The 144,179-nt window shown below is 37.4% G+C and overlaps 2 protein-coding genes, 2 long non-coding RNA genes and 1 pseudogene across 7 annotated transcripts; 4 read left to right on the forward strand and 1 right to left on the reverse strand.

Annotated features, from left to right (window-relative positions):
• The first annotated feature begins 1,510 nt into the window (after positions 1-1,510).
• LOC132631675 (uncharacterized protein At3g06530-like) lies at positions 1,511-46,218 on the forward strand. 2 transcript variants are annotated; one of them, XM_060347342.1, is made up of 5 exons: positions 1,511-1,830; positions 7,244-7,315; positions 43,693-43,863; positions 45,566-45,621; positions 45,730-46,218. In XM_060347342.1, exons 3-5 carry the CDS (start codon positions 43,702-43,704, stop codon positions 45,842-45,844), a joined length of 333 nt encoding a protein of 110 aa, XP_060203325.1. In that variant the 5' UTR covers positions 1,511-1,830; positions 7,244-7,315; positions 43,693-43,701; the 3' UTR covers positions 45,845-46,218. The 2 variants fall into 2 exon arrangements, 1 of the variants encoding a protein (XP_060203325.1); XR_009578991.1 differs by lacking the exons at positions 43,693-43,863; positions 45,566-45,621; positions 45,730-46,218 and adding an exon at positions 38,209-38,680.
• Positions 46,219-54,301: 8,083 nt separating this feature from the next.
• Positions 54,302-99,299, forward strand: LOC132631676 (uncharacterized protein At3g06530). 3 transcript variants are annotated; one of them, XM_060347343.1, is made up of 39 exons: positions 54,302-54,587; positions 55,098-55,311; positions 55,441-55,536; positions 55,619-55,736; positions 55,821-55,994; positions 56,458-56,628; positions 58,254-58,309; positions 58,419-58,508; positions 58,587-58,732; positions 59,286-59,368; positions 59,483-59,602; positions 60,440-60,514; positions 62,064-62,232; positions 62,319-62,458; positions 62,553-62,645; positions 63,234-63,414; positions 70,666-70,760; positions 70,856-71,008; positions 71,090-71,243; positions 72,626-72,759; positions 72,938-73,019; positions 73,184-73,346; positions 81,582-81,657; positions 81,739-81,912; positions 82,005-82,076; positions 82,200-82,304; positions 83,533-83,622; positions 86,580-86,791; positions 86,916-87,117; positions 87,205-87,387; positions 87,661-87,756; positions 87,877-87,944; positions 88,018-88,369; positions 93,971-94,186; positions 94,551-95,231; positions 95,327-95,736; positions 96,536-96,794; positions 97,433-97,603; positions 98,637-99,299. In XM_060347343.1, the coding sequence occupies exons 1-39, from the start codon at positions 54,437-54,439 to the stop codon at positions 98,865-98,867; spliced, it is 6,456 nt and encodes a 2,151-aa protein (XP_060203326.1). In that variant the 5' UTR covers positions 54,302-54,436; the 3' UTR covers positions 98,868-99,299. The 3 variants fall into 3 exon arrangements, with proteins under 3 accessions (XP_060203326.1, XP_060203329.1, XP_060203327.1); XM_060347346.1 differs by having other exon boundaries at positions 70,669-70,760; XM_060347344.1 differs by having other exon boundaries at positions 62,067-62,232.
• A 2,103-nt stretch (positions 99,300-101,402) lies between these two features.
• On the reverse strand, positions 101,403-104,045 carry LOC132633969 (uncharacterized). The gene is made up of 3 exons (XR_009579980.1): positions 103,518-104,045; positions 102,781-102,998; positions 101,403-101,789 (listed from the first exon to the last, which is right to left on the reverse strand). It is a non-coding gene; the product is annotated as an uncharacterized LOC132633969 (long non-coding RNA).
• Positions 104,046-121,133: 17,088 nt separating this feature from the next.
• On the forward strand, positions 121,134-130,194 carry LOC132631677 (acid phosphatase 1-like; annotated as a pseudogene).
• LOC132631678 (uncharacterized) lies at positions 122,796-125,883 on the forward strand. Its single transcript, XR_009578992.1, has 3 exons — positions 122,796-123,708; positions 124,333-124,380; positions 125,329-125,883. It is a non-coding gene; the product is annotated as an uncharacterized LOC132631678 (long non-coding RNA).
• Positions 130,195-144,179: the final 13,985 nt, after the last annotated feature.

Below are 144,179 nucleotides of genomic sequence, written 5' to 3' on the forward strand. Positions count from 1 at the left end.
TCACTCATGATTAAACCCAAAAGAAACTCCTAAAAGCTTATACTTCTAGACGCATAGTGGAAAAATGACGCCCTCACCCTTCCATAGTCAAATTTGCAACAACATGATCAAGCAAGATCGAGCATGAAATTTGAGACACTAGATTCCAAACATATGATACATGGAGGAAATGATAAACCAAACATTCTGAACTAATAGTACAAAACTAATAATGCAGCATAACGACCTACTATAAAAAATCGTAATATACATACAATTAACATTGTTAACTATAAGGATATCTTTTTTAAATCCTAAAGGACGTGTTTTACTATACAAACTCTTTACGAGCTTTAAAAATAGAAGCTGTACCAAGGATGACTTAATTTCACAACATTTGAACTTAAACAGGCTCAACTCTCTCAATCACTCATAGCAACACAACTAAAAATAACTTGAGAGATACTAGCTAGTACGTCTCAATAACAAAATGAACATGGCACCAAAAATAATTGCAGAGACTTAAACCCATGTTATAGAAATCTCATTGATTCATAAGACAAAGTGCCAGCAATATACTTTCCAACAGTAACATGCATGTTGAGTTATAGTGTTTTTCCTTTTCAAATCAATAAATGACCGAATCATCCAAAGACATCTCTAAGCTACAACATCACAAGCACCACCTCCAGAAAATCAAGGATGAAAATTTATCTGAATTGTTTTTCCAAAATATGATCAAGCATTTAAACATGTGAAATCAAATGGGACTAAAGCGTAGTTGTTGTTTTTGCGTTTAAAAATGTGGAATCAAATAAAAACTTAGAGTATGCTACCTAATGTGCAATACTAAAGGATTTATAGCAAACAGTTCAAATATCGACCAAATTATCAAGGCATGATAACATCGGGTTACCGACAGACTCATAAACAGGACATACCAAATGTCAAGGCCCTAAATTAGGCTCTCTAATGCGTGTAATAAAATATATAGAATACTATTGCAAGAGTCATATACTACTCCTTCCGTCCATTTTTACTGGTCCTCTATACTAAAAATAAATGTTCGCTTTTACTTGTCTAATTTAGAAAATCAAGACAGAATTTAATACTTAGTTCCTAATTTACTATGATATGATCACATATCAATGCATTTCCCAAAATATTGCATTTATTATATTTAAAGGGTTTGTCATTATATTTTTGACTTCTTAATAAACGTGTCAAGTCAATACATGACAAGTAAAAATTGACGGTAGCAGAGACAAATTTTACCATGGTTGAGGCACAACCAACAAAAGGTGTGTGAGGGTCCATTATATTTTTGCCACATGGATATGTGGGCCCATTTATATATTTAAAGCTATAAAATAAAGCTGAAGAGAAAGTGAAGTTCTGAACTGAATTAAAGTGGATTGTTGGGTCCACAAAAAATTGAGTTAATAAATTATAGAAAGTTCATTGAAAGTAAGTGGATTGTGGGGTCCACTTTTTTAGGTCTTCTTCAATGCTCAATTGTACCAAAGTCAACATATGGACGTTTCTCTTGTTCAACAAAACTTGTTTTTCCCCTTGAAGTTCTAAACCAAAGTTCTATTCGTTCTATTCTAAATAGATCTATAAAAAATCACATGTTCAACTATTAAATTAAATATACAATTTCTTTGAATTGGTGTTCAAATCTTTGTTGACAACTTGGGGTCGTGCTAGTGCTAAGGAAAAAATATCGACATCCTTGTTGATGCTGAAAAAGAATCAAAAAATTGGTGTTCAAATTTGATTCTTCCTCTCTAAATCTGGCTCAAGTACTTGGATTTTCTACTACAATTTTAATTTACCCATGCTTTTAAGGTATGCATTTTTCTTCTACTGCTATTTTCATTTCCCCTCAAAATCGCTAATTTCTTTCTATATTATCACATAATTAAGAAAAAAAAAAAAGAATATTAATGCTTGACGGAATTTAGATTTCTATGAAACTACTTTGCATGTTATTATCGAATACAAAAGTTTACTAGTCAAACTAATTTTTACTGCTATGTTATAGATATATTGTTTAAAAAATAAATTCTGCAGTAGAATATTCTTCAGAGTGAATTCCTTTCCCACTGATACCAACATTTCTTTGTGCATTGTTTGAGCCTTGATTGTAAATTCAAGCTTCAGATTGCAAACTCAAGTTTTGAGTTAAAAGTTGGGTGAAATTATTTGTGAATCTCCTTGTAACTGCAGGTTTAAATTTTAAAAGAAAAAACAAATCAAGATTAATAATAAATGAATAGAATAACAAAACAATGACAAAAAATGTTTAATGTGATGAAGAAGGATTAAACCTCAAAATTTAGTCCCATGGATTCAGGTTGCATTGTTGCATTGAATTTGATTGTGTGCCAAAAGTCACTGCCATAGTATTCAAAGATTGATGCTCAAGTGGTAGTGCTGCTCTATTTTTCAATGCCTTCTGTGAATTTCTTTTCTTCTTTTGCTCAATTTTTGGCTTCATTCCCCTATGCCCATTTCACTTGCCTTTTTTTTTAATCGGATCCAAAAGTCGATCCTACACCCTATAAAAGGATCAGTAGATGAACTGAACTTATCTATCTTTCTCACGATCTTCAACATATACTTCACTTTGATGTTTAATAATCTAAATGTTTGCTTGATAAAAATGCTTTGTAACAATTTCCTCGGAATCCACGTCATGTGCAGCCAAAGTCATAACAGTAAATGACTCCTTCATTAAATCATTTAAGCGAATTGCCCTATAGGGATTTAATGTTTCCTTCTTTTAATGTACTCCTCAAACCCAACCCCATGCTTAGCATTCTTAGTCCATCTCTTCAAAATGTATTTCTCAGGAACACAAGAAAAAATTAAATCAAAGAATAAAACATGTACTGCATGACGACACAGACAACCCATGAATTCAAACATTTGACAATAACAAAAAATAGAATTGTTAAGAGAATTAAACTGGATAGTTTCTATTTTTCCACTTTAAACCTTTAAATTTGTATACTTAGTACAAGTCCCATTAGTTCCAAATTGGTCACCTTTTTGGTTGTTCCTTGCAAAAATTCATAGTGCAACCTAGATATACTATTTCACCAAAAGAAGTTGCACAATCTGTCATCTTTATCAACTTTACAAGAATAAAAGCAATTTGAGTGTTCCAATTGCAAATGCATAAAATAATTTATCAAAGTTTGAGCATCTCCACTACTAATCATGTTTCAATTACGTGCTTGTACGAAGTTATAAGCATCTTATTCAATAAACCATATATTATCAATTCCACCTGCTTCATTTTGAAAGTATCGAACAATCTTTTTTGTGTGAATACCCGCATCAACCTTAGAACCAAGAATGTTTTTAGTAGCTCTTATAAGCTTTAGACCATATTGTATGAAATGTCTCAAATTAGCTTCTATCATGGTATGACCATGAACATCACTAAATTCACATACTTCTCATATCCCATTTTAAATTTTAAATTTTAAATTTTATACGAGTCAAACAACCACATTTATATTCGAATCTTTATCGCTTCCTTTCTTGAAAAGGGGAAAGCTTATTAGACTTTCCTTCACAAGAACAAAGAAATAAGCGCCTTGCCATTTCTTTATTTATGTTATAAGTTGTTGCACCTTTTCGAATACCAAAACCTTTTGCCATAACATATGTATTGTATGCATTATATGATTCCTTTTCTGAACCAAATTTCATACCGATCTCAAAGACAAAGTTCTCATAATGTTGTGATCTACAATAATAGTTTTAAGATTATAAGTATCAAACACAAGGCCTAGGTAACCTAGAAATAAAATTTATTTAATAAAGGAATATGAGTTTCCAACTGAATGTATTGTTATTATTACATAGTGTTGAACATTGATGTAGAAGAAGAAGAAGAAAGAGAAATAAATAAATTTAGATAAGGCAAGAAGAAAGTACAAAAAATGAATTTATTGTTCTACACTTTAATATTTATTTTTGGTTTCTTTTTCGTTAACTTTCAGGTATCACTGCTATTTTAGGAGTTAATTTTCTAATAGAATTTAATGTTATGACAAAATTCAGTTGTGGTTTTCAACTAGATTGTTATTTATTTGATTATTTTATTTTTATGTTACTGTTTATTTAGTGATATGAGTTTAAATTAGTATACCTAAACTAAAATCTTAGGCCTATGGCAGTGAGGACCTATTTATTTTATCATCAAATTTATTTAAAAGGGGAGTCTGGAGTAAAACAGCCTCATAATTTTAAGATTAATCTATAGGTAGGTTCAAGGAAGTCAGACATCACAAGAGGGTCTGCCAACCAAAAGAGTTTAAACAAATAACTTCTTCTTCTGGAGAGATCTTTAAAGATAATTAGGGAAAGTGGTTATTAGGCAACTCAATAGAATGAAACCTACTTCAAGGCTTATTATAGAATTGTAGAGATCAAGCAAGCATAAAATATCACAAACTAAATGAATTGAAGCGGTAGAAGTGGAAACAAGTTGCTTGATGACTATCAAGCTTAGTAATGAAGAGGACATACAACATTATCCGCTCAGACCTATTATTTAATATTATTGATATATGTTGCAGGCCAACATAGCTACAATTAGACATGTTTGGATGGAGGCAAAATAGTGTGCCCATCTTCTAGCAAATGAAGAACAACCATGAAGAGACTTTGATACAAAAGAGGAATCTAGAATTTCTTTCGTACCCATGTACAAACTAAAAAAAAAAGTCAAGTGGGAATTGATCTCTGTTACTCAAAGGTAAATAACTTAGCATCAACAAGTGCATTATTCAACTTTTTTGGAGCATGGTGACCAACAGATAAAATTAGATCAATTTTAGAAAATATGTACATAAATACATAATTTTGCGGAAGACAATGTGTTCACGTGCACCATATGTTTGGCAGTAAACATGCTCCTGATTGAGACTATGGAGTAATGCTTTTAGGGATATGTAATTTTTTTTGCTAGCGAACTTAAGCCATGTTGCTTATGAACTATTTTCAGATCTTTCTTTAATTGTTTTATTGTACCAAATAAATTAAATTAGTTTACTATTATTAGTAAAGGATGCAAATATTGGAAAAAGAAGAAAAATAAATAAAGAAAAACATAAGAAACATTAATTTTATAAAATGAATATAAAACGCTACTCTATATGTGTAACGACCCAACGGGGTCGTTATAAGTATTTGTTCCTTTTCTCCGAATTACCCCTCGTTTAGATTTGCAGCGGTTGCATTTTACGTGCAGGATGAGCGGGTAAGAGAGATCTATAGCCGAGTTGGAAAGAAATAAATCAATTAAGGATTTTCTAACTAGATGCCTCGCACCTGCGTTTGGTAGGATGCGTCTACGAGAACTCGTTCGTGTAGGCAAGTAACTTGACGGATTAATGAATCCGTATCTGCAGAATACTTTCCACAGAGACGACATGGCGTAGGCGGACTGTGGCCCGTAGAAGAGGAGATCGCTGAACAGATCAGATATATATTTCCCCATTTCAGAATTAGACCTCATTTTCACCCCAAAATGTTCCTGGAGCTGGTTTTAGTGTGATTCCAGAGACTACCATGGTTTTGGCTTGGGTTAGAATCTACCCCTTACATCATTTCTCCTTCTTAATCTTTACCACTTCCATTTGTTAAATCTAAGTTAGGTTTTGGGTTTGGGGAAAAAATCCTTTTGGCTTGGAAAATCCTAGGTGGACAGGATGTTGTTCTTATTTTTAAATCATGATTTTTTTGAAAGGATTTCATAGCTTTTACGCTTAGTCTTGATGTTTTCAAACTCAAATCCCACTTCTCGAATGGATTTTCAAATGGGTGAACTTTTGGGTTTTGCTTGAACTTTAGGGATTTTAGTAGGTTAGAGGATTTGAAAGCTCATTTGGGGTTAGATACGTATGAAACTTAGGTTGTGATCATTGGAGCTTCTAGTAGACTAATATTGCATAAAGGTTTCAATTTTGCCCTTGTGGGCCTGGGGACGTCTTCTTAAATCATTTGAGTCCTTCTAGGGGTATGGTTGCTTGGGTATTCATAGTACCGGTTGCTAATGATGAATGTTTATTTGACTAGACTTTGTTCATTCAGATGCGTTCCTAGGAGGGAAGGAGCTCAAGGATGGATGGTTCGTGGCCCCTGTTCGGTCTACTTTAGCATAGACTCCGATTAGTAAAGCATATAGATAGATAGTTGTTGACGGAAAATCATGATAGGCCTTCGGGCATCGCGTGGAGGTTGATTCCAATTAGGTTGGTTCCGTCAACTATTATGTGGGCTTGTCGCCATACTTATATTTGATTGTGTTTAGAACTGATGTATATATATGCTGGGATAAGCTCTTATGAATCCTGAATAGGGTAGTAATATGTGTTGGTTCCATTTAACATATTGGGTTGTGGTTGTAAATATTCACCTGACGTATGCATAGGAAGGATGTGGTACAAGGATGTGTGATCAAGTTCTGTATTCTTGTCATGTGTTATGGATTTCATGTTGGGAATTGTGATGAGTGTCTACATGTTAATTTACTATCCGGCCCTGGATTATCTCCCATTTTCCCTGCTATTGTGCTGTGATTGAATTGATTTCATTCACGCCATTGCATCTCATCTCATTATTTCATAATATAACTGTGGTTCTGTTTTGATTATAAAACTGGTAATGATGAATAGTGAGAGAGTGTAGCCACTGAAGTCTTTGTCGGAGAGTGTAAAAGTGAGATGAGAGAGTCTGAGATCCTATCTTTACCGGAGTGGAATGTGTGACCGTGATCCGAGGAATATACTGGAGCGGTGAGAGTGCTCGTATCCGAGGTCATTTGCCAGAACGAGATGTAAACGGACTTTGAGGGTTCCCCATGGTCATGGCTATGAGACTTGGTTCTTAGCATGTGTGTATGGTACGGAGAGGAGGCCTGGATGGCATTGTATGGCATATCATTACATTTCATTTCACATCATTGCATCTCATTTATTATTGATTCTTGTGTGTAATATTGATTTGTGGCTTGTAGTAAGGACTCTGTATTATTTGGCAGACCTGTGGGTTAGATGGCTCCACTTAGACCTATAACTTGGGGTTGGCGGGGTTTATAATCATTATTGATGTTGAGTGTCTGTATGAACTGCTTATATTCTCTATCTGTCAATTACTGTTTGTTATATATGTGAACGAATAGTTGTCGGCCTATGATACCTACAAGTGTATGTGTTGGCATTCTTGCTACACCTTTTTTCAGGGAATAGAGTTGTTCCAGGTTGATGTTCGAGATATCGGGGCAGATTGTGAGGATTTCACAGAGACGTTCGGGGTGAGCCATTAGCTGGTTTTTCTTTCTAAAGTCTCCTCATATGAACTCTGTCTATTCTACCCTTACGAACAGTATTTACCTACTTTTGCAGTCTATATGTTATTTCAATTCTTGTAATTCATTATAGAAGCTCTTGTACCGTGGTAGACCAGATTTAGGGAAAATTATTTATGAAAGTCTTGTTTCTTCACTTGTATATGTCATTATGATTCTAGTTATGCTTCTACATACTTAAATTCCGCACTTGTTTTCTAAATGAGGTTATAGATTTTGGGAATGGTACGCCTACCAGGGGGTTGGTGTAGGTGCCATCATGGCCGTGACTTGGGTCATCATAAGCTGGTGTCAGAGCCCTAGATTATCGGTCTCACGAGTACAAGGGCAATGTCTAGTTGAGTCTCGTGGAATGGTATGTAGATGTTTGTACCCATCCGCGAGAGGCTATAAGACATTTAGGGAACTTCTATTCTTTCACTCTTATTATGCCACTTCATTTAAATTGGTATCTGGTCGATTCAAATTGGTATCTGGTTGATTCAAATTGGTATCTAGTAGATTCCAATTGGTATTTTGTTGTAGTGTGTTTTAAGAGCGATGTCGGATTTGTGTTGGGAAGAGTTTTTTATGAGTTTCAGGTGTCTCGTGGAGGTTTAGACTTAGCAGATTTTTCCTATTCATTCAGGCCTCCCGCATCCGCAAGAGGAAATTGTCGCATCTGCGTAGCTGCATCTGCACAAGATGGCTATAGATGCGAAGCGATATCGTGGGATAAGGACCGTGTCTACGTGGCATTGCCTGCGGGTGCGAGGCCGTATTTGCGGAGTCATGTCCGCATAAACGAACCCGAACCAATTGGTCAAAGTTTGCATGTACGAACGGAATCACGCTGAATCGGATTCGCACCTGCGAAGATGGGTTTCGTATCCGCGAAACTATTGGCAGAAACCAGTGAGGTTTTTTCCCAAACTCGAAACCTGTTTTGACATTATTCCAAATACCAAATTCATTCAAACCAAACTTCAGCACAATTACCAAGACCAATGAGGGCACAAGTCTACACATGTTACGACCTAGCTCATCAAGTATCTCATCAAATATCATCAATATCTCAACAATGTATCATGAAAATGAGAGTGCATGTGTCACGACCCAACCGGAGGGCCATGATGGGTACCCAGAGCTAACCTACCGCGCACCCCTCATCATACTTTTATGATCATATCTAGGTGAGCCTCATAGCTGACTCATAATTACCATGTCTCCATAACACAAGTTCCATTGGACTAAGAACTTTCATATAAACATCGTTAACTATGCCCGTACATACACAAGCCGACAAGGCTATCAAAATGATATACAAAATATGAGCCCACAAAGCTGAGAGATATCTAGCTATACACATCTATCTACTAGCCTCTACGAAGAGTATGCACTATCATAAAGACGGGACAGGACCCCGCCATGCCCATGTATGTGCAGAAAAGAACAAATACTAACTATTGCAACTCCGGATCAAATGGAGCTTTTCCGTATAATCTCTGAGGAGGCAGCCTAAGGGTCAAGTCTGTCTCCCTGTCTACCTGCGGGCATGAACGCAACGTCCACAAACAAAAGGACGTTAGTACGAACATTGTACTGAGTATGTAAGGAATGAATAGTAACATAATAAAAACATGAGGAACAACATAACATAAATGAATCATGTGTACCTCATAAGACATTCATCATGCTTACTCAACCTTTCACTAAAGAAAACATTCCATACATGTACATATAATGATACCATACCCGACCATATAGGTTTGGTGTAATCCATACCCGGCTATGACAAGGCTCGCTGTCATCCACACACGGCCATGACAAGGCTCGGTGGCATCCGTACCCAACTGCAGTGGTGTGCGCACAATAGATATCATACTCGGCCTTATAGGCTCGGTGTCACAAGATAGCTTCATACATTTATGACATACATAAGTATCTGAGAGAAACATTACAACACTATCGGGGTGACATAAAGTCGGTAACCCCCGATTTCTATTATTAAATCACCATCTTCATTATCATCATCACTATTATCATCATCACTATGAGGAGCTTTTGCCAAAGTATTTCAAGAATATTGTAAGTTATGAACTTCTAGCATCTTTAGGATTAGGACATTGTGAATATCTTAGATGGCATCTCTAGAATTGAACTCATCATCATAATCGTTACCATTATCAACACAAGGAACATTGTCACAATATCATGAGAATTTCGAGAATCATGGGCTTATAGCATTTATGAGAATAGGAATATTGTGGATATCAAGCATCGGTTCATAATAAGGAAATCACGCCTTTAGAAAGAAGGTTCAACCTTACATGCCTTTACGTCTTCTTAACTACTTAATGTTCTTCTCGCAAACCCCGAAAACTCTACACTCAAGAGAATTTATACTAAGGTCAAGTCATTGAAAACATGCTTAAGTTCAAATTAGAGCAACTAAAAGGCTAACGACATTTGGGCAGCACTTCCCCTATTTCATCAACTTCCACCATATGGCAAAACAACTCCCAAACAACATTAACAACATCCATCATATCATAATCAAGGAATTTTATTCAATTTAATCTCAAATTTAACCAAAATCCCCTTTGCGAGTTCACCTCATAGTCATCTTCTTCATTACAACACTCATGGCTTCTCCAATTTAATTTTTTTCCTTTCTTAGGGGTACTAAACATTTACATAAACTCAACCATAAGAATAGTATGGAGAAAATACCTTGTAGTAGTAGAATTTCACCTTACTCGACTCTCTTTTGAAGATAAATTTCACAACAACTTGGAAAGGAAGCAAGAACCATCACTCTCCATGGATTTACCTTGAAGTTTTGATGTTGATTCTCTCTTTGGATGATATGGAAAGGTGTGGAGTGTTAGGGAACATTCAATAGCTCTCAAGAAGTCTCTAGAAATGTAGGAAAATAAGTGTGGAAGGATGGAATGAAAATGAGGTCCTTGGGGATTTAAAAAATGGCAAAACTCGCTCCCCGGCTCAATTGACGGTGAGTATGCGGCCTAGCACACTAAGTGTGCGGCCGCACACTCATTCCACCACTTGGGGTGGTGTTGTCCAGTGATTACACCCAAAATGGGGAGTTGGCGGTCAATATGCGGCTCAACACACTCAATGTGAGACCGCACACTGCCCCATTTTCCCCGTTTTCGCCAAATCGCGTTCTTTTCGATTCGTTTGACCTCCAATCCTTATGGAACCTCCTTGGAACTTTCGATTCCCCATTTTCCCCAAAATCGCGTTCTTTTCGATCTGTCTCAATAGCATTCTCTGATGGATCTGTCTCATAAGAAGGACTTACTCTGGAAGCCCCTGAATCATCTGTTTTCTTTCCTATAGAAGCCATCTCACAGCTACAAAAACGATCAGGGTAGGACTAGAAATCTCATACCCTGCAGCTTGACGCTATCGCACGATCTAGAATAGAAAGAAAGGTCGGTCCATCCTACTTTTTTCTTCCTCTGTCTTTAACAGATTCCTCTTATTCTGATTATACACATCATACATATTGGACTTTTGTCACTTACCGTTCTTTTTGTTTTGTTGATCAATCTTAGCTCCTTGTTATTACCTTAGTCTTGTTTTCCTCCTTTTTATACGTCGCACTTCCTTCGTGTCAATTCTTTCGAGGGTTAATTCTTTTATTTCGTCTGATTTCTACAACTATTAAATCATAGGGTAGATGCCCTTATCATAATGTTCCTTACCGTAATTTCACTGAGACACATAAATAGTCTTACGCATTAGTCACTCTCACCAATATAGCTTATGACTAATCCATGTTTCCCTTACCGCATTGTCCATAACTTGCCACTTCGTAATCTACTGTTTCTTAATGATCTTTTTCTTGGGACATTGCCGCATGGCTCGCCTGGGATGTAATTCCATTTGTTACCATCTTAATATGTACATAAGATTAGTCCACTGGTCATTCAATATCATACCTTATTCTCTTCCTTGTCTCACTTCTCATTCTTTTGCTAAAGTGATTTCGTTAGTAGTGAAATAACCATAGGTGCAATCAAAATGCCCTTGACTTTCCTTTGATAAAATTGTGACCTAAAACTCAACGCTAATCATTCCATAATCCTCTCCGACCAACTCACACTATCATAGGTGTATTCTCTCCTGCTACTCCATTGTATTAGTGACGAGGTAATATGTAGCCTTTTTGGAATCCCTTGGGGAGATGTTGCATAGTATAGACGTAGTCACTTTCTTCTTGGTGCACAAGGTAGTTTACTCATCACATATCCCATATCTCTTTATCAAAATCAAATTAATCACGTGTACGATCCCCCTTAATCATCCCATAACATCCAGTAACATTCATGCTTAGTACCGGGCTATCCACAAAGTGTGATTCTCTCTCGTACTCTGCTCATCAGGTTACTATTACTAGTGGACGTTCTTTTTAATTTCTCCACTCCTACCTTTTTCTTCCTTTGTCTTTGAAAGATTCCTCTTATTCTGATTATACACACCACACATATTGGACTTTTCCCACTTACCGTTCTTTTTGTTTTGTTGATCAATCTTATCTCCTTCTTATTACCTTAGTCTTGCTTTCCTCCTTTCTCTACGTCACATTTCCTTCATGTCAATAATAACAAACTCTTATCGTGTAACCATTCTTGGTAATTAACCTGACTTATAACACAAAACGTAGTTGTAGTCATAAGTTCAAAAAACTACCAAGCAAGGAGCTTCAGTATACATATTATTTTTCGTCTATTATTTCGAGGCATCGATAAAGGCGGTGGGGCTGGCCCATGATAACTTAAAAGCTTCCCCCCTTAATCGTCGGGTGAAATCTAACTTGTCAATCTATATCAGTATTACATGCGTATGCATATACATATATATATCAGGTCTATTCCATCGTTGAGCCTTTCGTAGACATACAAATGTTAGTCTACCTTTTTCCGATTTACAAACTTCTTCTAGGTTGCTCGTCCCTTTAATTCTCTTAATTGCATAAAATTTCCTTCAACTCCAAACACATCATTTTCGCTTCACATTCTTATATCCCATCCTCTCTCATCTGCCATAGTATTTTATCATTTCCCTTTCTTTCTTTTTTTCTAATGCTTATCTATTAAACTTATTCCATAACTATCTGTCAATTCCAGCTCTAATTACTTCACACTATACTCTCACCACCCCCCTCCCCTCTTTTTCATAATAATTCCACTTAAAGGTTTTCCACAATTCCTCTTAAGTCCTCAGGAAATTTTGACAGGGTTTCTTCTATAATTGTAACAATCCCAGATCTACACAACCCAAAAAATACCTCCCATGCCTTACAAGGCCATATATATATATAAACACATATGATATGCAACTCAACCACACAGGGCTGATTACTACAAAAGAATGCAAAATAATAAAGCTCGCCTCATGAATCGTATCTGAACACCCTTTCTTAAAATTCCATCCTTCCCTTCTAAATCTCTTCATCAATCGACCCCTTTCAAAGAGGTTTACGTACTCATAATTCATGCATTTCCCTTGTTTTCTTTTCTTTGACACTTTATAAATAAATATATATTTACTATTACAATTAATACTCACATTACATTATTTAGCGATAAACTTTACTTCCTTATATAGTCACTCACATTCTGAGGTTCCACAACAGAAACGCTTACCTTGGACCTACTTGGGAACTCTGATTCAATACAAATCGGTCCAACGGTAGTTGGGGAAGTTCTTCTTTTGGATGCCCCTCCCCAGGATGCTCCGTGGCGCCCACACCTTCCACAAATGTACCAATTATACTGACTCTCCCTGATTTACCACTATTCTCATTTGACCCTCGTTCTGAGGTTACTACCGATATGGGTTTACGCAAATGGTCATCTCCCAATACTTGCCTATCCTTCACCTGTTCGGTTAGTTCCTCCTGAATCTTAGACGGGTATGTCTCTATAGAGGACATAACTTCCGATGGATCTGTCTCAATAGGATTCTTCGATGGATCTGTCTCATAAGAAGGACTTACTCTGGAAGCCCCTCAATCATCTGTCTTATTTCCCATAGAAGCCATCTCACAGCTACAAAAAAACGATCAGGGTTAGGACTAGAAATCTCATACTCTGCAACTTGACTCTATCGCACGATCTAGAATAAAAAGAAAGGTCGATCATTCCTAAATGCCACGCAGCCTCCTGTTTATAAGTGTGGCGCGCAACACACTCATAAACAAGATTCTACTGGGCACGGCCCGTAGACACACCCTAGGACGAACTGCTCTGATACAACTTTTGTCACGACCCAACCGGAGGGCCATGATGGGTACCCGGAGCTAACCTACCGCAAACCCCTCATCATACTTTTATGATCATATCTAGGTGAGCCACATGGCTAACTCATAATTACCATGCATCCATAACACAAGTTCCATTGGACTAAGCTTTTTCATATAAATATCGTTAATTATGCCCATATATACACAAGCCGACAAGGCTATCAAAATGATATACAAAATATGAACCCACAAAGCTGAGAGATATCTAGCTATACACATCTATCTACGAGCCTCTACGAAAACTATGGACTATCACGACCCAACCGGAGGGCCATAATGGGTACACGGAGCTAACCTACCGGGCACCCCTCATCATACTTTTATGATCATATCTAGGTGAGCCACATGGCTAACTCATAATTACCATGCATCCATAACACAAGTTCCATTGGACTAAGCTCTTTCATATAAATATCGTTAACTATGCCTATATATACACAAGCCGACAAGGCTATCAAAATGATATACAAAATATGAACCCACAAAGCTGAGAGATATCTAGCTATACACATCTGTCTACGAGCCTCTACGAAAACTATGGACTGTCATAAAGACGGGACAGGACCCCGCCATGCCCGTGTATGTACACAAAAGAACAAATACCAACTATTACAACTCCAGATCAAATGGAGCTCTTCTGGGTAATCTCTGAGGAGGCAGCCTAAGGGTCAAGTCTGTCTCCCTGTCTACCTGCGGGAATGAACGCAGCGTCCACAAACAAAAGGACGCCAGTACGAACAATGTACTGAGTATGTAAGGCATGAATAATAACATAATAAAAACATGAGGAACAACATAATATAAATGAATCATTTGTAGCTCATAATACGTTCATCATGCTTACTCAACCTTTCACTAAAGAAAACATTCCATACATGTACATATAATGATACCATACCCGACCATATAGGTTCGGTGTCATCCATATCCAGCCATGACAAGGCTCGGTGGCATCCATATCCGGCCATGACAAGGCTCGGTGTCATCCATACCCATTTGCAGTGGTGTATGCGCAATAGATATCATACCCAGCCATATAGGCTCGGTGTCATAACATAGCTTCATACATTTATGACATACATAAGTATCTGAGAGAAACATTACAACACTATCGGGGCGACATAAAGTCGGTAACCCCTGATTTCTATTATTGAATCACCATCATCATTATCATCATCACTATTATCATCATCATCATTATCATTATCACTATTATCATCATCACTATGAGGAGCTTTTGCCAAAGTATTTCAAGAATATTGTAAGTTATGAACTTCTAGCATCTCTAGGATTAGGACATTGTGAATATCTTAGATGGCATCTCTAGAATTGAACTCATCATCATAATCGTTACCATTATCAACACAAGGAACATTGTCACAATATCATGAGAATTTCGAGAATCATGGGCTTATAGCATTTATGAGAATAGGAATATTGTGGATATCAAGCATAGGTTCATAATAAGGAAATCACGCCTTTAGAAAGAAGGGTCAACCTTACATACCTTTACGTCTTCTTAACTACTTAATGTTCTTCTCACAAACCCCGAAAACTCTACACTCAAGAGAATTTATACTAAGGTCAAGTCATTGAAAACATGCTTAAGTTCAAATTAGAGCAACTAAAAGGCTAACGGCATTTGGGCAGCACTTTCCCTATTTCATCAACTTCCACCATATGGCAAAACAACTCCCAAACAACATTAACAACATCCATCATATCATAATCAAGGAATTTTATTCAATTTATTCTCAAATTTAACCAAAATCCCCTTTGCGAGTTCACCTCATAGTCATCTTCTTCATTACAACACTCATGGCTTCTCCAATTTAATTTTTTTCCTTTCTTAGGGGTACTAAACATTTACATAAACTCAACCATAAGAATAGTATGGAGAAAATACCTTGTAGTAGTAGAATTTCACCTTACTCGACTCTCTTTTGAAGATCAATTTCACAACAACTTGGAAAGGAAGCAAGAACCATCACTCTCCATGGATTTACCTTGAGGTTTTGATGTTGATTCTCTCTTTGGATGATATGGAAAGGTGTGGAGTGTTAGGGAACCTTCAATAGCTCTCAAGAAGTCTCTAGAAATGTAGGAAAATAAGTGTGGAAGGATGGAATGAAAATGAGGTCCTTGGGGATTTAAAAAATGGCAAAAATCGCTCCCCGGCTCAATTGGCGGTGAGTATGCGGCCTAGCACACTAAGTGTGCGGCCGCACACTCATTCCACCACTTGGGGTGGTGTTGTCCAGTGATTACACCCAAAATGAGGAGTTGGCGGTCAATATGCGGCTCAACACACTCAATGTGAGACCGCACACTGCCCCATTTTCCCCGTTTTCGCCAAATCGCGTTCTTTTCGATTCGTTTGACCTCCAATCCTTATGGATCCTTCTTGGAACTTTCGATTCCCCATTTTCCCCAAAATCGCGTTCTTTTCGATCTGTCTCAATAGCATTCTCCGATGGATCTGTCTCATAAGAAGGACTTACTCTGGAAGCCCCTGAATCATCTGTTTTCTTTCCTATAGAAGCCATCTCACAGCTACAAAAACGATCAGGGTAGGACTAGAAATCTCATACCCTGTAGCTTGACTCTATCGCACGATCTAGAATAGAAAGAAAGGTCGGTCCATCCTACTTTTTTCTTCCTCTGTCTTTAACAGATTCCTCTTATTCTGATTATACACATCATACATATTGGACTTTTGTCACTTACCGTTCTTTTTGTTTTGTTGATCAATCTTAGCTCCTTCTTATTACCTTAGTCTTGTTTTCCTCCTTTCTATACGTCGCACTTCCTTCGTGTCAATAATAACAAACTCTTACCGTGCAACCATTCCAGATACCAATTTGAATAAAGTAGCACGACGGAAAGAAAGTAAGTGAGATTTCCTAGATGTCCTATAACCTCTCGTAAATAAGGACGGAGCTCATCGTACCGATCCGCGAGACTCTACTAGACACGCTCTTGCATTAAAGACCGGGTAACTTAGGGCTCTAATACCAACTTGTCACGACCCATTTTGCCTAGGCCGTACGGGCACTTACCTTCCCACCTCAGTAAGCGAACCCTCAACCAAACAATGAATAAATACATAAAGGATGAAAATTAAGCAACGGAATAGAACCAATACGTAAGTCTCACTGTATATATATATATATATATATATATATATATATATATATATATATATATATATACATATACACACACATATATATATTTAAGTAATAGAATGTGCGGAATGACAATAAACACCCCCAGGGTCTAGTATGAATAATACAAGAGCATCTAAGGGAAATAATACAATCTGGAATACTAATACATAAAATGTCTATGTCTTTGAAATAAATAGGACATATGATAGGAAAGTCTTCAAGGCCAGCTGACGGCCATGCTCACCCTAGAAACTCGAGAGGAAGCTGAAACGTCGATCAACCACGGGTCATAGAAGTGGATCCGACATGATACTTTACATTCATAAAAGAATGCAGCAAGTGCAGGTCAGTACAAACAACAGTACTGGTAGGCATCATCGACCGACTAAGCATAGCTAATCATCGGCCGACTAAGCATAGCTAACACAATTCAGATAATAAAGCAGATAAGAAAATAAACCAACAAGTATAAGACAATGCAATCAGCTCCAATTATCTGTCATCACCTACGTAGAGCATCTAATCCCAAATGTGCCAAGTTTGAAGGTATCCAATCCAATCCAACATCACAATACAACACCAAAAATCACAATCAAGTCATAATGCAATGCAATGCAGTAATGGTATGAATGCAATGCAAATGCGGTGTACATATGTACTCCGGACGGAAATATCGACATCTCGGTAGCACAACCCAGCGTGACTCGCGAAGTCTAAGTGCCACCCGTCCCGGATCTTTGCCCAACAGACAGACGAGACCCCAAATCTTTGCCCACAAGGGGTTCTCACCGGCACCACCTTGGGGGACCCGCGGATTCTGTGCATTAACAACGATTTCGGAACTAACATCAGATATCGGCCATACAACAATGATTCCGAAATTGATCATCGGACATCGACCATCTCATGTCACTCAAGTAAAGGAGTTTCATCAATATCACTTTCACTCAATCAACGATTCCAGGATGAACATCGGCCGTCTCACATCACTCAAGTAAAACTGAGCCTAGCTCATCAAGTATCTCATCAAATATACTCAATATCTCAACAATGTATCATGAAAATGAGAGTGTGTGCAATGCATGAATCACATCAATAATCATGTTGAATATTGCAAGTACCAACAGTGGGTACGCCAGTAATATATCCGAATCACAAATACCAACAGTAGGTATGCCAATAATGTACCTAATCACAAGTACCAACAGTAGGTATTCCAATAATATAATCGAATCACAAGTACCAACAGTGGGCACGCCAACAACATATCCAAGTACAAATACCAACAACAGGTATGTCAATTATATGCCAATCAAGATGATAAAATAGATTCCAATATCTACCAACTACTCATGACATGAAACCAGCACAATACACACATAACGGGGTAGCTAGTCCCAACACACATCAGGGCCCAACCTAAGGCAATATCCAACTCGACTTCATACTCGAAGGTTCACATGCTGTCTCTGACAATATTGTCTAAATATGTGCTTCGTTATACGAAGTCTCACCAAAAGTAAGTTATAACCTACCTGGATGGCCGAACCGCAACACCTAACACTCACACTTTTGCCTTGCCCTTCCGCTGAACCTCATAACTAGTCTAAGCATAATCGAATTCTATATTAGAAATCATGAAGAATGATACTAATATTTCTACTATTCAAATTAGGTCAATTCTAGCCCTAGAAATTGGAAAAACGGGCCCACAAGGGCAAAACGGAGAATTCGGAAGCAAAATACCAAATTAAGTACTGGGTGATCATAACCCAACCACTAATTGTTGATTTAACTCAAAGATTAGCTTAGTTTGTGATTTCAAGCAAAACCCCAAATTGGGTATAAACCCTAAGTCTTTGATTCCGAAATTCAACGCTAAAAGTGAAAGATATAGGATTAATAAGCTTAGATTAGTCAAAATCTAATATAAACATCATCAATTTCCTCATACATGAGCCTAAGGGAAAGTTCATCAAAACCCTCCTTCAATTTCCATCTCTAAGAGATTGTTAAAGGGAAGAGGGAAATCTAAGATAATTGTGATTATGGAAGAATAAAGGATTAGGCAAGGTTTACCTCCAAGAATTTCTCCAAAGTATCTCCAAGAACTTTTCACCAAAGCTCTAATTTCGAAATGAGAAATAATGAGGGTCTGAGGATTATTTAAATCGCACTTAATGAAAATCACTGCCCGTTATCGCCACGACGGTAGCAGTGCCGGTACGGCGGCTGGGAGACCGCCACAGGGGTATGGCCAACAATACACATAGTCGCCTCAGCGGCCAACACACCGCAAACAGTGGTGCCGCCATTGCGGGCACCAGATACCAGAATCCCCCATTTTTTTCCAAGTCTTCAATCGAAATTCCGGGTCATTCCTGATGCCATCTGCTCATAAACCCACACAAAATTACGCAACGAACGCGCTCGTGGCCTTGAAATTTCCAACGGAGGTCTCGTTGACCGATTCAACCCCCGACGCCTTTGTTCTAATTTCCAATCAGAGTCCCAAAACGCATCAAAGTGCATTGGGAACCGAACTAAATACACACATAAGTTCTAAACGACCATCTGGACCTCTCGGAATCGACGAAATTCCGAAAAAGGTTCGTTTACCCAAATGTCAACTTTGGGTCAACTATTTTTCACTTTAAACCTATATTTCATAAAAGTTGCCCGAATCTGATCTAGACACCTCAGGGAGTGTTCCAACGGTCCCCTCGGGTCAAAAGTGAGCTAATCAATACTCGGGAACAGTAAAAATTGCCAAAAAGACTTTAACAACCAAACGGGTCATTATATCAGATACTAATGGAACCATCGCTCGTCCTCGAGCGAAGAAAAGAAGGAAAGCAAGGAAGTACCTGAATCGATGAATAACTGGGGATATCGGCTACGCATGTCGGACTCGATCTCCCAATTAGCCTCCTCAACAGGACGGTGCTTCCATTGCACCTTCACAGAAGAAATTTCCTTTGACCTCAACTTTCGAACCTGCTTATCTAAGATCGCGATAAGCTCCTCCGCATAATTTAAATTCTCATCAAGAAATATAGAATCCCAACAGACAATGTAGGTACCATCGGCATGGTACTTCTTCAGCATCGAAACATGAAAGACTGGATGAACTCCCGCCAAGCCTGGCAATAATGCCAACTCATAAGCTACATCACCGACACAGTCCACAATCTCAAACAGGCCAATATACCTGGGCTCAACTTGGCCCTTTTACCAAACCTCATAACACTCTTTATGGGTGAAACCTTCAATAATACTTGGTCACAAATAGCAAACTTCAAATCCCCGGACCTTCCAGTCCGCATACATCTTTTGCAAGGCCTGAATAACTCTCACCCTATCAAGGGACTCTCTCAATAGGTCCGTGCTCCAAGATCAAGCTCGAACCCATCAAACCAACCATTCAAAGATCTACATCTCCTACCATATAAGGCCTCAAAACGTGTCATGGCAATACTTGAATGATAACTGTTATTATACGCAAACTCTACCAAGAGCAAGTGCTTATCCCAATGACCACCGAGATCAATAACACACGCTCTCAACATGTCCTCGAGCACCTAAATGGTCTGCTCGGATTGGCCATCGGTCTGGGATGGAAGGTTGTACTAAGATCCAATCGAGTACCCAATTCCTCATGAAATGCCCTTCAAAATTAAGAGGTGAAGATAGTACCCCGATCAGATACAACAGAAATAGGAACCTCATGTAATCTCACAATATCCCGAATATACATCTTAGCTAACTTCTCCGCGGTATAAGAAACCTGAACCGGAACAAAGTGAGCGGACTTAGTCAACCGATCCACTATCACCCAAGGGTCTTCGGAAGGCTCGTGACAAAATCCATGGTAATCCTCTCCCACTTCCACTCGGGAATGGGCATCCTCTGAAGAACCCCACCGGGCCGCTGGTGCTCATACTTTACCTGCTGACAATTTCCACACTTAGCCACAAAGTCAACTATATCTCTCTTCATGCGACGCCACAAATAGTGCTGTCTCAAGTCACGGTACATCTTATAAATGGAATAGCGTGAGCTACGGGCCTCAGATAAGATCAACTATATCAAATCACCAATACGAGGAACCCACACGCGTCCTCTAATCCTCAAAATGCCCTCAGAATCAATCATGACATCCTTGGCCGCACCTCTCGAAACCCTATCTCGAATCTTGCTCAACTGAGCATCCTCAAACTGATGAGCCCTGATCCGATCCAATAAAGACGACCTCGCCTCTATGCAAGCCAAAATCCTGCCCGGGGCTGAAATATCAAGACGGACGAAACTGTTGTCCAGAGTCTGAACCTCCATGGCCAACGGACGCTCGGAAACAATCAATCGGGCTAAACTATCCATACGCACTGCCTTGCGAGTCAAGGCATCAGCCACCACATTGGCTGTCATGGGATAGTATAGGATAGAGATGTCATAGTCCTTTAGGAGCTCCATCCATCGACGCTGCCTAGAATTAAGATCTCTCTAGGTAAACACATGCTGAAGGCTACGGTGATCGGTGAAAACCTCACAATGGACACGGTACAAATAATGCCACCAAACCTTCAAAGCAAAGACTACGGCCAATAACTCCAAATCATAGGTAGGGTAATTCTTCTCATAAACTTTTAACTGACGGGAAGCCTAAGCTATCACTCTACCCTCCTGTATCAACACTGCACCCAAACCCATGCGGGAGGCATCACAATAGACCGCAGAATCCTTACCTTCCACACGTAAGGCTAGGATCGGGGCTGTAATCAAAAGAAGCTTGAGCTTTTGAAAGCTTTCCTCACAATCATCCGTCCACTGGAAGGGAACATCCTTCTGAGTCAATCTGGTCAAGGATGAAGCAATGGAAGCAACGGAAGCAACGCCCTTCACAAAGCGATGGTAATAACGGGCCAAACCCACAAAGCTACGAATCTCAGTAACAGTAGTGGGCCTCGCCTAACCCCTCACAGCCTCAATCTTCTATGGATCAACCATAATCCCATCCTTAGACACCATATAGCCCAAGAATGCTAGAGATTCCAACCAGAACTCACACTTAGAAAATTTAGCAAACAGGTTATGTTTCTTCAACAACCCAAGAACAGTACAGAGATGGCTCTCATACCCCCCTGTACTCTTGGAATACACCAAGATGTCATCAATAAATACAATCACAAAGGAATCAAGGAACGGTCAAAAGATGTCATTCATCAAAGTCATAAATGCAGCTAGAGCATTGGTAAGCCCAAAAGACATTACTAAAAACTCATAGTGGCCATATCTCGTCCGAAATGTTGTCTTCGGAATATCCTCTGCCCTGATCTTCAACTGATGATAGCCGAAACGCAAATCAATCTTCGAAAACACTGAAGCACCCGGGAGCTGGTCAAACAGATCATCAATACGAGGCATAGGGCAATTGTTCCGAATAATGACCTTGTTCAACTGGCGGTAATCAATACACATCCTCATGGTTCCATCTTTCTTCTTCACGAATAACACAGGACCACGCCAAGGGGAGACGCTAGGTCTAATGAACCCCTTGCTCAATAAATCCTGTAATTGTTCCTTAAGCTCCCTCAACTCGGCAGGTGCCATCCGATATAGTGGAATGGAAATGGGACGAGTGCCCGGGTCCACGTCGATATAGAAATCAGTATCACGATCGGGTGGCATACCAGGTAGATCCGACGGGAATACCTCCGCGAACTCGCTTACAATGGGGATAGACTCAAGAGGTGGAGATGCAACAGTCGTATCACGAACATGCGCCAAATACGCTAAACACCCCTTACTTACTAACTTCTTCGCCCGAAGGTAGGAAATGATATTATTCGGAGCGGGACTAGGAGTACCTCTCCACTCAACCCTAAGAATGCCCGGCATAGCTAAGGTGACTGTCTTGGCGTGACAGTCCAATATCGCATAATAGGGAGAAAGTCAGGACATACCCAATATAATATCAAAGTCCACCATATCGAGAATCATCAAATCTACCCAAGTGTCATACCCCACAAAAGTAACCAAACAAGACCAGTAGACTCGATCAATAACCACAGAATCTCCGACTGGTGTAGACACATGAACAGGTATATCTATGCTATCACAAGGCAAATCTCAACCAACGACATGAAATGCAGATACATACGAATAAGTGGATCCAGGATCAAATAATACAGTAGTAGACTGACCCCGAACAAAAATAATACCTGTTGTCGCTACATCAAGGATCTCCAACCGGAGGCCTAGCTGCTCTAGCCCTCGCGGCCTCAAATTTCACTGCACAGTCAACAATGGCTTGGAACGAAGCACCCTCGACCTCAAGCTGGACATAAGGCAGCTGGAGAGGACCATCCAGCCCACTAATGAACCATCGAATCCTGTCGGCCTCCATAGGAATCAAGGGGTAGGAGTAACGGGCCAGATAAGAGAAGGATAACGCATACGTAGTAATCGGCATGCCCTCCTAACGGAGGTCGAGGAACTGACCTCGACGCTCGTCCCTCCGTGAATGTGGCACGTACCTCACCAGAAATACCCCATAGAACTGCTCCCAAGTAAGTGGACGTGCATACGCTAGTCTGCTAGCAAGGTAGTCTCTTCACCACACCCTCGCGCCACCGCGGAACCAATAGGTAACATAGATGACCCCGAGAGAATCTGTAATCCCTGCTGTGTGAAGCAGCTCGTGCGTGATCACGATAAACCCGAAGGCATCCTCGTCTGGTGCGCCAGTAAAAATCGGTGGGGTCAACCTCAGGTACATCCTTCAAGCGGGCGTGTCGCGAATCCTCACCATCTGTGAGGGCAGAGATAAGAGTCATATGCCAATTTAATCTTTCCAAATACCAATTTGAATAAAGGAGCACGACGAAAAGAAAGAAAGTGAGATTTTCTAGATGTCCTATAGCCTCCCGCAGATAAGTACGAAACTCATCGTACCGATCCGCGAGACTCTACTAGACACACTTTTGTATTAAAGACCAGGTAACGTGGGGCTCTGATACCAACTTGTCACGACCCATTTTGCCTAGGCCGTGCAGGCACGTACCTTCCCACCTCCGTAAGCGAACCCTCAACCCAACAATGAATAAATACATAAAGGATGAATTTTTTTTTTTTAATCTAATCCACCATAAAGGTGGAAATTTATTGATAAAGAAAATATGTACATATCAATCCAAAAGTGATTGATCAAATAAATAAAGTCTTACAGGTGGCATGTTTCAAATCGTTTGAATCATTCTTCAGGCATCTTAAAACCGTTGTGATCTTCTGTCTAAACCATCATCTATATGGAAGCCAAAACCACTTTTAAATTTGCATCAGTGTCAGAGGAGCATACATCCTAGACTAGATATGTGTATTGTCCATACTAGTGCATACAGCATTTGAATCTGCATCTGTTGCTTATCAGTCTGTTGGTCATTGAAATCTGTCAATGTTTAGCTTAATCTTTATCATGAGACCAGGTTTGTATAGTATTTCATCCATAATTATCACGGCCTGCTACTTTGATCATGTGTATCACAACATTTGAATTAAGGAATGAGCATGCCAAGCACACTAATACCACCCTAATACAGATGCTGCAAATACTCATAATCAGGTGACAAACTGTGCTAAGTGATGATATCAATCTGGTGCTTTATCTTGAATGGTTCTTATTCTCAAGTTTGGAATTCCTCTCTCCTCCAAATTCAAAATCCTCTTAGCTTGACTTGTTAATTCCTAAAAGTTATGAAACTGAACTGATCCTGCAAAACCAAAAACAAAGTTAGTTAAAAAATCTACAAGCCCATTTCCTTCTCTATGTATATGCTCCACAGAAACTGTGTGATCAGCCATCATCCTCTTTATTTCGTCCACCAACATTGAGATACTTCATGGAACCTTCCATTCATCATTTAGAATCATCTTCATGGTCATGGAATCTGTCTCTATGATCACTGGAAAAAGCTGTTTTACCACACAGTGCCTCAGTCCCATTCTAATAGCCTCAGCCTCAGCCACAATATTTGTTCCATCTGCCAAACTTTTTGCAGCTGCATACACCAGATCTCCCTTTTCATTTCTTATACAAAAGGCAGCAGAACTTGGACCTGCATTTCCTTTAGCAGCTCCATCTGTATTGCACTTGTAAATTCCGGGTGCAGGTCTCCTCCATTCAATAATTCTACAAAAGACAGTAGGCTTATATCCTTCAAAGAATTTAACCATCTGGTGCCATATAGTTGGAATGTTCATCCTAGGGAACTGAAGTTTACATAACATATGAATGTTCATATTTATGTCATACAGCACTCTATTCAGATTCATATTTCCACCATGAAGCCTATTGTTTCTCCACTTCCATATTTCCCACACTATAAAAGCAGGCACTACTTTGTATATGGTCTTCATTTGAAATGGCATTTTGCTTCCCACCAACTTCTTATAGCCCGCTTGACCTGAACAGAGTTCATGCTCAGTCCTGCCCCCATATTGAAGTATCTCCAGACCTTTGTAGCCAATTCCCCACATAGAAACATATGATTTATAGTCTCTGTTTGAGCATTTTGACAGCAGCAACACTTTGAGACTAATGGAATACCAATACTTGCCACCACTTCATCAATTGGGACTTTAAACTTCCACAATCTCCACATGAAGAATGAAATTTTAAAAGGCACCCCTTTAATCCACATATTCTGAAATGGCACTATCACATTAGCTTTTTGTCTCAGTAATTGCCATGCACTGCTTACTGTAAACTTGCATGTGCTTGTCATCATCCACCAAGGTCTATCCCATTCATTTGATGCATATTTAATGTCAATTTCCTGAATTATATGTTGCACAATATCCTCAGGAAACAGCTGCATTAGTTTGCTGATATTCCATTTTCCATCTGTCATAAGTTCTGAAACATCTTCAACCTGCTCATTGATTTGCCAGGACTGGGGAACCACATAATTAAGAGCACCTAGCTTAGTCCAATTGTCAAACCAAATGTTTGAACTTCCAATCTTTGGCTCCCACCAGATTTCCTATTCTATACTTTCCCTTGCCTCCAACATCATCTTCCAGACTTGTGACCCTCCGTTCCATTGAACCACCTGAGGAATTTGTTTTTTACAGTATTTATTCCACATGAAATTAGCCCAAAGAGAGCTAGTGGTTCTAAACTTCCACCAGAGTTTAGCACATAGAGCTTTGGATGTGTCATAGATAGACCTGAAACCCAAACAACCTTCATGTTTAGGAATGCACATGTTTAACCAAGTTGCCCAGTGTCTGCATCTTCCATCCTCCTTATTATTCCAAAAGAACCTGGCAAAGATCCTATGTAGTTCCGTTATAACACATTTAGGAGGTCTTATAACAGATAAAACATGAATTGGAATACTTTGAAGCACACTAGTGATCAGCACTGTTTTTCCTCCATAGGATAGTAACTTGCCCTTCCAAGTTTGTAACCTGTCTTTGATTTTCTTCAATAATTCAGTATAATCCACCTTCCTTTTTCTGGCATGAGTAATGGGAACTCCAAGATATGTAAAAGGAAAGTGTCCTCTCACAAATCCTGTTAGTGTTTCTACCTGCTCACTTAACTCCTGTGATACCTTGCTGAACAAATGGAAAGAACTTTTTCTCTTGTTTATCGTCTGTCCAGATACTTTCTCATATTCCTGAAGAATGTCCATGATCATCTGTAAAGATTGGCTATCAGCTGATGAGAAAATGATTGTATCATCTGCATATGCCAGATGATTCAGATCAGCACTCCACTTTGGCATCCCATATCCTACAAAACTAGACTGATCAAACAAAGAATTTAAGGCCCTTGAAAGAACTTCTGCAATAATGATGAAGAGAGCAGGAGAAAGTGGATCTCCTTGCTTGACACCCCTTGTAGAATGAAAGAAACCATGTGCCTGGCCATTTAAAAGAACTGAATACCAATTATTTGCCAACAGCCTTCATATCAGATCAATGAAGAATGGAGAAAATCCCATTTTTCCCATGACTTTACAGAGATATAAGCATGAGACCCTATCATATGCTTTTGCCATATCCAGCTTAATTACAACATTTGCTGGTTTTCCCCTCTTCCTTATATCAGTAACAATTTCCTGTGTCAACAACACATTCTCAATTATATTTTTGCCCTTTACAAAACCAGACTGATTTGAAGATATCACCCTTGAAAGTAGCTTATCTAGTCTGTCATGCACTACTTTGGATATGACCTTATTGATAAAATTACTAAGACTTATAGGCCTCATATCAGAGAATGTGTCAACAACATTCTTCTTTGGCAGTAAAACCAGATGTGTGTGAGTTATTGATTTTGGAAGAGTTTGTCCTTCGAAGAAAGCTTTAACCACACTATATACATCTGCCTTTATCACCTCCCAACACTTTTGATAAAATATACCAGAAAAACCATCAGGACCACAGGCACTATCTCCATTTAATTCAAATACAGCCTTCTGTACTTCCTCCATGGTAGGTTGCTCAGCAAGTAAAATATTATCCTCCTCTCTGATCAGCTCTTAAATGTGATTAAGTATTGGTGAGTCTTCACTAACCTCCTCATGAGTAAATTGCTTGTGGAAAAAATTGACAGCTTGTGCAGCAACACTATCAACATCCTCAAGCCAATTACCATCATCATCTTTTATCCTCCTGATCTGAATTCTCTTTCTTCTTCCTTTCACCAGGATATGGAAATATCTTGTATTCTTGTCACCTTCAGAAAAACAGTCCATCCTGGCTTTTTGCCTCGAGAATTCCTCCTCATAATGAAGATATAGTTTAAGTTCTGCCTGTGCCCTTTGCATGACCATTCTATTTTCTTCTGATGGATTTTCTTCAAACAGCTGCTCTTTAATCTTAACTATTTCCTCTCTTATAACAAGTTGTTTAAAAATGTCCCCAAAAGTAGTCTTACTCCAAGTACTTAAGGCAGTTTTCAGTTTCTTCATCTTGAGCTTAAATGACAGAAATGCATCATCAGTTAAGACTGTATCCCATTGCTGCTTAACAAAATCAAGAAAATTATCATGTTCCACCCAGAATTTGAGAAATCTGAAAGGATGAAAATTAAGCAACGGAATAGAACAAATATGTAAGTCTCACTATATATATATAATAGAATGTGCAGAATGACAATAAACACCCCCAGAGTCTAGTCTGAATAATACAATAACATCTAAGGGAAATAATACAATCTGGAATAATAATACATAAAATGGCTATGTCTCTGAAATAAATAGGACATCTGATAGGAAAGTCTTCAAGGTCAGCGGACGGCTATGCTCACCCTGGAAACTCGAGAGGAAGCTGAAACGTCGATCAGCCACGGGTCACGGAAGTGGATCCGACCTGATACTCTACATTCATAGAAGAATGCAGCAAGTGCAGGTCAGTACAAACAACAGTACTGGTAGGCATCATCGGCCGACTAAGCATAGCTAACACAATTCAACTAATAAAGCAAATAAGCAAATAAACCAACAAGTATAAGACAATGCAATCAATTCCAATTATCCGTCATCACCGACGTAGAGCATCTAATCCCAAATGTGCCAAGTCTGAAGGTATCCAATCCAATCCAACATCACAATACAACACCAAACATCACAATCAAGTCATAATGCAATGCAATGCAGTAATGGTATGAATGCAATGAAAATGCGGTGTATACATGTACTCCAAGCAGAAATATCGACATCTCGGTAGCACAACCCAACGTGACTCGCGAAGTCTAAGTACCACCCGCCCCGAATCTTTTCCCAACAGACAGACAAGACCCCGAATCTTTTCCCACGGGGCGTTCTCACCGGCACCACCCTGGGGGACCCGCAGAGCCCGTGCACTAACAACGATTTTGGAACTAACATCGGATATCGGCCATGCAACAACGATTTCGGAATTGATCATTAGACATCGTCCATCTCACGCCACTCAAGTAAAAGAGTTCCATCAATATCACTTTCACTCAATCAATGATTCCGGGATGAACATCGGCTATCTCACGTCACTCCAGTAAAACAGAGTTTAGCTCATCAAGTATCTCATCAAATATACTCAATATCTCAACAGAGTGCGTGTAATGCATGAATCACATCAATAATCATGTTGAATATCGCAAGTACCAACAGTAGGTACGCCAATAATATATTCGAATCACAAATACCAACAGTAGGTATGCCAATAATATGCCGAATCACAAGTACTAACAGTACGGATGCCAATAATATAACTGAATCACAAGTACCAATAGTGGGTAGGCCAACAACATATCCAAGTACAAATAACAACAATGGGTATGTCAATTATATCCCAATCAAGACGATAAAACAGATTCCAATATCTACCAACTACTCATGGCATCAAACCAGCACAATAGAACAATTAAAGCACACATAACGGGGTGGCTAGTCCCAACAAACATCAAGACCCAATCTAAGGCAATATCCAACTCGACTTCTTACCCGAAGGTTCACATGCTGTCTCCGACAGTATAGTCTAAATATGTGCTTCGCTATACGAAGTCTCCCTAGAAATTGGAGAAACAGGCCCACAAGGGAAAAACGGAAAATTCGGAAGCAAAATACCAAATTATGTACTAGGCGATCATAACCCAACCACTAATTGTTGATTTAACTCAAAGATTAGCCTAGTTTCTGATTTCAAGCAAAACTCCCAAATTGGGTATAAACCCAAAGTCTTTGATTTCGAAATTCAACGCTAAAAGTAGAAGATATATGATTAATAAGCTTAGATTAGTCAAAATCTAACATAAACATCATCAATTTCCTCATACAAGAGCCTAAGGGAATGTTCATAAAAACCCTCCTTCAATTTTCATCTCCAAGAGATTGTTAAAGAGAAGAGGGAAATCTAAGATGATTGTGATTAAGGAAGAGTAAAGGATTAGGCAAGGTTTACCTCCGACAATTTCTCCAAAGTATCTCCAAGAACTGTTCACCAAAGCTCCAATTTCGAAATGGGAAATAATGAGGGTCTAAGGCTTATCTAAATCACACTTAATGAAAATAACTACTTGTCACCGCCACGACGGGCGCCGCTACGGCAGCTCGGAGACCCCCACAGCGATATGGCCAACAATACACATGGCCGCCCCAGTAGTGCCGCCATTGCGGGCACCAGATACCAGAATTCCCCATTTTTTTCTAAGTCCTCAATTGAAATTTCGGGTCATTCCCGAGGCCATCTGCTCACAAACTATACACAAAGACCCACACAAAATTACGCTATGAACGCGCTCGTGGCCTCGAAATTTCCAATCGAGGCCTCGTTGACCGAGTCAACCCCTGACGCCTTAGTTCTAATTTCCAACCGAAGTTCCAAAACGCATCCAAGTGCATTGAGAACCGAACCAAATAAACACATAAGTTCTAAACGACCATCCAGACCTCTCGGAATCGACGAAATTCTAAAAAAGGTTCGTTTACCCAAAAGTCAACTTTGGGTCAACTATTTTTCACTTTAAACCTATACTTCACAAAAGTTGCCCGAATCTGATCTAGACACCTTGAGGAGCGTGCCAACTATCCTCTCAAGTCAAAAGTTAGCTAATCAATGCTCAGGAACGGCAAAAAATGCCAAAAAGACTATAACGAACAAGCGGGTCGTTACAAAACATAAATATCAAAGCCCGACAAGGGCACAAAAACCAACATCTAAGGTCAACAAAAAAAAATTCAAATTGTTCGAACATCTCACAAAGCAAAATAAAGAAATTGTCCAGAAGAAAAACCCCAAGACAAGCTGAACTAGTATGATGAAGAGCTCAACCCTACAGGGATGCACTCTCAGCCTCGTCCTCTCCATCTGTGTTGCTATCCTCACCACCGGACCTACCCTCAGCCTCTTTCGGGAAGGAGTACTTCTTCTTATCATCCTCGTCCTCGATAAGGAACTTTCCCTTCGGATTCACCGACTTGAATATTGCCTTGATGCTCCTCCACATCTTCACCAGAAGCTTGCTCCTCGACTTATTCTTCCTCCTATTGGTGTCAAAGTCCTAGCGAATCTTACCGTGGACCTGAGCCATATTGCCAACTGTCTCGAGCAAACCTATGGACACTTTCTGCTCCTTCTATACTTCCAGGTACTTGTTCATCTCCTCGGGAGTGGACTGGCTGGGACCAGATTCTAAGGGACCGGCCTTCGAGGGACCATTGGGAAGCAGAGTCACTAGCTCTCGAATAGCCCTCAATTAGGAATCAATTGAACCAAAAGGTCCCTCCGGCTGTGAGGAGGACTCACCATCATCAATATCCTCAACAATCACCTTGATCTTCCTTTTCTTACTCTGCACCGCGCTACCCTCTCAGGTGACTTTCAAAGAGTGAAACTATTACACTCCAAAACCCACACTAGGCGTAACAGGCATCCAATGCTATGAACAACATCGGAAGCACCTTATAAAATCAAGAAATGTCTAACCTCTTCCAACAATTATATCAATACGTTATATTTGGTGCCCCACGAACAAGCACAAGGGCTCACCAAATAGTCCATAAAGTAGCAAGCTCTCTTAATTCACGCATGTGAGGGCACGTGCGATGGCCCCACATCGTGGCCCAACCTCAAAAAAACACCCTTTTTGAATATATAGTCTGTAAGGGGTCCCGCGATGGCCACGCATCGCGAGCCCATCACGGAAATGACGGTTGGCAGGTCAAAAGTCAAGTTTTTGTGTTTCTTTTTTATATTTAAGCTTGGGGTTAGTTCCTAAACATCTCTAATAAAAAATCAACTGTAAGGCCTCACCAAACCTCTAAGGTGAGTTCCTACTCCACTACATCGGTTCTACACTAAATTCACCTCTTCTTGACACTAGTTCATCTCTTCAAACCCTAGGTTCTTAAAAACTAAAGGAAAGAAGAAGAGAAAGGGCGAGTGGGATTCCATCAAAAGGTAAGACTTCTAATTTTTATGAGATTATTAATGAGGTTTGGAATAGTGAAAAGCATACTACAAGATTTGCAGTCACTCGTGATTCATATAAGGATTCAAGAACACATTTTAAGGCTAGAAAAGCCCTAGTTTTTCAAATAAGGGTAGAAATCCCTAGAATTGGTTAAAGTTCTAAACTTTGTTATTAATAACCATTGTAGAATGTTTTTTGAACTTGGAAGAATCTGGTTGCTAGATTATAACGGGATTAGTGGTATGTCTCTTTTTGAACATACTCTTTCAAACGGTTTTTTATGAACTCTTTGGTTGTGGCTTTTGTGAGTGAGGGAAAAGCCCACATTAAACCTAGTTTATACTATATTATATATACGTATTCATGATTGTTTTCCTCTCTAAAGGATGATTGAAAAATTGAGATATAAAGCTTTGGTTTTCGAACTTGAATTACCTCATAAGGGATATTTAAACTTGATAATTGAAAAGCTTTACTATCTCATGTGAATTCTCTATAATGGATTGTGTTGGACTTGAAACCTTTTTCTTTCCATCGATTTTTATGAACTCTTTAATTGTGGTTTGTGTGCGTGAGGGACAAGCCCACATTAAACCTTGTTTGTACTATATTATATATACGTACTCATGATTGTTTTCCTATCTAAAGGATGATTGAAGATTGAGATATAAAGCTTTGGTATTCGAACTTGAATTACCCCATATGGGATGTTTAAACTTGATAATTGAAAAGCTCTACTATCTCATATGAGTGCTCTATAATGGATTGTGTTGAACTTGAAACTTGTTTAAAGAAGTGAACCCGGTTTCCAAAACTGAAATGACTTGATGTACCCCCATAATGCGATGATGAACATAATCCTTAATGAATAATGTGACTATCATGATATGACTTGTGATTTGGATTCTATGCTAGGATGGTGATTCGACTCTTTTGCCATGATTTATATTGTTTGTGTTTGGCCTAGCTACTCGGGAGGAAGGGTAGTCACTATGAATCCTAGTGCGGTTAGCCTAGCCATTTGTGAGGAAGAGTGACCATTGAGGATTTGCAATCCCGGTGTAGTCTCTGCCTAGCGATTTGGGAGGAAAGGTAGCCATTAGGGTTAATAACCCTGATGTGGTGCTTCTATGCGGTTTAGGGAACCTTAAATGGTCGTCCATTCGTTATGTTGATTTGGGCCTGTATCGACATGTGTTATAATTTAGTTGTCTGTGAGTGGCTTCTTGATGATCTTGAATTCATGATTGAAAGACTTAAATGTGATAAACAACATAATGAGTTGAAATTGATTTATTTCTTATTTAACGGTCTTTATTAATCGTGTTACTAAGTTGGTGATTTATTCTATCTCTGAATTTAAATTGCTTTTGTTGACACCACTTTACTGATCCTTATTATTATTTTTGTTATATTAACTATTGTCCTGGAGACACTCACCGAGTACCTAGTACTCAGGCATACCATTGTTATTTTTTATGGTGTGTTAGGTAACGTTGAGGAGTAAGTTTGTGATACGCACGCGGATTAAGAGATCTTGCTACTTTCTAGACTATTTGGCGAGCCCACATGCTTATTCGTGGGGCACCATCCTATCTTAGTTATTGTTTTAGTTTTCGGGTTGTGTCCCGAAGTTAGATTATGTTTTATTTATCATCTTAGAGGCTCCATAAATAGACGTTATTTCTGTGGGTAGTTGTTTAAGGCATTGCTTGACTCTTTGGGTGTTGCTACGTTTTATAACGATACATTTCTGACAGACTTCTGCTTATTTTTTTTATTATTATGTGATGGTGGTCATGAGTTAGTTAGCTATTTATAACGTATTGATATAATTTTCGGAAGAGGTTAGATGTTTATTAATTTTATAAGGTGCTTCCGGTGCTGTTCATAGCATCGGAAGCCTATTACGCCTAGGGTGAGTTTTGGGGCATGACAGAAACGCCCTCTCTAGATCAACCTAATGATTTGTAGGACGCTCAGGAACCCATGCCTTCTCACACAAACCAGTAATCAAGGAAGGGAACATCATACTCGGGCCACCCTGGTATAGGTACTCCTCCAACTCCCGGATCAGGTAATAACTAACGTTCACCGGAACGTCATCCAGAATGCAGGCAATCATCAGGGCACAAATGTACATACAGTCAGTAGTGTTTCCCGAAGGACATACCCTACAGTTGATGATGTACTGCCACCTATTCACCTCCGCGATAAATTCTGTGTTTTTTATCCCCTTCTTCTCGTGAGCCTAGGTAATCTTATCCCTCTTTCTTTTTACAATCAGTTTGGAAACCAACCAATTCCCATTCCTACAAACATCTTTCGCCTGCATAGCTTCCACGGGATGGTCGGGCAAGCCATAATAAGCATTGATCACCACAGCACCAAATTTCACCACTATAACCCGAATAATAATCCCCGGATCATGCTCAGTAAACCTCATACGCTTTAGATTTCCGTAGAACTCCCTCACTCATTCCTCGTTTGCCTTACATGGGGCGGGAGCAAATCAAGTCCAGCCGGTGTTCAAAAGACGCTCATAGAATTCGGGTAGACGTTCGGGCACCTTGCGCATGTTAATTCCCTCTCGAGCAGAAGTTTCTTGTCTAGCAAATTATCAAAGCAATAGCGTTGGCAACAACGGCGGTGGAAATCATGAGACATTAACCGGATGGTGTCGTATTGATCCTCAACATACCCTTCTATATTTTCTTGGTCTTGGGTGATGTTTTCATTTTCATTTAGGTCCATCTTTCACCGTTTAACACCTGCAATGGTCAAAATCAAGTTAGTCCAAAATTTGATTCATGTTCAGTATTTTAAAAGTTGTCAAACGAGCCAAAGAAACCAGCAAAACTGACCCACGAATGGACTGTTGCGAAGCTATTATTTTCACCAATTCTGTGCAGGTCCCTGCGATAGAGGTATCGCAGAGGCGAGGCCGCTTCTGTGAGGATACTCTCGCAACAGCGAGATCACTCCTACATAAAATCCTCCGCATCCGCGGAAATTCCCTTCCCCTGTAACCGTCGCACCTGCACAAGAAGACGCGCAGATGCGGGGCCGCATCTACGAAACTTGTTCGGCGCACGCGAAAATCGTCTTCTACCCCAAGCCCAGAAATTTTTTGATTTTCCCCCATAAGTTGGACCCAAATTCTCAGTTTTTACCCTTAAATGTTCAATCATTCAAGCATGCATGGTGATTAAACACAATGGACAACGATTTCAAACCACAAATACCCCAAAAATTCTAAAGAGCCCACCGAAAACTACCATGAACTCCACCCCGTTGTTCTTTAATATTTCAACCCATTTAAGAAAAATTATGTACTTTACACAGAGATAAACATGATCTTATGGTAAACAACATCCTAATCTAAGAAAATTCCAATCACCCACAAGCAAACCCACATCACAAATTTCCATAATTCTACCAAAACTCTCGACCCATAAATATGAAGGAATGTAGATTTACAAGCCTAAATTCATCCAAGAGTAAAATGAAAGCATAAGACATACCTTGTAGTGAACATTCGGAAGAGGTGAGTGAGTTCGAAAATTCTTCCATTCTTGAAAATTTGGCCCCAAATTTATTTTTTTTTGGTCTCCAGAGTGTGTGTTTGGAACAAGCTAGAAGTATGATAAGGGAAGATTTTTATGGGCAGTGAGGGGGTGTAACGTTTGGTAGTGGGAAGGGCATTTCGGCTGAAGAGAGAAGTGGGAGTATGAAGAGTTGGGGAAAAACTCCTCTTTTACCCCATTTGAAACTACCTAACTTCTACCACTGCAGATTGGGATCCGTATCCACGAATCCACCTGTGCGGAAGGTCCACCGCTTCTGCGAAACTCGCTTTTCTAGCTGAGCCGCTTTGCTGAAGTTTTGGTCGCGTCTGCAGACGCACTTCTGCAATATAGTGACCGCTGCTGCAGATTTTTCTCTACTTAGCAGCAGCGGACAACCCATCATACCCGCAAGTGCGCACCTGCGAAGACCCTCTCGCAAAGGCAAAATCTGCATGGATTTATTCTTTGAGGAGCAGTATTCCGTCACACGTTAATTCAAGACCCAACTCTCTGACTTTTATGTAACTCTTGCCAAGAATGGTAGACCATCGAAATCCTTATCATGTGTTCGACCCACCAAGTGTATATTCTCAAAGACCGCATGGATGGATGAAGTTGAAGATTCAAAAGTACCGACCATATTCACCGTCAAGGCAAGCGACTTTCGAACGACAAGAGTCTGGCAGACAAGAATACGCGACGAATCTTAAACAGGGAGAATTCACCACCTATGCATTCCACCATTTTCAGCATTGAGAGATGTATCATGATTTGCGGTGGCATTATCAATGGAGAGGAGACATTCGTGAATAGTATGACAAAGTCACCAGAGACGTGGGGCAACCCGGGACCATTGGAACGTGCTTAGAAAAGCAAGACCGTGTCATACCCCTCTTCAACCACTCTTCGTTCGAGGATGAACAGTTGCTTAATTGGTATCAGATGTAATAAACCTGTTTGGTCGTTATGAGCATTCCTTTTCCTTCTTCGAAGTTCCCCTCATTTAGATTTGTAACGGTAGCATTTTATGCGGGGGATTAGTGGGTAAGGGAGACCTATAGCCGATTTGGAAAGAAATATATCAATTTAGAATTTTTGGAACAGGTGCCTCGCACCTACAATTGGAGAGCCCCGTCGGCGATAATGTGTCTGCGAGAACTCATCTGCGTAGGTGAGAAACCTGAAGAATTAATGAATCCACATCTGCTGAATACTTTTCGCAAAGGTGGTATCGCATAGGCGGACTGTGGCTCGCGGAAGCAGAGATCGCTGAACAGATCATATATTTATTTCCCCATTTCAGGATTGAACCTCATTTTCACCCTAAAATGTTCCTAGAGCTGGTTTTAGTGTGATTTCGGAGACTTCCATGGTTTTGGCTTGGGTGAGAATCTAAACCTTACTTCATTTCTCCTTCTTAATCTTTACCACTTCTATTTGTTAAATCAAAGTTAGGTTTTGGGTTTGGGGAAAAAACCCTTTTGGCTTGTAAAACCCTAGGTGGATAGAATGTTATTCTTATTTTTAAATCATGATTTGTTAAAAGGATTTCATAGCTTTTAAGCTTAGGCTTGTTGTTTTCAAACTCAAATCCCCATTCTAAAATGGATTTTCAAACGGGTCAACTTTTGAGTTTTGCTTGAACTTTAGGGATTTTAGTAGGTTAGAGGATTTTGAAAGCTCATTTGAGGTTAGATAAGTATGAAACTTAGGTTGTGATCGTTAGAGCTCATAGAGGACTAATTTTGCATAAAAGTTTCGATTTTGCCCTTCTGGGCCCGGGGGCGTCTGCTTAACTCTTTGAATCTTTCTAGGGGTATGATTGCTTGGGTATTCATAGTACCACTTGCTAATGATGAATGTTTATTTGACTAGACTTAGCTCATTCGAATGCGTTCTACGGAGGGAATGAGCTCAAGGATGGATGGTTTGTGGCCCTTGTTCGGCTTCGAGGTAAGTTACGGTCTACTTTAGCGTAGACTCCGATTGGTAAAGCATATATAGATAGATAATCGTTGAATGGGAAAGCATGATAGGCCTTCAGGCATGGGGTGGAGGTTGATTCTGTCAGTTGTTATGTGGGATTGTCGCCACACTTGTATTTGATTGTGTTTAGAACTGATGTTTATATATGGTGGGATAAGGTCTTATCTATCTTGAATAGGGTAGTAATATGTGTTGGTTCCATTTAACATGTTGGTTTGTGGTTGTAAATTTTCACCTAACGTGTGTATAGGAGGATATAGTACAAGGATGTGTGGTCAAGTTCTGTATTCCTATCAAGTGTTATGGATTTCATGTTGGGAATTATGATGAGTGTCTACGTGCTAATTTACTATCCGGCCCTGGATTGTCTCTCATTTTTCCCTGCTATTGTGTTGTGATTGAATTGATTTCATTCATGCCATTGCATCTCATCTCATTATTTCATTGTATAACTGTGGTTCTATTATGATTATAAAATTGGTAATGATGAAGAGTGAGAGAGTGTGGCCTCCGAAGTCTTTGTCGGAGGGCATAAAAGTGAGATGAAAGAGTCTGTGATCCTATCTTTGTCGGAGTGGAATGTGTGACCGTGATCCGAGGTCTTTATCGGAGCGATGAGAGTGCTCGTGTCCGAGGTCATTTGCCGGAATGAGAGGTACATGGACTTCGTCATCCCATGGATCATGGCTATGAGACTTGGTCCTTAGCATGTGTGTACGGTACAGAGAGAGGCCTGGGGGCATTGCATTGCATGGCATACCATTACATTCCATTTCATATCATTGCATCTCATTTATTATTGATTATTGTATGTGATATTGATTTGTGGCTTGTAGTAGGTACTCCGTATTATTTGGCAGACTTGTGGATTGGATGGCTCTACTTAGGCTTACAACTTGGGGTTGGCGGGTTCTATAATCATTATTGATATTGAGTGTCTGTATGAACTTCTTATATGCTCTATCTATCAATTACAGTTTGTTATATATATGAACTAATCATTGTAGGCCTATGATACCTACAAGTGCGTGTGTTTGTATTCTGCCACATTTTTTTCGGGGTATGGAGTTGTTCTAGGTTGATGTTCGAGATATCAGGGTAGATTCTGAGGATTTCACAGAGACGTTCTGGGTGAGCCACTAGCCGGCTCTGCTTTTCGAACTCTCCTCATATGAACTATGTCTATTCGACCCTTTCGGACAATGTTTACCTACTTTGGAGTCTGTATGCTATTTCAATTCTTGTAATTCATTATAGAAGCTCTTGTACCGTGTAAGACCAGATTTTGGGAAAATTATTTATGAAAGTCTTGTTTCTTCATTTGTAATGTCATGATGATTCTAGTTATGCTTCTACATACTTAAATTTCGCACTTGTTTTCTAAATGAGGTTAACGATTTTGGGAATCGTACATCTTCCTGGGGAGATAGTGTAGGTACCATCATGGTCGTGATTTGAATCGTGACAATATGATACTCACTTATACATCTTTTGAAAATTATTACGCCTGTATACGATATTATACGTGGGAGAAAAGCATTATACAAACTCTATCAACCTTGTATAAAGTGCATAATTGTGTATAAAAGGTGTTTATACACAAATATGAGCTAAATCGGGTAAAAAAAAACTCAAAGTATGGGCTACGTGGCGTAAATATTTTGAAAAATAGATATAATACGTAATTTTCGCTACTTTTTGGCTGACTTTCTTGCTTACACACCCTATCAAAAGACTTAGATAGAGAATGCTATAGTTTGGGGGAGTAATAATAATATACCATAATTTAAATATTAAACTTGCAATGTATGAATAGCTCAAGGGAAACTTTAGGTATTAATGCTTAAAATTTCTATGTAAATTAAATTGTATAAATTTCATAAGACCGAAAGAAAATAATTTGGAAAAGGGAAGACAAAACTCATCAAATTAAACTGGGTGTATTGACATGAAAGACAAAATGTTTAAGAAAATTCATGACTGTCATATTTGCACGGAGGTTTGCCTTCCGTGCCTTGTTCGAAATAATATAGAAATTCATTGCAAGGTAAGTTCAATATTACAAATCACAAGTAAAATTAGTATTACGAAATAAAGGGAGGTATTCGGAGTTTACCTAATAATTACAAATAAAATTCTAACTTTTTATTACTACAAATAAACTAATAAGAGAAGAAGGAAAAAAGAACATATTTATATAGTGGATTCTAAAACCCTAAACCCCACCGTCATCTCCCCTTATGTCTCAAAAGCTTAAATATAAAACTAAAGAAGAGAGACTCTTAAGAAAACCATTGCTCACAATTAGGTTTAGTGATGGTAACATCACTTGTTGCTCAACTGCAGCGTTTAGCAGTCCCTGATACTGAGCACCGTAAACGACCATTCATTCTCACCTCAATCTTGTTTGACCCTAAAGAAGCCGCTAATATTGAGCTCAACACCCTTCTCAACATTGCTCTTTCAGGTCTCTCTTTTAAACATACCTGCTCCCTTACTTTGCCCTATATTTGTTTTGTTGTCTACTTTCTTTTGCTGCTCATAATGCCTAGTCTTCCTTAATTGCTCCCAAATTCCAGATTTCAAGTGAAAACCAATGGCTACTTGTTAAGCTGCTGCACTTCAGTTTTTTTTTTGGGTTGGAATGAAAAAGGGAAGATTATTGGCAGTTCCGTATTGTGCTTTCCTGTATTATTTTTTAGAATCTATGTACACAATCCCTTTGGAAGCAGAAGATTTGTAAAGTTTTAATTGTTGCAAGATTGGGCAAATGTATCGTATCGTATCTTATATGTATATAGGGAAAAACAAAAGAGTTTTATCTTCCTTTTTTCTTCAATTTCTGGACTTTCATCATCATCATTTGTCACCATCATCAATCCTCATCATCGTTTGTCATCATCATCATCATTGTTTGTCTTGGATATCATCTAAATGAAGCTTAGAATGTAACGAACCGTTCGGTCATTATTGTGTTTTTAACCATTTTGTCCTGTTGACCCGTCCCTGAGTGTTAATAGTACTATTTTGACCATAGGGGACAGGTGACACGGTTCCCTAGGCTTTGGTTTGGGCATTGATATAGTTTTTGGAAAAGTTAGCTTTTAAGTGAAAACTGTTTGACTCACAATTGACTTTTGGGTAAATGGACCATTTTTAGAAATTCGTTGATTCCGAGAGGTCCGGGTGATCATTTGTGACTGATTGGTGGGCACGGTTCAGTTACCAATGCACTCGTGTGTGTTTTAGGACTTGTGTTGGAAAGTTGGTTTTAGGCTATTGGGGAGTTGACTTGGACAACGAGACCTCCGTTGGGAATTCCTAGGCCACGAGTGCGTCTGTAGCACTTTTTTATGTATATCTGCATATTTGGTTTGTGTCCGGATGTTTCCGGGATGGTTTCGGGTGTCGATTTCAAGTTTGGAAGACACTGGTGAGCGCTATAGCGATGGGGTGACCGCTATAGCGACGGCACTATAGCGGTTGGGTGACAGTTGACTGCAAAAGCGACTGACGGGCAGTTGTCTAATTTAAATGCCTTGGGAACCCTTATTTCCTCCCATTCCTTATATTATATTTTCTTAGCATCTTGGAGGCGATTTAAGGAGGGTTTAGTCAGATTTCTCTTGATGGTAAGTTCTCTAATCTCAATCTCTTCCATTACCTTTCTTAAGTAAGAATCCATGCTAGTAACCCCATAAAATTGGGAGAATAAGAGAGGGTTTTGGGAATCTTTCTAGAATAAGTTGTTAATCATAAAACCTTGATTTGTTGGTGGATTAAAGTTAGGGTTTATACCAAATTTAGGGGTTTCACCTAGAATTCGAATTTGAGTATTTCATGAGTTAATATAGCTTCTAATTGATGGGAATTGATCACCTAGAGTATGAATTTCATGTTTAAGCTTAGAATCCCTAATTTCTCCTTTCTAGTTCATAAACCCCATTCCATAGGTTAGGATTTGGGACTTGAAGAGAAGCAAGGTTTGAATAATGATTTTTCTTGATTCTAATTCCATATTCAGATATAACTAGACTTTCATTACCTTGAGGCGCAACGAAAGGGCAAGGCACACGATTGACACTTTGAGTTTGTTGTTCGGCCTTCTAGGTAGGTTACGGCTTACCTTCTGGTTAGACTTCAGTTAGCGAAGCATAAGTATAGTTAGTTTGTATTAGAGAAAACATGTAAACCTTCGGATATAAAGTTGGGTTGGATATTGACTTAGGTTGGGCCTTGTTGTATGATTTGGGGGCTAGCCACCTCGTTGTGTTGTTGACTTACCTTGATCTATTTACTTACTGACTCGTTGCCATATTAAGACAATGGGTATTTGTGACTAGTGATATTGCGGTGCTATACTTGATTGAGGCTAGGGATGAGAATTGTGATTCCATTGTGTAGCCTTATTATTGATAGTACTTGTGTACCCTGTGTGGTACTATTTGGGATTGAATTGGTTGTTGATATTACATTGCATCGTATTCATACTCATTTCTATGATACATTGATATTACATGGTTATGGTACTGATGATGATAAGTGAGATAGTGTAGCCTCCGAGGTATTTGCCGGCGAACGTGACAGAGAGATGAGAGTTTGTGATCTAAGGTCATTTACCGGAGCGGAATGAGTGTTGATAAGATATCTTGTTGTGGTCATCTGTATAATTAAACCATACATTGAACACTCATCTTGCATATATACATATATATATAAGGCACATTTGACCGGGGGTGACGATGTGGCCTATGTTGCTTTTTAAAGTACTTGGGAAGTTTTACACTAATTGCGCGACCATTCTATGTTGTGTGATATGGGATGGTCGGTAGGCGTGAAAAGTGGAAAGGTCGTCTCTAGGCTGTGTGTTACAGAGTGACATAGTACATGGACTTCGGGGGGCCCCCATGGATCATGACAGTCAAGACGTGATGTTCCGCTCGAGGCATGTGTGTACACGGTATAGAAATATGGCCATTGCATTCACGTTATCCATATCATTGCATTACACCTGTTATCATCTTTGTGATTGGATTGTTATTGTGTTGTGGATAATTGATTGTATACTTGATTGAATATTTTACCATTTATGATGAGTATTTGGAACACTTGAGACTAGATGCTTATCAGTAGGCTTGATCGGATATGATGAGACTGGGAATTCTCGGGTTTAGATACTTCACTATAAGACTTGATCGGTTATGGAACCTTGTTGGTAACTGATGGTTTGAATACTGATATGAATTGTTGATACTTGAGGACTTGATATGTATTGATGAGACCGTATTATAGTTGTACTTGATTGTGACCATGCCTATCTTTCATTTACTTTCTGTATATATGTTAGCTAACTGAGGATGGCCTATGGTGATTGATACCTACCATTACTTGTTGTTTGTACTGACCTACACTTGTTGCATTCTTCTTGTGGTTGATTTCGAGGATGGCTGATTCGAGTCTTTCAGGGTGAGCATGAGAACGTTCACTGCCCGAAGACTCTTCCTTCTATTATGTCTTTATTTCCATCATGAGACATGATTTTGAGACTATTTATGTATTGCTATTATTCAGACTTATAGTATTTAGTTAGATGCTCTTATATGACCAAACTAGATACTGGGGTGTATTTCATTTACTTCTGCATTTTCTTATATTATTATCATAACACTTACGTAATTCTATCTTCTTCCGCTTTATTTATATTTTATGATTGTTGGGATAAGAATTCTCTTATCGAGGGGGAAAAGTAGGTGCCCGCTTGACATAGTGAAAATGGGTCATGACATTGGATCACTCACTACTATAGACAGTGAAGAGAGTCCTGCCTTTTGTGGAATTTAGACTTCAACTAGGCTCCAGAAGAGGAGTCGATCTAAAGGTTAGCTTAGTTGCCTTGCATGCGATAACTACATTATGTATAATCGTTGCTTGACATTCTGCCTCTTGTCACCGAGGCCTCCTTTGTCTAAAGATGTCAGTCACTATTTGATACTCTAGATTTGAGGTTGGCTTGACCTGTAATGTACAGACATGGAGGCTGTGATGTACCTCTGTCGTGCTTGATAGTTAGTGCTAACCAAACAGATATTTATGCATGTTCTGGACTGAGACATGGAAGTACAGTCACATTTGATGTATTTTGCACATTCCCATCACATTAACTTAAATTGCTAAGTCTTTCTTGTAGTATCCTTGTTTATCTATTTGATTAAATACGTGGCACATTTTGTATCGCTAGAGTTACTTACATTCAAACATTCTAGAGGCTACAGTCCATAAAACATTCATTGATCTCATGACTGGGATTTGGCTTTTTGTAGGCTGGTGCTATGATGATCGTAAGCTTACTAGCTGATAAAGTAGCTCTGTCCCCTAAGGTTGTCAAAAGCTTGATCCTTTCCATAGCCGAAGCAGCTCGAGCAGATGCTAGAGATTCTACGGACATGCAGTGGTGCCGTATGTCTTTGATGACCCTAATCACTGTTGTCCAGGTATTGTTGTGTTTCATTCAATCTGGTAGAATTTTATTATTACACATGTCCAGGATCAATAACAAATATAGTTTTTGCTAATGAATGCGTGCAAGCTGTAATGCATGGATGTATTTACAGCATGCATTCCCTCTAGGGTTCTAATTTTGATTAGAAAGATGGTAGCATGAGGTTCTTTCTGATATATTGTATCTTGGGTCTATAATAAATATGCGAGTTATGTTGTGTTATAGTTGAAAGCTTTGTGGATGCAGAAGACTGATCTCTTACACGATCACTCTGATTATTTTGCATTTTTTGCTCTTTATCACTTAGTTACCTTAAAAGTGTAATTGTTAATATGGTCACTGATGCTAAAGAATCAACGAGGAGTTAACTGCTTGTATATATTTTACAACAGCTAGATATCTCAATGGATAGTGACAATATTAAGTGAGCTTTTAGAGTCTCAGTGAATTATGCTTCTCTTTTTACTGTCAACAGTTTCGAAAACCTTCGCCCCAAAAGTCAAGTAGTGAAGTGGTGGTCACTAGAGAACTTCTTATTGTATGGTTTCAAAGTGGAAACTTATCTTTTTTATTGTTTGGTTCTAGGGGTGAATAGTGGTTTTTTATTAGTCTATTGTTGTATTCTCTTTGACACCATTTTGTTATAGATAGAAGATTACATTGAATAAAAAAGGGAACTTTCGTGTGTCGGCCTTTTGATTTCCCTTTTCTACATCAAAAGATTAGACATCATGAATTCTGAAACAACATCGTTTAACAGGATACTTTTCAGAATAACTTGTTGGGCAGTATCCTATCTTTTAATATAAAGATATTTGGAATTTTATGTACTATGCATGGTTCCTTATAAGAGCTTTGGATAGAACCATTTGAGATTTTAAGATAAAGGTAAAAAAGGACCTTAGTTGTATCTCGTGGGATTATACTGGTATGTTGTAGGACCTTAGCTGTATCCACTTTGCTTTATGGATTGTCTTTTTATTTTTATAAGTTAATGATAGTTTTGTTGCTTGGACATTTATCTTGGACCTTCATTACGATAAAACTAAGGACACACTATATGCAAGAGAGTTAATCCTTTAGAAGTAGAGTCTTGGGCATCAGTGAAGGATAAGATTCCCAAGTTGATGGTCTTTTCCTTCTCAAATTTCATTTATTGCACTTGGATAAGACCAATGAATTGTTTTGAGCTTTTCTGGCGGCTGTAGTTAAACAACAACAACGACAACAACAATATACCCAGTATATTCCAAAAAATGAGGTCTGGGAGAGTAGAGGGTATGCAGACCTTACCCCTACCATGAAGATAGATAGGTTATTTCCGATAGACCCTTGGCTCAAAGAAAAACAAATCACGGCAGTGGCAGCTGTAGTTAGAGAAATGGATAATTATCTAGATCGTCGAATGCTTACAATTTTTTAAATGTCAAGATGATGTTAAGCATACTATTTCTCCTCATCTGAATGTGCTGTTATTTTTGTCTGTCTGCCCATTCTCCAGATAGAGTGTTGATCCCTGTCACCTTTCTTAAAAAACAGGTTGTTTATCTTTTTGCATGAGCAATAGCTCAGGAACATATCCTTCTCTTTTACCATGTTGACAATTGGCACGCTAGTTGAATTTTGTAAAGTGTTCTAGCAAATGTTATTTATGTCCCTAACTTGGTACTTCGGTTTAAAATCACTTTATGCAGTTGCAATCTGTTGAATTTATCCCCAAGAAGATTGTTGATATCCTTAAGGACATCAGGTAATATGTTGTACCCTGCTCATGTACCAACAAAGAGTAGATTCTACATTGCCTTGGTTGAAATTTTTAACACCCCTCTGAATCCTGTTTCTGGCTGTTTTTCTAAAGGGATATTTCAGGACTTTTAAGAGAATTGGTAGAGGAGTTCAACACCGAGAAATTTCTAGCCTTGTTTTGGACTCTCTTGTTGAGTACAGGTGGGAATGGCTGCTTTACCTGTTGAGGAGTTTCACTATTTGCTAGACCCATTGACTTTAATGTTTTATGTTTTGTAGTTGTTATGATGATCTCTACAATGGGACTCTATTGTCCATAGTAGAGATGGTTCCCTTAAAAGACTTTGTAGCTCGTGTAGTCTCAATAATGTAAAGTACTATCAGATGGATAACTTGCCGTAAGATTTCAATCCTCATCAAAGCTGAATCTAATTTGACCCACTTAGTTTATGATTCAAATTGAATTAAGATACGTGAAAGGAAAAATCAGGATGAATAAGACATGTTTTTGCAGATTTGTAAGTATCACTTATCACAATTAGTTGACATCTCAGTAATTTACTAACATTTTATTTTCGAGTTAATTTTTTTTCTATGGGAAAATGAGGGTTGTTTACAACAAAGATCACCACAAAAGGAATTGATTCAAGAAGGAAAGAAAAACAAGTAAGTAAAAGATCTAAAAACGGAGAAAAGAAAACATTTAAGGGGTGGCATCAAATGCAACAACAAAATTTTGGTTGCAAGAATGCATATCGACAAATACAGCCAAAAAACTATGTAATTAGCATCATATTTTAAAAAAGATGGTTGGAGAAGAAAGAATAGGGAAATAAAGAAAGATAAAAAGGTACTACTAGAAAAATAGGCGTGTGTATTACACTATGCAACAAATATTTTGGGGATGATATATTAATGGTGCCAATATTTCAATTTAAAATAGTTCGGGGGGTCATATGACCCCCGCAAAGTATAAGTATGTTACTGGCAATTCGAGACAAGTTTGAGGGTGTTTTTATGCATTTTTCCTAAAATAATTTATCAAAGTTTGAGCATTTCCACTACTAATCATGTTTCTCTTATGTGCTTGTACGAAGTTATGAGTGTCTTGTTCAATAAACCGTGTATTTTCAATTCCACCTGCGCCAACCTTAGAACCAAGAATGTTTTTAGTATCACTTATAAGCTTTCGACCAGATTGTATGAAATGTCTCAAATTAGATTCTATCGTGGGATGACTATGCACATCACTAAATTCCAATACTTCTCATATCCCATTTGAAATTTTAAATTTTATACAAGTCAAATAACTACATTTATATTCTAATCTTTGTTGCTTTCTTTTTTTCAAAAAGGGAAAGCTTATTAGATTTTCCTTCACAAGAACAAAGAAATAAGCGCCTTGTTGTTTCTTTATTTATGTTATTAAGTTGTTACACCTTTTCGAAAACCAAAACCTTTTGCCACAACATATTTATCGTGTGCATTATATGATTCCTCTTCTAAACCAAATTTCATACTGATCTCAAAGACAAGGTTCTCATTGATTAGTAATATTGTGATCTACAATAATAATTTTTAGATTATAAGTATCAAACACAATGAATAGGTAAAATAGAAATAAATTTATTTAATAAAGGAATATGAGTTTCCAACTCAATGTATTGTTATTATTACATAGTGTTGAACATTGATGTAGAAAAAGAAGAAGAAGAAGAAGAAGAAAGAGAAATCAATAAATTTAGATAAGGCAAGAAGAAAGTACAAAAAATGAATTCATTGTTCTACACAAAAAATGAATTCATTGTTCTACACTTTAATATTTATTTTTGCTTTCTTTTTCGTTAACTTTCAGGTATCAATGCTATTTTAGAGTTAATTTTCTAGTAGAATTTAATGTTATGATAAAATTCAGTTGCGGTTTTCAACTAAATTGTTATTTATTTTTATGTTACTGTTGTTTTGTGATATGTGTTTAAATTAGCTTACCTAAACTAAAAGCTTGGTCCCCCCCCCCCCTCCCTCCCCTTGTGTAGGGAAAATAAAGCTGAGCACGGATAGCAGTGTCAAGAAGCAATCTGGATGTGCTGCTTCTGGAGAGATCTTTCGAGATAATTAGGGAAAGTGGCTGTTAGGCTACTCAGTAGAATGAAACCTACTTCAAGGCTTACTATTGAATTGTAGAGATCAAGAAAGCATAAAAAATCGCAAACCAAATGAATTATGAAGCGGTACAAGTGGAAACAAGTTGCTTGATAACTGTCAAGCTTATTGATGAAGCTTATTGATGAAGAGGACATACAACATTATCCACTTAGACCTATTATTGAATATTGTTGATACATGTTGGAGGCCAACAGAGCAATGATTAGACATGTTAGGATGGAGGCAAAATAGTGTGCCCATCTTCTAACAAATGAAGGACAACCATGAAGAGGCTTTGATACAAGAGAGGAATCTAGAATTTATTTCGTACCCATGTACAAACTAAAAAAAATGTTAAGTGGGAATTGATCCCTGTTACTCAAAGGAAAATGTCTTAGCATTCAGCAAGTGCATTATTCAGCCTTTTTGGAGCATGGTGACCAATATATAAAATTAGACCAATTTTAAGAAATATGTGCATAAATACCTAATTTTGCGGAAGACAATGTGTTCACGTGCACCATAAGCTAGGCAATAAACACGCTCCTGATTGATACTATGGAGTAATGTTTTGGGGGACATGTAGTTTCTTTTGCTAGCGAACTTAAGCCATGCTGCTTATGAACTATTTTAAGATCTTTATTTAATTTTTTTATTGGACCAAATAAATTAGATTAGTTTACGATTATTAGTAAAGGATGCAGATATTTGAAGAAGAAGAAAAATAAGAGAGAGAGAGAGAGAGAGAGAGAGAGAGAGAGAGAGAGAGAGAGAGAGAGAGAGAGAGAAAATAAGAAACATTAATTTTATAAAATGAATATAAAATGCTACTCCATATGATACTCTCTTATACAACTTTTAACAATTATTATGCTTGTATACAATATTATACCTGGGAGAAAAGCATTATACATACTGTATCAACCTTGTATAAAGTGCATAAGTTGTGTACAAAAGGTGTTTATACACAAATATGAGCCAAATCGGGTGAAAAAAACTCAAAGTATGGGCTACGTGGCGTAAATATTTTCAAAAATAGACATAAGACATAATTTTCCCTACTCTTTTTGGCCGACTTTCTTGCTTACACACACTATCAAGAGACTTAGATAGAAAATGTTATAGTTTAGGGGAGTCATAATAATACACTATAATTTAAATATTAAACTTGCAATGTATGAATAGCTCAAGGGAAACTTTAGGTATTAAGGCTTAAAATTTCTATATAAATTAAATGGGATAAGGCATCATTATCCCCCTCACCTAGTAGCGTTTTTGCTACGACACACCTTACCTAATTTTTCGTCCTATCACCCCCCTAAATTATTTAAAACCGTAATATTTTACCCCCTAAACGCTGATGCCCACTCTCATATGGGAGAGTGACATGCACTCTCCTTGCCACATGTGCATTTATTTATTTTCTTTTTTTTAAAAAAAATCAGCTTACGTGTCAATTTTTAAGAATAAAAAAATAAAAAACATATTTTTCTTTTAAAAAATTTATTTTTAAAACCCGTTTTAAAAAACAAATCTGAAAACACGAATTAAAAAACTGATTTTTCTTTTAAAAAATTTATTTTTAAAACCCGTTATTTAAAAAAAAAAAAAAACTAAAAACGCGAATTAAAAAACTGAACTTTCTTTAAAAAAAAAAAATTTTAAAACCCTTTTTTGAAAAAAAAAATTGAAAATTTGATTTTTTTTTAAAACCCATATGTTTTTTTAAAAAAAAAATACAAAACTGAAAACATGAATTTTTTTTTAAATATGGAAAAATGGATTTGTTAAAAATATGGAAAGCTTGATTATTTTTTTTAAAATGTCTTAAAAGATCTTGATTTTCATGATTTTATTTTCTTATGACACTTTTATTTTTCAAATAAAATCCGGAAAAAGTGTTTTTCTTGTAAAAATTGAAAAAAAAACTGATTTTTTATAAAATTTTGAAAAAATTAATTATTTTTTTAAAATGTGGAAAACTAGATTTATATTCATATTTTAAGAAAATACAATTTTAAGAAAAAAATTAAGTTTTCCCGTTTTTTATGTTTCTCACTCTCTCAAAGAGAGTGAAACACACTCTCCTTGCCACGTCAGCGTTTAGGGGGTAAAATATTACGGTTTTAAATAGTTTAGGGAGGTGATAGGACCAAAAATTAGGTAAGGTGTGTCGTAGCAAAAATGCTACTAGGTGAGGGGGGTAATGATGCCTTATCCCTAAATTAAATTGTATAAATTTCATGAGACCAAAAGAGAATAATTTGGAAAAGGGAAGACAAAACTCATCAAATTTAGCTAGGTGTATTGACATGAAAGACAAGGTGTTGATGGGTAAGAAAAGTCATGGCTGTCATATTTGCATGGAGATTTGCCTTCCGTGCCTTGTTCGAAATAATATAGAAATTCATTGCAAAAGTAAGAGTTTGTTTGGTTTAGCTAATTAAAATTTCCCAAAAAGTATCAAGTGTTAAAAAAACGTTTTAGGTGCCGGAAATATTTTTATAAGCAAACATTATGTGTTTGAATTCAAAAGAAAAAGGGAGTTATACCCCCAGAAGAAATGATAACTACAAATATGGAGGAATTCAAAAAGGATTTAATGAAAAATCTTAACATGGAAATTCCATCAGATGCATCCATGGCATCAGCTGGTCATACTACAGATAATGAAGATGATGATGCAAATGCAGATCGTATTTTAGCAGAAGAATCTCAAAGTCCAGATGATACTGAAGACTTTTCTCAATTCTTGACCCAATTCACGAGCCAGCAGGAAGAATCTTCCAGCTCAGCTAAAGACAAGGAAAACAAAAACAAAAATAAAGTGATACAGGTGCAGGCCCCACAATAAAGTGGAAAATATATTTTCTTTTATAAAGCAGAGACTTTAAATAAAGTCTTTTGTTTTATATATATATATATATATATTATTGTACTCTTCTTTTTCCAACTTTGCTTTTTCTTTTAGAGTTTAGTCTTTAGTCACGTTTTTTTTTTTAAAGATAAGATCTTTTGCTTTTTATTTTGTTGGCCACTTGTCGGCCGTCTTATTTTGTCAGTTTTCATTTTGATCCATTATAAAAGGATCATTTTGTAAAGAAAGAATACAGGTTTTCACAGACCCCCTTCTCTTTCTACTTGTAAAAATACCCTCTTTAAATAAAAAGTTTGTTGTTTATTATCTCCATCTCTGTTGAGCATAACTTTCATTTCTAGGTAATTTTCTTTTATTTTATTCTGATTTAAATTTTAATTTACATACTCATATTTAGCCTAAATGACAGGCTAAAAACCTTGTGTTTGACTATATCACACTAGACTACTAGGTATTATGGTGAAAATATTTTAATTAGCCAGGATTCACCAAAGATTATAAATGAGATCAAGGACCGGTTGATGAATAAACATCAACAAGTCAATTTTTTAAAACAGGAAATTTATACTCCTAAATATTGACGAAATTTTGCAAAATCCCAAATTACAGCACAAAATAGATTTTATAAAAAATCAGTTTTCATTACAAATTTGTAGTGATCATCCTAATGCTTTTTGGGATCCTAATGCTTTTTGGGATAGAAAAAAACATATTATTACTCTTCCATATGAAGAATCTTTTTCTGAAAATAATATTCCTACAAAAGCCAGTCGATGTCAAATGAATTCTGAATATCTAGAATTATGTAAAAATGAGATTTCCTCTCTTTTACAAACGGGTCTTATAAGATCCTCAAAATCTCCATGGTCATGTACAACTTTTTATGTTAACAAACATGTTGAACGGGAACGTGGAGTTCCTAGATTGGTTATTAATTATAAGCCTCTTAATAAAGTTTTAAAATAGATTCGATATCCGATTCCTAATAAAAAGAATTTATTGGATCGTCTCCATAATGCTATCATATTTTTTAAATTTGATTTAAAATCGGGATATTGACAAATTCAAATTGCCAAAGCAGATAAATATAAAACTGCTTTTAATGTCCCTATTGGGCAATTCGAATGGAATGTTATGCCATTTGGATTAAAAATGCCCCTTCAAAATTTCAAAAAATTATGAAAGATATTTTTATGCCTTAAAGCAATTTTATTATTATTATTATTTAGATAGATGATATTTTAGTATTTTCAAATACTATATAAATTCATTTTAAGCATCTTGATATATTCAAGGAAATTATTATTCAAAATGGTTTGGTTATATCTAAACCAAAAATGTCTCTTTTCCAAATAAAAGTCAGATTTTTGGGTCATAACATTGAAAAGGGAAGAATTATTCCAATTAATAGAAGTATTGAATTTGCTTCTAAATTGCCTGATATTATTACTGATAATACTCAGCTTCAACGATTTATTGGAAGCTTAAATTACATTTCCCTATTTTATAAAGATTTGGCGAAAGATACATCTATTTTATATGATAGATTAAAAAAGATTCCTAAACCATGGATTGATGATCATACCCAAGCAGTTCGCAAAATAAAAAAGAAGGTTAATAGCCTTCCTTGCTTACATTAGCCAATCCTAGTTGGCAAAAAAATATTGAAACAGATGCCTCTGATATTGGCTATGGGGGGATATTGAAACAATATTCCCCAGAAGAGAAGCAAGAATATTTGGTCCAATTTTATTCTGGTAAATGGAATAATAGCCAGAAAGATTATGCTACTCTGTCTAGAGAAATTCTTGTCATAGTAAAATGTGTTCTTAAATTTCAAGGGGATTTATATAATAATTTTTTTTTAATAAAAACTAATTGCCAAGCGACTAAATTTATGTTTAATAAAGACTGTAAGCATGATGTTTCTAAACAAATGTTTGTAAGATGGCAGGCATTATTAGCCCCATTTGATTTCGAAATTCATTATAAAAAAGGGTCAGATAATAGGCTCCCTGATTTTCTCACAAGAGAATATTTGAGTTCATAACTCTTATTCATCTTATTTACAGGATGAGGCAACAATTTAGCCCCAGCTCTAATAGAGGAAGGGGAGGTAGAGGAACCACATCTAAAGGAACAGGTCGAGGCACTGTTCTTGCCCAAATGGGTAATAAAAGACTAATAGCCGATAATATTGCAGAATCTTCCAGGAATTGGGAGAGGATCAGTTCTTGACATGTCAAATGGGACGGCCATGCACTAGCAAGGGTAATAAAGAAGAGGATGAATTCTATAATCTCTTCTCCCAATTCCAAGATACCAATATCAATGTTTTAGATGGTAATAACCTTGTGGATTTGCTAAAGATTATTAAAGATCCAGAACTTAGGTCTCAAATCATTGATAAGGTGAATGAAGCACTCAAGAAGCCAGAAATTCACACTGGCATTCATATACAGGAATCACTAGGTCCATACACTATGTCAGAAGTTAAAAAACTTCTTTACCAAAGGAGAAATATTATAACTACTCCAGCCACAACCCAAGATTTGGAAAAAGAGATTGATAATCTTAAGCAGGAGATTTTCACCCTTAAACAACACAAACATGTTTCACAAAATACCAATCAACATCACAAATGAGAAAAAAAATGTTCCATAATATTGGCCTATATCCATATTCAACCAAACCAGGTAGAGCTTCAGGACACGATGATACATTTTGATGATTGAACAAGATGGAGATAAATTCAACTCAAATGCATGTATTACTAGATTGTCGTGTAGTGCAACCATTTTATACGTAAGTGTGAAACTTTGAAAATAACTTTCATACAACATATTATTACTAATTAGTCATGATTTCTAATTGAAATTTCTGTATATGTTGACATGGTAACTTTGTGGATTTATATGCAGTTGAGATCATTTGTTAAAATATTTGGTTTAACACTATAAAGGTGTATTGCAATTAGAGATATGAATAAAAGCACATCTCAAGTATCATATTTTTTTGAGTTTCGTATCTGAACTATCAAGTGCGAGAGTTTCTATCTAAACTATTACCAACTATTTGCAATACACACATCATTATGTAGAATCACTTTTAAAAAGTTTACAATAATTGTAACTTAGCTATTCTTTAATATAATCATTCCACGTGGTACGGACAAACCCTTCAGGTCGAAAAGGAGTTTTTGTTTACAAAATATAAAATAATAAGTTTTCTTTATAAAATATAAACTTATGTGTCGAATTTTATTTTTTAATAAGGAAAAATAAATTAAGGCACCGTTTGTCCATAGATACCAAAAAAATTTCATTTGTTTTGGAATTTTGGAGTTGGAGTTGTGTTTGACCATAATTTTTGAAATTGTAGTTTTTGGTGAAATGTAGTTGTAAAAAAGTGAAAAAAGTGATTTTTTTTTGAAAAATAAATTTTTTGATATTTCGGAATACAACTTCAAGTTGTATTCGGAATTCTTATGGCCAAATGATGATTTCGGAAAAAAGTAAAAAAAAATTTCGGAATAAAGTGAATAATTCTTATAGCCAGGCGGGGGCTAATACTCCATTTTATTTCAGCCAAAAGAAAAGAAAAGAAAAAGAAAAAAGATTGAATGAAAATAAAAGCCGACTTTAATTAATTAAATTAAAATAAAGAAAGAAAGGATTCTTCTAAAACCCTAAACCCCAAACACCGTCGTGTCTCTCTATCTGTCTCAGGGTGTACAAGAAGCTTAAATAAAACTATAAAGAAGAGAGAAAAGCATTGCTCAGAACTAGGTTTAGCGATGGCTACATCACTGGTTGCTCAGCTGCAGAGGTTAGCAGTGCCTGATACTGAGCCCCGTAAACGACCATTCATTCGCCCCTCAATCTTGTTTGACCCTAAAGAAGCCGCTGATATTGAGCTCGACACCCTTCTCAACATTGCTCTTTCAGGTCCCTCTTTTATACATATACATACCCGAGAAATTGTTTTCCTGTCTACTTTCTTTAATTGCCCCAAAATTCCAGCTTTCAATTGTCCCATGTGGCAAAACCAATGTCTAATTGTTATTTTGGGCCGGCAGTTCCTAATTGTTTTTTTCTTTTCTTTCTGTATTATCAAGAAAGTTTGTGTAGAGTCACTTTAGAAGCACGAGTTATGTAGAGTTTAATTGTAGCAGCATTGGAGAAATGTATCTTATACATGTAGAGATAAAAGCAAAAGAGTTTTATATTCATTTTTTCTTCAAGCATTTGTCCTATTACCCTTTTTTTCCCCTATCCCTGATGATGAAATGGATAGTTTTTTAACTAATTGATGTGCCACCCTCTGAACATTGAGTCAAATGCGTGCTTCATATTTTGCTGGACTACCATTATTTTATTACTATTATTATTATTATTATTATCCATTTGTGTTGGATGTCATCTAAATGAAGATTTGTTGGTGTTTCTTATGTGCAGGTTTGGAGGTGTTAATAAGTAAAGAAGAAAGATTTAATAAGTACAAAAATGACTTGTTCAGTTATGGGAGTAGGGAATTGGACAGAGATTTAATGGGCATTGAGGAAAACAAGCGAATCAATGCATCGATCTATTCCTACTTGCAGTTGTTATCTGGATATTTTGAGTTAACAGCAGCCCTGAAGACATTAGAGTACTTGATTCGTAGATACAAGTAAGCTGTCCACACACTCTTTATTGGTGCTTCTAAATATTTCTATACCACTTGATTTACAAACATTGTTTATTTTGTGCTACTTACATTTGTTCTATATCTAACTCTATCTGATTTTTCTTTCAACAGAATCCACATATATAATATCGAGGAATTAATTTTATGTGCCTTGCCTTACCATGACACCCATGTATTCGTTCGAGTTGTCCAACTAATAGACACTGGGTAAGAATGTCAATGTTTGCATATCTCATGCAGTGGCCTAGGTGATCAGATACATATATATAACGTCTTCTGCCTGTTTCAGGAATAGCAAATGGAAATTTCTTGAAGGGGTTAAGGCTTCCGGTGCACCACTCCCCAGGAATATTATTGTGCAACAAAGCATACGTGACTTGGGGATCTTAGAGGTTTTGTGCAACTATGTATGTATCTGTCCCTTGTGTATACATGATTTTTTAAAAATATTTTTGTTTTGATGTTTTACAATTTTGAATGGAAACTTTTAGGTGACAACTTCAAAGAAGGTTCAGCCATCAAGGCCTGTCACTGGTTTTTGTACAGCTGTAATATTTGAGGTCTTAGGATCACTCACTACTATAGACAGTGAGGCAGTGAGGAGAGTCCTGCCTTTTGTGGAATTTGGACTTCAACCAGGCTCCAGAGGAGGAACCGATCTAAAGGTTAGCTTAGTTTCTTTCTATGTGATAACTGTTCTATGTTATAATCGCTGCTTGACATTCTTTTCCTCCTGCCTGTTGTCACCGAGGCTTCCTTTGTCTAAAGATGTCAGTCACTGTTTGATACTCTAGAGTAGAGGTTGCTTGACCTGTAATGTACAAACATGGAGGCTGTGATGTACCTTTGTCGTGCTTGATTGTTAGTGCTAACCAAACAGATATATATATATATATATATATATATATGCATGTTCTGGACTGAGACGTGGAAGTACAGTCACATTTCGTGTATTTTGCACATTCCGGTCACGTTAACTTAAATTGTTAAGTCTTTCTTGTAGTATCCTTTTTTATCTATTTGATTAAATGCGTGGCACATTTTGTATCGCTGGAGTTCCTTACATTCTAGAGGCTACAGTCCATAAAACTTTCACTGATCTCGTGACTGGGATTTGGCTTTTGGTAGGCTGGTGCTCTGATGATCGTAAGCTTACTAGCTGATAAGGTAGCTCTGTCCCCTAAGGTTGTCAAAAGCTTGATCCGTTCCCTTGCTGAAGTAGCTCGAGCAGATGCAAAAGATTCTACTGACTTGCAGTGGTGCCGTTTGTCTTTAATGACCCTAATCACTCTTGTCCAGGTATTGTTGTGTTTCATTCAATTTGATATCAGAGGTGAACTAGAATTTTATTACTACACATGTCCAGGATCAATAACAAATATAGTTTTTGCTAATGAATGCGTGCAAGCTGTAATGCATGGATGTATTTTCAGCAATAAATATGCGAGTTATGTTGTGTTATAGTTGAAAGCTCTGTGGATGCAGAAGACTGATCTCTTACACGATCACTATGATTATTTTGTATTTCTTGCTCTTTATTGCTTAGTTGTCTTAAAAGTGTTATTGTTCGTATGATCACTGATGCTAAAGAATCAATGAGGAGTTAACTGCTTGTATATATTTTACGGCAGGTAGATATCTCAATGGATAGTGACAATATTAAGTGAGCTTCTAGAGTATCTGTGAATTATGCTTCTATTTTTACTATCAACAGTTTCGAAAAGCTTTGCCCCAAAAGTCAAGTAGTGAAGTGGTGGTCACTAGAGAACTCCTTATTGTATGGTTTTAAAGCAGAAACATTATCTGTTTTATTGTTTGGTTCAAGGGGTAAATAGTTTTTTATTAGTCTATTGCTGTATTCTCTTTGACACCATTTTGTTATAAATAGAAGATTACATTGAATAAAAAAGGGAACTTTCGTGTGTCGGCCTTTTGATGTCCCTTTTCTGCATCAAAAGATTAGACATCATGAAATCTGGAACAACATTTTTTAACAGGATTACTTTTCGAAATAACTTGTTGGACAGTATCCTTGTCTTTTAATATAAAGATATTTGGAATTTTATGTATTATGCATGGTTCCTTATAAGAGCTTTGGATAGAACCATTTGGGATTTTAAGATAAAGGTTTAAAAAGGACCATAGCTGTATCTCGTGGGATTATACTGGGTACGTTGTAGGACCTTAGCTGTATCCACTTTGCTCTATGGATTGTCTTTTTATTTTTATAAGTTAATAATAGTTTAATTGCATGGACATTTATCTTGGACCTTCATTATGATAAAACAAAGGACACACTATGTGCAAGAGAGTTAATCCTTTAGAAGTAGAGTCTTGGGCATCAGTGAAGGATAAGATTCCCAAGCTGATGGTCTTTTCCTTCTCAAATTTCATTTCTTGCTCTTGGATATGACCAGTGAATTGTTTTGGGCTTTTCTGGCGGCTGTAGTTAAACAACAACGACGACAACAACAACATACCCAGTGTATTCCCACAAAGTGGGGTATTGTACGCAGACCTTACCCCTACCATGAAGGTAGAAAGGCTGTTTTGGATAGACCCTCGGCTCAAAGAAAAGTAAATCACAGCAGTGGCGGCTTTAGTTAGAGAAATGGATATTTATCTAGATCGCCGAATGCTTACAGTTTTTTAAATGTCAAGATGATGTTAAGCATATTACTTCTCCTCATCTGTATGTGCTGTTATGTCTGTCTTTCTGCCCATTCTCCAGATTGAGTGTTGATCGCTGTTACCTTTCTTAAAAAACAAGTTGTTTATCTGATTGCATGAGGAATAGCTCAGGAACATATCCTTCTCTTTTACCATGTTGACAATTGGCACACTGGTTGAATTTTGTTAAGTGTTCTAGCAAATGTTGTCTGTCTCTCTAACTTGGTACTTCTGTTTAAAATCACTTTATGCAGTTGCAATCTGTTGAAATTATCCCCAAGAAGATCATTGATATCCTTAAGGACATCAGGTACTATGTTGTACGCTGCTCATGTGCCAACACATAGTAGATTCTGTGTTGCATTGGTTGGAAATTTATAACATTCCTCTGAATGCTGTTTCTGGCTGTTTGTCTAAAGGGATATTTCGGGACTTCTATGTGAATTGGTAGAGGAGTTCAACACAGAGAAATTTCTGGCCTTGTTTTTGGACTCTCTAGTTGAGTTCAGGTGGGAATGGCTGCTTTACCTGCTGAGGAGTTTCACTATTTGCTAGACCCACTGACTTTAATGTTTTATGTTTTGTAGTTGTTACGATGATCTCTGCAATGGGACTCTACTGTCTATAGTAGAGATGGTTCCCTTAAAAGACTTTGTAGCTCGTGTAATCTCAAAGCTGCTTAACACATCCTTGAGGATATCGAAGGACAATGATTCAGCAGCTGCAGATGCAGGTTTGCTTTGTTTTAAGATTAGCATGCCCAGCATCTATTCCATCCTGTTGCATTTAAAATATTTTCATTGATTTTGCCGACATGATGTGCATTCATGTCATATATGCTACAACTAGTTGAGTAGGCTCACACTGTCTGAGTGCCTGCTTAATTTAAATTCTATTAAATGTTGATAAAAAGGAAAAAATGTACTTGTGTACAAAGAAAAGAAGCAAGAGCGGGGGAGGGGGGGGGGGGTAAGTGGCAGAGTGGATATGAAATGAAATTAAAGAAGCAAGAGAGGGGGAGGGGGGATAAGTGGCAGAGTGGAGATGAAATGAAATTAACTCCCATTCTTTTAGGTGGTGACCTTTTTACCTTTCAATTTTTGGTGGTTAAAGGGGTATTATGGGAAGAAACACGTGAGTGTTGCACTACTAACTTTGCCCACCCGTGGTGATGAAGATTCTGATGTTCTGTAACTGCATATTATCCGAATAAGCACAAGATTCTCAGATCCTCTAGATTCTTGAATAATATTTCTTTTTCATATCATTCTATGCTTAATTGTTAGGGAGCCGGTGCAATCTGATATTGGTTTCTCTCCTTAAGAAATATCTGTTTGAGTCACGTGAAGCTGTCAACAGATATATTGAGGTTCGTTTTTCTTGTTTGTTGTCTCTCCATATCCTCTGTGATTTTTGATCCTTTCTTATTTATGGGGTAATTGTGTAGTTTAATGTAAAATATTTTTTTCCTCTTTGCATGCAGGATATTAAACTGCGGTCCAAAAATGACTATGAAATAGTTATCAGGATGTTGAACTGTAGTTTGGATCTTTCACATGAAATATCTAATTCAAAAGTTTGGTTTGCCATGGAACATCCAAAGGTATCTTTGTTTACCTTTTCCATATGATATATTTCTATACTGATAGCTTCACCCTTTGGGCTGGCTACTTCCGTCTTATCTTTTGCTTGTAAGTGCTGTGTCGCTTAGAAGTAAAAGAAAAAAAAAAGGTATTTTGCCAATTTAAAAAAAGAAAAGAAGAGATATTTTAGACTTTACATCTTCAAATGGACGGAAGGCATGAGTACCATTGGGAGCAACTTTGATTTTTTCGCTGATAAATGATTATTTGGAGCAATCTTCAAAGCAGCAGCACATGGTTGGCAGTAATATGATCTTTTCCACTAAATGGATCATAATGGGTGCATATTTGACCCCATTGTTAGGTTTTATAGCTGCAAGAAAAACAACCCGGGTTCACCAAAAGACAAAACAAACAGAAGGATAGCAGCAGCTAAGCTGCATTGCAGTTGGCATTTTGAGTTAAAGAGTTAGCCAGAAAATGAAGTCGTCCATTTTCTGATAAGAAACTTCACAAGTGCAAATTAAATCTTCAACTAATTAGTGATATTTTCGTTTGAAAGAAGTGCAGTGACTTTTTAAATATAGATCTTCCTGAAAGAATAGTAAGGCGCCGAAAGCTGGAGAGAGGGAGCTCTTACAGTTTTCTTATAATAGAATATAGATCAGTTTTGTTATCACAAAAATATCTGTACTTTGCAAATATTTTTTTAGAGATTAGATGATCATTTGTTGGTTATCAAATAGATCACGAGTCTGTGCTTTGTACTTGTCGTTTTTTAAAGAATTTCTGAGATCGAATCTAGTTAATTTTGGTACAAACTATTATTTACACATTTATATGTGTTTTTATTGCAGGCAGAGGTTCGACGATCTGCTCTTCTGGGTCTGGATGTGCGTGGTACGTTGAATGTTGAAGCAGCTGATTCTCAGGTAATGCTTCATTCCTTTAAATCTATAGATGCTGTACTCCCTTTCCCAACTAGTTGTCCTTCTCTCTGGTTTTTAGCCTCATTCGGAGAAAAGTTTATCTAAGATATGTTATAAAAAAGGACTTTAATCTAGGATATGCTATAATCTGATAGATTATAAGCAAAATTAGTATTATTAATAGACCTTCCGTTCCTAAATACCCGCAAGGGTGGCTCAGTTGGTTGAGCATGGGGCTTTCATAATGGAGGTCTCAAGTTCGAAACCCCCTGCCTACGTCAGCAGGGGATTTGCCTTCTGGGTCGAGCTCGTCGCACGGGGCTTGCCTAGTGCGGGTTACCTCTTCTGTGTGGTTTGCAAGCCATTGCACAGGAGCTGGGTTTACCCTGTGCGCACCCGAAGGGTAGCGGCTGCGAGTTCCCATGTCATCAAAAAAAAAAGCCGATGTGGGAACTCAACACCCACCACACCCGGGTCTATTGGAGCATGGATAATATTTATGGGGGCTCAACATCGGGTAAACCAAGGAGTGGGATGTGCCTGGCTTTGATATGATGATGAGAAAATGGACTTTGGGCTTGACTCAACCCCAAAAAGCTAGCTCATGAGGTGAGGATTGCCCAAGATCATGTAAGGAGACCAAATAACCTTACAACCTATGTGAGACTCTTACACCTCTGCATACCTAGGACTGGACATTTGGAGCGTGAAAATTTTAGTATGAGGGCCCAATATCGGGTAAACCAAGAATTAAGATGCGTCTGACTCTATGGCACATAGAAACGAAAATTTAGCCTAACTCAACCCCAAACAGCTAGCTCATAAAGTAAGGATTGCCTAAGATCATATAAAGAGAACTTCCCATCCCTAAATAGCCGAGGTGAGAACTCAACACTCCTTTTTGTGTGACGGTGTCTGCGGAGCTTTAGGTTTCTCATGGTTGAGCTGTATTGTGAGTTACCTAGCCACTGAGCAGACCTTCAGTTTTTTATATATACTCTTATCAAACTATTAACATGAGTAATTGACATACGTCTCATGTGAGGACTTCCTTCTTGGACCGTTTTAACATTGTATGTTGAGGACAGAACCATCGCTGTTAAAGTTTGGCTTGAATTGATGTGATTGCTGATGATTTCTTTCTGATATTCAGCTGTTTATGTATTTGGTTGCTGAATGCTAATTTCCTCAGTTGGGATGCTTAGCACATTACAAGGCATGCCTTTGTACTGGAATGGGGAAGAAAATGCTGCTGTACTGTGTTTGGGAAGCTCTAATCTTGCACTTTTAATTGGCCTCATATGAAACGGTTGACGGAGTGGTGCTCTAATAGTTTTAATGGGATGTGATTTTGCAATATAATTTGATTGTTGCATGCAGCTGTCTCTTTTCAAATAATTGTAGTTTGGAGATTTAATTGAATTGGTATGCTAGCTTCTCTATAATTTGGTGCTCGTATCTGCATGAATCTATTTTCTGAGGTGCATTGAATTAGCTAATTGATAAAGTCTATTCACACTTCATTTTTCTAATATCCTCCTCTTCCATTCAGAAGTTTGGCACCATTCAAGATGCTATACTACGCCGGCTCTGTGATGAAGATTTGACTGTTGTTCAGGCAGCTTTAAACCTAGAGGAATTGCCCGAAATAATAAGTGCTCCACTTCGTATTGATGCATTCAGGAATGTGCTCCAAAGATGCATTAAGATATTATCATCAGGTATCTTAACTCTTGCATTTGGTGAATTTTGTCCTAAATTGGACATATATATGCAGCATGTTTCACATTAACTCCTCAAATTACAGGTGCATCTCGTAGTGCCTCTCTGGCAGTTGACATCGCTTTGTCTTGCCTCCAGCATGTTGCGGCGGGCTTGCCAGATGAGGGTGAATACGTGAAGATGGTGGCGACATTAGTTTTTCCCTTTATTATAATAATTCCAAAGGTTTCATCTAAGAGTTTCAGTTGTTTCCTTTTAGCCATGGATCTCGTATAATTAGCTTGCTGATTACTTTATTCTTTTCTTGTGCTTAATACAGACCCAAAGATTAAGTTTGAAAGCTCTTGAAATGGCCAAGCAAATGAAGTGGCCTTTCTATGAGAATCTGATCAGTGTTTCTCTACTGGATAAGGTAATGGTTTTTTATAATTGTTGTGCATCTCTTCGTTATTGTCTTATAACAGTTCATCAGATAAAGAATAATATTGCCTGTCTTCATTTTGAATTTTGAAACGTTAAATAGGTCTTTTAAATTTGAGTTTCCGATTGTGCCCAATTTCTCAATATTGTGATTTACCTGCCACTGTAATTGTTCTGCAGAATCTGAACATCGTAATCTAGCTGGTCACAAATTCCAGTTGCTTTTTGCAATGGGCTTTCAGTTTATTTCTTGTCTTTATGTTCAGATGTAAAAATGCACGCTTGTGTAACATAATGTTACCAGAAATCAACTTTAGGACTTGCTTGTAATGAGCTAGCAAATAAATGTTTTTTGGTAAAGCCTATTCCATTTACAGTTAAACACTTCTCCTTTTTCTTTTACTCTGGGGGGCGAGGAGGATGACTGGGATGCCGGAAGAATCTTGTCATGAAAAATCTTAAAACGAACCTCCTTTTTTGGTTTGGGGGGGGGGGGGGGGGGGAGTTCATATGTTCTTATTTAATTGGTCAAAAATTGAATGATCCTTGGACTAATCTTGCATTTTTTATCGATATATAGAAATTAGATTCTGGGAAAATATCCTCAATCAACGCGGAGAACATTAATGCGCTAGCAAAAACATTGTCAGCACATCCCGATGAATATTTGCCTTGGCTGGTAGAATGCTGCAAAACCTCGGAACTGTCAAAAACTTTGTTCTTATTGGTGTTGTTGCAATCTTTCACACTGCTGGAAACAGGTAATTTTATGACTATGGTTTGATGCTCTGCGTTGGGCCTTCCTTAATGCTTTGAACAAGTGTAAATTAAAAACCAAAATTGCATGCCTATTTATCTCTGTTAGAGCATGTCTAAGCGTTTAACCTACCCCAAAAGAAGGATCCGTTGAAATTGCTCGATTTATGTACTAATATTTGACCCAGAATGACTTGCCTTGGTTCTTTTTTTTTTGGATGATGTAAGTGTTTTATAATCACAAAAGCATCAAGGGGATGCATAGTTACAAAAGAGGGGGAAATATCAGCTCATACAAAGATAACAAAAACCTATCATAAGTCTAGAGAGCTGACAAATCCAAGAATCTGTCATAAGACTAAGGAGCTAATAAAATCCAAAAAAGAGTCTGGGTTTTATGCAGGGGTAAGATTAATCCAGCTAAAAAGAGTAGTCAGGCATCTGGCCTTGAGATTTGAGCTGGCAGTTACAATACCATGAAAACATCTTTGGTTCCTTTCCAGCCATAAGCACCACAAAATGCAAGCAGGGACCATAGACCAGATTCTTCTGATGGCCTTCCCAACTTTCCGAGAACTCCAGCAGACAAAAACTTCCCTGACAGTGCGAGGTATAACCCATTGTAAACCAAACAAAGTGAGGAACGTATTCCACACATCTGTAGCAACTGGACAGTGTAAGAACAGGTGGTTAATGGTTTCAGAGGTGCAACGGCACATGTAACATCTATTAGCGAGATGAAATTTCCTTTTCATGAGGTTGTCCAGAGTTAAACAAGCCCTTTTTAGAGCGACCCAGCAGAAACAGGATACTTTAGGCGGTAAATTGACTTTCCAAATGAGCTTCCAAGGCCATTGGTCAATCAGGTCCTTGTTGGAGCTCAGAAGCAGGTAGCCTTCTTTGACAGAATAAGAACCGTCCTTGTTACTGCCCCACTTAAGTCTGTCATTTCTCTGAGTGAGAACTGGACTGTTCTGTAGACACCCAATCAATGCTATCATGTCCTCTATTTCCCAGTCATTTAGGTGTCTCCTTAGGTGCAAATTCCATGAGTTGTCCTCCCAGTTCTGAGCAATTGTTGAATCTGGGTTAGTTGTTATAGGGAACAACCTAGGAAAAGCATCCTTAAGAGTAATAGAACCAAGCCATTTGTCTTTCCAGAATAGAAGATGAGCCCCATTTCCCACTTGGAAGGAAGAGTTGAGAAAGAACTCATCCCACAATCTCCTGATATCTTTCCATAAACCAGTTCCATAAGGAGCTAAGATTGGGTTGGAGCACCAATGGCTAGTGCTCCCATATTTAGCTTGGATAATCTCCTTCCAAAGACCAGCATCATCTTGGTTAAACCTCCAGTGCCACTTCATTAACATACATTTGTTGTGTACTGCTAAATCCTTTATACCAAGACCACCTAGATGTTTTGGCAGAGTTACTTTGTCCCACTCGACTAGATGATACTTGTGATTTTCGCTATTACCTTCCCATAAAAAAGTCCTCCTTAGTTTGTCAAGTTGATATTGAACCTTTGATGGTATTGGGAACAGAGACATGAAGTAAGTAGGAATACTGTATATCCAAGACACTATTGATGAGTGTTACTTTGCCACCAAGAGAAAGGTACTGTTGTTGCCAAGAGGCCAATCTTTTCTCAAACTTTTCAATGACCACATTCCAAATCTCCATTGATCTGTGACTAGCTCCCAAGGGGAGTCCTAGATATGTGGTGGGGAAAGTGCCAGTGCTACAATGCATGATGCTGGCCAGAAACTCTAAATCTGGAACCATATTAACTGGGTAGATAATGCTTTTAGTCATGTTAATGTGGAGCCTTGATAAGGCTTCAATGATCATAAGGGTGAGGTTGAGATACCTCACTTGAGACTCCTCAGCACCACAAAAAATAAGGGTGTCATCAACAAAGAGGAGATGAGAAACAGGAACGGTAAGACCAGGCCTGTTACCCACTTCAAAACCACCAATCCACTGCAATTGCTTTGCCTTTTCCAGCATGTTACTGAGACCCTCCATGGCCAAAATGAAGAGAAAGGGAGATAGGGGGTCACCTTGCCTTATCCCTCTCTTAGGGGAAAAGAACCCTACATGACTTTTGTTGACCAGAACAGAAAATTTAACTGTAGAAAAGCTGTATTTAATCCATTTGATGCATTTCTCACCAAACCCCATTTGCCTTAGAATAGAAGTGAGGTACTGCCAGTTGAGTTTGTCAAAAGCCTTCTCTATATCCAACTTGAATAAGAGACCAGGGGCATCACTTTTTTGTCTCCAATCCAAGACTTCATTTGCTATAAGAGCTGCATCAGTGATCTGCCTGCCTCTTATAAAAGCATTTGGATAACCTGAGACCAATCTCCCAATCACTTTTTTCAATCTGTCAGTCAGCACCTTTGCCACCAACTTGTAGACACTACCGATAAGACTGATAGGCCTAAAGTCTTTAAGTTCTATAGCACCTTTCTTTTTAGGGATAAGGGCAATAAAAGAAGCATTGAAGGATTTTACCATGTGGCAATTGCTGTGAAAATGATGAAAAGTTCCCATGAGGTCCTGTTTAATAGTGTCCCAGCAGTTCTGATAGAAGGCCATTGTGAAGCCATCTGGTCCTGGGCTCTTGTCAGGGGCACAAGAGTTTAAAGCACTCAACACTTCCTCTTCTTCAAAAGGTTGTTCAAGAGCATCCTATCGTCTTGGTTCAGACAACCCAAGCCTTCAAAGGTTGCTGAAGGTCTCCAAGCTTCATCTTCAGCATACAACTGCTGATAGAAGTCAAGAATAGCATCTTTAACTTGCACTTTGTCATTAATGATGTTGTCCTCCACCTTCAACCTATCAATACAGTTGTAACTTCTATGAGAGTTGGCAGCTCTTTGGAAGTATTTAGTATTTCTGTCCCCTTCTTTCAACCACAGGCATCTTGACTTTTGTCTCCAAGATGTTTCTTCAGCCTTAGCTAACTGTTGGATCTCCATTTTCAAATGCAATAATTTGTTCTTTTCAGCTTGAGTCTGTAACCTCCCTTCAGTTGCCTGCTCAAGAAATAAAATTTCTTCCAAAGCTTTGTTAGTTCTGGTAGAAACTTTGCCAAAAACCTCCCTGTTCCATGTAACCAAATCCTTTTTCAAAGATTTCAACTTTTGAGAGAGGATGAAATCCGGAGAACCATTAACCACATAGCCTTGCCACCACTGCTTTACCAAGTCAGTAAAACCTTCCTGCTGGAGCCACATATTTTCAAATTTAAAATAAGAAGGTTCACTAGACCAGTCACCGCTCTCTAAGGAGATGGGTTTATGATCCGAGATAGCCTTGGGTAGAGCCAATTGTTTCACAGAGCCAAAAACGTCATTCCACTCTGAAGAAATCAAGAATCTATCAATTCTAGAAGCTTGTAGTGAATTTCCCCCCCTGGTCCAAGTATAGGATGCCCCTTGCAATGGTAAATCAACTAAGTCCATGTCTTGAATAAATTCAGAGAAGCATTTCATGGCTCTAGATCTTCTTATACAGTTGAATCTTTCACTTTCAAAACGACACACATTAAAATCTCCTCCGATGACCCAACTTTCATTCCAAAGACCCCTTACACCGGCTAATTCATTCCAGAAGTCATCCCTTTCCCAGTTAGTATGTGGCCCATAGACACCAGTAAAGCAGAATCTGAAATTAGTTTGAACACCTTCCATCATAGTTGACATAGTGTGTTGTCCCTGGTGTGCATCAATACAACTCCATTGTCTTTTATCCCATAATATAATTATACCCCCTCTATTGCCACTGGCTTTCAGTTCCGCCCATTCAACCCATCTTGAGCCCCATAACTGTCTAGCTATCTCCACATAACAGCCTTGGATCTTAGTTTCCTGCAAACATAGAATGTCGGGCTTCCACTTCTGAATAAGAGAATTGATGGTGCTCATGTTGTTCGTATCATTGAGCCCCCTTACGTTCCAGCTGATGATCTTGGCTTTCATTCAGAGAAGGCTTTGAGTTGCCTGCCCCTGTAGGATCCTTCACCTTTGTCATATGTAATAGTGCAAACCAGTTTCTTTGCCTCTAATTCTTCCTTCTTTTTTGGTTTCTTAGTCTCGTTACTTCTCCCCTTTTGCTGCTGCAATTGAGATTGCCTTTTCTGCTCCATGCGCAGAATCATATCGAAGATTTCAGGCTCGAAACCTAAAGAATTCACCCCAAAAGCCTTGCATGCTTTAGTCATGGTTATTTTAGTCCAGTGCGACATCTCAATTACTGTTGGAGTATGAATATCCTGATGTATATCATGATTATACCCATCCCATGTTAAGTGCAAAGAATCACTTCCAGAGGAAGGGGAAAAATCAGAACCTTGAGGATTGGGCAAGTGAGATTTAGGGTGTAAAGAAGGGAGAGTGAGAAGAGAGAGGGATTGCATGTATTCCGCTTCATCATCTGCATCGTCATTATCTGCCATAGAAACATCGTGATCAGTTTTGACAAGAGATTGACTAGTCGTCACTACTGAATCTGCATAGAAAGTTTCAGCTGGGCCCTTCCCTTTTGTAAAAAGAGTAGGGGTTTCGTGATAAAGGGTTTGGGCCGGCCCTTTTGATTTCCACTCATGTAATTGTGGCCTCTTCTTAATAAGGGGAGCTTTATTCCTTTTCTGCCTTCTGGAATAATATAAGTGGTCCACTCTGGGCTGGACTGAAGTTTGGGCCTGACCCCGCTGTTGGGCTGAAATAGAGGATGGCCCAACCCTAGGAGATTCAAAATTTAAAAACTCTTGACTTTGCAGGCATGACACATGCTGGCTCTGTAGTCTTGGACCGCTGGTCAATAACCTGCCCCTGTGGCCCATTCCCTGAGGCTGAAATTTTTGCAACAGCATCGGCAACAATGGAGATCTCAAAGGTCCAATCCTCATATTTCAGATCGATCTTTCTGGGAATCTCCTGGGTAGAATCAGTGATGCAAATACGAGCCCAGTAGAGATGATTCCTCTTCTTCGTGTCCTCATCAGTATCCACATAACCACCGCAAGAATCACCGATGAATTTCATGGTTTTCTCCGACCAGGCATGCAATGGAATTCCGAAAGCTCTCACCCATCGGGAAGCAGACTTTGGTGTTGCAAGTTGAGTTCCGGCCATCGGAGACCCCTATTCGAGAGCAAGGCTTCTTCCATTCCAAAACCAATCACCCATTTTTACCCTCTCTGCCTCCTGCCTCGACGGAATTTCGAAAAGAAATTGGTTGTGAGAAATAGGAGTGACCCTCAACCCAGCTGTTATCTTCCATCTGCTCAGAAACCATTTTTGAATAACCTCCGGATTCGGGCTCGAGTTGTAGGGATCGTTGAAGGTTCCCACAAGACAACAGGAAAGAAACAAATTTGCCGATACCGGTTTGGCTTGATCTGCCAGATCCGGCCAACTCAGCTTGCAAGCAGCGTCGAAATAAGACTTCCCCTGAGAAGTGAACCGTTGAAGAGCTGGGTTTCAAAGGCTTGCCCAAGAATCTGAGAATCTTTGAAGCAATTTCAGCCCAGCCAAGATTAGAATCTGCCTCCGGAATAATAATAGCATTTTTCCTGTTTCCCCTCCATATCTCAATACGTAAAAAACGCCCATCAATATTGTAATTTTGATATACTCTATGTAGATCATTTTGTTGCTTTCTTCCCCATCTTCTATAGAGGTTTCCAGAGCCCCGAGAAGCCTGTTGTAACGCATTGCAAACCCATCTCAAATTGCTTTCATCAATTTTTATTTTGCTGGAGAAACGATTGCTCCGTTCACTGAACAAGAACCACCTAATCTGACCTTCGCTAATATCTTTAATTTCAAAAGATTTATCACCTGAAACAAAGAAACAACTCCCACCCATAATAAAGAAGAGAGAAAGGAAGAGAGAAAATAGAGGAGAAGAGAAATTTCCGGTGATCGGAGGGATCACTGGAGAGAGAAACTAAGGCCCAGAAGGGACCCTAGAGGATGTCCTTGATAAATGTGCCTGGGAGCATTAACACAACACAGCTTTTACCCCAGCAGATTCCAACTTGCCTTGGTTCTTAGTAAATGTTCAGACTTGATTATTCTATTTTTATTAACCGAGAAATCCCCGAGGGTCAGTGCCACATGGTTAGAAACGTGGTGGATAATGGGCCCTCGGGGATTTCTCGATTATAAAAAAGAAGATATGAGTCATTATTGTTTTTGCTTTTTTAGAATCGCCTAATGTGGCAATATGAAAAATAGAAATTTGTTGGTATGAGATTTGTCTTAGTATAAGGGGCTATTTAATTACACTTGCAATGGATTAAAGTTGTGGCAATCTGGGTTGAAGTTTGAAGATCTTGAAAATAATGGTAAGGCCTTTCTTAAAAAAAGTTAACAGCTCCATATAGAAAACAGAAACTAAAAGATAAAACTATCAGATCATCGTTTACACCAATTTTAACAATTTTGAATATCCAGAAACCTAAGAAAATAGACCAACTTCTGTTCTCAACAATCTTGTTTAATACTTCACATTGCAATGCTTGAATTGCCTTTCTTCTGTTTAATATTTTGAACCAAGGAACGATACCTGAGGATTGACCTTGCAATTGGTTGCCTTTTTAAAAGCCAATTGTTAAACAGAATTTTGATTATTCAAATCAGTGGTGGAGCTAAAGGTAAATAAGGGTTCAATTGAATCCCCTCTTTGGAAATTATACTGTGCAAGTGGGGTAAAAACAATTTTTTACTTATATGAAAAATACATTTCTGAATCCCCTTATTCCTAGTTTTGTGTTCTTGCATTTTTTTTTTTTGAAAATGTTGCATTCTTGCATCTGTTTAGAATCCCCTTACTAGAATTTCCCCTACAAACGATTCGAGCTATAATTGATTATTGCTCTTATACAGTTCGAACTATCTATGGAGTATTGGGCATCAAAATTTGGATATTTCTAGACGAGGAATAATTTTGCTACTTGTCTTTCCCTTCTATCCAATGATTGAACAAAAAAAGACCAATTCATTCTTTTTCTAATCAATCAAGGGAAACATTTCTAATTCTTAATTCTATAAGGTTTCTTGCTCTGCTACTGATTCAAATTTCAGAAACTCATAAAGATTATACAAGTTAACTAATATTGGACAAAGGTGTAGAGTGAGTTGAAAAGATACTTTTGCTCTTATACTTTTACAATTCTAATGTTGCATTTATTTTGGCAAATGTCGTGTTTACTTTCGGCTCATCCCCTTCTTTGTTAGGAGATGGTGGATTTTCATCATTCTTTGGCATTTGCTTTCCGATCCTCCGAATGGAGTGGGAATTGCTAGAGTCTGCAGGGAATATTTCAGAAGAGGTAGCTGATACAGTTTTCTGCCATTCACAGCAGTGGGTAATTTGCTTGGTTTTTTGCACCATCCTTTGCTAATCACGTATCTTACACAATCACAGTTCAACCCAGGATTATGGGAGGGAGACATTATTGGACTCATTGAACATATGGTTGCTGCCAACCCGAAAGCTCTCAATGGTGAAATTCTGACTTGCTTGTTTTGGAGGCTGCTTGGGTCATTTAGTAAAATAGCAGCTGAAGCAGAACCTTTGGTTGGTGACCTTTGGCTGTTTTGACTATGTCTTTTTTCCCGCTTTTTCATTACCTGATGTGTTTTCTGTCTCCGTTTGCAGGATAAGAATGAGAACTGGTTATGCTGCTTTCGGGATCTGTTTGTTTTTATTGTATCCCATACGAATCATGTCTTCAAGAACCATCTCTGTAATGTTGTTGCAAAATGCAAGATCCAGACATCACACTTCCTCTCAGAGTTCTTTACTGATGAAGGTTAGGAGACGGTTCCTTTTAACTTCTTCATCATTCTGTATTAGTGTTGGTATTACCATCCCATTTTTGGTGTACCTCTCTTGTAATTGTCATCCGTCTTCTCTTGAGCGGTAATATCTCGATACTCGAGAATATCGATTCCTGGAAAGGCTCCTTCCTAAAATTTGCTGTTAATTACTGCCGTTTTCACCCATAATGACACATTGTTTTGTGAACTTACTTTTTCCGAAGTTCTTTACTGAGGGAGGGTTAGATACTGTTTCCTTTAGATTCTTGTTCAATTGTTAACTTGCTATTACAAATTTTACCTTCAACCTGTTGTAATATTCCTCTCTTTTAGTTAACGAGCAAGAAAGTTCCTTTCATGCGGTTGTCGTTCATCATGTCTTAAAGCACTCATATGTTGATGTTTAAGCTTATCAATTCCTGGATAGGCACTGACCTGACAATTACTGCTAAAACTGCTGTGTTCAGACTTCAGTAATGGTGGCACTTTTTTGTTAAGTTTGCATATTTACTTTCCAATTCTGACTTGTAGTGTCATTTGAGATGAAGAACCTTGAATTGCAAGCTTTTCTGCTCAAATGAAATGGTCGCTATGCAAGCTCTTAAAGAACATTAGTATCTAAAAGCATCTGTCGAATGCAAGCATGTTGAAACTACATTCTACCTGATCTACAATGTGTAAAATTTAGGTTAGGAGTGAAGCGAGTAAATGTGTTAATAAAAGATCTGAAGTTAGTACAAGTTCTCTGGAGGAGAACCTTGCCAATTTGTCTCTGGGGAATCGATTTATCACCTCTCCTTTTCTCAGCAAAACATGATTTCTTTGTTAACTTTCTCTGTCTGAATTTTCCTTGCATGGCACAAAAATCCCAATCCTTTCCATATTAAAATCTGTATTAAATTGATCAAGTAAAATCAACCCAATAGAAGAAATCAATTCTTTTTAGGGAGTTCTCTAGATTAGAAATTGGGGAGATGTGGGTTTGTAAGGACAACTTTGCGCATCATGTATGGTCTCTCAAGGCTAATTCTGAACTCTGCACATCAAGGAAACAAATCGGATGAAAGGCAAAGACAGCGTCTGGATAACATTAGAATGTGATTGAACTTCCTAATTTTGCCGACAGTGGGAGGTCTGATGGAGTTTTAACTGAATTCTGAAAGGGTTGTTTCAGAAAAGGAACCCGTGTCAGTTGCTTGAATAGTAGATAGTTATAATGGCAGTGATGCTTCTGTGATGTTCATGGACTTGGTGATGATGTCCACTATGGTGTAGATAACTATCTAGAATTGTCCATTCACTGCTCCTCTATGATCTTTCTTGAGGATTTGTGTTGTTCTATTTTACTATATTTTTGGATGTTTTGATCTCGCAGGTGTTTCTGCTGCTCTCCTTATTGGAAGTCTGCATGTTTTCACATCTCTTTGCGCTCGTCCGGACGAGTGTCTCACTTTTCAACTATTTGCTGAATTCCCCTCGATCCTTGTTCCGCTATCAAGTGATAACCAGGTTTTGCATTTACTTCTTAGATCTAAAGTGTTTCAGCAAAACAACTCAGACTATTTTCTTAGAACTTTCGTGTTTCTGTCTATTGTAAAAAGAGACACATTTTGGGAAACCTACTTTTTGCTATTGATGGTGTTCTGTTACACACTTGAAAGCGGTATACTTATTTTTCTGTATGTAGGATGTGCGCACAGCAGCAATGAACACCATTGAAGGACTTCTATCCTTGTGGTCACGTGTTAATTTATCCAGATCTAAAAATGGTATTCCTCTCTGGCAAAAGTCAGTTAACTCTCATCAACTTTCTGTATACCACTCCTGTACGGGGAGTTTTTCCCACGTCAACAAAACAGTAACCCCCAAGAAAAAAAGTTCTCCAGTGATGTATTTCTCTTCCATAAGGCGTTAACATTCTGCAAAATGACAGGTCTTCATGCTGTCTGGGTTAATTTTCTGGGAGAACTATTGGGCTTAATGGTTCAGCAGAAGAGATTGCTAATATCAGACAAAAATGTCCTCTCATCATTGTTTTCTTCATTGCTTGGCAACTCCAATGATTCTCTCTTAGTGCAACACAATATTGGAAAGAGGTTGGCTCTATTCTCCAATAACACCCCCACTTTTCGCAGTAAATGTTGAATTTTTTGCCTCATTTTTGTTTTTTTGTCAATTTAGAAAAAGATAGATTACTTTCTGTTGCGACCTGCGGGTGGGGAGTGGGGTTCAGTAACTTGGTTAAGCATGCTAAAATACTGAAAGTAATGTTATTTTCTGGTAATGACATGGACTCACAGGTTGCTATTCATAAGTTTTTGAGTGTGTCTGGCTGAAGAATTTAATAGTAATGATTGTTGTACTACAACTTGTTGCAATCTGATCTAAACAAGACAACATAAAAGATAGAAAATGGATAGAGATTTAAAGCTAGACACAAGTAGAATCAAAGAGAAGGCAATAATTAGATTGATAAAAAGCAAAGTACCTCCTAGAATGGATACCCAACACATGGACTATAGAATGTGAAAGTTTTCAGAGAATGCAAAGCTTACTTTATTCACAGAACTGTACAGTATTTATACTAGAACAAAAAGATCAGAAAAAACTAATCAATCCCTAATTCATAGGAGCCTTAAATCAAGGGATTTCCTCTTAACTATTTTCCTAGAATAACTCCTAATATCTTTTCCTAAAATACGTCATATCACATATTTATAGGAGCAGATTATAATCAAATCTGCTAGCTCATTCACAGAGCAGATTGTGATTAGATCTGCCAGCTCATTTGACACTCCCCCTCAAGTTGGCATGTACATGTCGAACATGCCTAACTTGCTGACAAAGGTCTCAAAGGTAGTTCTGAAAAGACCTTTTGTGAAAATATCTGCAACTTGTTCTTTTGTTGGTACAAAAGGGATACACACGCTTCCATCTTCAATCTTCTCTTTAATGAAGTGTCTGTCCACTTCAACATGCTTTGTTCTGTCATGTTGAACTGGATTATGAGCAATGCTTATGGCAGCCTTATTGTCGCAATACAACTTCATTGGTAGACTCATAGGTCTTCTTAGTTCTTGCAATAATCTCTTGAGCCATAACATTTCACAAATTCCATGTGCCATGGATCGATACTCAGCCTCAGCGCTACTTCGAGCCACCACGTTTTGCTTCTTACTTCTCCATGTCACTAAATTTCCCCATACAAATGTGCAATATCCAGATGTAGACCTTCTATCTGTAGATGAACCAGCCCAGCCCAGTCCGCATCCGTATAAGCCTCAACACTTCTTTGCTCATTCTTTCTGAAGAACAACCCTTTCCCAGGGGAACTCTTTAGATACCTTAGGATTCGATAAACAGCTTCTCGGTGTTCTTCTCGTGGAGAATGCATGAATTGACTGACTAGACTCACAGCAAAGGCGATATCAGGTCTAGTATGAGACAAGTAAATCAACTTGCCTACCAATCTCTGATATTGGCCCCTATCAATCAATTTTCCTTCATTTGCAAACTTTACATTTGGGTCAATTGGAGTTTCAGCTGGTCTACAACCACTCATTCCTGTTTCTTTTAACAGATCAAGAACATACTTCCTTTGTGAGACTATAATCCCTTTCTTTGATCGTGCAACCTCCATGCCAAGAAAATACTTCAGCGGGCCTAAGTCCTTTATCTCAAATTCTGAGGCAAGACGTTCCTTTAAATTTTTTATTTCAACCACATCATCTCCTATGAGGATGATATCATCGACGTACACTATAAGAACTGTTGTTTTTCCTTCTAGTGAATGTCGAGTAAACAATGTGTGATCTGCTTGTCCTTGCACATACCCTTGCTTCTTCACGAATTGAGTAAATCTTTCGAACCAAGCCCGTGGAGACTGTTTGAGGCCATAAAGAGATTTCTAAGTCTACATATCTTTGACTTGTACTTCTCTTCAAAACCTGGCGGGGGGTCCATATAGACTTCTTCCTCTAATTGCCCATTCAAGAAAGCATTCTTCACATCTAACTGTTGAAGAGACCAATCAAGATTTACCGCGATTGTCAAGAGAACTCTAATTGAGTTTAGCTTAGCTACTGGAGCAAACGTCTCGACATAGTCAATGCCATATGTTTGCGTAAATCCCTTTGCTACTAGGCGGGCCTTATACCTCTCCAAGGACCCGTCTGATTTGAATTTGGTGGTGAACACCCATTTGCAGGCCACTGGTTTTTTTCCTTTTGGTAGATCCACCAACTCCCATGTCTCATTTTTTTCAAAAGCTCGCATTTCCTCCAAAATAGCCTCCTTCCACTCGGGAACTCGTAGAGCATCCTGCACATTTTTTGGAATCTCCACACTAGAAAGTTGTGAAGTAAAGGCTGAATAACTAGGAGACAACTTTTTATAGGACACAAACATAGAAATAGGATATTTAGAGGGATTTCTAACACCTTTGCGTTTTGCAATAGGAAGATCCAGATCTGAGAAGGAATTAGAATTAGAATCAGGTGGAAGATTACCTTGGATTCCAGTAAGGTCCTGCGGAACTGAGTGTTGATAGTGTTGAGAATTTTCGGTCTTTTTTCCTTGAGTTCGGTTCCTTCTCGAATACACCTGTATTTCTTTTGTTTGTTCTCTGTTTCCATTTTTAATTTTGTCATCTGAAGGCTCTACAGGTTCATTATCAGAGTTTTTATCATTTAAGTCACTTGGGTCCCTATTATCTCTTGGATCACACTTATTCATATCTTCTCCTATATCCCTCACATTAGCATTTATTGTAAAGTCTAGTTCCTTATTTGTCTGATGTCTAGTTTCCTCAATATCCCAAAAAGACGAATCTTCACCTACATGATACTCCCCCTGAAGATGAGTAGTAAAATAGAGTTGGGACTCAAAAAAAGTTAGATCCATTGTGACAATTATCCTTCTAGCATGTGGATCATAACACTTATATCCCTTTTGACTTGGAGCATATCCTACAAAAACACACTTCTTAGCTCGCGGTTCAAGTTTACTACGATTATGAGGATGAATATGAACAAACGTTGTACACCCAAAAACCTTTAGTGGCAGATCTGCAGTTAGTCTAGAACTAGGAAAACTCTCTCTGAATACATTAAAAGGTGTTCTAAATTTGAGAGGCCGGGATGGCATCCTATTAATAAGGTAAGTAGCAGTCAAGAGAGCCTCTCCCCAAAGGTACTGTGGAGCTTTACTAGTAAACATTAAAGCCCTCGTTACCTCTAAAAGGTGCCTATTCTTCCTTTCTGCGATGCCATTTTGTTGAGGTGTATCTGGACAAGAGCTTTGGTGTACTACCCCATTTTTTCTGAAACAACTTCCTAATTGTTCATTAAAAAATTCACGACCATTATCACTTCGGAAAATCTTGATTTTTTCATTAAATTGTGTTTCTACCATGACATAGAAGTTTCAAACACATTTTTTACCTCTGTTTTGTCCTTCAATAAATAAACCCAACTCACTCTAGTATGATCGTCAATAAAAGTTACAAACCATCTCTTTCCAGACATTGTTGAAATCCTAGATGGTCCCCAAACATCACTATGAATCATCGTAAAAGGCTTTGAAGCCTGATACTTTTGAGAGGGAAAAAAAGATCGGTGATGCTTAGCCATTTCACAGAATTCACATTGGAACAAAGATGGATTTTTATTTCTAAATATTTGAGGTAACAAATGTCTTAAATAATAAAAACTAGGATGTCCAAGCCTATAGTGCCAAAGCATGACTTTATTCAAAACAGAAGTAGAGTTCAAACAAATTGGATTCAGTTGTAGTGAGTTGTTCCCATTCTCAAGAAAATAAAGACCTCCAGATTCTCTAGCACTGCCAATCGTCTTCCCCGAGACATTGTCCTGAAATTCACACAAACCAGAGTCAAAAATAGCACGACAATTAAGAGAAAGGGTTAATTTACTGACAGAAACCAGGTTGCAAGAAAGTTTTGGAACATGAAGGATATCATGAAGTGCAAGAGATGGTGTAATAGTTTAACAGTTCCTTTTCCAACAATTGCAGAGAAGGAACCATCAGCTATCTTGACTTTATTATTCCCTGCACAAGGAGTGTAAGTAGAGAAAAAATTTGATCTTCCTGTCATGTGATCACTAGCTCCTGAATCTATGATCCAAAGATTTATTTGGTTAGATTTGGCACTAAGAAAAACGGACGGTACAGTACCTGTTTCAGCAAAAGAACAAGAAGGATTAGAAGGATTTGGTGCACTAGGACGAAATTGTGGAGATTGAAGGAGTTTGTGCAGAATTTCCAGTTGTTCCTTTGTGAATGGAGATGTTTCTGGAGAAGATTGCTGTCCCTGATCAAAACAAGTTTGGAACGCCTGACCATGTTGATATTGAGAGCCATGATTATCAACTCCTTTCTTCTTCCAGTTTGTTGGTTTCCATGAATCTTCCAACATGTTTCACGGGTGTGCCAGTGTTTTTTACAATGATCGCACCATGGCTTTTTCTTTTTGTCGTCTTCATTTTTCACTGTTACAAGAGCTGAAGAGTCTATGGCAGGTTTTAGTTCATGGTTAAAATCAGGTTTTAGCATAACTTTCCTCCTAGTTTCCTCTCTCCTAACTTCAGAAAAGGTTTCACGAAGTGAGGGCAAAGGGTTCTTTCCTAGGATTCGTGACCTAACCTCGTCAAACTCCCGGTTTAGTCCTGCTAAAAACAGGTAAACTCTCTCATTTTCTTCCCTTCTTTTTGCTTTCACACTATCCACCGGACACTCCCATTCATCATTGTAACACTGGTCTAATTCCTGCCACAGAGACACCATTTCATTATAATAAGCAGTGACTTCCCTCTCACCCTGCTTAGCTTGCCATAGTTTAATTTTTAACTCAAAAATTTGAGAGGCATTTTCTACATCAGAATGTCTCCCTAACAGCTTCCCACACATCTTTAGCAGTGGGTAGAAAAAGATAAGGTTTACCTATGACTGGTTCCATGGAATTTATTAGCCAGGCAATCACGAGTGAGTTCTCTGATCTCCAAGTTTTCAACTTTGGGTCTCCGACTTCTGGCTTTTTCGTCTCTCCGGTCAGATGTCCCAACTTTCCTCGGCCATCGATTGCAAGCTTTACGGACTGTGCCCATTCCAGATAGTTCTTCCCATTTAATCTATGAGAAGTTAACTGGAAGGGCATGTGAGAAGCATCGCCTCCTTGTGCCATCAAATTTTCTGTCGAAGAAGAACTTTTGTCTTCTGTTCTAGAAGAATCTGTTTTGCCCATATGGTATTAGGGATAAAACTCACGCTCTGATACCATGAAAGTTTTCAGAGAATGCAAAGCTTACTTTATTCACAGAACTGTACAGTATTTATACTAGAACAAAAAGATCAGAAAAAACTAATCAATCCCTAATTCATAGGAGCCTTAAATCAAGGGATTTCCTCTTAACTATTTTCCTAGAATAACTCCTAATATCTTTTCCTAAAATACGTCATATCACATATTTATAGGAGCAGATTATAATCAAATCTGCCAGCTCATTCACAGAGCAGATTGTGATTAGATCTGCTAGCTCATTCGACAGAATGGCAATTCGTCTTGCAAGTTCCTCACCAAAAGTTGAAAATATCCGAAGGCATAGCCAATTTTCACCATTAAGATTCATACATTCGGCCTAGTCTAATGTAAATTGAGCGCTAAAATTACTGTATATACTGGGGTCTAATCAAGAGCTAAATACTGTCCAGTATCCCTTAAACTATGGCTAAAAATGCAATTTATTCGTTTCTGAAAATCTAGACTTTTGCTGGACTCTCATGATAGTACTCATGAATCCGCGGTTGCGGCTTCTAATCTTTTACGGGCTTGTGGTGACTCAGCTGACATTTGTGGTAGTACAATGACATTGCGATCGTGGTTTATGTGTGTCCAAGCCTGGCAGTATACTGCTTCATGCATTTTTTATCCTCTTTGTGACCTGAGGCTTGTCTCTCCCCCTTCTAACATCCATTTTAGCATATTTTGAGCCTTGAGATCCACCTTCCATGCTTCCTTTAAGCTCTCCAAGTTATTGGTGTTTGGATGGAGGCTTCCAATCTCGCAAGTGTCATTACATCACAATCTCTATACCTCTAGGTGTTATCCCTGTGAATACAGTAGATAAGGCTTGGTGGTTGCAAAGTTAATTTTCAGCTGCAAATGCTTAATTTCCCCGTTTCTTTCTTTAGAACTCGTTTAGGTAGTGCGATCACCTCGCGAGATGTGGATCTTTTAAGTAGGTTAAGGTCCTGTAGGATTTTGCATGGACATTGGCGTCCTGTCTGTCTAGTGCAAGGGAGGATGAGTATGGTCTCTTGCTCAATGCCGTGGTGCTACGGTTAGTAGTTTTTCATTTTCTCAGATCAATTGGAGTTTGATTTACAGTTGTGTTCATTTCTTAGTCTTGTTATCATTGATAAGAGATTTCAGTTCATGCACTTGGTTTTGATAAGGTGATTTTTTCTTAATCTACCATTTAAATGCTTTGCCCCATGTGTTCCATTTGTTTGCCACTCTTTCTTTTTTAGTCTGTTCCAAAGAGGACACCTTTATATATTTGGAAATTCTTTAACTACAAATTTCCCTTTTTACCTTATCTGCATGCTCATAGAACTGTGATGATTGGTGAAAAGCACAAGTTCAAAGGGTACTTTTGGTATGTGCAGAAGTTTTCTTTGTACTCCATGCCAAGTCAAACACCGATAAATGAAACTGAGGGAGTTTTAATTTGATAGTTTCCCCTTTTCAGATTTTGTCCTTTACTGGGAAATCTCTGTCTATGTTCTTCTCTGCTGGGTAGGTATTTAGGTTCTTAGTGTTGTTTTCTTCATTTCCAAAGTGGAGAGCTAAGTGGTCTTTGGCCTATAAATAAGAAAGGATAAAAAACCACAAAGGATATGGAGAGCAGAGGCGGATCCAGGATTTGAAGTTTCCGGGTGCCATGCGTCATTCAATTAATTTGGGCTTCGGGTCGGATTATTCGTCTTTTCAGGCTTTGATTCGGGTTATTCGTCTTTTCCGATGAAACATTTATTTATAGCAATATACAGAAGAGAAAAACATAAAACTTCCAATAATATTACTAATATCATAAATATCCATCATTCATTTACAATTGTCCTCGACGAGATTTCATCTTCTGAAAATGATCAATGATGACATCATTACTTACATTTGTAAATACATCACGCTCTATGTAACAAACTAAACAATCATTCAAATATTGATCACCAATGCTATTCCGCACTTCATTTTGGATCTGCTTGATGGATGAGAATGCTCTCTCCACAGTTGCGGTAGCAACAGGTAAGATCAGAGTTAATTTCACAAGTAAATAAACAAGTGAATAAGTATCCACAAGATTTGCCTCAACCAATGCTTTTGCCAAATCACGAATTCCTTGCAAGTTGGAGAACTTGGGATTACCACTTCGCATATGAAATATGAAAGTATCAAGTTGGTAACTCAAATCTCTAATCTGTACTTCATGAAGAGGGTTTGTTTATTTGATGAGAATTGAGAAGAGAGGGTTTGTTTCTTTGATGAGAATTGAGAAGAGAGAGAGGTTCTTTTTTTTTTTTTGATGAGAAGGAAGAGAGGGAAACTTATGTTTTCAACTTTAAGAAATAAAAAAGTCAAAGATTAAAAAATTAAATTAAGTCAATAACAATTATAGAAATAAGAAAAGAGAATATAAAGTTAATGGGAAATTGGGAATTGTTTTGTACCCACTGCCCAGTCACATTGCCGACTGCTTATTGTTGCCAGCAAGGTAAAAATAAAAATAAAGTGCAGCGTGCAGCCGCTGGGATTTGATCCTGCGACCAGACAGAAGAAAACAGAGCCTTTCGCCATTGGCACCAGCGGGGCATTTTGTAGTGAGGGTGGCACTTTAAATATTTGTATGTAGTTTCTGTATATATACATATATATACATAGGGTTTCGGGCGAAGCTTGCGGGTGGCGTGGCACTCCCACGACCCTTAATGGATCCGCCCCTGATGGAGAGACAAGCAAGAAAAACGTACCTCAATATATCTGTTGACAGCTTCACGTGACTCAAACAGATATTTCTTAGGGAGAAACCAATATCAGATTTTACCGGCTCCCTAACAATTATAAGCATAAAATGATATGAAAGAGAAATACAGGCTAGCAAAAGCACAAAGAGAAATATTATTCAAGAAACTGCAGAATCATTATAGTCTTATTCTTGTAGTCTTATCAGATGTCAGCATCATCTTATGTACAATCATAATTGTTTTTGAAATATGCTGGCATTAAAGGAGGTTGCTTATTTTTGTTTTTGCAGATTTGATCAGACAACTAAAGATGAAATCATGGCTTTCTTGATAGGTTCCGCCCTTAGATTTTCTGCGTACGCAAAGGTTGGCCTTCTCGATATGTTTATACATGCAATGTTTTGTTTTCTTTTGACCTTTGCTACAACTGTCAAAATTTGCATACAGCTGAAGATTTTGTCGTTGCTCAAAGGCGTTGGAGATAGGGTACTACGTGTTAATGGTGTTGAATCATTAATGCTTGATCTTCTTGATAGACGCCAGAAATGTCATATTGGGTTTGACAAGTCATGCCATAAGTTGTCACAAGTTGAAGTCAACATTCTATGTCTTCTACTGGAGGTAAAATTATAAAATATGTAATTCCCTTCTAAGCTCCTATTATGTTGATCTAAGCTTCTCAAAAGTCTGACTTGGATTGCTGTTGTTCATAGATGTGTATAAAGCCTTCTACTACAACTGTCGGTGACCTTGACATCTTGGGCCCTATATTGAAAGCCTTACAGGTTAGCTGGCCTTATCCTGTACCCTCCCGCCTTTTGAACATATACCTATCTAAATTTCTATACTTGATGAATCTTAACCTTCCAAGAAATCTTCTGATAATATCCCATACTTTCTGGCTCTAGGTCAGCAATGTGTCATCCGGAGACCCTGCTGTTCTGAAGCCTTGTATGACTGTACTGGGGGATCTTAGCAATTCCTTCTATGCAAGTCTGGAGACTGAGACTCAGGTTAATGACTATCTTTTTTTTTTTTTTTTTGAGATAAGGTAGACTCAGGTTAATGACTGAGCATTCATTACCTTGTTCTATGTGCAAAGACTGATCTGAAGCAGTTTTTCTCATGGATTTTTAACATAGCCGAGCTATAGGACTTTGATGTTAAGAAGAATAAGAAAGAGCTGATGACATATGTTAATAATACTCCAACACTTCCTTAATTATACGTTTTCCATTACTTTGGCTATTTTATATATACACACTCACACACACACACACATATCCTTTTTCATTTGGCTATTTTGCACATATGAAGTCTGTTGTTATGGTTATTTGTTCTGTGTGTCCATGTACTTGATGTATACCTGATAAAGTACTTGCACTACTTGAGCAGGATTCAGGGAAAAATTATGCCATTTAAACAATATGGGAACTTTCATTGAGTCTAGAGAATATTTTAAGGGTTTACATGTGGTAAATGCATTGTAAGCCTGCTTGTATGTTAACCTTCTTTGTGTTCTGTAGGTCTACTGAGCAGCCAGCATAAGCTTTATAATGCAGCACCATTTTCTTAGTGTCTATGGCCATGTAGTTGGCCTGGGCTTCCTTAAAATGGATAAGAAGGTGAAACTATAGAAAAATGCTAAGTTGCTCAGACTCTCCAAAATTGTTGCCGTACCCGTGTCGGATTTTTTGGAGGATCTGACAGGCACCCATCGACATTTTTGAAGAGTCCGAGCAACATAGGAAAAATGTTGATTTCTGGCCCTCGTTTGTTTTTGTGGAAAAGAGGGAATAAACTCTTCTCCATCACTCGTAGATTCTCTTCTCCATTGTTTAATGATAAAAATATTCTTCTCATAGATTAATGCATTTTTTCCAATTTTATGCTGTCTTGGCTTCTTGCTTCCCATGCTGCCTTGGCTTCTTTTTCCTACTTCTGCTACTACTAAATTCTTTAGCGTGTGTAGGTAGTGCACGGATGCCTGACAGGAGAAAGTTTCTCCTCTATTATAATAATTTTTTCAATTTCTTAATGTATGGATGCTTCATTCTTCATAGTATCCAGACTTCTTTTTGTTGATATGAATAATATCTAGACTTCTTTGAATACTTTTGTTGCTACTCACTTTCTTCTTTCGAGCGTAGAGTGCATGAACTTGAATCTCTTTCTTTTAACAAGTATTTTTCTTGAAAACTTGTATTTTTGGATTTCATTGATCATGGTTTGAATTTTCAGGATCTTGTCTTTCGGCATCTTGTGTTCTTGTTTCGCAGTACCAATGGTGATATACAAAAAGCTACAAGAGAAGCTCTGCTTCGCATTAATGTATGTTCCCAACTTTCTTCTCATCTGATTTGCAGTGATTGTTCTCTGTCTAAGCATGTTCGAAGTTCCAGAATATCTGGCACCAATTAACATGTACTTATTAAGAAGTCTGTGAAACTAATATGCTTCATTGAGATGAGAAAATTTGTGTCTAGAACATCCAAATCCAGCTCTGCATGAGTTAAAAAGCATTCGTTTGCCTACACACATCGTTATTAGTGTGGTGTATCTATATCTAATCTGAAGCACATGGGTTTAAAGTTAGTTGGTTATATCCAAAAACACATAGGTGTGAATGCTTGCTGTAATAGACGATAGTCTTGTGAATCTGTCGGTGCGTTCACGTGCAGATCATTCTTCTGGCACCTTGTATTCCAATAATGCTAGAGTGCATTCCGTTTGATCTGGCACCTGCAAAAATTTACACACTGATAGGCAGTTGGCTAATGCTAGTGATAGAAGAAATAACTTTGTGAGTGATTATTGCACCACTGAATCCACTGATTTTATACCTTCAGCTGCAAAATAAGAAAAAAATTTCCTCTATGCAATTGTGAGGGAAAAAGAGTAAAACAGTGTGGGAAACCGATACGAGTGTAAGGCTGAACACAGTTGAACCATTTTCCAGAATTACATAAGCATAAATAAGTAAACGAACACCAAATGGAGAGTAGATTCTTCACTTCTCCAGCGAGTCAATGGAAGCTAGAGACAGTGACAAGAGTAAGGGTAGAGGAGAATGTTATCACTAGCAGTGACATGTAGCGAAAGGTGGGAATGTTTTTCTTAAAGAGCCGGAAATAAACTAAAACCGAAAAAATGAATCAAATAAACTGAAATTTTCTGTTACTGTTGGTTTAAGTTGAATAATGCACACCCTTGTTCGTATGCTAAACCGAAGAATATACACCACAATACATGGGCTAAGAATAGGAGATGTTTTGGTGGTGTAGAGGCTGATTTTGTACATAGGAGGAATATCCTCTTGCTTCTAGTTACTTCATGGCGCAACCATGAGGTTCCAGTTTGTATAGTAATAGAATAGCAGGTGTTCCTTGTCGACAACCATATTTGTTTCGTAGCCTCTCTTCTTTTTTATTATACTTCATTTTTGAAACGGAGACTTCCCATACATTAATAATTGATTTGGCTTTGTCAGAAAAAATGCTAAGAAAATATTGGTGATGCCAGAAAATTTGGTTTGTGTTCCATTGTCTAAATCGGTATCAGTTTGTGTAAAATTTTTTGGGGTTTGGTGGAGACAAGAGAAGATGTTATAGAGGTGCATAATTTTCACAATAACGTGTTGTGTTTGGATGGATGACATGCTAGAATAGTTCAAAGACATTCTTTCAACAACAACATACCCAGCGTAATCCCACAAGTGGGGTCTGGAGAGGGTAGAGTGTACACAGACCTTACCCCTACCTTGGCAGGTAGAGAGGCTATTCGGATAGATCCTCGGCTCAATAAAAGCAGAAACACATATGAAATCATACGCAGTAACAACATTAGGATAGTAAGAAAACTTAATAAGAAATATGAGAATACTAAAATAATACTAAATCCTAATGGTAAGAAAAAGCAAAACGCGTATGTACTTACTACTAGCCTCCTACCCTAATCCTCGACCTCCACATGTTCCTATCTAGGTCATGTCCTCGGTTAGCTGAAGACTTGTCATGTCCTGCCTAATTACCTCTCCTCAATACTTATTCGGCCTACCTCTACCTCTCCAGCCCTCCATCGCCAGCTTCTCACACCTCCTCATCGGAGCGTCTGTGCCTCTCCTCTGGACATGTCCAAACCATTTCAGCCTCGCCTCCCCCATCTTGTCCGCCACCGGGGCCACTCCCACCTTGTCCCGAATATCTTCATTTCTGACCATATCTCTCCTAGTAAGCCCACACCTCCATCTCGGTCTAACCGCTACTTTATAGAACTTACCTTTAGGTCTTAGAAAAGACATTCTTTGTCTATTGTGTACTCTGAGACAATATTCTATTTGACATCTTTGTGGTTTGGAATTGCTTTTTTGTGGCGCAAGCAATGGGGAACTGGATGAAAATGACTTTCTATACTGAGGATTAGACCATTTTTGTAGCTCGTAGGAGAGGCGTGTATTAATTTTATATTTCTGTTGATTTTCCTGATCAAAATATATATATATATATATATATATATATTTCTGTTAATTTTGATTGTCTTTCCTTCTAAAGCTGTACATCAAAATTTGACAACTATGTTTACAGCTTGGCCATTGCAATATCATCGATGTGTAACTTCTGCAAATTTATGGCTCATTATGTGCTACAGTTCCAAACTTTCATATCCGTTTTTGTTTAAGTTAATTAACAACAGAAGCCACCCTTGTAAAGAAGATTAAGCATGCTGGACCTATTAATCCACTCCGTTGCTCTCTCGTGAGTTAAATTGGTGCTAAATCATCTTGTTGTCCTGCTAGGGAAGGATAGTGTATCTTCCATCTTCCCTATACTCAGCAATGACATTTAATCTGCAAATTTAGGGCTTTGTTCTTCTTCTTTGCACGCCCTATATAATCTGTGATGTTTTACTACGTAAGGGTGATTTGCTTTTTGCTAAAATTTGAAATAGTGCTTAACTAAAAAAAGTAGATGCTTACTTCATGCTGTTTTTTTGTTTCGTTATCTTGTATTTCAAAATATTCTATGTGGACAACATAACATAGTTGTTGTACACCCGGCTAGAGACTTTTTTGTACACGTGGATGTTAGTTTTTTGTCTGACTTGATTATATATGACGAGAGGAGTCTCTGGTATCTTTGTATCGTGCTAGGTCTTTGTTGGCCACTGCCTGGTTAGACTAACCGGAGCACTTCAAAATTGTAGAATTCAGCCTCTGATTAGTTTTCCTTTACAATGCAATGCACTGGCCACTGAGTAGCTAGTGGGGACTGACTGTATTCTTCTTCCAGATCACTTGCTCGATAGTTAGTCGGATACTTGAGTTCATTTGTGAGCAGAAAGTTTGGTCAATTGGGTCAAGGCATGAAAAGAAAAGAAAGAAGGGAATTACCTGCAATAACCGTGATGTTTGCCTTGATATTATTCCGGGAGGTGGAAATGTTGTTGCTTTTGTTGGTTCTCTGCTTGATGTGTTGCTGTTGAAGAAAGACATGGAGAACAGGTAGTTAGACTTGTCATGCTATCATCTTATTGACTTGTCCATTATTAGTGCAGCAACGTGACTAACCTACCTTTATAAATACCCTTGTTTATTACTATTAACTATCAACTAATCATTTTTGTAGAGCTTCTCTCATTTGTCCCTTGTTCAAGCTTCTTCACAATGCCTTCATTGATAATGAGTGGATTCATGTGGCTGCCAACCAGGACAATTTACATTATCATGCTTCATCTGAAAACTCTCAGAGCATTTCTGATGCTGCAGTTCACATCCAACAAGAGTTGCTCCTTATCTTGGAAGACATTACTGCTAGTGTCACATCTGAGGTTTTACTAGGGGTCTTGTTTGTCTAAATGGAGTTCTACTGAGTTACTTGGGTTTTCTTATCCACATTTACTTATGCTTATTGTCAGGATGAAAATTCTATGAACTTCGATGTGGAGCTCCTCATTAAGTGTGCCCGTTCTGCAAGCAATATGGTCACACGCAATCAAATTTTCTCATTGTTATCTGCTATTTCCAGAGCAAACCCAGACAAAGTTTTAGACCATATCTTGGAAATTCTTGTTGTCATTGGGGAATCTGCTGTCACTCAGGTCTTTCTTTTGAGTATACAAATTTTTTCCTTTTCTTTTGCCCCTCTTTTAATTTTCAGTGCTCCTGTGTTGCAATAATTGTTTTGATTTATGCATCAAATTTGACTTCAGAAAATTGAGCAACATGTCACACAAGAGTCACATATCGGTCTGCGTGTTGAAACTGTAGTTGAAACTAGAAGTTCAAAAATTTAAACACTGCATTTAAGGTATTGAGTGTTATATTTATGTCATATCTTGAGATATTTTACATCTTAAGTTTTCCTTCTACAGTGGGACAGCAATTTTCAACATATATTTGAGGACCTCATATCTGCGGTTGTACCGTGTTGGTTGTCTAAAACTGACAGTGCCGACACATTGCTTCAGGTAACATGGGCAGCATCCCCCTAAAAAAAAAGTAAAATGAAATATCTGGGCAGCATCCCGGGGTAGATGCCATAAATTCATGGAACTTCGTACTTATGCTGTAAATCTTTGCTCTTCCAGATCTTTGTAAATATTCTGCCTCAGGTCTCTGAACACCGGAGGATTTCAATGATTGTACACGTTTTGAGGTATAGAATTCAAATTTTGAGCTGTAATATATTCTCTGGCTGCATCTTTTTCTTTAATACTCTTCTCTTGCAGGCATCTTGGTGAAAGTGTTAGTTTAGGATCATTGCTCTACCTCCTATTTCGTTCGCTAGTTGCGAGAAACTGCTCCTCCCTGTGTGACAGAAGTGATCCATCTTTCAGTTACTCAATTTCCCTCATAAATACACAGTGGGAATATTTATTTGCTGTGGATTTATTAGAAAAATATTCGTGCACAGTATGGCTTCCCTCAATTTTGATGCTTCTTCAGCGAATAGTAGTTAGCGACAGTGATGCAACACTCTTCATGGAGCTGCTAGTTGCAATGTATTTCATTTCAAACAAGCTCCAAAATCCTGAAATTGCTTTTAAGATTGATTCGGGGGAAGATTCAGACAACATTCAGGTTTGTATCTGTTGTAATTTATTGCACTACATTTTAGTAAATGTTGGTGGAATTCTCCTGATCTCTTGCTAAATGAATAGTGTATGGTTGCTTCATAATGTGAGGAATTATTCTCTTCTTGTATTCATGCACTAATCTTTTTCAGGCTTGTATGCAGATGACAATTTATTCTGTCCAATGGCCTTCTCTCTTCTTTAATATCCTTGTAATAAACTATTTTGGGTTCATATGCAGATCATTGTTTTATGATCTTGCCTACCATCCTATGAAACTTTTTTCGAATTTCACTTGAGATCTTGATCTAAAATCCAGCAAAGCATGGAGGAATCCAGAAATTTCTAGAGCGCCTTAAAAAGCTTTTCTACAAAATCACAATATTAAGCTTTTCTACAAAATCACAATATTTCTTACTTGCACTTGGCTGTATAGTAATATAAATACTTGAAGTTACTTGTCTTATGCTATTTTGTTTTAGCGACATACTCGGACTGCTCCTTTTTGTTGCTTTCCATAGTTGGAGTTTTTCTTTGCATGACGCCATTGCCCTATGTTCTAACCAAATAATACTGTGTGTTTCCTTTCCCTAATTGGGTCCTTCAGATTTGGCTTTTATACCAAACTTCTGAAATGACTGGACTAAATTTGTGCTTTCTATAGATATATTGTTAGCGGAAACGTAAAAGAAAGAACACAAGATTTAACGTGGTTCGGATCAAAATGATCCTATGTCCACCAGAGAACAATTGCCTTGATATTATAAACAAAGAAAGGGGAGAGATCCCAATTACACCTAAGAAAATTGCTCTCTCAACTCTCTACTCACTACTCACTACAAAGGATTTTGAATTTTTGGGATGCTAAACAAAGAAGAATTGCCTCTCATTTTATAGGCATAAAATGACTTGGGCTCCAAGTGTGCTACATGAGCTCTTCAATTCTCCTCCACATCTTAGCATTCTTTGGCTCCAAGCAATGCATCCTTTGGCTCCAAGTAATTGAGCATCCTTTGGCTCCAAGTAATAAAACATCATCCGACACATGAGTTCTTCTATCACATGGAAAACCATCTCTTTCTATCTCCACCTTGGTTTGCGTTCCGAGCATGCGTATGAACAATTTTGGCCAAAACTTCTAAGCTTACTGGGCAACCCCGTTGTAAGAAACAAGAATCAAACCATTGTTGAACATACCACCTCCACCTAACAACTGTTCTCTCGGAGTTGCATCAGTTGATGCGTACTCCCGCCAAGTCCTTGCAGTGTGCAAACTTAGCGAGCGGGACTATCTTGGTCAACATGTCTGCAGCGTTTTCGTGTGTGATAACCTTCACGACCTTGATAGTTCCTCTTCAACTACATCTCAAATAAAATGAAATCTGACATCAATGTGTTTAGTGCGCTCATGAAATCTCTTATTTTTAATCAAATGCATAGCACTCTGACTATCACATCTCAGAGTTGATTCCTGCTGAACCAAACTCAATTTCGCCACCACCTTTCAACCAGATAGCTTCTTTCACCGCCTCCGCTGCTGCCATGTATTCTGCTTCTGTTGTAGACAAAGCGACAATCGACTGCAGAGTCGATTTCCAACCAACGGCACTGCCAACAAGAGTAAAATGTATCCAGTTGTGGTCCTCCTTCTGTCAGGATCCCCTGCATAGTCAGAATCCACATAACTGAGAATTGAAATACCTCCACTTTTTCGAAAGGTCAGACCAACATCAGAAGCTCCCTTGAGATATCTCAATATCCACTTGACAGCTTCCCAATGCCTCTTTCCTGGGTTGGACATGTATCTGCTTACCACACTTACAGATTGAGCAGTATCTGGCTGTGTGCATACCATAGCATACATAATGCTACCAACAGCGCTAGAATAAGGAACACTTGACATATGCTCTGCCTCATTCTCTGACTGAGGCATTTGTAACTCTGAAAGTTTAAAATGAGGAGCTAACGGTGTACTTACAGGCTTGCACGTATGCATATTGAATCTCTCGAGAACCTTTTCGATGTACCTCTTCTGAGAAAGATGTACAACACCGTCTTCTCTTGAAATCTCCATACCAAGGATTTTCTTTGCAACTCCCAAACCCTTCATGTCAAATTCCGTACTCAACAATTTCTTCAAAGCATTTATTTCTGTAATGTTGTTAGCAGCAATAAGCATATCATAACATACAACAGTAAATAAATCATTGAGTTATTAGACATCTTCTTGTGATACACACAGCTATCAAATGCACTCGAGAATTCATGTGTAGTGATGAATGCATCAAACCTCTTATACCACTGTCTAGGGGATTGCTTCAAACCATACAAAAATTTCTTCAGTTGGCATACATGATCTTCTTTTCCCTCAGCTAGGAAACCTTCAGGTTGACCCATATAGATTGTCTTTTCTAGATCACCATGTAAGAAAGGTAGTAGTACGCGAGTTGAGCTATGCTTCACGACTTGAGAGAAAATCTCAATTTAGTCAATTCCCTCCTTCTGACTGAAACTCTTTGCAACCAATCTCACCTTAAACCTAGCATCTTCCACTTCAGGAATTCTCTATTTCTTTCTGTAGACCCATTTGCATCCAACTGTCCTCTTCCCCTTTTGCCTTTTCACTAAGACCCATGTCTGATTCTTGTGAAGAGACTCCATCTCTTCAATCATGGCTAACCGCCATTGTTCAGCATCCTTGCAAGAAGTTGCTTCAACATACGAGGAGGGCTCTAGATCCTAATCTCTTCTTCTACAGCTACGAATGCATATGCAATCAGATTTGCTTGATCTATAAGTCGTCCCGGTCTTCGTATTTGCCTCTTCTCCATTCCCTTCGCAATTGTGTATGGTTCATTGACAACAAGTTCTTCAAAATCTACATCTTTAACCTGCTCGTTCTCGTTTCCTGAAAACTCTACAGAAACTTTACGGGGATCAAGTATAGATGATTCATTAAAGGTGACATCTCTATTAACTATAAATTTGAGTAAAGACAAACACCAAAGTTTGTACCCTTTTACTCCATCCACATACCCTACGAATATGGCATTCTTAGCCCTTGGTTCAAGCTTTCCTTTCATTAACATAATAATAAGCTGGACACCTAAATACTCAGAAGTATGAATAGTTAGAGGGTTCACCTGACCATACCTCATTCGGAGTCTTGAAGTCAATCGCCGATGTTGGAGATCGATTGACAATATGAGCAGCAGTGTGAACTGCTTCAGCCCAAAATACTTTGGACATTTTGGCTTGTAAGAGCATACAACGAGCCTTTTCAAGAAGAGTTCTATTCATCCTCTCGGCAACTCCATTCTGTTGTGGGTGTGCTTGATAATCTTATGTCTTGAGATTCCATGAATTTTGCAGAGATCATTAACTCTTCACTGCAAAACTCCAAGCCATTGTCTGTGCGAAGATATTTGATTTTTCGCTCCATTTGATTCTCAACCAAAATCTTCCACTCTTTAAATGCTTCAAAAACATCAGTTTTTGCCTTCAAAAAACGCACCCAAACCTTTCGTGAGAAATCATCAATAAAAGTGAGAAGATACCTCTTTCCGCCCTTCGATAGAAGTGTAGAGGGACTCCATAAATCTGAATGGATGTAGTCTAGCACCCTTCCTGTCTTGTGCTTGCTAGTGCTGAAGCTGACCTTCTTCTGCTTCCCTAGAACGCAGTGCTCACAAAATTCTAGTGTGCTGAACTTCTCACCTTTCAAATGGTTACGGTTGCTCAACATCTCCAGTCCACGTGCGCTCATATGGCCCAATTTCATGTGCCATAATCTTGCCTTGTCATCATTAGATAACTGCACTGTAGATGCATTTGCAGAGCCAACAATGGTGCTTCCTGCTAATGTCTAAAGGTCATCCTCCAGCTTGCCTTTCAGCATGACTAAAGAACCTTTAGTCACCTTCATAGTTTCTTCTTCGCTCATGTACCTGTAGCCTTGTTCATCCAGATTACCCAGGGAGATCAAATTCTTCTTCAGAACATGATGGACTAGTGTAATAGTCCTCACGACTCCATCATGGCAGCGAATCCGAACTGAGCCAATGCCAACTATTGCACAAGTTGCATTATTGACCATTACTATGGTTCCTCCACTTTTCTCATAGCTGCTAAACCAGTCTCTTCGGAACGTCATCTACAGAGTACAAGCAGAGTCTTAACACCCATTTGTTTCCATAACTTTCATTATTGCACGATGTTGTAAGTACATAATCATTATCAGAATCGGGTACCTCTTCAACTGTGGATGCACTTGCCTTTTCCTTGGACTTTGATGTTGGGCAATCTCGTTCAAAGTGCCCCTTCTTGCCGCAGCCCCAATAATCTGCATTCTTGTTCACGCGAGACTTTGATCTGTGCTTTGATTTGCTCCTTCCTTGTTGGCTAGTCCGGCCTCTCATAAAGAGCCCACTTGCTTGATCATCTCTGTCTCCTTCGAAATGCCTCCGCACATCACTAGAGTTAAGTGCTTGCCGTACTTGCTCAAGGTTGATAGGCTCCTTGCTATACATCATTGAATTCTCGATATCACGATATCCTGAAGTCAATGAAAATAGAAAAGCACATGCAAGCGTTTCCTCGTCCTTTTTAATTCCTGCAATCTGTAGGTCCATGACAAGTTTATTGAACGCGTCTAAATGATCTTGTAACGAAGTACCTGACCCCATCTTAAATGTGTGAAGACGCCATTGTAACAACATCCTTGTTGTCACTGATCGGTCCTGGTAAAGCCCTTGTAGCTTGTCCGATAACTGCTTGGCCGTCTCTTCGGTACTTTTACTCACTTCACAAAGTATGTTAGGTGCAAGGGACAATTGGATTACACTCAATGCATCCCCTTCAATCTTCTCCTTGTCGGAAGCCGATGTACCATCGGGATACTTTCCGTCAATAGCATGGATTGAACCTTCCCACCGCAGTAACGCCATTATCTGGATCTTCCAGATATTGAAGTTGTTGCGTCCACTGAATCTATCGATTTCAAATTTCATAGAACTCATCTTTGCTTGTTCTTCCTCCTTTGATCGGCAAAGAGCCCTAACGCTCTGATACCAATTGTTAGCGGAAACGTAAAAGAACGAACACAAAATTTAACGTGGTTCGGATCAAAATGATTTTACGTCCACCAGAGAACAATTGCCTTTATATTATTAACAAAGAAAGGAGGGAGATCCCAATTACACCTAAGAGAATTGCTCTCTCGATTCTCTACTCACTACAAAGGTTTTATGAATTTTTGGGATGCTAAACAAAGAAGAATTGCCTCTCATTTTATAGGCATAAATTGACTTGGGCTCCAAGTGTGCTACATGAGCTCTTCAATTCTCCTCCACATCTTAGCATTCTTTGGCTCCAAGCAATGCATCCTTTGGCTCCAAGTAATAGAAAATCATCCAACACATGAGTTTTTCTATCACATAAAAAACCAACTCTTTCATATATGATGAGAGTGGTGCAACTTATACTGAGATAAAATGCCTTTTATACTGAGAATTGATTACTTAACGACATGACAGCTTTTGCTGTTGTTTGTTGTTGTGCATTTGCATATTTCTTTTCTTCAACACTTCTATTTTTGTTGCTGGTGCAGTTGACAGTTGGGGCTATCTTGAAGGAAATTGTTTGTCATCTTCAACTTGTTGACGCCAAAAGAAAGCAGATTGGTGTTCTTTCTGCTTTCCGGAAGGAGCTAAAGGAATATATGAATACTGTTTTAAGTGTTATTACAAAACGACTTACACCCTCCGTATACTTCAAAGTAATTGTTCAATTGCTGGGTCATGTGGATAAATCTGTGAGAAGGAAGGTAATATAGACACTTATCCTTGTCATATTTATTTAGAAGAAAGAATTTGTGGTCATAAAGCATTATTTACACTTGTGGCGGCTGCTATCTTTGAGAGTTTAGGCACGTTCCATGTCTTACATGGTGCATCGAGCAAACTGTTATAGATTTACATTAGTTTTTTTTTTTTCAACGTGCTTAAACTTAAAATGATTTCAGCATTTGGGCCTATTTCATGTTGGAAACAGTGTAATTGATTCGCTCTCATTCTCTGAAATAAATGTATATTACCATGGGGATTTTATTGGAATTTGTCCGGTTAAGCTGTTTTGGTGTTCATTTTGTTGATAAAGAAGCTATTTTGGTCTCTTTCTTCTATAAACAGGCTCTTGGAACCATGTCTGAGACAGTGAAGGATACTGGGTTTGTTGGCTTAAAGCATGAAAAAAGGGGTCCAGCTTTTAGTTCAAGGAGTTCATGGTTTCATCTGGACGAGAATTCTTTGCAATCGCTGGACACTGTGTGTCTTGAGATATTAAAATTAGTTAACCCACAGAGTGAATCAAGTAGTTCTTTGAAACTGGCAGCAGTGTCAACATTGGAAGTTTTAGCAAACAGGTTTCCTTCAGATAATTCAGTATTTAGCGTGTGCTTAGATTCTGTTAGTAAAAGTATCTGTGTGGACAATTCTGCCCTTTCTTCGAGTTGCCTTCGTACAGCTGGTGCCTTGATTAATGTGCTAGGGCCAAAGGCGCTCCCTCAGCTGCCTTTTGTCATGGAAGGCATGATTAGGCAATCTCGCAATGCTTTGTCAACTGGAACAGCAGAAACCAAGCAAACTGATGGTGATGCTTCCATTGTTTCATCAGTTCAGAATGATTCCGTCTTTATGTCTATTTTGCTCGCCCTAGAGGCAGTTGTAAACAAGCTTGGTGGATTTTTAAATCCATATCTTGGTGATATATTGGAACTAATGTTATTGAAGCCTCAGTACACTTCCAAGTCAGAACTAAAACTGAAGCTGAAAGCTGATTCTGTACGAAAGCTAATCACTGAAAGAGTCCCTGTAAGTTTCATCTATTGCATTTCTTCTTATGGTTTAATTTATATATGCAGTATACTTTGAATGTTACCATGAACTCCTATTCATTGATTGAGCAGGTTCGTCTTTTACTTTCTCCATTGCTGAGGGCATATTCTGATGCAATTCTGTTTGGGGATTCTAGTGTGTCGATTGCTTTTGAAATGATACAAAACCTTGTGGCTGCTATGGATAGATCATCGGTTGGTGCCTATCATGTAAGGATTTTTGATTTATGCTTACAAGCTCTTGATCTGCGACGTCAGCACCCTGCTGCTGTTAGAAATATTGATGCTGGTGAGAAGAATGTCATCAATACGGTGGTGGCGCTTACCATGAAACTTACAGAAAAAATGTTCAAACCTCTTTTCACGAGGAGCATTGAATGGTCAGAGTCTATTGTTGAAGAAAATGAAAATGCAGGGACCAAAAGTATTGATCGCTCTATTGCCTTCTATGGCTTGGTTAACGGTCTAGCTGAAAGCCATAGGTGAGTTATCGGCACCTTGTTTTTTTTCAAATCCATTTTCACTTATTCTTGTCATTTAATTTAGTTATGAGACAGTCAGTACAGCACTGCAAGTTGCTGCAGATCTTATGTGGATGAAGCCTTTGACGGAAAGATTGAAATTTCCAGGACCAGATACTGAAGATTACAGTGTGACACTGCGACATTTATCAGATGCATTTGGCATATCAACCATTCCTATTCCTCCCCACTCGCCGCCTCACACACTGCTGTTACCTAACACCCGCCCCCCCCCCCTCTTTCCTCTCCTCCTCTTTCAGGTTTCAACCACTTTTTTGAGGGGTGAAGATCCTGCGTTTGCTTAGATTTCGTTTGTACCCTCAGAAATTTCTGCAACTCATTATAAGAGGACTTCTAAAAACGAGACTGATACCAGTATCCTGAAATAATAGTAGTTTTAGCTGATGGACAACAAGGTTCAGTTTGTTTTTGGCCGCCCACCACAAGCTTATGATGCCTAGGAGGACTCTGTCATAGTGGGCTCCATGCAAAAGTTGTTTTATTATTTTATATGACTCTTCTCCTGTGTTTCTTTTCCTTTCCTTCGTTGCGCAAGTCTTTAGGTGTGGAACTCCTTGTGTATTATATCACCTTGGCTCTTTTCTGGTTGAGCGACTATCTAGGAAAATTTTGAGATTATTGCAACAGTACTCTTATAAAGTGATACTTATTTTCTAGGAAAAAGTTTGAGATGCAACAATAAAATGGTTGTCAATATTTCTTAGAGAACTAGAAAATTGATATTTATGTTTCACCTCAGATCGTTGTTTGTACCAAACTTCAAGCACTTGCTTGATGGCTGTGTGAGACATCTCATGGATGCTGAAGATGGAGAATCAGCTCTAAACCACAAGAAGAAAAAGGTCAAGCTTCAGGAAAGCAGCAGCAGGAAGAAGGATACCGATGGTGGGTTGTCCATCGGTTTGTGGCATCTGAGAGCTTTGATTTTGTCCTCCCTGCATAAATCTTTCCTGTATGACACTGGGACCCTGAAGTTTCTAGACTCAGCAAATTTTCAGGCAAGTTGGACTCTGTACGCCTTTTCCTCTGTTAATTGCATATTTGTCGAAGCTTACTAAATCAGTGTTTGCATTTAGTGTTTGATCTAGTAAAACAAGTAGTTTTCATATACGTGATATTCTTCTACCATTTTCCATCTGTTCCATTGTCTGCCTATACGTTTGTGTAAGGGGAACCTTAATGAATAAGTTCCTTTTTGATTGCCACTAATGTTGAATTGTTGATAAATTATCCCTTGGTTTGGTATTTGTAAGCTAGCTTCAATTGTTATCGGTAGTTTGGAGAGCTCATTCTTAATTGTCAGTTCTTGCTTAATACAACCAGATTGACTTTCTATGCCGGAATGAAAAACAGTGGCTGGCTTGTCACAAATCAGTGTTTATTTGTTTCATCCAACATTTTTGCCTTAATTTTCTGTTATGATTTTGCTAAATACAAGTTGCTCTGCACGCAACTAGTTGAAAATGTGTTTGGTAATATAAGGTGTGAAAAATGTATGTTGTACTCAATAAAGGCTGTATGAGCAGAAGTTAGGTTCTTGTTGCTGTCCAACTGTACAACTTGAAAGTGGAATAAATTTTTCCAACTGTTGTTTTGTATTTCCCTCAGTCGACTGACATTCTTGGTGTTTCATTAGGTTCTTTCAAAACCAATAGTGTCGCAGCTTGTAACAGACCCACCAGCTACCCTGGTGCAATACCCCAACGTGCCATCAGTGGAAGAAGTTGATGATATATTAGTTGCATGTGTTGGTCAGATGGCTGTAACTGCTGGTTCTGATCTCCTCTGGAAGCCGCTAAACCACGAGGTGATTACTAAATTTACTTGTACAACTGTTTATTGCGTACTACTATTTATCTATTTTCAGTTCTGTGAATCTGTATCCCAGTGGATAAATTCCTGGGATTAAGTATGTTTCATGTATATTTATCTGTATAAGCTCCTACCGTAGTGACTCCCCAGAATCCCTCTGTTTAGAAGTATGAGAGGAACTATAGATTCTGTGTTTGCTTTCTTGTTGTCCTCTCCAGCTGATATCTGAGATCAATTCAACACTTCTTTTATGGTTAAATGTTAGCTCTTTGGTAGTGCTTAAAATGGCCCTCCAAGTTGTCGACCTTTGCTGTTGCTGTCATGCTATTGGTTTGGGCTGCTATAAGATGTAAAAAAAAAAAAAAAAAAAAATCTTCTATGCAAGTCGTTTGAATTAATTGCATCCAAAATCTTCTCATTCTACATTTGGTTTGTTCATTGTTGCATTTGAGAATAATTCTAAATACAACCCAAGGGTGTGGCTTAGTGGTCAGTGAAGTGGGTTGAGAACCATGAGGTCTCAGGTTCAAACCCAGCCGAGAAAAAACACTAGGTGATTTCGACCCATCTGTCCTAGCATTGGTGGGCAGAGTTACTTGGAACCTGTTGCTGGTGGGAGGTGGCAGGGATCAGATGGAATTAGCCGAGGTTGCAAGCAAGCTGGCCCGGACACCATGGTTATCAAAAAAAAAAAAAGAATAATACTAAATACAATACAAAGGGCAAACTAAAACCCATGCTTATATGTTAATTACCAAAAAATTTTAGCCTGCCTGGTTATAGTTTCTCATTTCTGTTTAATCATGAAATTCTCCTCTATTCATTGCACCTGAGACATTACTTCTTGTGACCTGCCAAATTGGATAAATGTATGAAATGATAGGATTTATTTGTGGTTTATCAATTTACACGCCTTTTATGCAAAAACCTGCCAGCTATGTCTCTTCCTCATAGGATCATTCATTCGCTCCTTAGGTGTGCTTGATAATGTTTCAAAAAGAGATTGACTGTTCACACTATCTATACAGGTGCTGATGCAAACTCGCAGCGAGAAGTTGCGCCCCCGAATTTTGGGGTTGAGAATTGTCAAGTATCTTGTGGAGAATCTGAAAGAAGAATATCTGGTCTTATTGGCCGAGACCATTCCCTTCCTTGGGGAACTGCTTGAAGATGTTGAGCTTCCTGTCAAGTCTCTTGCACAAGAAATTCTCAAGGAGATGGAATCGATGAGTGGTGAAAGCTTACGGCAATATCTCTGAACTCATTAGTCTAAACTTAATTGTGAAAATCTATAGAAGCCTCCCTCAAGAGTGTGCATCAAAGCGATTTTGCCTTCTGCGCCTGGCTGTTTTGAAAGCTAATGAGCACCTTGCAGAAGGAACAAACTGGGTATTCATTGTGGAGTGGTATCATATTTTCCCTACTTAGAGTTGTGCACGGAGCTCGGAGATCTGAGAATGTTCGAGATAGGTTTGTAGCTGCTTATGTAGGACGCTTTCTAGGATAGAATAGCCTCTTGCTAAGATGTATATACATGCACAATTTGTTGCGGCCATCTCTCTTTTTTCTCCTTTACATGGGAGGCAATTTTGTTGAAAAGGCAAGGCAACCGAGTATACTGCTATTGTCAACAGTAAATGTATTTTGTTAAACTCACAGGAAGAAAAAGTGAAATTGTTTTCAAGCCCAAAGATGCTACCTTCTATAATTACCACGTTTGAAGTAGTAGTGCACCATTTAATATAATTGTCAAATCAAATCTCTAACATCATGAGCCTAGACAAATTAAGTTTTAAAATCATTTGGTTTTGTTCTTGATTGATCGATTGATTGAAGTATAGAAAAGCAGTAGGAATATTGTTAGTGCCATCGAGCTATGAGCTGTTAAGTATAAAATTTGCATCAGAGAGCTGTTAATTAATATTTGAAGTGACTATGACTCCAGAAGCATCAAAATGTTGGATTAGCATTCAAGTCTGTCTCCAAGCATTATTAACTTGAGACACTTTCAGCAACTTTCCTGTCCAACTTTGATCCAGAAGAAACACCAAAATATTCAGAAGGCATATAATTGAAGAATCTTAAAACATTTCAAATTTGTGCTTACACTTTACTAAAGGATCTAAGTTTGCCATCCGTTGATATTTGGGGTCAGATTAACCCTTGCCATTACAAAAATAGGCTAGATTTGCCCTTATTGACTAAACAACAGAGACTTTCCAACAACTGAGTGTTTTGTACAAAGGGAAAAGGTCAAATTTGCCCTTGAATTAGGCGAAATGAATATCGCCCATGAACTTTGAAGAATGTGGGGTTAATAGTAATTTTACAGGAAAACGAAATAGGATTTCATTAAGAGAATCGTCATTGGAGGCTACTATTTGAGCAGATTTTGTGACCAATGACATTTGGCTGTAAAAGATGTGAGATTTAAGTGATGAAAGAGCACTAAGTGCATATAAGCTCACTTCTTGATTACAGTACGTAATGGTGTACTCATTCTTTTATTTAAGTGGTAAAGTGTTGAAGAAGCTTTGGCTGGTGGAATGTTCTGTTTCGTTCTTTAATGGTGCAACATTGTGGTGTTAAAAGCTAGAAACACATAAGGAGTACTATACTATATAATTCTAGCAGAGCTGAATTATCATTATTATTATTTTTTTTGTAAAAGTTAATAGTACTGTGAAAAATGGACATTAGGCCTCACTATACCCAAAAGTTAAGCTCATGGGTGAAGATGGCACAAGATCATATATATAACCTGACCATGACTCACTCCCTTGATCAATGTAGGGCTCAACGCACCATGCACGATCAGAACCGGACAACTAGAGCATGGATAACAAAAGAGAAACAAAAGAACAGGAACCGATTGAACTAATTAACGTTGCACTAAACATCTATATAAAAGATTAAAGCATTTTCATAATATGTACATATTGTTTTTGTTTTTCCAAATTACGTTAGTCTTGTGGTTTCTTAAACAAAGAGGTAAACGAAAATCAATAGAAATTAAGAAAGGTCTCAAGCGGAAGAATTCCGCTTCACATCATTGACCTTACTAAGAAATTAGAATTGCTTCCTTTGTGTTCCATCGAGATTCTAACCTCTTTATTTCCCCCTTCTTTTTGAGTAGTGATATTTGGAGTAATAGTTATTGGGGAAGATTTGTGGGCTTGCCTCATTACATCCTCCATGGTTTGATTTTGTATCTAACCGCAAATGAAATAGGTTTTGATTAACTACTAAAAAAAATAGATTATGACTAATTATATTTCAATAAGGAATATAACTGTCTAAAACCATTGACGACCATAGATTGTGACCTGATATATTAAACTAGTTAATTGATCCGCACTTCGAGCAGTAAGACATGGTATTTTATAAATTTTTTATGTAAAAGAGATTATAGAAACTATAATACAAAATATAAAAGTATCTAATCTTAGACAAAGATAGATAAGATAATAAATCAAATGTATAGGGGAATACTACATATGCCAAAAATAAAATAAAATATCAAATTAAAATAAATAGAATTTCCTACAGTGAAGGGAAGCTAACTCTTATTTCATAGAAAAAATTATGTAATTTTAAACTTCTCGCCCTGCCTTTCTATTCAAACGCTATTTAGAAATATTATTGTCAATCTTGTATTAAGAATATGCAAACAAGGATGTGAAAATTTCTTTACATAAAATCTTTAGAAGATAATGATTTAATTAATGCATGAACCGACAATTAGTAAAATGAACACATACGCTTTGCATACTAAAAGTCTATATTTAAACTCAAGTTTCCATTTAAGGCTCATACTATAAAGGGATAAAAAGCGTAATATAAGTGGTAAAACCAAAACGTTTTCGATGCATTTAATTAACTTAATGGACATAACTAAATAGTTGTAAGAATATTTATTTAACAAACTTCAATGTCCTCCCTGGCTCGTTGCTATGTTCATAGTGTCAATTGATAAATCTTTTCCTCTAAGGTCAAAGAGGGTTCCATGTTCTTCATTACTCTATCCTCGCACAATTTGAGCGATTTCTCTTCCACTATCATTATTCATTGAATTCTTCTCTTCTCTTTTGAGGCATGGGTTATGAAGAAGAAAATTTGAGATTGTAAAACCTTAACGCATCTTTGATTCCCTTGCATTGTATTGTTTGATAGGCTGGTGTCTAGAAAAATAAAATTGTTTAGTAAAAAACAAAAAAATTAAATATCTTACAAAAGAGGGCATACACATTTGGTAGAATTTGACGGGAACAAGATTAAAAAAAGGCATCACAATATTTCCCCGACAACATAATGATACCAAAAAGATATCTGAAATAACAACATACTGATACCAATTTAATAATTTCAGAAATTTAATTTATGAAATGATATTTTTCTAATACTCTAATTTTAAAATAACAAAACAAGTTTTATTAAAATTAGAATATTTTTCAGTTTTTTCCTAGAAAATAATGGAAGCACACAAGTTTATAACATTACCATAAATATACTCTGCGAAACTTAAAGTCTCAATAACTTAAAAAAAGCAAATCAAACCATAACATTAGCTGAAATTAAAATTTCCAAAAGTGATCATGATGAGACAATAAAAAATCAAGAGCAAAGCTGTCAAAAGCATTCGATGCATTTTTCTCACAACAATCAATTTTTTAATAAAAATTAAACAAATGTTGTTAATATTTCTAAACATCCAAAAGATAACAAATCAACAAAAAATGCACAAATCTTAAGTACCTAAATCTCTAAAGGGGTTTTAAAAAGTTGCTTGGCGTTTTGGTAAATGATGAATGAATGTAAATAAACTCGATTGGCAAAATCGTCACTAATAAACTTCACAACAATTTGGCATAAGAAAATGAGATCATGGATTGAGATGGTAACAAATAGTGAGGTGAAAGTTGTCACACCCCAATCTTGGGGGGTGTGGCCGGCACCCGGCACCCGAAGGGCCGAGCGAACCAACTATGATATCTAAACTTTGTAACGTGAATCATAGGCCGTCAAGGCCGCTGAATAACAATTTTAAGAAATATATCATGACAACCTACCTGCAAAAAAAGCCCAACAACACATATATGCATAACTAGGGCCGACAAAGCCACAACCAAGAAAGACAACTAGTCAGAAGGCCGGCAAGGCCAAACAAAATACCTGTACACTGACTGGTAGTTTGTAAGCCTCTTAGAGCACTAATATGCATCAACTGGTCGGGACAGTGGCCCCGACGTAGCTATAGTCGTACTCGTAATATATATGTATATATATATATATTGATGACTCTAACCAGCAACTCCGGAGAATGGAGTGCGAACATCCCTGCTGAACGCTGGTATCCTACAGAGAAAGGTACACCAATCTGTCTACCGTACCTGTGAGCATGATCACAGCGCACAAAATGCGTCAGTACGAAATATGTACCGAGTATGTAAGGCGGTAAGCGTAAACATAACATAAGCATAAGAGATACAGATAATCATAGAAAGAGATCTAGAGACAACCTGAAACTCTGAACGAGGCCACTGAGGGCGACCATAATCATGACATAAATGTAAATGCATGCTCGTAAAATCATTCCTCACTGTGGAGGCATATATCATATAACAATAATAAATCCCTCTGTAGGGTGAGCTCATCATCATAACATCATCTCCGCCCAACTGATCAGTGGCAATGCACAGCTACGTGCCTACCCGGCCGCCTACAACACGGCTCGGTAAAGAAAGAAATACATCTAGGTGCACAGCTACGTGCCTACCCGGCCGCCTACAACACGGCTCGGTAAAGAAAGAAACATGTCTAGGTGCACATATAAGTGCCTACTCGGCCGACTATAGCGCGGCTCGGTAATGAAAATAAATACATATATATAAGTGCAATGCAAGACTGACCTCAGAAGAAATATCATGGAAAGAGTCGGAGTGACCTGTCGTTGTTACCCTCCGATTTTCATTATTGTTGCTACGCTCTTTAGCTTTCAATCAAGAAGACCATAAATGTAAAGAATATGAAATATACTTGATACGGATTACACGTGAGGTAAAGATCAACTCAAATGATTGGAAATACAACTGCCTCAACTTTGACGTGAAGAGTACCATAATGAACATCATTCTTCAATTGACAAACAATAGATACGAACTGCGGGAAATTATTCCAATATAAGCTATTCATGAGAAGAGATGATCTTAACTATTTCGGAATGTGGTTTATACAAGTTAACGGAAGGTCGTTCAATCGTTAACCAAAAGAGATGTGGAACCATAGAAAGTACTTTGACACAAGTCATATATGAAGTAGAGATTAGCTCGATCATTATTGAACGTGGTCGACACAAGTTAACGGAAATAACTTTTCAATGAAAGCTCATTTGAATTCTAGTCATGCCAAGAAGAGAAGAGAAATCCCTACATACCTCATCGATGGAGTTATATATGTTTCCCGAGTCCTTGAACGCCTTACGAATGATTTCATACATAATACGGATTATTCAAGATCAAAACCAAGGTCATAACTTATAGAAATCTTCATTTAGACATTTAATCGAGCAACTCATGGTCATGAATTTATAGGCCCTTTTTATAGCGAAATTTTCTCGTAAAACGCTACCAAATTCTAATTTTCTACTTATCCTCTCCAATATGATCCCATCCATATCACCATAACCCCAAAAAACACAACAAAACCATGTAAAACAGCCCAACAAATAAGCTAAGTTCTTGAAAGTTTCATAAGAATATAGAAGAGCTTGTTCTATGGGGGTTTTCACCAATTTCTATGATCAATTACTTGTAGAAGTTCAAAGAGATCAAAAGGAAGTTAAAATATACCTTAGGTCATGAACATCACTTCAAACTCCATGTTACTTCAAAGCAAGGTTTTTTCCTCCGAAAGGTGAAATAGTAAAGAAATCACAATTTCGAAGTTGCCATGTTGTTCTTCATGTTAAAGTTGATATATTTGCTCTTGGTTTGGATTGAGATTGATGGGGGATTAATTGGAGAGGGTTTGAGGGTTTTCTAGGTCATGTATAGTGAGGAAATGGAGAAAAAAAATCGTGAAGAGGGGTCTTTTATATAACTTAAAGTGAGCAGCCACCGACCTTGGTCACTGTTCCCGCGACAGTTTATGTCCTCGAACGGAAATGCGAATATCTCTCTACTCCGATGTTGTATCGACAAACGGTAAAATGATCTGGAAACTCCACTCTTAGACCTTCGATTTGGTAGGTGGATCACCCCGTAAATCCAAGTATATTGAGAGAAAAACTCCGAGACATCTGACCCAAATTTTAGTGAAATTTACAAACTTAACTGGCGACGCCCTTTGTCGACTTTCGTATTGCAACTCGTTTGACTTCCAACCTTAACAAGAGACACATTATACAATTCAAATACTTCATGTCATTACTTGCTTAGCATGTGGAGCTTTCCTAATCTCACCCAAAAGTACAAGTTATCGTATTCCCAACTTGCCGAGTTTTGACGAAACTCATGCTTCTTTGATTCATTCACCCTCCAAATCTTCCGCCACTTACTAATATTATTTATAGACTCTTGTAACTATTTTTATTAATAAACTCAATCCCTTTTATCCTCAACATAGTTTCTTTTTGAACTTATGTCGAATGACTCATGACTCATGATGCGACTTTAACGTGCGAAAATCCGAGGTGTAACATCCTTCCCCTCTTAATAACATTCGTCCTCGAATGTTGAGGGATATTCTAGCTCTTGGGATTTCTAAAAATTTCGGCAGAGTTTCCTCTGTAAATTGGACTATCCAAAACATGTCAAATAGCGTAAACAAATGTCCAAAGCCACACAACAACATAACAATATTAATTTGGCCCCTCACGACCGTCTGTTTATACAAAAATTATAATAGGTTAGCCATAACTCACCTCAACCATCCTTTGCTGAAGTCTGCAACATACTAGCCATATCTGTTTCAACAATAAAATCAAATAAGATATATAAAAGTTTAATATATCTAATTGGAAAGGAGATATCTTATCACACGAGTATCGGCATAAATCTGAGGTCTGAAACAAATGGGGGGTATCCAGCCTTCACATCTTTCCTTGTCTACTTATGTCGGCTCCTCCACATTATCCTATTGGCAACACATTTTATTTCTTTCTTTCAACTTTGTAGCTTGTAAATAATGATTTTGAAGACCAGGGGTAGTGATGGGGGGTACTTATGATATTTAGATGTGCAGAACACCGGATAAACTACTTTAAATTTCTTACACACATCAAACTTATCGACTACTTAGCCGGTCCCACTGCAAGATAAGTCTACCTTTCTCGGTGAGTCTCAATAGGCCTTTCATTGGTGGTGATTCCAGTGAAATTCCAAAGTCGAGGTGCCGGTTACCCGAATAGACTTCCTTTGAGAAACTTGTCAATATCGCTAATATGTCTAAAGGAGACGGGGATGTTTAGTCCTTCACCCTTTTTCATTACTTATTACTATTTGCTGTACCAAATCATAACTCCATCTTCTTGCCAAGAGTTACATACTCGGATGGTGGTGTTTACTACGAATGAACTCAAACCACCTATGTTACTTGTAAGTTTAGTATGAGCACATATATCTTCTTGGAAGGGCCTCTAGAATGTTGCACTTTAGTCTGGTAAGATAAGGACTGGAATCCTACAAGATTGAGTCGTTTTATTTCAATTTAATTTGGCAAAAATCTTTCAACCATGAGCTTAGTTTGAACAGACCAAAACTAGTTCTACTCACGGTTTTTCAAGAGAATTAAACTCACGATAGACGTTGCCTAATCCTGAAATAACAAATGGTATTATAGCTTACACACTCCAACCAAAACTGAGTGTAATGGTTTTTTTTTTCTAACAACTTGCCGGGCTTATTTCTTGGATTCCTTGCACAGTTAAGTGACATCTTTTATCTCTAGCCTCAGCACATAACAGGCCAATGGTTCAATCCTTGTCGATACTCTTCATATTTTGTTATCATATCCATTTTCATTTCTAGTTACTTTCATCTACTAATCCCTTTGGTCCGTTCCGTATCATCTCATTATTAGCAACGTTACTTATCTTTTCCTTCGGGACTTAACTTAATTGCACCGACATACTTAGCTTGTATAACGAATCTGTCTTACAATGGTTACATCGCGTTCAGGCCTCCACTTCCCCAGTGCTCTGTATCTTAAATTCAACTATGTCTCTTCTCAATTTGCTTTTATTTGTCTTAGTTATTTAGTCTTTGTCTGAAATTTCGATTTGCTTTCTCAAACCTGAACTTGCTTGTAATTATCGTTACCCCCTCTACATTAGTCTTCTTTTCGATGACAGTCCCCTTTTTCATTCACGTATACTTTCCCTGACATCTCCTAATTACTGGGTACATTAGACTTCCTTTGATGGCTTCCCCCCTTATTGGGGCATCGTTCCTTCAATATTATCCAAAGACTTTACTTTATTACAACTTATGTTCCTATCGTCTTATTCTTTCAAAAAATTTCCTTGTGTGTCAACTTGCTTTCCTTCACCACCTCTCATATCGAAGAAATTCTTGCTTTACCTTTTTGTGTAGAGATAGCATCCATGTCTTTTAACATTTCATCCTCACTTAATTATCCTTCTTAGTCAACCTCTTACTGTGAGAACTCCCCATATTCATATATATACCGATATATTTTCTCTTGTACCCATTGGTGACTATTATTCGCTTTACGATACATTCACTTTCCTTTTTGCTTTTATCCCTTCTTATCAAAACACTCCTTTACTTTAAACTTTTATGCAAGCTATTGTCTTGGATGAGTCACACTGTTTCTTATTCCTTTGTTGCTATTCGCCCTCATGTCTATATAGAGTACAAGCTATCAATGTCTTATTCGTTTTACAGAACCTTTCATGCTTCAATTTCTTCTCAAGATTCCTTGTAAATGTTGATTTTTCTTCCATAAAGCTCACTTTTCTTCCAAAGGCATTTTGTTTTCTAACCTTATCTCATCAGGCTTCCAAGTCCGCCGATTAGGATTATGTAGCTCGCCACCTTGCTATTTCGATTCTTACCGTTATCATCTTTTTTGTCCAGCTTCTTGTCGATATATTTATCATATCTAGCCCGTTCCTTTTCTATCATTTTATTAACCTTAACCCTTTATTTATTCCAGGAATCTTGTTCAAACACCTATCGTCACCCATGTCCTCTATTTTTATAATCCCTTCATGTCATGGTCTCCTTCGTATTCCTATTAATTGATGATTTTTGTTATAACATCTGCTCCTGCCAGTCCTGTTTCTTTTCCTCACCACTCCTATTGAAGGCATCATCTACAAATTTCACATGTGCATTAGCACAAGTCTCCAAATATAACTTAAGTGATCGTCATACAAGCCCCCAAATTAAAACACCGACCTTACTCCCTATCAAGGTCTGCAACGCCACCTGCGGCTCAGCAGATTCTGCATGCATCTCGCAGGCGTTGTACTGGTGGCCGCAGGGTGTGTTGGCCTGCGCTTCGATGCGGAACTTCCGTCGAAAATTGCTTCGGATGTTCCTACAAACCTAAAACTTTCCCGAAACAATTTAACTATTCCAACTTATAGATTCCTGTTATGGTAATAGCATTACCTTATATTCATAGAGTCATTGACTTTATTCTGCATCGCTCCTCTTTCACACACTTTCATCGAGTCGTTGGCCATTCTCTCTCATTCTTCCTTAATTTACTGTTACCATAATATCCTCCATCCCTCGGTAATTCTTTATAATTCAAATCCACAACAGAGAAGCAATACTATTCTCAACATAAAGAAGTCTATCAACTAGCCGACGAACAGTGAGCCTGCTTTAACATAATTTTACGGCATTAATCCCTTCTAACTCCCTTTTAAAATTTATTTTACACTATCAACCCACGCATGAATACATATACGTCACATTTTCAGCCACTCAATATAACAAAACTCGCTTAACACATACACACAATACAACTATCAGTTCAAGTACATCATTTATCCGTTTCTCCCATCTTAGATTTATGACATCATCGAATCACACACATAAAGAGGAAAGGAGATCTTACCTTGGAACATCTTCCACAATACCAAATCACAACCTAACAATATTTTTTTACGACTCTGTACAACAAAAGTAAGCTCAATCTGTCAAGTTATCATATAATACCCGTTTATAACACAACTTCATCATCTATTCCTTCAACTTACAACTTGTATTAACTATGTACATCTTAAAATATTACACTATCTCATCAACAGTCGTATACGAATTTTCAAATCTCGTGAAATCAAGGCAGCCCAAATACGATAAAAACAACTTCAACAATCGGGTTTACAAATTCTGATCGTCGCCTCGTAAGTTATTACCGGGGACATGCCTTAGATACTCATACTATCTCATCAAATATCATAGACAAAAGATCATACCTTGACTGCCTTCGTTCAACTCCTTACCTCTTTACATCACTACAAAGTAACTTCCGAAGCTCTTGGATTCACATCAGAGGATGGAAAGCGACTAATACCTTTTTCCGGCGTCCTTGTTCAGTTTCTCTTAACCGTACTTTTCTTTCAGATCAGCATTACTGAAAAGGAAATCAAGGTGAGAAATAGAAGTTTAAATACTTTTGACTCCGCTCTAACCGCACGATCTAGATTTCAAGGAAGGTAACATCCTAAATGCCCTGTAGCCTCCTGATTATAAATGTGGCGCGCTACACATCTATAATAAGGACTCTACTAGACACGACTTACAGACATTCCTAGGACAGACCTGCTCTGATACCAAGTTTGTCACACCCCAATCTTGGGGGGTGTGGCCGGCACCCGGCACCTGAAGGGCCGAGCGAATCAACTGTGATATCTAAACTCTGTAACGTGAATCATAGGCCGACAAGGCCGCTGAATAACAATTTTAAGAAATATATCATGACAACCTGCCAGCAAAAAAAACCCAACAACACATATATGCATAACTAGGGCCGACAAAGCCACAACCAAGCAAGACAACTAGTCAGAAGGCCGGCAAGGCCAAACACAATACCTGTACACTGACTGGTAGTTTGTAAGCCTCTAAGAGCACTAATATGCATCAACTGGTTGGGACAGTGGCCCCGACGTAGCTATAGCCGTACTCGTAATATATATATACATGCATGAATCCTATTTGATGACTCTAACCAGCAACTCCGGAGAATGGAGTGCGAACATCCTTGCTGTACTTTGGTATCCTACAGAGAAAGGTACACCAATCTGTCTACCGTACCTGTGGGCATGATCACAACGCACAAAATGCGTCAGTACGAAATATGTACCGAGTATGTAAGGCGGTAAGCATAAACATAACATAAGCATAAGAGATACGGATAATCATAGAATGAGATCTAGAGACAACCTGAAACTCTGAACGAGGCCACTGAGGGCGACCATAATCATGACATAAATGTAAATGCATGCTCGTAAAATCATTCCTCACTGTGGAGGCATATATCATATAACAATAATAAATCCCTCTGTAGGGTGAGCTCATCATCATAACATCATCTCCGCCAACTGATCAGTGGCAATGCACAGCTATGTGCCTACCCGGCCGCCTACAACACGGCTCGGTAAAGAAAGAAATACATCTAGGTGCACAGCTACGTGCATACCCGGCCGCCTACAACACGGCTCGGTAAAGAAAGAAACATGCCTAGGTGCACATATAAGTGCCTACTCGGCCGACTATAGCGCGGCTCGGTAATGAAAATAAATACATATATATAAGTGCAATGCAAGACTGACCTCAGAAGAAATATCATGGAAAGAGTCGGAGTGACCTGTCGTCGTTACCCTCCGATTTTCATTATTGTTGCTACGCTCTTTAGCTTTCAATCAAGAAGACCATAAATGTAAAGAATATGAAATATACTTGATACGGATTACACGTGAGGTAAAGATCAACTCAAATGATTGGAAATACAACTGCCTCAACTTTGACGTGAAGAGTACCATAATGAACATCATTCTTCAATTGGCAAACAATAGATACGAACAGCGAGAAAGTATTCCAATATAAGCTATTCATGAGAAGAGATGATCTTAACTATTTCGGAATGTGGTTGATACAAGTTAACGGAAGGTCGTTCAATCGTTAACCAAAAGAGATGTGGAACCATAGAAAGTACATTGACACAAGTCATATATGAAGTAGAGATTAGCTCGATCATTATTGAACGTGGTCGACACAAGTTAACAGAAATAACGTTTCAATGAAAGCTCATTTGAATTCTAGTCATGCCAAGAAGAGAAGAGAAATCCCTACATACCTCATCGATGGAGTTATATATGTTTCCCGAGTCCTCGAACACCTTACGAACGATTTCCTACATAATATGGATTATTCAAGATCAAAACCAAGGTCATAGCTTATAGAAATCTTCATTTAGACATTTAACTGAGCAACTCATGGGCATGAATTTATAGGCCCTTTTTGTAGCGAAATTTTCCCGTAAAACGCTACCAAATTCTAATTTTCTACTTCTCCTCTTCAATATGATCCCATCCATATCACCATAACCCTAAACAACACAACAAAACCATGTAAAACAGCCCAAAAAATAAGCTAAGTTCATGAAAGTTTCATAAGAATATAGAAGAGCTTGTTCTATAGGGGTTTTCACCAATTTCTATGATCAATTACTTGTAGAAGTTCAAAGAGATCAAAAGGAAGTTAAAATATACCTTAGTTCATGAAAATCACTTCAAACTCCAAGTTACTTCAAAGCAAGGTTTTCCTCCGAAAGGTGAAATAGTAAAGAAATCACAATTTCGAAGTTGCCATGTTGTTCTTCATGTTAAAGTTGATATATTTGCTCTTGGTTTGGATTGAGATTGATGGGGGATTAATTGGAGAGGGTTTTCTAGGTCATGTATGGTGAGAAAATGGAGAAAAAAAATCGTGAAGAGGGGTCTTTTATATAACTTAAAGTGAGCAGCCACCGACCTTGGTCACTGTTCCCGCGACAGTTTATGTCCCTGGACGGAAATGCGAATATCTCTCTACTCCGATGTTGTATCGACAAACGGTAAAATCATCTGGAAACTAGACTCGTAGACCTTCGATTTGGTAGGTGGATCACCCTGTAAATCCAAGTAGATTGAGATAAAAGCTCCGAGTCATCTGACCCAAATTTTAGTGAAATTTACAAACTTAACTGGCGACGCCCTTTGTCGACTTTCGTATTACATCTCGTTTGACTTCCAAACTTAACAAGAGACACATTATACAATTCAAATACTTCATGTCATTACTTGATTAGCATGTGGAGCACTCCTAATCTCACCCAAAAGTACAAGTTATCGTATTCCCAACTTGTCGAGTTTGTACCAAACTCATGCTTCTTTGATTCATTCACCCTCCAAATATTCCGCCACTTACTAATATTATTTATAGACTCTTGTAACTATTTTTATTAATAAACTCAATCCCTTTTATCCTCAACATAATTTCTTTTTGAACTTATGTCGAATGACTCATGATGCGATTTTAACGTGCGAAAATCCGAGGTGTAACAAAAGTGATAATTTAATACGATAAGTATGTAGATTTTTGCAATTTCTATGTAATATTGTAACTACCTCTTTTAAGTCTCTTTTGTTGTTGTAAGAGAATATTTTCCCTGTCTGTTTTCATTCATTCCATAGGTTAATATACATTATGTACATCATAATTGTAGGCTACAAATTAGGAACTAATTTGACTAATGGATTCTAACATATGCTATCCTAAAATAAAAGATTACGAAATATATGGAAGACTAAATATGTACAGACTCTAACACACCCCCGCAGTCGAAGCGGGAGGTTTACGAACGGTTAGACTGTCCCGAAAATCATCAAAGAGTACGCGCGGAAGACCTTTGGTGAGGATGTCGGCAATCTGATAACGCGACGGAACATGTAGGACATGATCCTCTCCACGTCTAACCTTCTCACGAACAAAGTGAATGTCCATTTCAATATGCTTGGTACGTTGGTGTTGTACCGGGTTCCCAGACAAATAAATGGCACTCACATTGTCACAATAGACCAAAGTTGCTTTACGAATAGGACAATTGAGTTCAAGCAACAGATTCCTAATCCAACAAGATTCAGAGACAACATTAGCAACTCCTCTGTACTCAGCTTCAGCACTAGATTTAGATAGAGTAGGTTGGCGCTTGGAAGATCAAGAAATCAAGTTATCCCCAAGATAGACACAATAACCCGATGTGGAACGTCAAGTGTCTGGACATCCTCCCCAATCAGCATATGTATATGATAGTAGCGACTGTAGAGATGTTTTGTATAAATGTGTGCCAAAATCAATCGTACCTCGAATGTAATGCAAAATGCATTTTAATGCTTCCATATGCTGGACTTTGGGATCATGCATAAACAAGCAAACCTATTGGACGGCGTATGATATGTCTGGCCAAGGCAATGTCAAGTATTGCAAAGCACCTGCCAGACGACGATACTTCGTAGGATCCTCATACGGGGCGCTTGAAGAAGCGCTGAGTTTGCCTTTTGTGTCAACTGGAGTGGGGCAAGGCTTACACTGTGACATGCCTGCCCTGTCAAGAATATCCTCTGCATAAGAACTCTGAGACATAAATAGAGAATATGTCTCGGGAGACAGTAATCCCCAAAAAATAGCTCAACGGACCCAAGTCTTTCATTGCAAATTCCGTAGCTAACTTGGACATAATACCGAGTCTGAAGATGCAGTTAGAATAATATCATCCACATATAACAAAATATAAGCAGTATCCTTTCCACGACAATAAGTGAAGAGAGAGTTGTCAGATGTACTATGCGAGAAACCAATGGTTGCCACATATTCAGCAAAACGCTGATACCAAGCCCGTGGTGCCTGTTTCAAACCATAAAGCGACTTACGCAGGAAACAGACATGATCAGGACGAGCCGGATCCCGAAATCCCAGAGGCTGATACATATAGACGGTCTCATTCAAATTGCCATGTAAGAAAGCATTTTTTACATCAAGTTGGTGAATGGGCCAAGAGTGAGATAAAGCAATAGTAAGAACCATACGATAGTTGCCGGCTTGACCACCAGACTGAAAGTCTCGTCACAATCAACACCTTCCCGTTGAGACCTGCCATCACCTACAAGACGGGCTTTATGCCTTTCAAAAGAACCATCAGACTTCTTTTTATGCCGAAAAATCCATAACGACCGAATAATATTAGCATTTGGAGGATGAGGGACCAACTCCCAAGTCTTACTATCAATAAGAGCATTATATTCATCTTGCATAGCATTTTTCCAATTCGGGTCATTAAGGGCACCAACGGAATTCCGGGGAATGGGGGAGATGGAATTAGTGGTGGCACTTAAGGCTTGATTATGGTATTTCAAGTTCGGCTTAAAAATCCCATGTTGACTACGTGTATTCATGTGATGAACGGGTGGGGGGATGGCAGGGAGGGAGCTGCTGCCGTGGTGGGCAGCTGGGGCAGTGGGAGTGCACTGCTGGGCAGTCGACGCTGAAGAAGATGAGGTGGGCGAGCTCGGGTGGTGGGTTGCAGGAGAGGGAGGGGGCTGCATTGGTGGAGCAGTGGCCTGATCATGCAACAAATGGATTCTCAATGGGGAATTATCATCACCTAAAAACACATATGAGGTAGGAGATCGAGTATTTAGTTGTGAAAATGGGAAGGACTTTCATCAAACCACACATGCCGGGCTATGATTATTTTTCGGCTCGATAAATCATAGCATTTGTACCCCCGATGATTGGAAGGATATCCTAGGAAAACACACGGAGTGGACCTAGATTGCAGTTTATGAATTTGTGTGGAGGGAAAGAGAGGAAAGCATAGATAGCCAAAAACTCGGAGATGAGAGTATGATGGATTCTTTTGATAAAGAATGTGAGTAGGTGTCTTATATGCTAAGATTTTAGAAGGGAGAATATTGTGTAGGTACTGTTATGTCCCGTGTTTTCGCATAATTGGAAATCTTGAAAATAATTAAGACTTGTATGTTATAAGGAAATATTTTGATTTTGGTTAATATGCCTATGTTGTTTATGAAAGTAGTGGTGCGAAGACATCGGGGAAGGCCAAGGGCGAAATTGGAATTTTGGAAATTTGTTTCCGGAATTACAAAACAAAAATTTTAACCATTTGGGCTCAAGAAAAATTGGATGAAAATTGAGCCCAACACCAAGGGGTGGCCGGCCATCACTTGGCCCAAGCCCACCATTTTAATAAATATTTACCATGTGCTAGAATAACTTATAAAGGATCATTATCACTTAGAATTTTCTTGAAACAAGAAAGAGAGAGCAAGCAAGAAGAGCAAGAAAAATAATAGAGGGCATTCGACCCTCTTGCCCCCATTTTCACCTCCCAAAAATCTTCCCCCAAAAATTTGTATCTTGTGATTTTCCTACTAAATTGAGTGTCCTCTACAACATGGTGCACTTGTTTGAGAGAATAGAGCATTAGTTCCTTCAAAATGACAACATGTTTGGGTGAAGAAGATTGGAGAAAAAGGTAAGAATTTATTCCATATTATTGTGTTATGAAGGTTTGTTTGTGTTATAGTATATGGAAATGAGTAGAATTCATGAAAACATGGAAGTTTGCAAAGTGGGTATAAAGTGTAGTATGTGGCCGTGTGTATATGTGTTGTATGCATGTGATGAGTTGAAGTTTATATTGTATTCTAGTTGTGTGTATGATGGAATCCATATTGAGGATGAAAGTTGAAAGAATTTGATGGAAGATGGAAAATGTATATGTGGCCGTGTGATGTTTGAGGTTTGGAATGAGAATGAATTAATTTGGCTTGACATGTTAGTTGTGTTATTGTGATGCTTGCAATGCAAATGAAGATGAAATGATATAAGTTTGCATTGAAATGGAATGTAGAAGTTTATGTCGTTTTAGTATGATTTTATGACATAGTGAAAATGGAGTTGTTAAGGTGCAAATTATGATGATTGTTGATGAATTTGGGATATGGAAGTAAGTATGTTAAAGATTAGAAGTTTTGAATGAATTATGACTTTGGTGGAAAGTGGTATATTTTGTATATCGAATGAATATTTCGTACAAATGATATGAAGTGTTTCCAAATTATATTGTGATGATTTTGGTTAATGATGAATGTGAAATCCTTGAGATTTGTTTGGAAATTTGAAATTTGAAATGGAAGTATTGCTTTATGTAGAAAGAAGAATATTGACGTTAGAACCATTTCGATGTGATTCGTGGTAACTTTGGTATTGTGGGTTGTCTTGTTGACATATATTGAGCCGAGCTAAGCCTCGGGGATGTTATATGTATAGGGGAAGTGCTGCCGAAATTTCGGTAGACAAATATAAAATTAAGTGAATTCTTAAGTCTTGCAATTTCTAATTGGTAACAATGACCAATTGCAGATTTTGGACGAAACGGGAATCGAGTTTGAACGAGCGTAAAAAGTGAGAAAGGTATGTAAGGCTACCCCATTCCTTCTTTTGGCATGTCCTAGTTATACTAGGTCGATATCGGAGCCTTGGAGGCCATTCTGTTCTTGGAAATCCGAACTAGAAATTGGGTACTATTCATTCAATTCAATTAAAGCATAAAACTCTCATTTGTGTTAAAAAATGATCTAATGTCCGAAACGTTTGTAAATGTATTTGAATCGCTTCGAAACTTCCACGTATAATCCCATAGACCCCAAATGTCCGTAACTCATGTCCGCCACCTCGACTTGACTCGAGGTGGGCCCGCTAACTTCGAAACTCTTTGGTTTGCCCTATAAGGCTCATTTTTGTATAACGTCGGCAAAAGACTTTTGTTTATGAACTTGGCTATTGTAAAATAATGTTTTGATTGCCACGATGTCCTAAATTATATTTTGAACCATAATTACCGTTTTGGAAATACTTTTGTGAAATGAACCCCGTTTTGATTAATTGTTCGAACTATTTTGACTAATGAGTCAACATGTGGTTTTATCAAGTTTGCAAAAGTATTTTGATATGTAAATTGCATTGTTTGCTCACGACTCCGCTCGTGCCCTTATTATGATTTCGTTCACCGGTTCCCGGGCCGGTTATGATTCATGCGCCCTATGATTAATTCGACCGTATGCTGTGTTACGGTTCCCGAGACCTCGCCATAGGGCCGGGTTCCGTTTGGAGTTATGCTGTGATGTATAGGCCACACGTTATGCTATTACAGAGTGCTCCTTTGATCCGGGGCCCATATGTCGGTACATATCCCTTGTGATGTATATGCATATGTATATTTGACTATTTTGGGGTACGGCGGGGCCCTGCCCCGTCATATGTTTTCGTTCTGCATTTGTAGAGGCCTGTAGTCATATATGTGGGTCGAGGGTCCTATATGCGTCTGTTTTGATTACGATCTATGTCTTAATGCGGTCCGTCTGTTATGGTGGCCAAAACGGCCCTTATGTTTATATTTGTACATATGATCGGCGAGGTGCATTCCGCCGCTTCTATTTGTTCCGATATGCTATTTTGGTATGCGACCGCTTAAGACAAATTTTGATTTAAATTATGTTTAAAATAACTATTATGAAATCTGAGTTAAGCTTTGATTTGACGGTTTGGCTCGTATGTCCGTTTGGGGTGTCCAAGTAGGGCGCCAGTCGCGGCCCACGGGGCTGGGTCGTGACAGGTACGTTGCCATGGCCAAGGCGTGATGCCAATAGCAGGGGGGCATAGATGCATGGGCAAGGAGCGTACGAACAATATTATTGATGGATTTAATTTTCCGTTCCGCCTTACCATTTTGGGGGAAGTGTGGGGACAAGAAAAGCGGAAAAGCATCCCGTTTTGTTCACAAAATTTATGAAAAGGACCATTATCAAATTCACGCCCGTTGTCACATTGAAAAGTTTTGATTTCTTTTTCAAACTGAGTGCGAATGAAAATCCGGAAAGCCAAGAAACAATTATAAACTTGGAACTTTGTTTTTATGGGAAAAGTCCAAAGAAAATTAGTGTAATTGTCAAGAAATAAAACATAATATCTGTGACCAGAAGAGCTAAGAACAGGTGAAGTCCATAAATCACTGTGAACAATGTCAAAGGGCATAGTAGTAGTTGAAAGAGAGTCATAAAAAGACAATTTAATTAATTTCCCCAGAGGGCAAGAATGACAAACATTGTTTCGAGCCTTATTACATTTAATCAACTTACTACTACGTAAAGAACTTAGAATAACATCCCCTGGATGACCTAAACGGGAGTGCCAAATATGAGGAGAGATGACACTAAAAGCAGATGGCGCGGAAGAAGAGATGGCTCGAAATTGTTGGAAGAATGGATAAAGATCACCCGAACTCTCACATCTCATGAGTTTGGTCCCCGTCCGGAAATCCTTCACAGAAAAGCCAAAAGGATCAAATTCAACAGAAACCATATTATCGATAGTAAATTTACGAACGAAAATAAGGTTTTTGATGAGTTTAGGTGCATGTAAAACATTTTTCAGGTTTAGGGAGGGATTTACTCGAAGGGAAGTATGACCATAACAACGAATAGGAATCATGTTACCATTACCAACAACAATGCTATTATTTTTGCTCAATTGATAGTAAGATGAGAGAGTACCTTGGGAGTTGGTCATGTGAGATGTGGCTCCGGTGTCCATGTACCAATTGTTGTCTTCAGGCGGATTTAACGACATTGTATGCATAGCTTGATCAATATCCGTGGGCGCATACCCACCATGTGAAGACGGGGCTGCTGAATAGAATGACTGAGGAGGACGAGAACCGAGAATACCTTGCTGGGACTGAGCTGGCCGTGACTGCTGCTGCCACCTGCGAGGCTGCTGCCAGCCAGTGGTGGGGTAAGGGCACGGTGGGGTAGCCCACGCCTGAGGCCCCCAAGCAGCCCAAGGGGGGTAAAACCATGACTGGGCAGCAGCCTCTTGGTTCAGCGATGCTGCGGGCAAATTTCCCTGGGCAGTATGCCGGCTGCCCCCGCCGCTGCTTTGCCCGTTTCCTGCGCCACCGCGGTGGCTGTTACGATTTCCGCCGCCACGACCGCGGTTGTTCTTTTTTTCGCGATTGTGAGAATTTCCTCGATTATTAGAACCATTCTCAAAATTGTTGGACTGCCCATTACTAGAAAAATTATGAGAATTAACATTGTGGGAAACGAAAGCAGCATTCGACCCGGAGTCGTGGATGGTGTCCTCGCCATGGCTGTTTTCCTCAAGTTCGAGCATCGACCGAACAACGTCAAAAGATGGGAGAGGAGTACGGTGTTGTACCGTCGTTCGAAAGGTTTTATATTCCTCCGATAATCCACGCAGAAGTCGAAGCACAAGTCGTTCGTCGGAAACTTTGTGGCCGACGTTTGCGAGATTATCTGCAAGAACCTTTAGCCTGGTGCAGTATGCTTTCACATTCGGAAAGTCCACCAATTTGGTGTTGGTGAATTTTGCATCAAGAGCAAGAGCCTAGCCGATTTGTTGTCTTGAAAGAGATGAACAAGACGATTTCATGCCTCGGCTGCAGTGTCCTCTTGATGAATGATCGTGTTGAGAAGATCATTCGATATGGTACCATATATCCATTGACGAACAATGTCATCTAGTCGTTCTCATAGAGCCTTCGTTGCAAGTTTCTCGGCTGCCGTTGTCGGTGGTGGCACGGTGGGGGAGGCAGGAGGTAGTAAATGGTCGATCACCAAGTTTGCTCGGCAATGGAGCTTGAAGAGGGTAGCCCAGTTGTTGTATTGGCTTCCTTCATAGTCAAGAACAATAGGAATGCATGATTTGATGTTGGTGACTGAAGTCGCAGGGTGCAACTTGGAGGTGTCAGCCATGGAGAAAGTGAGGAGGAAGAGCCGAAGAGAAGGAAGACAAGAAAGTTGGCGGCGGCTAGGGTTTAGGTTGCTAGGGTTTTAGGAGAGACCTAATCTGATACCATGTAAGAGAATATTTTCCCTGTCTGTTTTCATTCATTCCATAGGTTAATATACATCATGTACATCATAATTGTAGGCTACAAATTAGGAACTAATTTGACTAATGGATTCTAACATATGCTATCCTAAAATAGAAGATTACAAAATATATGGGAGACTACATATGTACAGACTCTAACAGTTGTCTGCTTCGTCATCTTATTGGTTGATCTCCGGCTTCCCGCCATAGTAAAGATCGTTGATTTCATTTAAATCCATCCCATCAAACTTGCTCTTCCCAACCCCATTGGGATAAGTTTTTTTCTTAACCCCTTAAAAAATAAGTACTTTCTTCTTTGTCACTATCATTCTCGCAAGTTACTCAAACATAAATATTTTGTTATCACTAATGGAATGACCCACAAAATTAAATTTTCCATTGATATATAAACGCTTTTTTGGTTGTAAAAAACGGGCCAACGCAAGGTAGTTGCTCACAATTGTGACCACCGCCACCAAAGCAAACGCTGGTGCCCGGAAGATAGTCTATTTTGCACGTCTGGAATAGTCACCGCTCTTTTTGCAGTGAAATTTTAGAAGAAAGATCTGGTTGGCTCCAGTATTGGGGTCGCCAATGTTTGCTGCGAAATTTTGGAAGAAAGATATGGTTGGCCAAGAATTTGACAGAAGATGAGGAGCTAAGAAGAAGATTTTAAACTGAAATTGAGAGAAGTTGTTTTGCAACTGAAAATTGATCTTGATAGGAAAAGGTAATTAATGTGGAACTGTAATTGAAATTTTTAATCTAAACAGATTTAAACGCAGGCCATTATAATTAACATTCAAATTGGGACAGAAGAAATAAAATTCAAGGGATAAAAACAACACCTCATAATTTAGATATTAAATTAACAAAAAGCGTGAATAGTTTAGTGGGTTTTTAAGAGTATTAGTTAACATAAAAATACAAAAACACTTGAAATTCCAGGCAACATAAGAACGGGCAATTCGCACAAATGCCCTTATTTCGGGGTGGTCTTTGTTTTTTTTTCCCCTCAAATTTTCATTAAATAAAAATAGGGGCAAAAAATAAACACCGATTTGAGGGGAAAAAATTAAAGACGAGTCCATATGAAAGGGCAATCGGCACAATTTTTTGCATAAGAATGAGCTTAAAAAAAATAAATAAAAAAAAATGAGCGCGGCCAACTGACAGAATTAACGACCCAAAGGAATGGAGCAATGTGATTGGGCAGCCAAGTGCTACGTCTGTTAGGCGTATCAACTTCTGACATATTCTCTGCATATCCCATTCCATTATATTTCCCCCCTCCATTGACTCCTTTTCTTTGCTCTTTTCTTACTGTCTCCTCTTCTTCCCTTTTTCCATCTACATCGAAAATCGCAGTCACAGATAGCATCTACACATTTCATTTTACTTGTTGAAAGGAGAAGAATTAAGAAAGTCCTTAAAAGGTTTTCTAGTTATCAGGAATCAAGAAAGGAAAAGCATCGAATCTCTGCAATACTCGAAACCCCATCAACCATCTCTTCCTATTCCTTCTTCTCTCTCTCTCTCTGTACATATACAGTGAACATAGCTCCCTGTATTTTCTGGGAATACCCAAAATGAGAACTTTGAGAATTTTCATTTTATTGTTTCTGTTTACTTTCGCCTTTGCACATGAAAATCCTAATACCCAATTGATTGTTGAGTTCCCTGAACAGAAGGAAAGTTCCATTGATGAACTTCAGTTGGAGGTTTGCAGTGGAGGCTAATAATTTAAGCCCATGGAAAACCATTCCAGAGGAATGTGCTGATTATGTGAGGCAATATATTAATGGTGGGGCTTATAAGATGGAAATTGATAGAGTTTCTAGTGAAGCTGGAGCATATGCAGAAAGCATAAAATTGGGGGGAGATGGAAAAGATGTGTGGTTTTTGATGTTGATGAGACTTTGCTTTCCAATCTTCTCTATTATTCCCAACATGCTTATGGGTATCATTCTCATAACACTTCCCAACATTGGATTTTTATTTTTCCTTCTTTTAAAAGACGAGGTGTGCTTCAATCCACAAACACAAATGATGGATACATATGTCCCAATTTATGTGCTACTGTCTAAATTTCGACAGTCAAAAAAGATTTTTTGATCGTGATTTTTTCACGTGACTTTTAAGTATTTTGAATTGTTAATTGGAAACTTAGTAAATTTACCCTTCGGTCAACTAGTTTACCAGTATGGCTGAAGCATACACTACCTATACACTTCAGCTGTAGATGTTGTGTATAGATATGTATATTTCTCGTAAAGCAGACACTACTTATACACTGTGTACATATTTTGTAAACTAGATAGCCGAATAGTATTGGTTGTAATTTTCCCTTGTTAATTATTGTGACTTATAGTATACTTTACATAGTTTTCAAATATGTATATTTTAAGGTCAAAAGTAAGAAGTTTGACTTCCAAAATTCTAATGGTGCTACATAAATTGGGACAAGGAACTTTGTGCATTGCACTTGGAGTTATACTTGAGCTTTTCTGTTACATTCCGTATTTTTTGACTAAAAAATTTAATCGTCCGATAGGAGCAAATCTACTCGAGCCCGGAGAATTCGATCATATCCAAGGATGAAAATCAAGAGCTCGGTGTATACAAAGAATGAAGTCCTAAAATTATTTAAGATAAAAAATATATATTAATTATGGTATTAACTAAAGCTTAATAGATAAATATTACGTCCATAAAATCCACGCGTATCATTAATAATTGGGCAGCAAGTGAAAGCATGCGTGCATATTTTGTGGATATATGGCAGTTTTTGTTGATGAGTCAAATGCATGTACATTGCATATTGACACATGGGAAAAAGAGAAGGAATTGTCATCATTAAGTGTGCTAGTACTTTCCACTACAATTTACAATTGGAAAGAGAATATAGTTTTTGTTGATGGATGGATACGTGTAAAGGAAGAATGAGTCATTACACTACACTTTAATATTCATCCTTACCAAACAAATTACACAGAATCCAAAACACAAGTGTATGACACCATTTTTGATTGCCAACGTCCAAGAACATAAAATATGCACAAAGAATAGGTAATTTTAGTAGTTGATTTTTCGGATATGGAAGCTGTTATATTCCATATTTTTGTACATTGGAATATTTTTAAGCGAATCGACATAAGTTAAGGACGGGATTATTTTGTGATATGGAATAGGGACTTTTAATTCTCAATTTTAATTAGTGCACGAGTGTTTATAAGTTTTAATTAGTATGAAAATATTAATGGAGATTAGGAATTAATTAACTATGATTAGATTATTAAGTGGTAAATATTTAAGTGAGTTGGGAGGCAAATGAATTAACGTGAGAAATTTTAGGGGCATAATTTCCAGATGTGGACCCAATATGGATTGGTTACATTTTCAGATTTAGTGTACAAGCTAAATGTTTGGCATGTGTATTATTTTATTCACATGGAAAGGCCAAGTGTACAGGTGGTATATAACGTGTTTCTCTAGAGTGCAATCAGCCCAATTAGGCAAACCATTTGTTACTCAGGAGAAAACTAATATTGAAAGAACTAAGAACATTTTCCGGCAACTTTATTTTATTTTTCTGTTTGGGGGCAGCAACGTTCTATCAACCTTTATACCCTTAGTGGTCGTTTGGTTTGAGGTCAAAATAGTCCCGGGATTACAATCCCGGGACTAATTTATACCATCTGTTGGTATTATTTTATACCATCTGAAAGATGGTATAAAATAATACCAGTATAAGTGGGTTAAGAAGGTATAAGTTGAGTTATTCCAGCACTAATTTTTATACCACGTTTGGTACAAGGTATAAAATAATCCCGGGATAAATCTATACCTTATACCAAACGTGGTATAAAAATTAGTACCGGCATAACCCATGTTATACCTTAAACCAAACGACCACTTAGAGAAGTGCAAAACATTTCTATCAACTCTTATAATCCTTGAATAAACCCCTTAGTAGCAGCTGCTCATGGATGTAGTGCATTTGGAGCTCTTAGTAACTTCATCCTTTATAAAGAAAAGTTATAATTTCCAGCAAGAATTTTAAGAGGTCAAGCTTGCTAGTAAGGCTTTCCTTCCAATTATTGAGGTAAGATTTCATTCCTCCTACATGTTCTTGAGATTGTTTGGTCTTTATACAACTCGATGGATGCTGAATTTTTGAAAGAAGAGCTTAAGTCATGCTAGAACTTGTATTGATCTTATGGCATGTTTTAAAACTTGTGATATTAGACAGTTTTCTTGTACATGGATATTAGATGATGTTGTTGTCGTGTATTGATATGCCTTAAGAATTTGGAAGAAGGAAGTGTATAAGTTAGTATACAAAGCATATATTGGGCTATCTTGGTGTATATTCTTTGGTATTGATGTTTGAGTTCAAAAAGGGTTAAAGGAGATTGTAATTGTTGTTGTTGCTTATGATCATGTGGAATAATTTAGAGAGTTGTTGTGGATGGAATTTTTGGAATACAGCTCGTGAATATTGTTGTTGTTGTTGACGACATTGTATATATATTGTGAGCTGTTTGGGAGTTGGATTGGAGTACAAATTATAGGAGAAGTGCTACCGGATTTTCGCTAGATTTTTAGATAATAGAAAACCCTAAACGAGGATATATAAACTAAAATATAGGTTCAATAAGAAATGGGTTATAGAATTGTGGACTAGAAAATATAGTTACTAACGATAACGTTACTTTTATATAAATAGGCTAAAGGGGCGACGAGGCGAAAAGGATTCATGAATAGTCGCTGACAGGTATGTAAAGCAACCTCCTTTCTTTTGGCATGCCTTAGTTCAATAGGCTAGATTAAAGCCTTAAGGAAAATCCTATGATTCAAAAATCCGAGCATGATATGATATATATATATATATATATATATATATATTCCTTGGCACTCTTATGTATGATTTGATAAAAGTATGAACCTTTACGTCTTTGAAATAATCGCTTTCTGAACTTTGTATAGAAAGGTTTCACTTTAAGGGTGTTCGTAAATCTTGAATGCCAATTTTTGCACATAAATGCTCGGATTATCTCAATATTTTTGTAAGAGCCTATATGGCATATGATATGTATGTTTTCCATAGGCGGGCCCGACTCGGGTAAATACCCACCCGTGGGTCCCGCGACTTTCCTTTATGAGATTCGGAAACTTTTGAAAGCATTTGTTAAGACTATTAATTCGATTTTTAAATATGAACATTTTACTTATGTTTGAATTTATGATAATGATTTTATGCATATGACTACTCACGACTCTATTCGTGCATTCTGTTATTCGTTTCACCGAGTCCCGGGCCGGTTCTGTTATCGTGCGCACTTTGATATACTCCGGAGTTATGCTGTGTTTATGGTTCACCGAGCTACTCGCCAATGAGGGTCGGGTTCCACTTATATTTGGTGTTATGCTGTGTATGGCGTTATGCTGTGTTGTGATATGTGACGGGGATACGGAGATTTGAAACCTTCTGGTGTTATGCTGTGTTATGGCGCCATTGACGGGCGGGCGACCATATTCTTTTGTACCTTATGAATGACTTATATTTTGAAAGTAAACATTTTGATATATTGGATTTATACTTATGTTCTGTACTACTATTTCGTTTATGCCTCAGATTTGTTTCTGTATTTTCTGCTTTACATACTCAGTACATATTTCGTACTGACCCCCGTTCTTCGGGGGCTGCATTTCGTGCCCGCAGGTGCAGATGCACAGTTTGGTGATCCACCAGTTTAGGACACCCTCTTCTGCTGTTTGGAGTGCTCTTCTCATTTCAGAGCATATATTTTGGTATATATTCGTTCGCCGTGTATGTATATATTTGTTCAGGGGTACGGCGAGGCCCTGTTCCGCCATATGATCCGTTTGGTCTGTTTAGAGGTCTGTAGACGTATTTGTGGGTGCGTGCGCCTACTTCTGTACAGATGTGTTTGTATGACCCTGTTCGTTATGGCAGCCTTGTCGGCGTGCACTTTGTATATGTTTTGGGCCGTTGTGCCATTTGATAGCCTTGTCGGCTTTTGATACATTTGATAGCCTTGTCGGCTTTTGATACATTTGATAGCCTTGCCGGCTTTTTGATATATATATATATATGTCCGCATATGATTGCGTTGAAATGTGTTCGATACAGTTTGATATAGTTTGAGACGGCATATAGTATTTGTGGCCGTATATGCTATTTGGATGTGATTCGATTTGAATAAGTGTGTTACGAATTGATATGTTTGTCTGTCTGGGTGTCCAAGTAGGGCATCAGTCGCGGCTCTTTTTGATATATATATATGTCCGCATATGATTGCGTTGAAATGTGTTCGATACAGTTTGATATAGTTTGAGACGGCATATAGTATTTGTGGCCGTATATGCTATTTGGATGTGATTCGATTTGAATAAGTGTGTTACGAATTGATATGTTTGTCTGTCTGGGTGTCCAAGTAGGGCACCAGTCGCGGCTCACGGGGTTGGATCGTGACATTTTCAGACATCTTGAATGTGCTTATGAGATCTTATTTGAGCATAATTCTCTGTATATTTGTATGCTACTGATTATTTTGGTTGATTTTCTGATAAGGCTTTTGTGGGGGTTATTTGTAGATTAGAGGTTTTTGATAGTGAGGAATTCGATAAATGGGTTGAGAAGGGAGTATCGCCAGCCATTGGGTCTAGTTTGAAGCTTTATGAAGATGTTATGAGGCTAGGATTCAAAGTTTTCTTGCTTACTGGGCGGCGTGAAAGACACAGAATTGTTACAGTCGAGAATTTGATGAATGCTGGGTTTCAGGATTGGGACAAGCTCATACTGAGGTGAGTTATGGTAGTTTCGGATTTTATTTCAATGAAAGTGTACCAATTCATTACTGGCAACTGAAAATGGAGAATGAGCTAGGATAGATTATATGAATTATTTGTATCTATTCTGCTTTATTCAGATCCAATTTATTCTTATACTAAGTAAGAGTAAATTGTTTTGTATGACAAATTAGAGATACCATTGACCTAACTTAGGAAGAATCAAATTGCTCCTCCTTAAGAATGAATTAGTTAGAGGGACGTCTGATGAGTGCTTCACCATTAATTGTTTTTACATCATTGTCATGCTTAGTTGGTTGCTTAAGGTTATGGCTGCATATATTATACTTTCTGATCTCAATCAGGGGATCGGAATTGAAGTTTATTCATCATTTTACAGATGGAAATTAAAATCTATCAAAGGATTCGACATGCTACCATTTTCCAGGAACTTGTTTAGCCCTGCTTGGTCTGTAGACGGTAGCTTTAAAGACATGTTCAGGATTCAGGAACCAAAACTTTCGAAAGTAACAACTGTAGGTCTAATAATTCCTAGTTCAGCAAAATATTCACATGGCAAAAGAAACAAACACATGAAGCAATACCTAATAGATAACTAGTTAATCACGTTCAAAATTGCTTAAATAGTTCATTTCCATCTTAAATGTCGGTATTCTCCCTACTAGTGTGTGCTAAAGAATGCCAGTTTTGTTAGTTGGTGGTATAAATATTTAACACATCTCCTTAATCAAGGATAGCAAAACATCTCATTGCTTGACCAAAAGAAAATAGAAATAGAGAACTCCAGAACTCACGAAGAAATAAAACAGTAGAGATAATAATCCATGGGGAGTAAGGTTATAAACAAATACGAGCAGATAGTTTGAGATCTTGAGTAGCATGTCTAGAAGAGCTCACCTAAATCATTGCTTTGTATGTGTGTCTATCTTTCCGTCTCTCTCTATCTGCGTACTGAAATTCTTTTCCAGGTAGAAGTATTTGAGTATAAAAGCATTAAGGTCAAGTATTTAAAGGAGTTAAATTATTCTGCATGAGACTTCCTCCAAAGGAGTAAGAAGTGGAGTATTTTCCATATAATGTATATGATGATTTATCAACTAGATTGTCAAATCCATCAGAATGATTATTGGAAGGAATATGATGAAATAAAACCAGAAAAAAGTAGAAAAGTGAAAAAAAAAAAAAAACTCTTCATACTGTAGTTCTGAGCATGTGATCTTTTGATATCTGCAATTTGTCTCCATGACTTCAAAACGGAAGAGACTCCGGTTTTCTCAATCTCGACACATTATTCATCTAGGTGAACCTGTAGCAAGTAGATTTAGTTCTGTGTTTTAATTGTCTGAGTTTACCATATTGCATACGACTTCGCTAACAATCTGCAGATGGCAATGGGGCGGGGCGGGGCAGGACAAAACTCAATTTTTGAAAATTTTAAATGGGGTAGGGCGGGTGGCAGGTCAGCCCAATCCATTTGTAATTTTTTTAATCAAATGTATTACTCCTAGTAGTTTATCGTTGTCCCTTAGTTTTGTAACGTATAACAGCAATTTCTACCAGTTTTTTGGGATTCACTTGACTATCTCACCTTTAAAATTCTGCTGGTTATGTTTTATGTTTGTTTTTTTGTCAAATAGGACTGTAGGAGTACCATGGTTTTTTATACTTGTTCAGTTGTTAATTATCAATCTAAATTGTAAGTTAAAAAAATTCAGAAAAAGGATAACATTACTTTGTCACTAGCTGGTTTCTTAAAGTAATAAAACAAAAGGGAGTAAATTCCATTCTTATAATGAAACCTACGGTATTGATTTTTTCAATTAGATTTTCTCTAGTTTTCAGCTTGATATACGTAATCCTCATTCTTGAGTTTTTCCAACAATAAATAATAAATGTTGACATATTTTTAATGTAGTCATCAGGAATCACATTGGTTTTATATATGTGCTTTTGAAATAAGAAAATTTAATTATACCAAAATTCAAAGTCAAGACTCATAACCTCACTGATTAAATTTTGTTTTGGTTGGTTTGTTAGAATTTTAATGAAAATCCATCTAATTTGAAATGTTCAAGGGACACTAACTTAGAAGAAAAGAATGGTTAAAGAGACAAAAAAGAACAACAAAATAAGAAAAGAGAGCACTTAAATGGCGCAGGGCGGGGCAGGGCTTAATGGGGCGGGGCGGGGCAAACTTTTTGGGAAAATGCTAAACAGGGCAGACAGGGCGGATCAAAATCTCAGCGGGTCAAGACTTGCCTTGCCCTACCCCACACCGCCCCGCCCTGTCTGTCCTGCTCAAGAAAGCCATTTTTGGCACTTTTAAGTTACGTATCACTTCTTAGTGCAACGATGTGAATACAAAGTGAAGATAAATCTATTAGCATGCATATTTTCCTTCTCTTTCTGCAATGCTATGCTTTCTGTTTGTTAGGTCAATGTCTGAAAAACAGCATGTGATTAACTTCTTGGGGTTTGGATACTAGTCCTCGTGTCGAAAGGAGGTTAAGAAACATAGATGCCGGCCTGAGTTTGGGGAAAAGGGGCTTGTGGGACTAGTTTCAGTAATGTGTACAATCCTGCAGTGATTGGACATTGTTTCCATGTGGAAAAGAAAGTTACGTGAACATGTGCACTGTTTCTTTCCTAGTGAGGACCAGTGTCACAATCAGGATATCTAACAAGGGCATTCAAAAAGATCCAAGAATGTCCTCATACCTAGGATTTAAGCCTGCAACCTAGAGCAATTGTAGGACCAGCTTTGCAGCTAAACTAGAAAGTTCCATTATTTCAAGGAGATTCAACATTTTCTATGTTATATACAAAAAACATTGAGATTAGTTGGACCCTCTTTTGATCATGTAGCTCCAACCCTGTTGAGGACCCTGATCAATGGTGCATTAAAGTATCATGCCTTTCTAGTTTCTAAGTAATCTTTCTAAATGCTAATAGGGTAAGAATCAAAGAACTGTTTTCTTTTCTTCTATGATTTTTTTAATGTAGGCCTATACCCTTGGTAGTTGAGTTTGGATTAATGTATATTAATGATGCTGTGCAGGGGCTCAGAGGACCATGGCAAATCAGCAACAATTTATAAATCAGAGAAAAGGAATGAGATGGTAGAAGAGGGGTTTAGAATAGTGGGCAACTCTGGAGACCAGTGGAGTGATCTGTTGAGTTCTTCTCCATCTATTCGCTCATTCAAGCTCCCTAACCCAATGTACTACATTCCTTGACATGCCAATGTAATTGTCTCCTGTCCAGTGGCTATTCAATGAAATGCTGCTGGAAATAATGCCAATATAAATGTATTTCTTGTAATTCTTTGGACAAGAAAATTGATAACTAATACATTGTGTTCATACTGCGGTTGGAAATATTAACAATATCAATCAGAAAATTGAACAAAAGGATAGAATCAACTTATCAGTTTAAATTGCCGCGTCGTGGCAAACCATTGCCTTGAAAGCGACTTCGGCCAGACTCCGGTGCAAATCGCTAAGGCTGGTCACTCCCCAAGGTTCCACAACACTCACAAACACTTGCACTAGTGGTTGGAAGTTTGGAATTGTGCAAAATAATTCCCCAAAAATTCACGAAGAAAGAAAGCCAAGGAAGGATAGAATATTTGAGAAAGAGAAACAATAAAGGAGATGATATTTCTTTCTATGTTTTTCTTATAGATGAAGGCATCCAATTTATAGTTGTAGGAAATTAAAGTTACGGTAGGAATTAAACAACTCATCCATTATGAGATGAATAGTTTTCATTAAGGCCAAAAGTAACATTCTGCACCATAACTTTTAGAGAATGAATGGGGTAATTTTGCTTTGCATTCTCATTTGCGCATTCATTCGAGATAGTGAATTGAATTTGTTTTTTTATTTTGCATTCTCATTCATCATCATATTATACTAAAAGTGGAAAGTTCATATTTTTAAAGTTAAATTACAATTTTACCCTTGCACTAAATCAAAATGTAGTACATAAAACATCTTATTAAATATTAAATAGTAATATTTAAATACATGAAGGTTAATTACACGAGCTAGCAGCAATAATTGCAACTCTTTATAATTTAGTACATTGATCAGCATTACGTGCCAGCCTTTTCATTGCTATACATAATTAGTTAACATTTGTTAGTTTTTAATTTCTTTGTGTCATGTTATTAAATTCCAAAAGACGATTCAATATTGAAAAGTACTACATTTTCATTAAGTAATGGAAGATAGAAAGTCATTCAAATAAATGGAAAAGCTTGCAGTAAAGCACATTCGAAACTGAAGAACTTTCTTGAAAACAAAATTATTTTCCTTAATAAATGAGTACATTAAGTTAATTCTTTTCATTAACCAAGCTTCTCCCGAGACTAAAAAACTGATGAATTTTAAAAGTTGCAACAGATAAAACAGTGAAAACAAAACGATTCCTTCTTAAATGGGTACATTAACCAAGCTGATCTTATTTAATACTCCCTCCATTCCATAATAAGTGACTCTTTTAGCTCATGCACACAGCTTAAAAAATTGCTCACTTCTAGAAAATTAGGAGTGTTTTTACTAACTTCCTCCTAATTATATTTTAAGTTAACATGGGTTATTGAGTAGTAATTAATGAACCTTGAATATTTAAACAAGTGCAATTCTGGAAGAATCTGCTCAAAATATTCTTGAAATCCTAAAGTGTCACTTATTTTGAAACAAAATAAGAAGCCTAAATGGTCACTTAATATGGAACGGAGGTTCTAGTATTAAACTAGAATTTGAAGAGTTCCTATTGATAAAACAATATAAATATATCAACTTCATCTACAAGGAGACAAATGGTTTCTAGATGGTAATTCTTCCACTCAGTCTATTCATTTTAATTAGATTATTCTTTATAACGGAAGATATTGATATGGGTTTTGTTCGTTCTATATAATTTTATTTTTTCTAATATATATGTTGCATATATAGGTGGCTTCTGATAGAGTTTCAACAAGCTAAGTTGGAGATTACTTGGAGCATATAGGTACCTGGATATTCGTCATTTCGGTGTGTCAAATTAAATTTTCCCAGAAGGTTAAAGGCGAACTAGACATGTATTTGCTATTTGATGTTGTTTTTCATTTCAATGCTATATATTTTTACTTAGTTCTTTGTTTTTCAACTTTTCTCAGTTGAAAGACCGTAGGTCAGTGGCGGAGCCACAGCCCAGCAAGGGTGTTCAATCGAACACCCTTTGTCGAAAAATTATACCGTGTAAACATGTCAATTATTACGTATTATAGATATATATTACATATTGAACACCCTTAATATATTTATTATATAAATTCGAACAATTCTAGCTCCGCCACTGCCGTAGCTTTACTAATTTTTTCTTGGACATGTGGTAGTAAAGAAGAAAATAATTTTTGTACAAATTGGGATTTATCTACATGTTTGTGATGTACAAACAATTTGTTTGGAGATTTTGTTCTTTGCAAGAAGTTATTAGTTTACCCGTAGTGATTGTGATAATTTGTGAATGTTGGTTGTGAGTTTACATCAAAATCTTCTTATAAACATTTATTTTTTCAGTCTTTACATGTTTGATATATATATATATATATATATATATATATATATATATATATATATATATATCATCATCACTTTTTAGGAGAGCATTATGATTTACGTCTTTTTATGCTCAGCTCTTTACTGTGTTATGTAACACCTCTAGGCTCTAGGTAATTACTAAGTAACATATGTTATTAGGTTCTTCCCATAGTTTTATCTACACAAATTAGGTTGTATTTCATTGAATACGTTTCCATTCCTTTTTTGTTATCCTTAATATGTCTAATTTATTAAAATGGTCTCCTACTTATATCAAAATTAAATAATGGTGTGATTTATAAATAGACATCCTTAGTGACAAGGGAAGGAGGAGGCGTTCAGAAGAATATGAAGAAGAAAAATGCATGGCTAAATGTTACAAACGCATTTCGAATTAAAATTTTAAGCTTAATTTTTTTGGTCAAATTATGGATCTTATTGCTTTATTTGTTTTGTCTAGAAAGAAATGTATTTTTGAAAATAAAAATCACATTGATTCAGAGACGAAGAACATATCAAGCAAAATCTAAATTCATCTGTGGAAGATGAAAAAAATGAATATCCATACCAAAGAGTTTAATTACGACTTATTTACGAGTCAAGTAGTCAATGCGATCGTGTGAACTTACTATGATTACCATTCATCATTTTCAGGAGTTTATATGTATTTTATTTTATATTTTAAAACTCAACATAGTGTTCAATAATATTTTTGTAATTTTTAAATTTTTTGAATTCATTGATATGTGTGCACGCACAAAGCGCGTGCCCAAAAACTAGTTTAATAATAAATGTCAGCGACTGGTTACCGTTGTGCATAAGTCATAACCCTATCTCTCTCTCTGATTCTGATTCCCTTATACTTGTATTGACATAGGTTGGCAAGGACAAAATATGAGTTATGTTCCTCCATTATGAAAGTTGATCCTTTCTTTACTTATCTAATCTAAACTATGTTAAATTTGGTCAATGGAATTGATCGATAATCGTACAAACTTTCTTGCTGAAAAAAAGAAGAAAAGAAAGCCCAGTAGATGTGAGACAGCTAGACCTTCCCTGCCCCGGAGGGCACTGGAACTAAATTACATCAATTTGATCCTAAAGATATTAAGGTTCAAATAAATGTGTGGTGTAAATTTCCCTGAAAAGAACATATTCTATAGAAAATTACAACTCTGTACAATTACCATGCCATATGATGTTTGTTGCATAAATTTTTGTTGGACTAGTATTTATCTTATAACCTGATCAGTCAATTAAAGTCCTAATTAGACGTTGATTTTACTGGAATAAAAATAAAGATAATTGAAATTAGGAAAAGCATGATGATTGATCTTGATTAGTTGCAATCATGAAAAGATAAACCATGACGGACCTTGATGCCAAATTCTTGGTCAACCTATGATGAGTTATAGAAATGGTAAGTTTGAGAGTTTAGATCTCTAAGAGCATGAGAATTGAATTCTCCCTCAGTATGACTTGAAATAAAATCATCATGAATTTCCCCTTAGTAGAACTTGAATTTTAGTATAAATCCATGAATAAGACTGCTACCAAGTACCAACCACTCCTTGGGCACAAATCACAATTGTGTTTGATGTTCATTCTTGTCACTAGCATGTACAAATCATTTAGATTTCTCCTCTTTTTCTTAATTAATTTGTTTAATTTTTGTCCTTCTCGATGGAGGATCTCCAAAAAATTTTTGTCAAAGTTGAGGGTATTATGCCTCTTGGGAAAAAGTAAAGTTAATATAAGCTCTTAAAAGCCTATTTGAAAAAGTCTATTAATTAGTATAAGCCTTAATTAAAGCCTATATCAAAGAAGCGTCAACAGTTGACACTCAATTACATTACATATTAATGTCGGTGTCTTTGAGTAAGGATTAAGTCAGCAGCCAATAATCTAAAAAGTCAGCTCTGTTTACTCTTTGATTTCAACGCTGAGCTAACCCATCATTTTCTGTTATTTTTTGTGATTGCTCTAGCCAATGCACTTCGTGATTATTGCCAAGCAATTTTTTTCACAGCATGGTTAAAATGAAGGGTATTGCTATCTGGCACAACTCAAAATGGCACAACTCGATTAAAAAGTCTGTTGTACCTTTAATGAAGTAGTTGATATTTTCCTCTAAATCTTTTCCCTCCAAGACAAAGCATTTATTACACTTAGCATGCTTAATCTTTTTATTCTTTCAACACTTAGAGATCATAAATTGGTATTTTATAATATTTTTTTATTTTTCCCTCTAAAATGTTTATACATACAGATATACACCTAATTTAGTTATACAGTCAACCTATTTATACAGTCTACAATACAAACTACATGTTTATGTGCACTATAAATATCTTATAAACAATAGAAGAAAAACAAACTAAATTAAATAGAAAACTTGTCTACTTCTTGACGAAATTTCATTTATTTTATAAGAAAAAATGATTGAGTTGAATCAAAACTTAGTAAAAACTTTTACTTAATTCGATATAATATATTTAGCTATATTGAAATAATTTAATGTTTTAATTAAAGCCAATCATAATGTTGACTGCTTGTTTCATATATTGTTTGCAATCTTAAAGAAAATTAATTAAATTAAATAAAAACTTATTAATTATTCCTCAATCATATATAATACTTATCTATATTTTTTTCTAAATTATATATTTCATTCAAAGTCAAACATAATGTTGACTACTTGTTCCATCCGCTGTTTTTGTAAAAGAAAACTGATTGAAGTAAATCAGAACTTGTTAATTGTTACTCAATTATATCTAATACTTAGCTAATTGAGATAATTCAATGTTTAAATTAATGTCAATCATAGTATTGACTACTTGTTACATCTATATTTTTTTAAAAAAAAAAAAGATTGAATTAAATCAAAATTTAGCACACATTTTACTCTATCATGTATAATACTTAGGTAAATTGAAAGCAATTCAATTCAATTAAAATCGACCATAGTGTTGACTGCTTCGTACATCCACTGTATTTTTTAGATTGATTGAATTAGATTTGAACATGCTTATTGTTACTCAATCGTATCTAATACTTAGTTAAATTGAGATAATTCAATATTGCAATTAAAATCAACCATAGTGTTGACTACTTTTTATGTACATTTTATCTTGAATTGAATCAAAACTTAGCAAACATTTTACTCCATCATACATAATACTTAGCTAAATTGAAGCAATTCAATATTTCAATTAAAGTCAATCATAGTATTGACTACTTGTTATCCACATTAAAAAAAAATGATTGAATTAAATCTAAACTCACTAATTGAATCAAAACTTACCAAACATTTTACTCAATAATTTATATTAATAATTAGCTAAATTGAAGGAATTTAATGTTTCAATTAAAGTCAACTATAGTGTTGACTATTTGTTACATCCACTATTTTTGTTTAAATTGATTGGATTAGATCTAAACTTGCTAATTATTATTCAATTCTATCTAATACATAGCTAATTGAGATAATTCAATTTTTCAATTAAAATCAACCATAGTATTTACTACTTGTTACATCTTTTAAAAAAAATATATAAAAAAATAGATTAAATAAATCAAAAGTTGCTAATTGTTACTCAATCATATATAATACTTAGCTAAATTAAAGAAATTTAATTAAAGTCAATGATAATGTTGACTACTTATTATATCCACTATTTAAAAAATAATAATTGAATTAGATCTAAACTTATTAATTGTTACCAACTCTATCTAATACGTAGCTAAATTGAGATAATTCAATGTTTCAATTAAAGTAAACCATAGTGTTGACTACTTGTTACATCCACATTTTTTTCAATTGATGAAATTGAATCAATAGTTATCGATTTGTTTTACTCAATCTTATATAAGTAATACTTAGTTAAATCGAACCATTTAGATATTTCAATTAAAGTCAACCATAATGTTGAGTTACATCCACTATTTTTTTAAAATTTATTGACTTAAATTAAAATTTGTTAATTGTTACTCAATTATATCTAATGTTTAGCTAAATTGAGTTAATTTAATTTTTTAATTAAAGTCAACCATAAAGGAATAAATGAAAAAATAAAAGATGAAGAGAAAAGAGGGTAAATGAATGTTGGTCATCAATGTTAAATATGAACTCCGTTTCATCATAATCTTTAAATAAAAAAAGCCACAAAAAGAAATAAAAGAAAAATATAAGCTTCTCCCGTCTCTGTGATGACCAATGAAAAAATGAAGAATTTATATACATGTTAGTATGTACTTTTATAAATCTTTGTTAATAATTTTATTTCTATTTTTACTAGAATATTTTTTTATGTAACCACATATATAGCCTTATATCAACGAGTATAGAGGTATTGGAAGAAGATATGCTTTCCAAAGAAGATATTTTTGAATAGTATTTTTTTGAAAAACAGGCATGCAAAAATTTGTCTATACTGTATAAGAAAAAAAGTAGGTTGTATAATAAGTTCTACTTTTTTTCTTAGTATAGGTAATTGGTCATCATCTATTTGATGACCAATAAAACAACAAGAAATAAATAAATAATAGAAATATATATATATATATATATATATATATATATATATATATATATATATATATATATATATACTACGTTCTACTTTTTTTTTCTTACTATAGGTAATTAATCAAAACACCTATTTGATGACCAATAAAACAACAAGGAATAAATAAATAGAAAGAGGAATATACGTATATATATTTACTATATAAGTAAAGTATACATTCAAAAAGAATGCACGGTTTTCTCTAGTGATTGTCATTGGGAAGAAAAATGTAATAATGATCTTGGGTGAAGAGAGTAAAATTTGAATGAATTTGAAATTTGCTTCTAAAATTTTCAGAAAGGGCATAAACGTAATAGACAACGATGGCATTTGTGCAATTTGTGCCAAAAGTCCACTTGAATTTACATTAATACCCTTAAAAAGGTGAAGTTGTGTCATTTGTGGTTGTGCCAAATATATTTTTGGCTTAATACCCAGATGGACCCTTAAACTTGACATGTTTTGTAAGATAAGCATATAAACTTATAAGGTGACCAGATAGACACTTAAACTTACTCAAAGTGTATTTTTCAAGTTTTTCAGTTGTTTTGAAAACAAAAACTATATTTTTCAAACACTCACAATTTTCATGGCCAAACAAGCCCTAAATATATCACAAAATATTTTTTTAAAATGCAAAAATAAGGCAAACGCATATACATGAGACTATAAATGTGCACTTAAACCAATAAATACTCGCTAATCGCAATTTTGCAGCTTTCAATTAACTCGTTTTTTTTTTACACTTGAATAATTAAAAAACAATAACTTTAACCAATAAAAATCCTTAAAAAAAGAAATTTCAAATTAAGTAGATTAACCAATAACCTATATTTTTCCTAAAATGAATTTACCCTCTAACCATTTAAAGTAGATTAAATGCTTTTGAATTTTTATTGATTTTTTTTTTAATTTTATGAGTTTAAGTTCTCATGCACTGATAATATGAATATATTAATATCATCAAATTATTTATGAGGTAATTAATTAGATCCAATTTTTATAATAAATACAATACTTGATAATCTGATAAAATGATACATAAATTATTATCACACATTAAATTACATTGATAATATATAGAATATTTACATTATCAGTAAATATAACTTAAATTCCTTTTTATTCTCTTAATTCTTTTTATCTCGTTCAAGAATCAAAGGATCCTTTGAGTTCAACAAAGATCTCACAATAAATGCTTGTAGCATAAGCAAATACTGGGCCAACAGCATTTTCTTGCTGGTTGACATTTAAGAAAGGATATTTAGCCGTTTGGCCATGAATAAAATTTGAAATATTTTGAAAATTATTTAAGTATCTTTTTATTAAATTGACTCATTATTTCGATTTCAAATTTGAAATATAGAATTTGAAGTTTGAAAAACAGATTTTAGAACCTTTCATGTTTTTTTCAAACTTTCCTTCACGAAGCTTTACTCTATTTTCATGTCTAAACACAACTGATCACTTTCAAAATTCGTTTTTAAACTTAGTTAGGACTTTTTTAAAAAAATATCAACCAATTCATGCTCAAACGCCTAATTTAACGAAGTGAACCACATGAATACGAGATGGGGTATGTATTATGCTACAATAGTTAATTCGTGTATGTTGACAGACATTGAGTGCCTACCACGTCGTAATCCATTTTGGAGCATGACACCTAAGAACTCCATAACATTTGAAATTTTATTGTGGAGCTGATTAATATGTTTGGTACAACCGTGTTTAAGTAACTTGTGCGTCCCACTTTTGGCGAGTTTGATTTATATTTCCTAACAAACTCATCCAAAATCAAAATAATGTCACTTATTAATTACTTTCATCGCATTAAGGCCTCCACCTAATGTGGAACAGTGGAAGTCTCTCAACAGTATGGTTCTAAATTTGGCAGGACTAAAGAGATTTATCAAAAGAAATTGTAAGCTTTAACATCAATCCAAGAACTTTAATTTTTGTAGGTTGTAGACTTTTAAAAACGAAACTATAATATCCCCCTTTTCTCATGCTGGATGATTGTGTTTTGTCTAGAATGTTAAATTTGGTGTACTTTTTAGTCTCATTTACGTAGTTTATAATCAAATATCCCCCTTTTCTCATGCTGGATGATTGTGTTTTGTAAAGAATGTTAAATTTGGTGTACTTTTTAGTCTCATTTACGTAGTTTATAATCAAAATTTGTACTATGTGAAAGTTAAACCGTAACCACAATACATCAATTAATACTAAAACAATTCGTATCAATTATAAATAAGAAATCAGTAGAACTATGTGTGGCATATGAAATTGAAAGCTTAAAGCAAAGAAATTAATTATATCAGAAGAGGGTAAGTGTACCTTTCCTACGACGGGGTGTTGATTACTTTAAAGACCAATCCAACCAAATTGATTATCGACCAAACAACAGGAACAGGTGTACAATATTAAGGTACCATGCATTGCAATGAGGTGGTTGTTGCAATCCATGAGCTGTTCATATTAGTTTTGGCTATTTTGAAGAAATAAATTTGCAAGCCTTTTATTCTGTTAAGATTGTAAGAGTAACAATTAATAGTACCAAATGTTGTGTTGGAGCGGTAAATACACCTTCATTATTAACTGAAGGTATCAGATTTGAATTATGGGAATAAAATCATTTTGATAGCCTCTATGTGGCTTTAGCACTAAAACGGAATTTGCCTGTGCAAATATAAATTAATCGAACCTCAAAACAAGCATTGAAAACTGATAGGGAAATGAAAAAAATATATATTTAGGAGTAAAACATCGGGGATAAAATAATGGGGCACTCTGGGTGTATACGAGCTTTTAGGGTTGCAAACTGCAATCATCCTCACGTTGTTGGATGGGGCCAATCCTCTTGATTATGCTAGGAAAAGAGAATTACCAACGCAACCCCCAAAAAAGAAAAAAAGAAGAAGAAAAGGTGAAAAAGAACTAAGATTAATAATGGGATAGTAACATATGATTACGACTAATAATTAAGACAAGGAACTACCACCTAATTTTAAATGAATAAATGACTGTTGGGTTTCTGGATGAGGTGTGAATGGGAAATGAAGAATTTAAAATGGAGGGAAATGGAAAAGTGTTTTTTTTTTACAAAGGAACTTTGTCCCTCATTTGTCACCTGGAAGAGTTGCATCTCTTCGGACTGGACTCAACTTTCAGGCTATAAATACTTGCTATTCCATAGATTTTTTTTCCTTACGAAAATTTTCTGCACTTTCTTTTCTTTCTGCATAATACGTTTGTCACGTCCCGAACCATGGCTTGGGTGTAGCATGACACTCGATGCCTGACTGGATGTGACCGAGCGAACCACATGGTCTGCTGACTCAACATGGGCATGAACTGATGCGGAATAAACTATGAACATGCATAATTTAAATAAAGTGTGGGACCATAAATCATAACTCTGAAAATATCATGATATCATAATGCGGAATAGTCTGAATAAATATAATATTAATGAGTCAAAATGGCTAGACGACTCTGAATATGTGACATAACATAACTAGCTAGTCTATGAAACCTCTGACATGAATCTAACTACTAAACTGTTTACCAGGACAAGACCCCGGCATACCGTAACTGCAAAACTGAAATAAACATAAGTAAAGCTAAAACCCCGAATAGAATGGGGCTCACCAAAAGCTGATATGTGTTGAGTCCTATCATGCTTATCTGTTGTACCGTAAATCTGCATCGTGAAATACAGACCCCCAGGCAAATAAAAAGGACATCAGTACACTTAAATTGTACTGGTATGTAAAGTAACTGAATGAAATAAACATGGCACATGAAATAATAGAACTAAAACTGAAACTGTAAGCTGAACATGAAGGTGAGCATCATCTGACATGAGGAAATGTATAACATGAGTAAAACGTTTTTATATATATATATATATATAACGGACAACATGGGATCACCACGTGGGTACGTGGAGTCTGGTACTTGGCCCGACCACCAGAGCAGCCCCACGCCTTGCTAGGATATGAGACATAAGCATGACATGAAAATGGATCCAATTCAACTGTCCGAAGGTGTCGTCCTAATCTGGGTGGATCGACCCTTCCCTACGTTGGAATATGTAGTTTCAAGCTACCTGAGCCTTCTCGGTAAACCTATGCTACTCCCAAAACATGAACATAGATATGGTTGGCATCTAGGCTGATGATCTGTATAACATGGCTTGCAATCATGACTTGTAAACTTGATTCATAAACATGACTTGTAAACATGATTTCCTGAGTATAGTATAGCATGTATATAATTTACATAGTATAACTTGTATAAAACATGGATGCATATAGAATTTCATGAAATATATGTAAAGGTTCATATCTTGCATTTAAGAATCCATGGAATGCAAAGTATGGGTTCTTCATTGATTACGAACAGATTCTCAATAACCAGAATGAAATATTAAGAACACAATAACGAATTAATCATACAAACATAGTGAATTATGATACATATACTTAGGGTTATCATGAACATGTTTAAAACTCTAGTTTGATAAACTTTCATATAATCATGGAAGAGCATGAAGTGGGCAAGAACAATGATGTTCCCATACGTAGATAGAAACCCTACATAACTTAATCGCTCCAAAACTTGTAACAATTATCTGAACTTGGAGAAGAAATCCAAAAGCCCTTAGATGGGTTTTCTTGTAAACCCTAGGTTAGGAATAATGAATTCTTATTTACCAATCTTGGATACATGTTAGAATTCACTTGGAATGATGGGAATAGGCTTACCTTGGTGTATTTTAACGGTGCGAAGAGGGAACCTTCGTGCTAGGGCTTGAGAGTATGAAAAAAATAGAATAAAAGACTAAAGTCTCGTATTTATACTTAACTGAGTCGGGGGATTATACGGTCAACTTGTACGGTCCGTATTTTGATATACGGTCCGTATAAACTGACCGTATTTAAGAATGACAAAAATTCCAGAAATTGAAATTTCTCAAACAATAATTACGGACCGAGATACGGTCGGTATTTATTTATACGGCCACCAAGTACAGTCCATATTTAAGCATTTAAATAAGTTGGCAAATTCCAGTGACTTAAGATTTTTCATGCTTCGATACGGTCTAGAAGTACGGATCATATTTCTAGATATGGTCCGTATTTAAGGATTGTTTTTCCACCTTTTCCAAAATGGAATGCTAATATATTGAGCCTATTTTGATACGGCTAGAGGTACGACCTGTATCTCAAAATACAGCCAATATCTTTGGCCGTATAAATCCTATTTTTGCTGAACTGAATCAGTTTCCAACTCGAACATTCCCCAACTGATTTTCTAATTCCTGAATAAAAAACATGACTTAGTTTAAAGGTACGAGGTGTCACAATATCTCCCCCTTGGGGTCATTCGTCCTCGAATGATGGGTCATGTTTAAGATTAGAACTGGACATGGCTTGAATACATGAACACAAAGGAAACGTGACATGAAACATGGAGACTGAATTAACATGACATGGTTACATAGAAACATGAATACTGAGACATGGAACATGGGCACTGGATACATGACATGAGCGTGAACCATGAGACATGGCATGGATTATGGAAGGGTTACCTTGAGCGTTCTCTACTTGCTCTTCAAACAAATGAGGATATCTGGATTTCATGTCTTCCTCGGCTTCCCATGTAGCCTCTTCAACTTTCTAACTTCTCTATAAGACCTTTATTGAGGCTACTTCCTTAATTCTCAACTTGTGAACCTGACGATCAATGATAGCTACAGGGATCTTTTCATAAGTCAAACTGTCCTTAACTGTTACGGTGTCACAAGGAACAACAAATGACGGGCCTCCCACACACTTTCTCAACATAGACACATGAAACACTAGATGAACAGCAGCCAACTTTTGTGGTAACTCAAGCTCATAAGCTACTTGACCAACCCTTCGCAGGATTCTATAAGGTCCAATATATATGGGGCTGAGCTTTCCTTTCTTGCCAAATCTCATCACACCTTTCATAGGTGAAACCTTTAGGAACACTCAATCGTCAACTTAAAACTCTAAGTCTCTTCGTCACACATCTATATAGGACTTCTGATGACTCTGAGCCATTTTCAAACGCTCCTGAATCAACTTGACTTTCTCTATAGCCTGATAGATCAAATCTAGTCCCAACAACTCTGGTTCACCAACTTCAAACCAACCAATAGGCTATCTACACCTTCGCCCATACAAAGCTTCAAACGGTGCCATCTTGATGCTAGCATGATAACTGTTATTATAAGCAAACTCAATAAGAGGCAAATATTCATCCCAATTACCTGTGAAATCTAGGACACATACTCTTAACATGTCCTCAAGAGTTAGAATAGTACGCTCTGCCTGGCCATCTGTCTGCGAATGAAAAGTTGTGCTGAGGTTTACTTTGGTACCTAATCCTTTCTGAAAGGACTTCCAAAAGTTCACTGTGAATTGAGCACCACGATCTGAGATAATGGACACTGGGGTCCCATGAAATCTGACAATCTCGCGAATATACAACTCGGCATAATCTTCTGCTGAATCGATGGTCTTAACTGGAAAGAAGTGTGCTGACTTAGTAAGTCGGTCCACAATTACCAAAATCGAGTCATGTCTGTGGGATGAGCGAGGTAGACCTGTTATGAAGTCCATGTTTATCATCTCTCATTTCCAAACAGGAATATCAATATTCTGAGCCAACCCACTAGGCCTCCGGTGCTCGACTTTCACTTGCTGACAATTCAGACACTTAGCCACAAAATCCGCTACATTCATTTTCATATCCTTCCACCAATAAATTTCCTTGAGATCATGATACATCTTAGTGGAACTTGGATGATTGGAATACCTGGAGTTGTGAGCTTCTGACATAATCTGCTCTCTAAGCTCATTAACATCTGGAACACATAATCTGCCTCGGTACCTCGAGGTACCATCATCTCCCCCTTGTTCAAAAGTTGTTGTCTTATGCTTATGAATCCCCTCTTTCAGCTGTAACAAGCAGGGATTACTAAACTGCATCTCTTTAACTTCTACCACTAAGGAGGAATGAGCTCTATTATAAACAACAAAAACACCATCTTCGGAGTCTAAGAGTCGAACACCTAGATTAGCTAAACGTTGAACTTCCTTGGTCATAGTTCTTTTATCTTCCTCAACATGAGCTAAACTTCCCATGAAACGCCGACTAAGAGCATCAGCTACTACATTTGCCTTTTCTAGATGATAGAGAATATCTACATCATCATCCTTAAGCAATTCGAGCCATCTTCTCTGCCTAAGATTCAGCTCTCTTTGCTTGAAGATATACTGTAGGATTTTATGATCGGTGAAAATATCCACATGCACTCCATATAAGTAATGACGCCATATCTTAAGTGCAAAAATCACGACTGCCAACTCTAAGTCATGAGTCGGATAATTCTTTTCATGAGTCCTAAGCTGACGCGATGCATAAACTACAACCTTACCATGCTGCATTAAGACACATCCGAGACCAATTCTCGAAGCATCGCTGTCACACCCCGAACCATGACCTGGGCGTAACACGGCACTCCGTGCCATACTGCATGTGAC

The sequence above is a fragment of the Lycium barbarum genome, chromosome 3 (genome assembly GCF_019175385.1).
Source record: "Lycium barbarum isolate Lr01 chromosome 3, ASM1917538v2, whole genome shotgun sequence".
In the NCBI taxonomy this organism is placed as follows: domain Eukaryota; kingdom Viridiplantae; phylum Streptophyta; class Magnoliopsida; order Solanales; family Solanaceae; genus Lycium; species Lycium barbarum.

Bases quoted from the DNA above. Each gene is read 5' to 3' on its own strand.
- LOC132631675 (XM_060347342.1), top strand. From the start codon at position 43,702: ATGATGATCGTAAGCTTACTAGCTGATAAAGTAGCTCTGTCCCCTAAG. The intron at 43,864-45,565 runs GTATTGTTGTGT...CACTTTATGCAG, and splicing joins CCCTAATCACTGTTGTCCAG to TTGCAATCTGTTGAATTTAT. The intron at 45,622-45,729 runs GTAATATGTTGT...GTTTTTCTAAAG, and splicing joins GATATCCTTAAGGACATCAG to GGATATTTCAGGACTTTTAA.
- LOC132631676 (XM_060347343.1), top strand. From the start codon at position 54,437: ATGGCTACATCACTGGTTGCTCAGCTGCAGAGGTTAGCAGTGCCTGAT. The intron at 60,515-62,063 runs GTAATGCTTCAT...TCTTCCATTCAG, and splicing joins TTGAAGCAGCTGATTCTCAG to AAGTTTGGCACCATTCAAGA. The intron at 81,913-82,004 runs GTAAAATTATAA...TGTTGTTCATAG, and splicing joins TTCTATGTCTTCTACTGGAG to ATGTGTATAAAGCCTTCTAC.